The 108,596-nt window shown below is 43.0% G+C and overlaps 7 protein-coding genes and 3 pseudogenes across 8 annotated transcripts; 7 read left to right on the top strand and 3 right to left on the bottom strand.

Annotated features, from left to right (window-relative positions):
* Positions 1 to 3,151: 3,151 nt before the first annotated feature.
* Positions 3,152 to 5,343, bottom strand: LOC133887678 (uncharacterized). Its single transcript, XM_062327645.1, has 3 exons — positions 5,032 to 5,343; positions 4,825 to 4,868; positions 3,152 to 3,575 (listed from the first exon to the last, which is right to left on the bottom strand). The coding sequence occupies exons 1-3, from the start codon at positions 5,099 to 5,101 to the stop codon at positions 3,423 to 3,425; spliced, it is 267 nt and encodes an 88-aa protein (XP_062183629.1). The 5' UTR covers positions 5,102 to 5,343; the 3' UTR covers positions 3,152 to 3,422.
* Positions 5,344 to 19,590: 14,247 nt separating this feature from the next.
* On the bottom strand, positions 19,591 to 23,363 carry LOC133909306 (transcription factor Pur-alpha 1-like). Its single transcript, XM_062351679.1, has 5 exons — positions 22,990 to 23,363; positions 22,840 to 22,887; positions 20,422 to 20,574; positions 20,079 to 20,321; positions 19,591 to 19,996 (listed from the first exon to the last, which is right to left on the bottom strand). The coding sequence occupies exons 1-5, from the start codon at positions 23,314 to 23,316 to the stop codon at positions 19,844 to 19,846; spliced, it is 924 nt and encodes a 307-aa protein (XP_062207663.1). The 5' UTR covers positions 23,317 to 23,363; the 3' UTR covers positions 19,591 to 19,843.
* Positions 23,364 to 23,866: 503 nt separating this feature from the next.
* On the top strand, positions 23,867 to 39,628 carry LOC133931053 (uncharacterized; annotated as a pseudogene).
* A 7,044-nt stretch (positions 39,629 to 46,672) lies between these two features.
* On the top strand, positions 46,673 to 52,547 carry LOC133909293 (kinesin-like protein KIN-14B). Of its 2 annotated transcripts, none has more exons than XM_062351661.1 (12): positions 46,673 to 46,792; positions 47,061 to 47,376; positions 47,457 to 47,540; positions 47,661 to 47,825; positions 47,894 to 48,000; positions 48,096 to 48,274; positions 48,752 to 48,913; positions 49,285 to 49,500; positions 49,610 to 49,647; positions 49,755 to 49,882; positions 50,196 to 51,294; positions 52,265 to 52,547. In XM_062351661.1, the coding sequence occupies exons 2-12, from the start codon at positions 47,130 to 47,132 to the stop codon at positions 52,378 to 52,380; spliced, it is 2,541 nt and encodes an 846-aa protein (XP_062207645.1). In that variant the 5' UTR covers positions 46,673 to 46,792; positions 47,061 to 47,129; the 3' UTR covers positions 52,381 to 52,547. The 2 variants fall into 2 exon arrangements, with proteins under 2 accessions (XP_062207645.1, XP_062207652.1); XM_062351668.1 differs by lacking the exon at positions 46,673 to 46,792 and adding an exon at positions 46,846 to 46,951.
* An 8,105-nt stretch (positions 52,548 to 60,652) lies between these two features.
* LOC133887671 (pentatricopeptide repeat-containing protein At5g56310-like) lies at positions 60,653 to 62,244 on the bottom strand. The gene has a single exon (XM_062327634.1). It carries the CDS (start codon positions 62,174 to 62,176, stop codon positions 60,671 to 60,673), a length of 1,506 nt encoding a protein of 501 aa, XP_062183618.1. The 5' UTR covers positions 62,177 to 62,244; the 3' UTR covers positions 60,653 to 60,670.
* Positions 62,245 to 64,496: 2,252 nt separating this feature from the next.
* On the top strand, positions 64,497 to 65,152 carry LOC133931045 (adenylate isopentenyltransferase 8, chloroplastic-like; annotated as a pseudogene).
* An 11,050-nt stretch (positions 65,153 to 76,202) lies between these two features.
* LOC133909284 (5'-3' exoribonuclease 3-like) lies at positions 76,203 to 84,234 on the top strand. The gene is made up of 23 exons (XM_062351650.1): positions 76,203 to 76,566; positions 77,279 to 77,381; positions 77,738 to 77,814; positions 77,942 to 78,133; positions 78,286 to 78,405; positions 78,491 to 78,553; positions 78,768 to 78,914; positions 79,019 to 79,183; positions 79,357 to 79,434; positions 79,552 to 79,638; positions 80,205 to 80,477; positions 80,571 to 80,666; positions 80,975 to 81,070; positions 81,322 to 81,392; positions 81,532 to 81,660; positions 81,750 to 81,826; positions 81,918 to 81,958; positions 82,035 to 82,109; positions 82,209 to 82,366; positions 82,625 to 82,729; positions 82,811 to 82,886; positions 82,973 to 83,055; positions 83,138 to 84,234. The coding sequence occupies exons 1-23, from the start codon at positions 76,363 to 76,365 to the stop codon at positions 83,847 to 83,849; spliced, it is 3,228 nt and encodes a 1,075-aa protein (XP_062207634.1). The 5' UTR covers positions 76,203 to 76,362; the 3' UTR covers positions 83,850 to 84,234.
* A 213-nt stretch (positions 84,235 to 84,447) lies between these two features.
* Positions 84,448 to 86,212, top strand: LOC133931037 (uncharacterized; annotated as a pseudogene).
* A 9,889-nt stretch (positions 86,213 to 96,101) lies between these two features.
* LOC133931029 (uncharacterized mitochondrial protein AtMg00810-like) lies at positions 96,102 to 97,079 on the top strand. The gene has a single exon (XM_062377858.1). The coding sequence runs from the start codon at positions 96,102 to 96,104 to the stop codon at positions 97,077 to 97,079; it is 978 nt and encodes a 325-aa protein (XP_062233842.1).
* A 1,889-nt stretch (positions 97,080 to 98,968) lies between these two features.
* Positions 98,969 to 103,514, top strand: LOC133909274 (putative disease resistance protein RGA1). The gene is made up of 2 exons (XM_062351641.1): positions 98,969 to 102,988; positions 103,197 to 103,514. Exon 1 carries the CDS (start codon positions 99,123 to 99,125, stop codon positions 102,984 to 102,986), a length of 3,864 nt encoding a protein of 1,287 aa, XP_062207625.1. The 5' UTR covers positions 98,969 to 99,122; the 3' UTR covers positions 102,987 to 102,988; positions 103,197 to 103,514.
* Positions 103,515 to 108,596: the final 5,082 nt, after the last annotated feature.

Genomic DNA, 108,596 nt, shown 5'->3' with positions numbered 1-108,596 from the left:
TTAAACTTGTTAACCTTAATATTGTTACCCTAAGCTATGGGTTAACATGATAATGTCATTTGGGTAGAACCAAACTAAAGTTCAATAGAAATGCTTAGCCCCGCTATCTACCATAATTTATTTGATTTTCATACTATCACGTGGGACATGAAATTTTTTGTTAAAACGGTTAAGTCATTGTTATTGAGAAACTTGAGTTGTTATTCAGATTAAGGAAGGTTTATGTTAATGTGTCACAGAAGGTGAGCGCCGTCTCATAAAAGAATATATAGGTGGAGATCTGCTCATATTGTATAAGGATCGGTACCTCATAGGGGATCAGTACAACCACAGGTGCCAATATAGATGACGACCCTTACTTATTAACTTGGTTAGTTCTACCATTTCTTCATGGAGTTAGGTCTGCATGTGTGGGTAATCCACGAGGTGGGTGTATCCGAAGGGACTCCCATGGCTATATGTGTGGGACTAAAATCTGCCGACATAATGAGTAATACCCTATAGACTAGTTGAACCCAACATACAATAGGGCTAGCCTATGGGAACTTAGTCTAAAAAGTAAAAGAGGGAATAATATTATTCGAGAGGAGCAAGGGTTATGATTAAATGGTGTAACAGCTTTTTCATGACACCCTATGTACACTCAATGTATAGAGTGTACGGTATCGACAGGTATCACCAAAGGGAAGTTCATATCTTATAGGTAAAGTATACAAACTCTGCAGAATAATAAATCTATTCGAATAGCCATGCTCGCGGTCATGAGCCTCTTAGGAATGGCTGCATGGTTTATATTATTTGTTTTGGGATGTCAGGATTTCACTTGTAGGCACTAGTATAAGTTTTGTGTATGTTTAGATAGAGAAATGATCTTTATGGTCTATGGTGGATATGAAGCTATTGTTGATTTGCTTTTGTCATTTACTTTATACTCTTTAAATTACATTGTGAATCTATTATTATGTGTACCTTTCAAATTGTCACTGCATTTATGCAAAACTATATATGTTGGTCATCCTTTATTTATTATATCCTTGAAATACATATAACTTGTCTCTAAAATTGATTATTAAAAAATAATGTCAGGAAATTATGAAAATGATGACACCGGATCTTTTTAAGATTTAACTCCCAATCGGTTGCCTGTGAGCGGGATTGAGGCACGCCCGTTGATTATTTGAATCTATTTTGTTGTATTTTCTGCTGCATATTCTTTTATATTGTAGGGCGGTTGGTCCCAATATTGTAAATTTAATCTATTTAAACATATTCACCTTTGTAAAAATGTATGTATATGATATCACTGTTGTAACTGTATGTACGTGCTACCGATTATGAGACAAGTACAATAAAAACACAGAATTTTAGGTAATTTAATTATCCATGGTGTTACAAATATTATGACGTAGCAAGAGCATACATACATACATACATACATACATACATACATACATATATACATACATATATATATATATATATATATATATATAATAGGACTATGCATGTAACTCTCTAATATACTCGATAACATGAACAAACATAGAACTACTCAGTACGGGTGAAAACAAGCCGGATTTTTCCCGCCCGCCCGATCGTCCGAATTATTTTAGATGCTAATCGAATCTCGGATAGTTATATTAGATATCAGATTCGGATATAGGAAGCCAGGTATCCGTCGGGTATCGGATATCAAAAATAAAATCAGAAATATCCTAAGACTATCCGAGCTTATCTTCTAGAGATCATAATTTTTTCATACGAAGTTGGATGGAGAAAATCTTTATATAAAAATTATAGCTCTTGATGAGATCTACAAGTTTGTAGTTAACACTTTTTCATTGAAGTTATTAATATGTTTAAATAATTAATAGAAGCTTCAACCAGCATATTGGACACTTGTAACTTCTTCGATTTCACTCTAACATAACTCTTTCGAGCGACAATCTAATATAGTTGAGTTTTAGATATGTAGAATGGTCAAATAATTATAATATATGTGATATATATGGTTGTTGCTTTGACTCAATATCCAAATAAATTTTCATGACCGAAAATGTATACATCTGACTTGTCACATATTCGATCTGTATCGATCCGTATTCGCGACCGAGACTATCTGCATCCGTATCTGTATCCGACACCATCCGTGTACAGCTCTGATTCCGATGCAAAATGTGAGATAGGATATAGAATCAGCGATATCTGTACATATCCAATTCGATTATACACCTACTATTTAGCATACCAGACATGATTAAATAAGAGATTGATCACAGTGAACATATTGATCGGTAGCGAGAGATGCAAAGGCCTCCATGATGACGATGCAAAAGATGATGAGAAGGAGGAAGCAGATCATGACCCGTCGATGATGAAGAAGAAGCAGATCATGAGCAGTCGCATCGAGCGCTTCCCAAAATCTTATTCGCCCTCTATCGATACAAGATCCCAAGGGCGATGGGTTCTAGAGACCTACTCTCCCGATCGCCGCCGGGGCATGCTGGCACAAACAGGATGAAGTAGTATACTTGTGGCGGTGCAATAGAGAGGAAGAGGCAAAACCCTAGCTCACGATGGAGTAGTCTAACTATGACGGTACAACGAAGAGGAAGAGACAAAATCCTAACTTGTGTTTGTCTTTTGTGGCGGCAGATAATATGTATATATAAAGAAAATCGTATGGTTAAAATGTGTCACGATTGAACTCTTAACCAACGCAATCTCTCATCCACATGTGCTAAGGGGACAGAAGATATAACTTTTTTAAGTTGGTCTTCCTTTGTTTCTACTAGCAATGCGGGACTGGGGGTTTGTTTGGTTCGCACGTAAGTTTGCTATGTCTAAGATTAGTCACATCATAGATTTTTAATCAACTGTTTGGTTGACTGTCATAACTGTGGCAAATCATACTTTGTTAACTCCCTGGCTCACATGTCATACACTATTTTTTTTAACTAACGTTTGCCACACTTTTGGCTAATAATTTAATTGTTAGCCATATTTTTTTTAACAAACCACACTTGACTAACCTTAGACGTGGCAAACTTAGACATAAACCAAACAAGCAAACTCCACACCACCATTTGCTTATTGGGCATTTACGATTTATTGAAAATTATTCACAAAATATAATGGGTCAGGGTCACATATTCTTACACTGCCATCAGTCAAAACAACAAATATATACTCTTTTTCTGAACTGCCAACAACAACATACTATTCCCTTAAGTAGTGAACAGTTCCAGACATGCACATATTTCCAAATTAAGGTAGTGTGTACATATATATAATCCAGCTGGGCATGGTGATGTAATGCACATGAAATTTATTCGACAAATATATATGTGGCACAGATATAAGGAGTACAAACGTAGCAAACTAGCAAGCAATATATATTCAAGGATCTTATAATTGGCTTGTTAGTTAGGTATATCCTTGAAGTGAGGCTTCGCCATGGTCGGAGAAGGGTCGTAGGCCCCGTAGTCGTTCATCTTCACCTGCCTCAGAATTCTCTCGTGGATCACCACCGCCACTTCGTCTTCCTGCAGCTGCTGCATGGATCCCAACGTCCCCTGCCATGCATGCATGCATTATTTACAAGTTTGGAACACTAGCAACTTAGGACAAGGGCGATCGATGCATTAATGTAACACATTAGTTATATGTAAATACTAATCGATAGTTAACCATGCATGTTCTAAGTACATCTGTATAATTTGTAGATGGCGTCTTATTTGAAGGACTGACATTTAGAGAGAGAGAGAGAGATTTGAAGGACTGACATTTAGAGAGAGAGAGAGAGAGAGAGATTTGAAGGACTGACATTTAGAGAGAGAGAGAGAGAGAGAGAGAGAGAGAGAGAGAGAGAGAGAGAGAGAGAGAGAGGTGGGGTTGCTGCTGCGGTGCTGCCCACCTTGGCCGACATGAAGCTCCGCCATTGCCTGCAACCATTTGCTCTAGCTAACATCATTTCTTTTGCCATTTTCATATTATTTTTATCCGAACTCCATGCTCTCCATTGGCTTCCTGATCGATGAGCTGCCAGGAAGAGGCAAGTAGGCCTCCAATGCATAGGATAAGAAGTTAAAGTTGTCTTCTTGGTGCTTGCGAGAGGAGACACTGTCCGTTGCATTAGAGACGGTCTCACTCTTTCCTCCACCTCACTCTATATTTTGCTCACTTGTCAAGGCCGAGGATCGAAGAGACGACCAATATGCTAAATAATCTGTGAGCTGAATTCGATGGACATATCGGGCGCCCACATGTTTCAAACTTAACATATAAGATCTTAGCATTAGTTATAGTTTACAATATATCAGCTTTAGTGACAAATATATCGGTCAAATTAAGTTAATTTTTGCAGACGACGGTGCTAAGTCGAACCACGGTACACATACATGCATGCATGTACACTTGATGTGCTAATATTTCCCAAGATAGATATACAGATATATAGCTGTGCTCTAGCATCCACGTGCTAGCAGCTTGTCAAATAAAACTGATTTCAACAGATTGTCCTTATAGGAACGAAGAGAATGTATAGAAAAAACCGTCTTGGAGTTGGAAAAAAAATCGCATCTTATACTATATGCCTAGCCCAATCAACGCGTTGCATGCTCTATTGCCGTGCTGATCTTGAGATGAAGAGGGGGTGAAGCATGGAACTAAAGGGAGAAGAAAATAAATAAATAAATAATTCCATACTCAGAGGCTTTTAAACAATTTATCCCGAGTTTTTGTGCAATGCCATAAGAACAAAAGGATCGTTGAATAAAGCTACACACACACACACATCTGTAGCTAGTTGAGTCATATATATACCATTGATTCTGCCTCATCTTCATTCAATAGCTTCCTACGGCCTCCTGCGTCAAATTATAAACTCCAAAGATCACAACAGAAACTCCAAGATCTTGTGCATCAGAAAAATATTTCTAGAACTCAGTCCCTTATCACAGTTTAAACGAAGAACAACTGAAAAAGAAAAGGCACAGGTACATGCATGCATGCATGATCTAATCAACAAACCTGCCATTGAGGACAGCAAGAGCGAAGTGAAGACGAAGACGAAGAAATAGTTGCGCTTCTTCCGCTCCATGGCGCAGCTGGGGGAGCATCCAGCTAGCTACGTACCCAACCTGTGCCTTTCCTCAGCTTCAAGATTAGAGGGAAGAAAAGCGAGGATGGAGGAGAAGCGGCAACAGCAGATATGGCAGGAGGGGTGGGGGGGGGGGCGTGCCTTTCCTTGGTTTCGACACAAAGGAACCTACCGATGTGAGTAGTCTACAAGAACAAATGAAAAGGGAGGGCATGGCATAGCTTGGACAAAAGGCATTGCATATTGTTATTCCTCTGGGATATGATGGGGATGTGAATCTCAGTGGAGTCCCTGTTTCAAGAATGCTGCTTATTAAAGAACAAAAGGCAGATTAAAGGGTCAGGTCAGAGCTTTCCCTGTGGAAATTTGAGGGTCTTGTCATCATTAGACTTGCTGGTGCAATTTATTCCCCCCCCCCCTCCCCCTTAATCTATTTGCTGATTTAAGCCTGGAGTGTGATAAGGATGGTATGCTATATATTTTTTTTAAGAGAAGAGAAATTCTCAGGAAGCAATAATCAAGTTGTGGATGCTGGTTTGCTCATCACTAGTGATGGTTATTGGTGCCACAATAGATGAGAATAAATTTAGTGACTGAAAGAATTCTAATTTTTGTATATGTACTGTGCAGGTGGGCAGGAGTGGTCGTTAGTCAGGGATCTATCTGCAGCTGCAAGGGTGTTTGTGGCCATACATGGGACAACCATGAAGGCAGCATGCTGGGCACCAGTAGTCTACTTCAGATAGAAACCATGATGCCTCTGACCAATTACTTTTCTGGCATGCAGGCATCAGGCATGCATAGAATTATAGTAGCTCCGATTTATATTTTTTTACTGCATCATTGCTACTTTATTTACGTACATGCATGCTCACTCGGTTAATTGATTAATAAACATGTGGTGTTTCAAAATATAGACAATAATGATTTCATCAGGATTTTTATTAAGAACTATAATGAATTCATCAGATTTTTCATTAAGAAATCAAACATTCTCGCAAACAGCATACAGAAGTAACAGAACTATAATGATTTCATCAAAAAAAAATTAAGAATACTTTTGCAATGTAGTATTTATTTTTTTCCTTGCATATTACTGCATAATTGATTATCAAATTTACACTATATATAGACACCTTTTTTTAACATAGGAGTAATATATATTATTTTGCAAGTGCATGCAATTTTATGTGAAGGACACTGTCAGCAAACAATTGAGCTGCTCAACAGTAAACATTATGGGCTATCACATAAATTATTCAAAACAGAAATACTTTACATAGACAAACTGATAAAAGGATATGCTCGCCTTGTCAGTGGGGAACTACTTTATCGTTTCCGAACATTGTGTTATCCAATCAGATTAGGGGTTGTAAAAAAGGACAACTGGAGCTAACTAGTGGAGAATAAAGAGATCATGCATGCAAGGACCTTTCCTTTTTGAACGTGACTAAGATAGTCTTTGGTTCGATCGATTCAATCTACGCTACAAGAAATAGGAGCATTAGTGACAAAAAAATTGTGTCAATTTTTTATATTGTCACTGATTCTCATGTTAGTTATGACTAAACTAGTTTTCATCATAATTATGTAGTTTATTAGTGATAAAATTTTATATCGCCACAAGATATGTCATTAGTGATGAAATATAGTGACGAAACATTGTTTTTCCACTATTTACCAAGTTAATTATTACTAAATAATTTTTTCCTCACTATTATGTAGTTTATTAGTGATAAAATTTCATAGCGCCATAGAATATATCATTAGTGATGAGATACAGTGGTGAAACATTGTTTTGCTACTGTTTTATCAGGTTAATTGTGACTAAAATAATTTTTCTCGCTATTCTGTATCTGTAGTTTATTAGTGACAAAAATTTATATTGCCACTGGATATACCATTAGCGACAAAATATAGTGGCAGAACATTGTTTTGCCATTGTTTACTAGGTTATCTGTGTCTAAATAATATTTTCCTCACTATTATGTAGTTTATTAGTGACAAAATTTTACACAAGTTATACCATTAGTGATGAGACGTAGTGGAAACATTTTGTGTTGTAATTGATTTCTATGTTAATTATGACCAAAATATTTTTCTCATATTAGTGATAGAAATCTATATAGTCACAGGATATGTAATTAGTGACAAAAAGTAGTGAGAAATTTTGATTTCTCTGATTCCTACGTTAGTTATGACCAAATTATTTTTCCTCCCTATTATGTAGTTTGTTAGTGACAACAATATATATCGTTGCATAATATATCATTAGTGACGAAATGTTGATTTGCTACTGTTTACCAAGATAATTGTGACTAAATAATTTTTCTCACTATTATGCGATTTACTAGTGACAAATTATTATTTTACCACATGATATTATATTAGTGACAAAAAAGTACAACTTATTTGATTTATAATATAAAAATATTTTTTTCTCACATGCGTCCTCTCTAGTAACAACTGATTGATAAATAGTATTAAAATATGTATTAGTCACAAGTGATGTCTTTAATCAAATAGTCAAATATACAAAATCTCTCCCAATCTAAATTAGCTGCAACCACAATGGAATAGACCGAGGTTAAAAGAAAAGAAAAGGAAAAAAACTCCTGGTCCACCATTTCTCTCTATCTTATCCCCACATCCTCTCCTGCTCCCTTCCTCATATGGCTCACAGTTACAGCACTACATATCTACTAACACTGCATCTAGCTCCACTGTATAAGCCTGCACTCTTGTACATTTGTGGAGTCAGCAGCTAGCACGCTGTCCAATCGGTCACCGCCCGTACGTCGCGCAGGATGGACGCCGTTGTCGCCACCACGTACTGCAGCATCAAGTTAATTGTCACAAATAGTTGATTATGTGTGACAATATTTTGTCACCATAATTGTATCAGTGACAACGTTTGTTGTAGCAATTAAATATGGATTTGCGATGATAAATATACCACTTTTACCAAATATAATTGTGGCAATTCACTTCTCACAATTATAATTATAACAGTAAGAGCAAACATTGTCACAATAAACTTATACAATGAAGAAACTTTGGTCAATAATATTTACTCTGAAGTGAACATATATGTCGTCACTATTATGATAATAATTATGATAATTAAATTATCATAAATACTTTGCATCCATATGAATGTTATTGTCACTAATATAAATATAAGTGATGACAAGTTTCGCCACTAAAATCATTATAAGTGATGGCGACTTCCGTCACTAATTTATATGATTTTGTTACCATAAATATCGTCACAAATGGATAGACGAGTAGTGACACTTCCATTCATCACTAATGAACATAGTCATTTGTGGGAAAAAAACATCACTATATTATTTGTGACCGGAAAAAACACCACAAACACTGCTTTGTGACAAAAAAATGTCTTTTGTGATGAAAAATTTCTTCACAAATATACTTATCCCTTGTAGTGCTAGTAAAACTAATATGTGTTATTTTTTAATATTAGGCTAATCTCTATATTGTTCGTATTGAATTTTACAGTGCGTGAGTAGAAGTCATGTGCATACGACATGAATTCTGGTTTTGTAGTATATATACTTTGTTGTTTGGATCGTTATTAATTTGAAGGAGTACTTACGCTTAGGGGATCGGGAAATCGGGCTAGCCACTAGCCACATAATCATATGATATTAGAAAGTGTCTTCACTACCCTTTTTAAAGTGACCTTTACACTTTATTTTGTATCTGGCAAAGTCATGCCCTAATCACTGTTGGGTGTACAACCGACAATGAAATTAGTTCTGGGAGCCAAAAAAGGAAACAATCTAGCTCAAAATCAAGTCGGCTCGATTGTTGCCATCGCTGACGCGCTCCATCGCAACTACCGCGCCACCTCGGTCTTGCTCCACCATGCATAAGAAAACACAACGGTACGAAGGCCACCACCACATCACACACGATCAGGCCTTGTTTGCCGTTGTCGCCCACACCCCGCATGGCGAAGACCATCACGAACGAGAGGTAGCAGATGACGTTGAGCGCCGACCGGAGCTCCTCGCTACAGAAGGAGCAGTACTTGAGCGTGTCATCATCATCCTTCTTGACATCGACCACGAGCACGGATGACGCCACGCTGACGATCTCAACAGCCACAACGAGCTGGCCCTGTGCTCGCCGTGCTCCGCGCCCTTGAGGCGCACGCCACGGGCGCCGCTCTTGGTCAACCGCATCCGCTTGCTGCTGCGGGTTGCCAGCTCTATCGTTCTTGGTCACCCGCATCCGCCCGTTGCTACTGCTGCACCCTGGTCAGCCGCCCCCATCCTTGGACCCATGACAGCGGTAATGCTGACGACGGTAAGGGTCCAGCAGTGCCCTTGGACGCCCTTGGGTAGCTGCACAGCACGCCGGCCTCCAGATCCCTCTTGCCGTCCTTATCGTCGCCATCGCCCCGCTATCTTTGCCCCTAGCGAGATCCATGACTGGATCCCCACTAGATCCCGTCGTGGATCTCGCGAGGGGGGGGGGGGGGGGAGGCCGGTGGGAGAAGAGGCTGGGGAGGAGGTCAGTGGGGAGGCCGATGGGGGAGGAGATCATGAGGAGGAGGAGTGGCGCGGGCTGTGGGGTGAGAGAGGGAGAGGGAGCCAAGACAGACAGAGAAAGAGAGTGAGGGAGGCAGAGAGAGAGAGAGATAGTTGGAGTCAGACGTGAGTATTACGGGCCAAAACTGGATTGAAGTAAGATTTTAGGTCCGAATGACTTTTCACTACCTGTTTGAATTAACAACCGGCAGTGATATCACTACCAATTTTTAATACGAGCCGGCTATCACTGTCGGTTTTTAATACGAGCTGACAGTGAAAAATCATTATCACTGCCGGTTGTTTTTTAAACTAGCAGTGATACCTATCTTTTTAAGAACCGACAGTAATAGCATTATCACTATCGGTTTCTGGCGATTCGGCAATGATGAGCCGGAATATAAGATATATTCTGTAGTAGTGTGTGTATTTAATTGGTAAAAGTCAGATGAAAGGAAATCCTGTCTGATAGATTATGCATGGCTTGTACATCCAGAGATCATCATCCTCATAAAAAAAATTGTTCGTTAATTATGAACAATTTAACAGAATTGGTTAATGATTTCATTCTTTGAATGGCAAAGCAACGGACAATTTCACAAAATCAACAGAGATCGTATTCCAGCTGAAATCATATCGATCTAGATCAGATGTCAACCTGAGAGGTCAAGACCATCCATTCCTGCCTATCAGTGAGATTCAGTACTTCAGCTTCTGATGCAGCCAAATGTCTTGTTGACACACTCTGGTGTAGGAGAAAGACTAATTCGTGTTGCCATGTTCTCCCTTCAGTGATTCCTGCTAGAGAAAAGAATGCAGCCTCAAGTTCATTTCTTGAGATCTGCTGCTCTAGCCTCAAGTCCACGCCAGCAACCACGATGCATGAGTCTAATTTATTTGTTTGCTCCTATGTTCATGTTAGGTGCTCAATGCCTTCGACACCATGTAAGAATATTTTATTCAATTAGTGTGGCCCATGTAATTTATCGAAATAATTCTAATATTAATTGTTCTAGTGTGATGATTTCTAGACTAAATGATTTGGAATTATTAGGTTGAAATGTCCTCTTCTCTCCCTTTACAACTTTATAACATGTGTGTATGTGAGTAGAGAAAAAAATAGTGATATGATTGGGGTAAACTGGATGGTCATCGTAGCCATGCACTTCACACACTTAATTAGGTTCATGTGTTTGCTGCATGCAATCGTTGGATCGGTGAAAGTCCATCACTGGACGTGCATGTCCATTAGAAATTAAGGTAGTTAACGGCACAGTTAACCATAACCGCATATGCCTTTTCATGACAGGACGTGACCATGCAATAGCATCCCTTGAGGATGTATAAATAGTGCACGATGCATCATCCGAAAATCACTTCTTGACTGCACACGCAAATATGCATTTGATGGCATTGCGGTCCACTACATGATCATATTATTGATACATATATACAATTGAGAGTTTAGTGAACGGTGTGTATGAACACATACGTTTTAGAGTACTTGTTCTCTTCTTCATCGAAGGAACACTAAATGATAAAGGAGAAGAGAAGAGAAACTACTCTGCGATAGGTACTCTACAACGATGATTTCTGTGGATCAAGACATGATCCATGTATGTATGTCAAAATATTAAAGGGTTTAATCAAGTTTGTGCTTAAATAATCATGTATAAATGTTTCCACATTAAATAATTTTCTTACACACAGTGCATGAGACTAATTAATTTCTTTGCTCCTATGTTCATGTTAGGTTCTCAATGCCTTCAACCAGAGTGACTTTTGCTGCACAATCAAATGCCTTGCAGTAGGCTCGCACCAACATCCTTCTAGCACGGTTATGGAGTCACAAAATTAGGTATGGCATCATTCTAGAATAGGCCGCGACAGTGCTTGACGAGGACAACACCAACGGGAGGGATTAAGCAATGTCACAGAATAAACGTGCTATGATATTATATAAAAAACCATTCAAATAATATTTTAATTAATTATAGAAGAATCATTATTCATAATCACAATCTCGATGATTAACCAGAATATCATCCCGGTAGTCCCGATATGTATTTTATGCTCAAGATCGAAATACATGCCTTCCAACATTTAGCATCACAACATAGCTTAACATAGAGCAAGTAATTAATATTTATATTACAAGTCTTTAACATGCAACCATTTCTAACAATTTATATCAAAAGGTAACAACATCTACGCAGTGGAAACATAAACCTATACGACAAAAGAGAGTGGAGCCACATGCCCTTAGGCTCTACCCCAAAAGCACGACCTCCGAGAGTAAGCTGAACTACTCTTACTCGCCACCCTGATCGGCAGGCACGAAGTAGCCAAACACCCGCTCTTTCTCACCAGCAGCACCTGAAAACGCAGGCATGAGTACGAAGATACTCGTAAGACTTAAATTATATAGAGCACATATACATAGCTCGACTCTAAAAATTATGTATTGAGCCATTAGCAAGGAAAAACCACATGGTTAAGTTAAACATAAACGGTAAGCAACCTAGACACATGTGTGTGAGCAACTAACTTAACCAATAACAACATAACTCTACCCTACCATAACCAATTGAACATAAATAATTGGAACTATTATGAACATACATGTAACAAAGACCAACTCAACCATCTCTCACATATCCAACCATCAACCACAAGCGAAAACTCTACGACCGATGCAGATGGATAGAAACATGCTCATGACCGAGAGCGCGGTATTTTGAAATGTTTTTACACCCTGCAGGGGATACTCCTGAACCCATACGACACGAGGACCATACGACTTGTGACACCCTCTAAAGTGCACACAAGGGGTACTCGTGTCAACCTTTCCCAATAAACCCCGATCATTTGAAACATGCATCGCTCAGCGCGGCGGTCCTAGAACTACTCCCGGAGTAAACTAGTACCACCACAAGCCCGCGCACTCACACTGTCGATGTTCAGGCCCCAAATGACCACAACTACAAATGTATTCGGCTCGCCTTACCATTAGATCGGCATGTGGTGAGTACGGTAAGTGCTAAAGCCGACTACACCGACGATCGGTGCTTAAACGACGCAAGCGGTCTATGGTGTCCGGTTTCCTCTTCCGACCTACCCAGGGGAACTCCACATCCAGGCAAGATAAACACCTCTTAGCACCGCCCACGTCTCGTCTCATACTCACCACTCATGCAACTATCATCAACCCATATCCAATATTGTGATCATTATGAAAGTAAATAACCCTATGCTCGCGAACGATGAAACAATTCACCGCTCGACTTATACCGAATGACCTATGCATTGCTAAGTATTTCGATTTAACTTGTAATCTAGACACCAATCATATACTCAAGTCGACAAGGAAAGAATGAACAACAATTCAAGGTAGAAGTAATACATTCAACATAGGATCTACCCACTTGTACCCAATCTCAACTCGACACATGCAAACATATATAAGCATAGTTTATCAATTTTAGACTTCATTCAATTGAACAAAAGTGCAATATGCTTAGTTGCTTGCCTTGCTGCTCCGGTGACTGCCTATAATTACCCAAACAACACTCGCAGAAATCCAGTAGGTTGGCGTCATTTTCAACCACAAGCGTCTCCCGCTCCGACTCCTTGTTCACTAAAAAAGAGCGCATGCAATGATGAGCATGAGTGAAATGCAACAATGCATGCCGCAATATGCAAATGAAGAAATGCCATCAAATATGCCACATAAAGCATGAAAACATTTTTCCTAATTAGAGCAAGTCATAAGGAGACTAGCAAAATTAGTTTCACTCATTTCGGGCTCGCGATGAATTAACAGTGAATTAATGAAGCTTCAATCTAATTAATTAATCTAAGAAAATTAATTAACTATTTCATGGTTGGCGATATTTTTAATAGGTAGAGTATATTTTTATGAAACCAAAAAAAATGATTTATAATTTTTGGAGCTACAGAGAATTTACTATGAATTTTACAAGTTTCAGCAAACAGTAAACTGTGCTGAAAACGGTTCTGCTGAGTTGACCGCGGTCAGACCGCCAACAGGGGCAGTCAGACCGCCGGGGGTCGTGTCAGACCGCCAGCGAATAGAGATGTTTGGGTTCTGGCGGTCAAACCTGCCCAAGGGGCGGTCGGACTCCTGGAACGGCGGTCAGGCCGCCAAGAAACGCGGTCAAACCGCTGTATGCGGCTGGGGGAACTTGGTGAGCTCGCCGGCTACGATTCTGGAGATTTCGGTGGCTTTTGGGGTGGGGATTTGGACCTAGAGCATCATCATGACCTCCTCTACTGCATAGGACCACACACATAAGCCGAAATCGACCAAAACTTGACTATTGCTACCAAAACATAAAGAACTCATGAACTTCAACCCTAGCTCCAAATTCTTAGATTTTGACCAACCAATTCGTGCATCCATACCATGGGAGCCTAGGAGACTCACCCATGGTGCTTATGGAGTTGGGTGACCGTCGGATGACGAAGGAAACGGAGTAAATCGCTCGGGAGACGAAGAAATCTGGTGTTCTTTACGTTTCAACCCTAAACATCAAAAAACATCAAATCCGGCCCAAATCCTCCGGGAAAGAGCAAACAAATTGGAGGGATAGGAAGCTTATGAGCTAAGGATCGCGTGAGTACCACATTCATACCTCAAATCCTTCTCTTGAGGTCGGATTTTGGGAGAAAGGGAGATAGAGCTTGAGAGGGGAGTGAGAGGGAGCTGCTGCCCTTGCTAGCTCGGTTGAGTATGGGAGAGAGGGAGTGGGAGCAGGTGGGCACGGTGGGGCTGCTGGTGGGGGCAGCCAAGTGAGAGGGAGAGAGAGGTAAGGTGTGGGACTGACCGGTGGGTCCCATTAGGGATGTCAACGGGGCCCCGATCCCCGTTCCCCGACGGGGAATTCCCCTATTAGGGGATGGGGATGGGGCCAATTTTCCCCCCGCGGGGGGTTTAATAGGGAAAAATTCTCCCCCGTCGGGTATGGCGGGGGCGGGGACGGTTTTCTGTCCCCCGTCCCCGTTTCCCCGCGGGGATAATTCCCCGAAATATTTAAACTCTCCATGGCCCATATATGCAAGAAACGGTCCAACTAAAGCCCAACCCACCAAAGCCCGTCAGCCAGCAGGCCCTTCATCGTGCTAGCGTAGCGGGGACGGGGAACCCGTCGGGTATATTTCCCCGCGCGGGGACGGGGATGGGAGAACTTTCTCCCCCGCGAGCGGGGACGGGGACGGGGACGGGGACGGGGAAAATTTCCCCCAATCGGGGCGGGGATGGTTACCCATTCCCCGCGGGGAATTTCCCCGTTGACATCCCTAGGTCCCATATATAAGAGAAAAATGTTCGTTTTAACTGTGAATTCTATTCTTTCTCTCTCCAAATTCTTTCTCTCATCTGATTGACTCAAAACGAATTGCTCTAATGTGCCAAAATGATTTGCTTTGAATTTAATTATGACGCTAATGACGTATGATTAAGCTTAATCACGCGATTACGGAATTTGGGACGTGACATATTAGTCTCCTGAACCGTTTGATCTAGAACAGACGTACCGGATTGTCTGCTACAATAGCACCATGAACAGTCCGGTGACTTTGTTTCACAATGTCAGAGGATTCGAATCCCAACAGGAGACAGTGAGGGAAAGAAGATGGGGTGCTTGGAGAGAGTTGAGGCCAATTATCGTACCATTTTAATGCCAAATTCTCTCAATGTATGATAAAATTGTCACCACAGATAGAAAAGCAGGATTATTCCTCCCTGCTTTGGAGCGATTTTTTAGATTCATAATTTCAAATTATGTATAACTCCATTGCTGCAAAACATCGTTCACAGCATCTCATGGGTACCGGTTGCAACAAATCTGTGTCAAAGTGGTGACACGCAACTGAGAAGAAAGCAGTTACTATAAATTGACAGTAAAGACAACAATGTCAAGAGGCAAAATATGATGCATTCTTGAAGAAACAGGTCAAATATTACAAGATGGACTGTGGCTGCCCTAGTAGAAATTAGGTTTTGATATGTCTGTAAAGTGTAAACAAGAACCGAATACCATTCTTACACACTTTTCATACCATTCCCAGAATAGTTGACCAAATCATGCATACGCTTGTGAAATCATGGATGCTAAAAAAATGGTTTTATTGTGAATTAGTAAAAAAACAAAGTGATTTAGCATTATGGCATGTGTTGCTAATATGTTTCTTGGATATGCTCGTAGGAACATAATGATATTTGTGATTTTGGTATATGCAATACACTCGTTTGAGTGTTGTGTGGATTGACGTGAGTCAAGCTTGAAGAACTTATATTCGTAATTGGTTGTTGATTTTATTCATGTATAAGTGTGTCTTAAAGGTGGATGTGGTTAGTGACATGATTAGAACTAGGTTCAGGAAGAAACCAAGGACTTGGCAGTTACGAGGTCACGAGGGACGTCCGAGTTAGTGAATAATATACATGAAGATGATTATACCATGAGACGTATGATATGGTGGAGATGGATTATACAGAAAACATACATGATCGTTGTATGGTCTATATTTCAGTGGATTGAGTCATATGATGTATGGCACGAAAATTTTTCTTTTTTTCTTTTTTTTTTATGATGCATGCATGTGTGTATGCCATGGGAAAAACAAAAGAATAGAAGGAGGCACTATTGTGGCTCAGTCAGCTTTTCGGCCCATTAGGGTGTTCACGGCCTGACACTGGCACGGGGCAGTTGGCCCAGTTGGCTTCGGCGTGGGAAGCACGCGATCGCGTGGCTCGAGTGGAGAGTGGGCGCGGCATTGGCGTGGCCCAGGCTGCCGAGCGGCCATGTGGGCGCGGAGCCCAGGTGGCTCGCAACAGCACAGTCGCCCCGCGTGGTGCTGCGCGTGGGCAAGTGCGGCCCATGCGAGTTGGGCGCGGTCCAGCAGCCTGGGTTCGTGGTTGTGTCGGACAACTGTGTGATCACTGAAATAGCGACAGAGAGAACCGATCGGTTAACAGTAGAGCGCGACCAAAACAGAATTAAAAGATTAGCGTTTCATGAAGACTCTTTTGGAAATTCTTTGGAGATGTATCTTGTGAATTTGTCAGTGCAATGAAGATCAAATTATGTAAGTTAATGAGTTGGTAATTTCGTTCTTCCTCTGCGCTTTTCGTTTGTCGTTCCGTGTTGATTTTCGTTGGATTTTTAGTTAGCGTGGTTTGTTTTGATTTGATCTATCCAAAATTATGAGTATCAAGGTAAAGTTATAAAATTTTTAGTCAGCTAAATTTTTATAATTCTTGCATAATCATGAAATTAGGATTTAATCTATTTTCGTCACCATCTGTTATAATCTGCTTGCGAAAATCATAAATCTTGATCCAGAGATCCGATTAACTCGATTTTTATTGAAATAGTTTGGTAACTTTGTCTAGTTACTACTGTTAAAATTTGAGAGCAATTTCACCGTCGGATCTTTTTGTACATTATTTTTAGTGACGGTAGATTTTGTTAAGCTTGTCTCTGATTATTGGTCGACACCGACGTGTGGTTTTCATTGGCGTGGCTAATTAAATTGAATATTTGATAAGGGTGGACCAAATTTTAAATTTGGCTCCGCAATCATTCACCCATTTAATTACATATTTTACGTGTAGTCATCCTACAACGCTGCACAAAGCATTTAACAGTTTATACATTGCAGAAGTCACACAAGTTCGTCCTCATTGTTCAGAACCATAGCACGTTGTTATGCACTCGGACTTTTGGTGGAATCTTCAACAGGAGTGATTGTGCTAGTTTTCTTTTGACGTGTCTCTGAACTGGCCTATATTTTGAAGCTCTGTGCCACATATCTAAAACATACGCCACTGTTTTGTTTTATGTGGTCGGAAAAACACATGGTTCTTCCAAGACGGCAACTTACCACCTGACAAAAAGATATTTATTAAGTAAAATAAAAAAATATTACGATGCGGAGAACTGCTACGTGTGTGCTGAGAACAAAAAGCACCCTCCAGGAGCGAGCTACAGAGCTGGGCATGCCATCTTCGGCTATGGTGTTTAGTTAATGGAAGCTCAACTGAACGAACCGCAACAGGTGCCCTTTTACCACGCCCAAGGAATTTCTTCGCGGATGAAATTTTCGTTGTGAAGGAATTTTCGTTTCCTTCAGCGCTCTAACGGTTTCCTTTCACAGTTCACTTCACGACGATATTCTCAGATCATTCTCTTCGCGATTTCCTTCGAAATAAAGTTGTTAGAGATGAGAGAAAATAAAAGCAACAAGAATGAGAAAGAGAATCGAAAAGAGAATAAAATGAAGAAAATATAGTTAGGATAGTCCTACCTTGCAGTCCTATCGGTCGACACACAACAACTCTCTGCTCGAGTAGACGGATGGGTTTACTGTACATTTGGAAATGCTGCTGGAGAAACCACTCCAATCGATGCCTGCATGAGCACCCTGAACACGGGAGACTTCTCTGAAGACCAAAGGGGATCCACTACTGGATCAGTAGTGGAAGAGGTAGGTTTTGTTAAACTTGTCTCTGATTATTGGTCGACACCGACGTGTGGTTTTCACTGGCGTGGATAATTAAGCACAGCTTTTTAGGCTGATTGTTCTGTGTCCTGCTCCTGAGCTTAACTGTTAACGCCTTGCACCTGTTGTTGGTATCTTGTTCATCTGAGCAAAGAATGACATGGGCATTGGAGAGATACCATTGGTTCCTGAAACAAAGCAGGTCTGCAGGTGAGTGCTGTGGCCGTGGAGGCAGGTCGTGGGGCAGCTCGCTTTCCCTCCACTCCGTGAGTGCCAGCGGCCCGCTTTGATAGGCTCCATGACCGTGGGTGGTGGCGGGGCCGCATGTTGCTCATGCCTCACAGTTATCCAAGAGCCCATTTGAATATGATAAGATTTCGGAGTTTTTACTAGCTGAAAAAATAGCTGTAATTATTAAATTTTGATTGTTTATTTTTATAATAAATTTTTAATTTCTCAGCATACTTCAAAGTTAGAAAAAACCCGTCAGAATCTACTTCTCAGCTTTTAATTTATTTCAGCCACGACACCTTCATTATTCAACTAAAAACCACAGAAACCAGTGTTCCAAATAGCTTCTGAACTTTTTTTTAGAGAAAAGTTAAAAAAAATCTATCTAAACGGGGGAGGGGTGGTGGTTAAGAACCGTGCCACGCAGCCCGGAGCTCGTCGCGGTTGTGCGCCCGTTCGTGTCTTCCCTGAGGTAAGCATCAGCCCGCGTGGAGCAGTTAGTCAGTGACCATTGTCCTGACTCTGCCAGCAATTCACTCGAACCAGAAAAGCCGAACTGCTCAGACCTTTTTCATAGAAAAACTGCACAGATATCATAGGCATAAATTTGACTCTGACCAAAATAAGTTGAGGTACAGCCATGTCGCATCAGCTAAACATTGCAGTGCACCGAGTAAGGCTCTGTTTGTTTCAGCTTCGGATTCTGGCTTTTAGCTTTTATAATCCGAAGCTGAAACAAACAGGCAACTTTTGGTTATAGCTTTTTAAAATCTGCTGGTTGAATTGTAAGAATCTGAAAAGCTGATTTTCATCAGTTTTTGATAGATTATGAAAGTCTATTTTACTAAACTGTCCATTAATTTTTTTTTAAATCTACAGTCTAAAAGCTTTTCACAATCCAGCTTTTAACAATCCAGTTTTTATAAGCTGCTTTTCAGAATCTCTAGCTGAAACAAACTGCTACACAGTTTGATATTCACTTAATTTTGCCTAAATAACAAACTGCTATGCAGCAAGCGTGGCATGTAGGCCATGCACACCAACACTATGCAGGTGGAAATGTGGAAGGATTCACGATGCAGCTGCCAGGAATTACACCGCACAACACAATCACAAACAGCATCGCTGACTTTCTTCCCTAAACAAGAACAGTATGGTGCATGAAAACCTGGCTAAAAATGCAGCAATAACAAACTTATACCACCCCACGAATAATATACTGCTTATTATTCCTCCAACTGAAAGAAAACTTCCCAAACAAATCAATCCTCACCACGGAATTCAAAAAGGAAAAAGAACATTTATTATCCCCACCAGATGAATTAATACTGCGTGATCTACATTACCACACACTACATGACAAACCTACAAGAGGCATAATAGCAGTCTTGCCAAGGCCATGCTCCATGGTCCATGGTCGAGGTAATCATCTATGGCTGGGCTCGACATTGCGCACATTGGCACCTGACATTCCTTCAAGCCTGTCCTTCATTATATCTACAAAGTGACCAACCATTTCATGGAACTGCTTCAAACCAGAGAGCGGTAAGATTATTGATGAACGATCAACTCCAGCCACCTGTAAATAAAAGCAGTAAGAATAAGACCTCACTCTAATAAGGGGGCAGACCAATCACAAGTTATGGACAACAAAAGGATACCTCAGAAATCCTCAAATAATGGCCCCTGTTGTTGCTGCCCAGGTCGAAGAAGAACCTCTTCTGATCTGCCCTAATCACTTTAGACATGCCCATGCCGCTAATTTCTTCCTGAGGAGGAAGATCAACTAAGCGTTCAACATCTACCTCTGGTCCAGTAGCGGTTTGGCTACCATGTCCAGCTATAAATCCAGCACCAACATCATCAGAAAGGCCAGGAAGGCGCTCTGGTGGTTCCATGTGTTGCTGGCCAATCCAATGTCAAAAGAACATAATAATTAATAATGTTGTAACTTGATGCTCGACTTCATAGAAATGTCAAAAATCGTTAAGTCATTTGCTGTACCTGGTTTGGATGATTTGGTAGGACATATAGTCGGGAAGCCTCACTATTTATTTCCAATAGTACATTTCTGAATGCTTCCCAACCTTCTTCACCAGAGCTACCAGCTGGAACAATTATGGTGCTACGGTTTCTGTTGACCGAGGCCTCGGAAACCTGAAGACAATTTTGTGCCAGCAGGTAAATATTGTAGTTATCTCACTCATATTTACATTATATAGTTGCTTTAGAAGCACATGACAGCAAAGAGCATAATGTAGCTCAAAAGTATAATTAATTGCAAACATAGCAACAAAGATAAACAATACTTGTGTGGATTATATCCACATGATCCACTTCACAACTAGACAAATGCCAGAAAATTGTATATGGTTTCAGAAGTGCACCAATTATGTAATAGCACTGAGGGTCAAGGTGGACATTGGCTCACTAAATGCACTGACAACAACATTAAGCAAAAGAAATCATTTTTCCAGAATACAGCAGATGAGAAGCCAGCTCAAAATAATTTATGTCCTTCACAAAAAAGATTACATTTAAGATGATAAGAGAAGCTTAGGTATTAGAACAAGAAAGGTGATATATTCAACTTACATGATAACCCACCAGCAATAGAAGTAACATATAATATTTTTTTAGGTAATACCATCTGTCACAATATGATAAACCAAAGGCCTTTTATGTTAAGAACATGCATTGAGCAATGTCTTGAGATTTTTAAGCCAGACAATTTTTCAGATGGAGATTTCAGATTTGCAGTTCATGTTGTTTATGTGAAACATGTCTTCAGTTTTTGCTGCCAATATACCCTTTTCTGTTGGTTACAAGTTGTCTAGTTTCAGGTTTTGGTGTCCTCAACATTCAATTTTCAACATGAAACTATGAATGGATAGCTTCAATTCTGAAATATGTTGTTCCAATTGAACATCATTATTAAGACACAAGCATTCAGTGTTCTAACTCAAAGTTTTAGATAAACATACAAGAAAATAATCTGGAAGGTTCTATAAAAGGACAAGTAACCTGAGAAATACATTGATTTCCTGATCTATTAATATGTACACATTAAGATTGGATATTGCCACACAAGTACAAATGTTGACCAATCAAGCTTTAACTTTTACCCTTTTTCTCTGGAACCAAAAGTGCTACACCAGAATAAATCTACCACAAATCTGAAAGGAAATTCATAACTCTAGAGAGTGGATTTTTATCAAAAGTATAAGATAACTGATAACAAAAACATAGTTGTAAATAAAAAATAGCTAAATCAATGTTAAAGCGACACATAAACAAGCAGAATCCTCCACATAATACAAAGGCAACAGTCAGGAACTCAGGTGTATATCTCCGATCAACAGTTCAATAACATAACTGCAAAACCCAATCAAGCTTGATTCCTTTTGCATTCCATAAAAAATTCAATCATTCAAGACCTATTTGATGCAGTACTCATAGCGCCACATTTGCAATTTTTAGTTAAAAAGGTAACATCTGGTAATTCTGGACGAACAGAATGCTCAGCACAACGGAATATTCCATTAAAGGCCAGCATGAGATGCTACTTTGCTCAGCTGGAACTAGGTTCATAAATAACTGGCAGTAACAAGCAGTAAAAGTGAAGTTGCCAGAATAGGAGAAACCGAAACCTGAGAAGGGCACAACTACTAAAGGGGAAAGTCCCATTTCGATCATCCATCTTTGAGCTCTGGCCCTTGTAGGACCTAAGGGCCTGTTTGGTTGATGCCTAACTTTGCCACACCACACCTTAGGCGTGTCACATATTCTTAGGCATGTGTTTAATTCAACACTATAACTGTGGTTTACCAAACTTTCTTAGACCTCTGCCCCACAAGTCAAAGACCCATTTTTGTGCCAAACTTTGCCACAAGTGTGGCGCCCATTTTCTTAGCCACACTTTGCCTAACCTTAGTCATGGCATAGTTAGGCACCAACCAAACAGGCCCTAAGCCTTTTGAAACTCAAAGTAAACCAAAAACACATCTTTTTAGGACTTGTAACACTGACTTTTGAACCTTGGTCAAAAAGACTCGGTGTCACTGACAAGTGGATCCATGCGCCACATATCAATGACAAACTTAGTAGACTTATATCAATATTCAATTCTTAATCAGCATGCCTATATAGGACCACGAAGTTGGGTACCTTTTTTCAATCATACGAAAAGTTGAAGATCAAAATGACTAGGAAGACCAAAATAGGACCTTCTCACTAAGTAATTCACACATTTAATTTCCTGTTTTAGTGTGCTAAAAGATACTCCAGTTCTACTTAACAGTTCAACTCATAAAAAAATAAGTTCCCCAATTTGGCAATTCCACCCAATTAAACACTCAAAAAGTTAACAAAATTAGAAATTTCAATTATACTCATAGTCTCATACAGAGAACGTCACGCCACCTTGAGGAATCGGCCTCTCTTGTTCTCCCCGATATCAAAATAGAACACCTGCACCGCGCAACGAACATAATTAAACCACGCCAAAATTTGCGACAGCAGCAGCAAAATCAGCGGCAAAACCGGGCCAATCATGAGAAGCAGGGGGGATACCTTGGTTTGCAGGCGCAGCTCCTTGCTGAAGGCGTCGCGCTCGTCGGTGCGGATGTAGTAGTCGAATAGGTCGAGGAACCAGGCGACGCCGTCGACGGGCACGATGATGGTGGAGCGCGTGGCCGAGGTCTTCTCCGAGATCTTCAGATACCTCCCCCGCGGGTTCTCCTTCAGATCGAAGTAGAACAGCTTGTGCTCGAACTGCAGCGTCTTGCTGACGAGCTCCACGTCTCCTCCGACACCGCCTCCCCCGCCCCCAAGGCCGCCGCCGCCGCCCACCATCACTCCGCCTCCCCCTCCTCCTCCGCCGCCGCCGCTGCCGTCCATGGCTGGGCTAGGGTTTTGGGGAACGGAGGTCAAGATTAGGGTTTGGGATGGATGTGAGGTTGGGGATGGGGATAGATCTCGAGGGGGTTTATCCCGAGAAGGCAGGGGATACCTGCTCTGGGCCTCGGAAAGTGCCTGACTGATGGGCCATGGTTTGTGTGGGGCCCGATGGTCAGTGATTGGAGTGGGGTGTTGGCGGGCGGGGCGGAGGTTTCCGGGTTTGGGGGCGCCCGTGTGCGCGTGCTGTACCTGCGGATGCTGACCGCGCGTTCGTGGCGTGCCGACCTGGGATTGGTCACCCCGCTCTCACTGACAAGATTGGACTGGGCAAGGTTTGTTCGCTTTTTATTTCCCTTTTGGGTTGTACAGTACTCTATTTTCGGGTTCAAAGGCATGATGTAAAAGATGAGCTTGTGTAAAGCCAACATGACTCTGGATGGAAACTAGCCTTAAAAATGGAAGTCTAGTGCTATGTTGATAGAAGGGAAACTTTGGCTGTCCCTTGATGTGGAAAAAATTGATGAGGAAAATAGCTGGTGCTTAAGAGAAATTATCTAATCATTATCTAGTCAGTCCTGTGCTTAAGAGAAAATAGCTGGTGCTTAAGGGAAACTTTGGTAGGACATATACTTCTCGCCGACCAGACCGCCATGGCATCACATCGATCAGACAGCACCGGCAGGTGATCAGCTCGCTCTTCCTGCGCTGAAGAACTCTGTCGCCTCGGGGAGATGATGCGTCGCCGCGGCCTCCGCAGCTTCTGCCACGGCGTCGCCTCCACGTCCACGCTGCAGCAGCTCCACGGCAAGGAGCTGGAGCTGGGCAGCGGCGCGGGCGCGGACGCCGCGTCCTCGTCCTTCTCACCGTGCCGCCGTCGGTGGTCGGCTCGTGCGTGGCCGAGAGCGAGGCGCCTGCGCGGGTGGTCCGGCGGTCACGCTGGAGCAGATGATCCTGCAGCTGGACCTGGAGGAGGAGGCGGCGCGGAAGGCGCGGCGCGCGGCGGCGGGGCAGGGGGAGGAAGGATGGTGCCCGCGGCGGATGTCGTGCGTGGACGACGGCTCGGCGGACCACGTGCTCCGGTCGGCCCGGGACGCGCTAAGCCAGTACCCGCGCTTCTCCTTGTACGGCCGGGACTCCTTGTACCGCACGCCGTTCAACGGCTACTACGAAGGCGTGGGCCTCGGCGCCGCGCCCCTGGACGATGCCAATGGCGGCCTTGTCGCCGGCGGCCGCCACGGCCACCGGCCGAGGGCGTCGGTGTTTTGCGCCGCCGGCTCGGGGTGCTCGCGTGTGGTGCGGGGGGATACGAGATGGACCTGGAGCGGACCCTACGGATGCCGGCCACGGTCGCCGGGGAGAGCGTGGTGCAAGCCCGGCGTGGTGGCAAAGCTCATGGGGCTGGAGGCCGTACCTGTGCCTGTCAGGGGAGGCCCTCGGCGGAGGAAGGCGAGCGGGATGCCGCCGGCAGCTTGCGGCGGTGGTGTCAGAAAGCAGAGGCTGAGGAGGACGGGGCAAGAGGAGCTGGCGTTCCAGAAGGAGAAGCTCTTCATGGTACTGCATGGCTACGAGTCCTCGGGGCGGGCGGGCTCGCTACGCTGGCGCCCTCCGGTCCGGCGTGGGGCCTGACGTCAGTGGGATAGGCAGGGACGGCGATGGTGGGAATTCCGGCTTCGTCGTTGACCGGAGACCGATCTATGTACGTCGTCAATGTGCATGGCCTGCCTAACACTTTACGGCGTGTCCATCTGTGGTTATAGATGTGTGTGTATATCTCAACTATTCAGTTTCTCACGTTTCTTGTAATATCCTCTGCGTTAATAGAGGGAGGTTTTGTAAAAGCAGACCCCATATGAAACACTCAAAAACTTGCATTTCACATATTTTTTGCAAGAATAGTGTAATTCATGCATGGGTCTCACTATCGGTGTGATAACGGTGATATCACTGTCAATTTGTGGCTCTAATATCATTATCAGTTTGAGCCACGAATCGGTAGTAATATCAACACTGTCGGTTTGATTCATGAACTGGCAGTGATATCTCCACTATCATTGCCTGTTCATGACTCAAACCAGCTACGATAATGACGATATCATTGTCGTTTCGTGGCATAAACTGGTTGTGATCCTCCCACACACAAAAACAACATATATCATTCATATATAGTTCATCTTCATTCACATACACAATTAATCATCACAAATCACATAGGGTTGGTATGCAGTTCATTATTCACATATGATTTTATTATTTATTTATATAGAAATTAAAAACTAGACATTAATATGTAAAATTGCATACCTTAGCATCATTTAAGAAGACTATGTCTTCATCATCGCAGAATGTGTGCGAGTAGAGTAGGTGAAATGAGCCATATCTAAAAATATTTTAGTGGCTAATCCTATATTTGGCAGAGCAAAATTTCACAAAGGCAGAGGGGGAGGAGGGTGGCTCCAACGGTCATAGGATGACCACCTAAAAAACCTAATGCACTTTTCACCCCTTGTCCTAATGAAATCTGCCCTATTATGATCTCTTAAAAATTGGTAGCTCATCCTAGCAGAAAATTTTTCATCAAGACTAAGGGAGAAAGAAGGTGGCACCAAACTTAATACACCTTCCTGTCCCCATGCCCATGTGCAATAAGTCCTGATATGATTTCTCAATGGTGATTGTCAAATCAACTTCAAAATATCATTAGTGAAACTGTATCAGATAAAATCAATGTAAGGTACGACACCTCATTGGTAATTGTTGCCCTCATTGGCTCGCGTAAAAAAAGCCTCGGCTCAAGGGCACAAATCATAAAACTGAACAACACATGTATTGTTGCTATTACACAATTTTTTTTCACACCTCATAGAATATTAGATAAATTGAATAAAATGATATGAAATAGTGTCAATAAAGCTATTGACACTCAACCATATAAGTGCATAATCATAGTCCTATACGAGCTATTGTGCACTTTAGTCATACAAAACAATGAGAGCAAGCTATTAAGCTGAGGAATGACAATAAAAACTATTCATTTATGCCTCAGTAGTGTGTTCTAAAATTTGGATGTGATATTATGTGTAGCAAGATTTAGGTAATTTGTCTGACCTAAACCCTAATACCACACAACATCACGAGTTCAAACTTAATTCGACACGGTATCATCATTGGGGAAATCTAGCTATTCAACATAGTCATTTTCTAATATATGACCTCATATCATTGGCAAGATAAACATAGCTAAAATTCAACTAAATTTTTATTAAACTAAAATTTAAAGTGCATCTAGCACTTATGTGTGATTTTGCTAATTAATGATAATACCTATGGACTAACTATATTGTTGAAAATTGTTAGTAGGATATTCTATAGGTGATGCATAGAGGAGAGATATGCATCAAGATCAATGACCTCTATGTGATGCTCGGGTAAGTGATGATAATCTCTATAGATTAACATTGATGTTGAGAATTGTTATTATGTTATTCCATAGAAGATGCATAAGAAATAAAGTATGAATTCATTGAGAAATGCTATGAGTTCAAAGAATTGCATCAAAGTCATTGAGATCTTAATGATGTTCATAAGAAGAAGAAGAAGTTTGAAGAATGAATGCTAATTTACTTGTGAAGATTAAGTAAATAAAAATATGCCATTGTCAATAGAGTTTTATGGACTAACTCATGTGTTTTGTGCTTGAGAGTGAGTTGAGGTTAGGATCCATAAGAAGCCATAAGTTGAATTGAAATCATATATGCTAATAGTGAAAAACAAGATTGGACTCCATATATGATAATGTGAATTTATTGAAGATGTCGGATACAAAATAGTTTTCTATGGAAAGGCGGTGAAGGGCAAGCAAGACTCAATTACAATAGACCATTTGGTGGTGAAGGGCAAACAAATGGCTTGACGCCAAAGGACTAAGACGATGGTGAAGAGCGAGTGAAGGCTTTGCGCCAATAGACCGCGTGAGGCCATGGAAAGCTATGGGTAAGTCACATCAATCATATGAAGAATCAAGAAGAGATTGAGTGAAGATTACATAGATGTTGGCAACCCTCCAGATTAAGGCCCCGTTTGGTTGCAAGAAACGTTTCAGATTCTCTGGTGATTCTCTAGAATCCCTGCCAAACGCACCAAAACGTGAAACGTTTCACCTTGAATCACTTGAAACGTTTCTCATTTTTAACACTACGAGGAGAATCACCCAAAATGATGTTTCACCCATTTCGAGAATCACTCAGGTCATTTTTCTTCAAGAATCCGAATCCAGAATCCCTGCCAAACGTTTTCAGAAAATTGAGGGTGATTCACCAGAGAAACGTTTCCAGGGAGAATATGAAACCGAAACGTTTCTGGGAGAATCTGGAGCCCTGCCAAATGAGCCCTTAGCTCCGAGTCGGATGGTATGTTAGGGCCTAAGTGTTTCACCTGGATACTCCGGGTTGATCCAGAGGCTCCGGGTTCTGGTAGTTATCCGGACCCTCTGAGTTGTACTCCGGCTAGAGCTCTTGGTTATGCTTTATAGTGCCAACTCGGAGACTCCAGGTTGACCCGGATACTCTGTGTCAGTATAAAAAGCTATGTAACGGTTAGTTTTTGGAAAAAGGGTATAAATAACCCCTCATCCTCACCCTTGTTTGCTGCTGCTAGGGCATGAAAGAAAAAACTTCTAGAGCCAAAAGAACTCTCTCCCACTCCAATCTAGTGTGTGATTTGAGTAGAAAAGTAAGTTGAGTTGAGAGATTGAAAGATTGAGTACAAGTGAGCTAAATCCAATCTTGAGCACCCGAGTTCATCTGCAAGAAGTTCATCGTCGCTTTTGTTACTCTTGGAGCTTTAAACTCCTAGGCGGCGCCGGCGAGCACCCAAGGTTGTAGTGTGCTACGGGAAGTTTGTGAAGACTTCGATTTTGCCTTCGGAAGGGAAGAAATTAAGAGTGGAAACTCAAGCTCAAGTGCAACCGAGCTTGGCGAGAAAAAAGGTTGAGAGAGACCTGCCTCAAGTGTGACCGAGCCCCTTAATAGAGACGTAGGAATTCCTAGTGGAGGTGTCTGAACTTCAGGAAACAAATCGTGTGTATCCTCTCTTATTTTCATGTTCTTGTGTTCTTGCTTAATATTTGTGCATTTTGCTCGATCTATTTATTCAGGTGTATTTGATTTTAGGTTTTCCGTGGATCTACTTGGAATTATCAATTGAAACACATGACTTCACTTGGTTTGAGCTAGAACCCTATAGACGCTGTTTAATTTCAATTTCGAGTCCGTTCTCTGCTGAACCCGGAGGTTCTGGATTGAACTCGGAAGGTTCGGATTCTGTATAATCAACTCTGAACTCGGATACTCTGAATGAATAGTGTTTTTAGGATTTATTTTTGAGATTTATTGCATATCTTTTGCTAAATTTAAGTAATCTTTGTCACTTTAGGATTGTAACCTTTACACTTATTTAAGGTAATTGTGCGCTAGTTGAGCCTAGCATATTTAGGATTTTCATTTGTGAAAAATCCGTTATTTTATTTTTCAATGTAAGTTTAGGCCAACGGTAAAAGGGGGCAATTTTTTTTGTAAAAACGTCTATTCACCCTCCCTCTAGACGACATCATTGTCCTTTCAAAAATACAGTGATATATTTAGTAATTGGTTTTTTCTACAACTACTCAACCATTCCCAACTAGCGAAAAGACACAGATCGGTGCACAAGCCAAAATCATCCAACTAAAATTTTCTACTAATCATCCATTTTTGCTCAATAATCTTCTATCCAGTGGCCATTTGTAGCAACACACATCCATGCTCTTAGATTTGCATGGAGGACTAGGAAACAACTGGGGATTACCTTGGGATGATGGCGACAGAGAGGGAGATGAGACATCCGTGCAGAGGAGGTCGGTATCAGTGTGGATGAGGAGGCGGAGTCGACTCTGAGATGCAAAGGAGATCACGCGGTGGAGTTATCCAAGGCATAAGTGTGAAGGAGGTCGGCATCGAGGTGGATGAGGAGGTAGTATCGACTTCAATATGTGAAGGAGGTCACACAGTAGAGGAGGCCAGGGAAGTCACAGCGCAGGGAGGGAGCCGAGACGTCGGTGTGGTGGCTCACGAGTGGCTAAGTGTTGAATAAGTGCGGAGAACGATAGTTATACAGGTAAACAACCGGCAACGATATACTATCAACATAAATACAACTAAAAATTCCAAATTCGAAAAAGGGTTCTTGAGTGCATGGCCAAAAAAGCAACTCGTACATTCTAAACTACTTCAAGCCCAACACAACCCTTCGGTTATACAAGTCGAAGTTGAGGTTTATGTAATAACCCAAATTCTTAAAACCATAGAAATCAAAAACTTTTCAAAGAAAAATAAAAAAAAAAATATATATATATATATATGCATATATTTTTGATTGCTTGATTATGTGAGCTAATGAATTTGTATAGGTAGTATATATGTTGTGTGTATATATATGAGAGAAATTAGAGAATAAATAAAAAAGCTTTTTGAGCTAAGCCCATCTCCCTTCTCTCCCTCTCTCGGTTTCAGCCCGGTCCAGCCCGCCACCATTTCCCTCTCCTCTCTTCTCTTTCTGGGCCGAAGCCTAGCTTGTCAGCCGGCCCGCCCAACACGTCTCCTACCTCCAGCCTCTACTCCTTCTCCTCCTCTCTCATGCGCCGCCGTGTTGCGCCATCAAAGGAATCTGAGTCAGCCACGGGCCAAGAAGAAAATCCAGTGCGCATACGATGGAGAATGTCTTCTAGAAGGTCACCAGCTGCGGATAAGCAAGAATCGTGGCCGAGGACGCCATATCTCCAATCGGAACCGAGCTCAAATTGGAGTCTGAGTTGTTGCTGCCGCCATTTAAATGGAAGCTGAGCCGCCCTCAAACTCTATCTCCTCCGGGTATAAATAGCACCCTAGACCCCTCCCTAGACCATCCTAGAGCAAGTTGTCGGTTTAGAGCTGAGAATCGCCGAGAGAAGCTTGTTCGCCATTGTGTCGGTGAGGAGAGCCGTCGTCGTCGATCTCGCACACCGAAGCTCAATCGCTACCTTCGAAGAGTTCTCTAGTACTGCATGAGCGTAATCTCGACCGCCGTTCGCCACCGGAGCACCGTCTACAACACCAACCAAGGAGAATCGCCGCCGTGCGCTGTCGCCCGCCTCTCTGGAGCCTCTCTGACGTCGATGTGTCCCCTAGGTATGATCCTCGTGCCGCCTCGATCCTTTACAGCCGCTCTCCATCGAGTTTATATCGCTGGAGTGCCGTTCAGACGAGGTTTCGACGTTGCGCCATAGCGGAAGCCATCACCACCGCCTCTGCTCAGCCGGAGATGATAGCCAGCACACGTGAGCCATCCGATCCGAGACGAAGAGCCGAGATTAGAAGCCATCATACCCCTTCGCTGGCCAATCGGAGCGTGACACGTGTCAACTCATAAATCTAGTCAGCCAGTCTGCCACCTCACCTTCCCACGTCGGCGGATTCCCTGGCATGTCATGCCTTCTCAACAAAGGATGCCCAGTCAGCATTCTTGTTTTTTAATTATTTATTGCTAAGATGACGTCATAAAGCCTAAATATTACGCAATAAGTAGTTTTTTAGTGTAATAATAATAAATAGGAAATTAATTTCTAAGAATGTTTTATTGGTTTATTTAATTCTGTTTAATAGTCTTAAATGGTTTTATAATTCAAATAAATGCTAGAAAATTCCAAAAAATCCTAGAAAATTAGAGATGGCTTTGGAAAATCCTAGAAAATTCCAAGTAACATAATTTCGTCTGTAGATAATCTTTTTAGTCATGTTCTAATCTTTAGAAAATCACAACATGTAAATCGTAGCTCTGTTCTGATTCGTTGTTTCGCCAAATTATCTGGAATAGTATAATCTTGTGACGATAGTGTTTGTTGTGTGATGTTTGGTTCTTTTTGATCTTGGTGTTTTTGTTTTGTTGTTTTTCCATGTATGCTGCGAGTAGACACCAACGTTCAGGAGGAGCTAGAAGGTCTGCATGATCAAGATTTTGAAGACCCAGCTGAGTTCAGTAAAGGCAAGTTGTGCTCTTGATTATTTTTATCTCAGTTTTATAAATATTTTGTTTTATATGCATGCATGCTAATAAATTATTGGGAATCCCAAGTGATAGGTTTTACCCTAGTTTTTCTCTTATCATCCTTATCGCCATAGTATAGTTCAAGTGTTAGGCTTTACCCTAGTTTTTCTCTTATCATCCTTATCGCCACAGTATAGTTTTGGATTATGGATGGGTAGATGATGCTTAACTTTGCTTTGGGATGGTAATCATGATAATTGTTCCACGAACTTGATAACAGTGCTATGCAACAATAATAAAATATGATGGAATAAATGTTTTTTAGCAACATGGTATAGGGATTTGAGTAGGTGGTATGATGAGATGTATGGTTAGGAAAGTGGTAGTCTTGCTCAAATCTAAGGACCGGTTCATAGGGTGACATTTCTGTGTTTATAGTACAACCACAAGTCTGAAATGGGATGAGTCTAACCAAGTAATTTGCTTACTCTCAGCATAGTATAGACCAGTCAGAAGAGCGGTGAATGGATGATGTCTTGGGATCCAAAAGGCGTAAGAGGGGGCTTTCATTGTTGAGATGGAATCATGTGACAGTGAAAGCTTAGCAAGTAGACATGTGCTAAGAGGGAGCATTGTAAAGGCTTTGCATGGATTCCTAGCGCACACCTCGGTAGTGTGTAAGAGTTATCTGTTGGCCAACGGATGCTCGGTAAAATGGGATGATACATCTTGTGGATAAAGTATAACCTCTGTAGAGTTAAAACTGAATATTTATCCATGCTCGTGGTTATGAGCGACACTGAAAACCTACCATGATTATAACTTGGTGTTTTTGTTAGTCAGGTCAGTTGTGATGGTGGATATCATGGTTGAGGATGGTCAATCATAGTGTGGGAACTATGATTGAGGGTTCAACCTTAATGGATGGTACTTTGGTTGAGGTGTTGGTTGATTGGTTAAGTCAAAATGGATGAAATCTTGAGGTGGTTTGTTACTCACTTAATTACTATTACTTTTCAAATGTTTTTATTAAAACGCTAATTTATGCAAGTGAGCCATATTAGCATTATTCTTGTCAAGCCTTCATATGCATACTATTTCCTTCACAACTTGCTGAGTATGACAAGTGCTCACGCTTGCTATCACCAAACACTCAGTTGGAGAGGGTATCGAGGAGCACACTAAAGGTGGATCGTTCTAAGATGCTTTCTACGTCGATGATGCATGTAGAAGAGTCATAAAGAATTAGAGTCTTCATAGTTTGTTTAGTTCCGCTGTAGTTTATTTGGTTCTTCGACCCTTGAAGATCACTTTTTGTAAGATGATTAATTCAATTAAGTATGGATATTGTAATGATTATCATCAATGAAGTCACTATTTATTGGGATTAATTCCTGACCTCAGCACATAGATGAGATTGGTTTGTTTCTTGAATCGGTCTCTACAGTTTACAAAGCATGCAAGATATTCTTCGATAGCCAGTATGGTACTAAAGGATAGCAAAGGTAGCAAGCTGTGATAGTATCACTGCCAGTAGTTAACTAGAACCGGTAATGATACCATCAACAAAAAATACAACTAAAAAAATGTGAATTGGTAACCATAACTTAATATTAGTATCAAACTATAATACTAGATAAATTCATTAATACAACTATTACATAACTTAAAATTGATTCCAAAACTACATATGAAACAATTCTGATCTACACAACCCTCTTGTTGTTTAAACAATGAGCATGATCCTCTGCCTCATCGTGCATGCACATGTGGATCACAATGTTGAAGAAGACATTGGCTTCATTAACGTTGTACATATAACAACGCAAATACTCTGCATCTTGGCATCTCGGGCAGAGAATGTAGCTTGTTGTTGAGAGGATCAAAGGCAATCCAAAAGGTGTTGTTGGGTCTCAAGGCGTACCAGAGAGCAGCAACAATGGCCATCCACCGGTTTTGGGTTGGATGAACCTAGTGTCCCGAGACGATGGGCAATCGTTCCTAAAGGCCTGAAATGAGATCTAGGTAACAAGTCACCATCTGGTTGACCCTAACCCTCCTTCCAAAGCAAACCATCAAAATAATACAGAAGAGTAGATCTACAAAAAATAGCATAAACATAAAACATAGAACTACTAAATAAATAAAAATGAAGCACTAGATGATGAAAAGAACATTTCTTCAAACACCTCTCATGAAAGAACAAAAGTAAGAAGAACAAAGATCTCTACTCTCACTTATGTCAAAGAGAAAATAACAGAGGTAGGAAGATTAAATAGATGTCGTAGTTACCAACCAATACCAACTGATAGTGATAGACCGACACATCAATTTGTGTGGCTCGCTTAATGATATCACTGCTGGTTGTAGTTACAAACCGACAATGATAGGCCAACATGTTGATTTGCGCCCCCTATCACTGTTGGTTGTGTTACGAATTGACAGTGATAGCTTAGTTGTCCTCTTCATAACTCTTGTATGTCCCTTTGTTCTTTTGCGCCATTAAAATTGCACGCGTGACGCCCCTTTGTTCTCCGCCACTTTGTCTTCCTCCAACGACCATTATAATTGCTCACATTCCCCAGCCTCCCCATTCGATCCATGACGTTGCTCCTCCTCCTCCGATCCATCGTGCAAAGTTAGGTGAGCAGAACCGTCAATGTTGTCATGGCCTCTCCTCCTCCTCCACCACCACTTTCCATCTTCACCGCCACCACCTCCAGCCTCTCCTCTATCCCCACCACCATACTCATCGGAGGAGGAGGAGGCAATGTCGACCTCCTCCGATACTTCTCCTTCTCCTCCCCATTGATGATTGATCCTCCTCCCTGTACGAGTATGACTGTCCTGACCTCTTCTCGTGCACCAGTCTCGGTCGGAGTCTTTGAAAAAAGATTCATACAAAGGCTGGCCACCAATTACACAAGCTTGCGGAGCACAAGTTCCATGTGTAAGGCTACTCGAAGATGAGCCTATTTTTTCTATTTTGCAGAATCTTCTGGACAAGCGTGGAACATGGCCTTGTAAGTTTTTTTCAAATTCAAAAAATAGACTATGTTTTGTAGGTACGAACGGTTTCACCAAATTGTAAGTTTTTCTGATTTATAAGCTTGACCGCCTAGTCGGTAGTTTCTCGGCCGACTAGACGGTCGAGGGCTAGGGCTTTTAGGATCTATAGTTTATTTTTGTGCAACGTACATATTTTTTTCTACCCGATCGATCATATTATTGGGGTGGGAGTCAAAATTGATGCTTATGCAGTGTCAAAGGTATGTGCGTCCAAGGGATGACAACCACGAGGCCGTAAGCCCTGGATCGGGTCAAGCCTTGGTCGCCCCCAAAGGGCTTGTCATGCTAAGGGCCATCCTAAGCGGTAGGAACCTCGCCAATGAGCACTTAGAACCCACTCGCCAATTTAACACAAGGAAGGTTTACGTAAAAGCAACTCCTCGTGTTACAAGTAACTGCTCAGGTATTGCCCGAGGGCTGTTTCTAACAACTTATTTAGTATCTCTAGGCGCTAAAGATGCCCCTTAGTGGGTCAAACCGAACGGTCCAAAGGAGAGAGTGAGCCGTGTACAAAAACGAGTCTGCCAGAGCGTCGAGCTCCTCTGTGGTCCTTTGAGCCCCGCCAAAGCTGGCTGCGACTGCAGAGGCAAGGTCTAGGTCAGGGATACGGTCACGGATGTAGACAAGGGCAAGGTAGACGTCAGTGACTCTAACCTCGAAAAGGTGGTCGCCGACGGTCTCGCAAAGCCTCTGCTCAAGATTTCTGGCCTCCTAGGAGGCTGCATAAAACCAGTCGATGTGACTGGTCATGGTGTCTTCGGGAGTGGGGTGAACCTGAACACTGGCGGACCGTAGCAGCGAATCAAAGGGTGTGAAGGCCCGACTGAGGTGGTTATAGAAGTATTCACATTGCTTGTCACTCTCTCTGGTCATCCGCTCCAGGTCTCTCCGCGCCGCAAGCAGCTCCTCCCGACAAGCTGACCAAGAAAACAGGTCATGAACCTCACAGGGGTCAGCTGGTTGAGTCTCACTTGGCTAGCCTAGGACTACACGTGCGAGTGATGGTAGGACCGACGCACCTTGGAGGTCACACTGTAGGTTCTCTCGCTCGACCGCAAATCCTAGCTCACACTTGGCCACCGCTTCTCGAATACGCCGATCAATGGAATCTTCGATGAGCGTTGTCAAGGGTTCGATGCGAGCAGGGGGCCAGCTAGTTCTGATCGCTCCACTTCCAACCTGCACTGGACGTGGGCAATGCTAATAGGTTCGGTCGAGGGCTCGGAGTAGGGGGTGGAGGTTCGGTCACTTTGGGACTTCTACGACCATGGCGACAACAAAAAAAACTCATCAGAGAAATAAAGAAAATTCATCCAAACATAATGTAGAACCTAAATTACAATTTGATATTTAATCCTCGGTGGCCTCCACAGAAGATGGATCCCACATAGTCCACCGCCCTTTGGCACTCCTCCAGTAGTTTCTCCTCGGCTACGGGCCCGGCTACCATAACCCCCTCCCGAATGAGGTTGAGGTTGAAGTTGGGATCACAACTGTGATAGCACCGGAAGACATACCCCACCGCATCCCTCATCGCCTGCGCCACATCCTTGGCACCCCTCGCCGCCAGGGTACCCAGGAGATCAGAAAACATTTCTGAGAGAACCTTGGTAGCATAGGCCCAGGCCTAAGCTATGCGTGGGTCCTTCGACTCGGTGATCTCTAGCTCGAGGATCCTCAGGGGCTCCGTCAGTGCCTTAAAAGCTTCTCAAAAAATGCTACATGTGATGCTCTCGTCCTCCTTAAGCTAAGCAAGGTTGGCGGGGAGCGCAATTTTTTCTCGTTGGAGCTCACCACATTCTTGCTATAGCGCGAGCACCTCTCTTTCTTTGGCTAGTTGCCTCTCTAGTGCAGCGCACCTGCTGGCATTCGCTTCCTTTTGTCAATTAGCTTGCGTATGGAGGCTGGGAGGCGCATGGCCAGGGAGAGCATATCGGAGGCTAGGACGGGCTCCGCAACCAGCTCAGCAAGTGCTGGTGCCACAATCATTGCCCCTGGGGCCAAAGCTGCTACAGGCTAGGGGACTGAAACTTGTGGCTGAGGTACTGGTAGAGGAGTTACAACTAAGGCCGCAGGCGGTGTTGAGGACCTACGGGATAACAAGTTTACAAAATCCAAAAAAGAAGGAAATCTCGAAGTATCTACGCCTAACCGGGGAACTCACCACGGCGGTGGAGTGCTAAGGACAAGCCTAGACCTCGTTAAGATGCTGGGTCGGCTGGTCGAGGAGGATAGTCCGGCGGTCGAGCCACCGATACTTTGCGTCCCGCGAGCACATTTGGACGTCTCCGCGATAGACGGATCCTCGCCAATCTCTCCCCCAGAGCGTGGGCGTTTGGCCAGCGGCAGCCTGACCGCTCCTAGACTAGTCGGGGCGGCCTGGTCGAAGGTAGGCTGGTCAAAGCGCGCCTAGTTGAAGTGGGTCTGGGTGGGGTGGGTTTGGTCAGAGCTGCTACTCAACCCTCGGCTGATCGGCACCGCTCGTAGGACCATCGCCCATGATCTCTACCCGACTCTGGGCGGTCTAGTCACCTCCTCAACCAGTTGGGCCAACATTGCAACTGGGTGGCCGACCGGTCGGGGTGGTGCTAGGCGACAAAGAGGGCGTACTGGCAGCAAGATCAATTTCCCGGGCGGTCTCTTTGATCTCATTGATTATTGGACGCAAAACATCGACCTCGGGGAGATCCTGCGGTGACGCAAACCATGAAACCTAGACCCAGGAGAAGGCTTGAATATGGAAGTTCCAAGAAAAGGCCAAACATACCAATTTGATCCGAGCCCTCTCCGACGGGGGGAGGTCGCACAATGCAGGAGTGTCTTTCGGTGGGCCGTCCTTCCTCGGGGATGCCACCTTGAGGAATTTGACCCACGACTCGATGCACTCATTAGAGAGATCTACATAAGAGGGATACTTAAGACACTACATGAATAAACAAAGAGCGCCATGAAAGCGGTTACGATGTTACCTAGAGAGCTCTCCTTGGTGACATCGTCACTCCCAGTATACATATATGCCGGATGTGCTCTTTTCCGAAAGGGGCACACCTGGCGCTTGATGAAGTCACGAACAACATCTGATCCTGTTAGCCCAGCGTTTGTAAAGGTCTTGACTCGAGCTGTGAGGTTCAACAGCTCTGGAGTGGTCATGGGCGAGCTCCCCTAGCTGTCGAGGACCTGCGCAGGTCTGTTTAGCACACATATGTTTTCCATCGAATCCTCTGTTTGAGGTAGAATCATTCTTCCCTCCAGCCCAACCACGATGACTTCATGCCCATCTCAAGGTAGGAGCTTACGGTACCGTCGTGGAGGCGAAACCTGCAGCTCCTGGTGGTCAGCCCGATCTGCAATAGGGCCATATAAAAAATACCTAAAGAGATCGAGGCATGGCTTGACCCCAATGATGTTCTCGCACAAGTGTGTGAAAACGCTCAGCACGATAATGGAATTGGGATTGAGGTGGAGGTGGTAAATGTCGTAGAAGGTGATGACGATAGTGAAGAATTCGGAAAAGGATAGCACGAGGCCGGCCAAAAAGAAAGAGGAGAACATCACGATCTCCCCCTTGCGAGGAGTAGACACTTCCTCCCCCGGGCGGTACCCCGAATAAAGGTGGCAAGGGAGCAGATGGTTGTCGTACATCTGCTTCAACTTTACCACAGTGCACCTAGACTTGGGGAAATATGGCTCTTTGCCGGTGCGTGGCACCATCTGAGGCGGCAAGGATAGCTGCTAAGACATGGGTGGAGATGGAGACGAAGGCCTCTGAGTGCAAGGGCTTGGCGGCTGTGGGAGATGGCAAAAGGATTTGTGGGCAAGCTTTGGTTTTCCAATTTATAAGACCGGCGCGATATCACCAACCGACGTGTGGAGCCTGGTCATCTCAAAATTTGAAAGGCTACGCGTGGGGGCTGAAAATTCCCATGGGTCTGTGGAAATTAATGTCTCTCTCTCCCACAATTCTCTCTCTCTCTCTCTCTCTCTCTCTCCCCCTCTCCTTCTTTCTCTGGAAGCTTAAAACCTCCCCTCGAGATGCATTTTGTGGGCTCACCACGCAAGTGGACAACGTTGATGGTCATTCCCGGGGTAAACTCGTGTTGACCTGGGGCACAGGTGGTATGACCAGATCCACTCGCAACCATGTGGCAAACCAGACCACCGCATCCGTGAGGGAGCTTGGGGGCTATTAACAGTGTATAGAATAGGAGAGTCCCTTGTTCTGTGGGCCCACACCGATCAATTCCAGTTGGCAGAAGATTTTTCCCAGATCGGGGTCCCACCGCGCGACTAGTCTATGCTCACGCAACCAGTATGTACCTTCGCGACCAGGATCCTTACCACATACAAAATCCCGTGACTAGCCTTCGCTGGTCGCGAGGCAGATACTCACCAAACCAATCTATTATTATTAAATACTTTCCACTCAAGTATCTTTCCTTCCCTAGGCACTCCACCCCGACGGACATGTCATGATTAATATAAAGGTGCCATGCCCTGTCCCGTAGTGTTAAATGCTATGAGACGGGCTCGCAGGCGTGGTAGGACGCTTCGTAGGCGCGTGTGTGAGACAAATGAGAAGATAGAGCAGACCGGCTGATCGGGGTGAGGTAAGCATGGAGATGTCTAACGGATGGGACGAACTCGTTAGTATCATCAGAGCAAAAGGGGTCAACTTGTAAGTTCACCCTCTCTCTCCCTCTCTTATATATAAAGATAGGGAGGAGTCGAGAAAACTCATCTGTAACCAGTTCTGAAACACTGATAACCAAATACACAGGACGTAGGGCTATTATCCTTCTGGAGGCCTGAACCTGGATAACCCCTATGTTCTTGAGTTCATAGAATATGCACCCCACAAGTGTTGTTCACGCACCCCTCGACCGATACACCTTGGAATCATTGTCAGAGATTAACCCTCGACAACGATGAATAGGAGGCCAGTGACGAGGCCTGCACTAAGGTGGAGGAGGAGGAGGACGTAGTCGCTAGCGATGATGATGATGATGACACAAGCATTGACTAGGATGAACTCAAGAAGACAAGCTCCAAGGATGAGGAGGAGGAGGCCGTCGTCGCCTCATCTGGAGGTCCTAATGACCCAGTCATCATCGAAAATGATGATGACGATGAGAGGTCATCGTCGGACGATGATGGCTCGTTGTTGAAGAAGCGGAGGCTAGTAGCATAGGCGTAGGTCTACCTAGCATAGACTTAGTATTTGTTTTGCAATCCAAATGTTGGCTTTTATGTGCAATTCAGAACCTCTATGGTAATCAACCTTATGTATATATATTACACTTCCAAGCTTAATTAGTCTAAGTTTTGCACTTCCAAGCTTGGCCAACATATTGTCCTATTTGGAAGCATGTCTCGTGTCATTGCCGGTTCGTGGAATCAACTAACAGTGATAAAGGGTATATCACTGCCGATCAATTCCACGAGCTGGCATTGATACATCACTGTTAGTTAGTGTAAGGAACCAACAATGATACACTCTTTATCATTGCTAGTTGATGCTACTAGCCGGTAATGATGTATCAATACCAGTTCATGGAATCAACCGACAGTGATAATGGGTATCACTTCCGGTTCCCATAGCCTCATTATTTTGATTGGTCGTTTGTGGTTATGAATTGACAATGATAACTTATCACTACTAGTGCTAACGAAACTGACATTGATAACTGATCATCGATTGGGGTTTCCGTAGTAGTAAATTGAAACTGAAACCTTCACCTAAAATAAACTAGCATTAGAGACAAGAACCACAAAAAGAGAGACGAAAGGGGGAGGGTTGTAGCCTTGTGCTTCCATGAATGGGGGTGTCGTGGCGCGAGCATTTTTAGTAGACAGAGGCAAAATAAACTTTGATCCAACACTTCACTATATACATGCTAGGGATCCAACAGAGAGAAGGTGGTGTCCGTAGGAAAGCTTTAGTGCAAGTGTCTACGAATTAGTGTTTTTTTATTGCTATCATTTATGTTAGAATTATAACTTACCTTATGTATCTAAACTTGCTTAAATGTTGTATCACCTATGTCCATTAGAACATCTCTAACAATATAATTAGCTACTGGCTACTAGATTTGTCTATTGTCATCTCTAGTTATCATAACAGACAACCCATTTAATTGTCACACTTGATTTTAAGACCAAACCGAATGTAAACTACATGTATACCAGGATCAAGTTATATACACATAGTGACATCATAAGTGAGTAGTAGACACAATATCCATTATTACAATGTTACTTTATTACATCGATGACACAAGGGTCTAAAAGAATATTTCAAAGCAGCGGAAATAAACTTAGCACGACGCCCAACTCCACAGGCAATCGACCGAAAATTTGCTTATCTAGAACTCAGCCCCATCTTCTAGAAAGTCCTCCTAGTCTTCGCCTTTTGAGAAGCAACAAGATTATAGGAGAGAGAGCAAGCGTGAGTATGTGAAATACTCAGCAAGTGTGGAGAAAATATGACATGTGGGCCAAAAGTCAAGATAGGCTTAACTCAAGGGTTTATTTGCATAAATGCTATTTTAGTAGTAAAACAGTTATAAAAGCAATTTATTTTCTATGTGAATGATTCTTTAAGACATGAGCCAAGGTTTTGACCACCTTGCTCCACAACCGAGGTTTCAACCACCTCTAAACAAAGCTAACTTGAAAAACAGTTCCCACCACTGTGATCCACCAGATCCAACCCAAAACCAACCCGGAACCACCCAACTAATCATGTGAGGAGTCCATGACACTCATGACCATGAGCACTGCTGATATATCAGTTTTCACTCTGCAAAGGTCGTACACTTTACCTACAAGACATGTCCTCCTTCTTGCCCATGTTGATCAAACACTTACACACTTCTAAGGTATGCAGCTAGGATTCCACTGCAAAGCCTTTCCAATGCCTCTTTCAGCACGTGACGATCCGCTGAGGTTTCACCGTTGTACATAAGTGGAGTACACCCTCCACCCCATAAGCCCTCTCTTGCGCCTTACGATTCTAGGAAGTACACCCTTTCATTCCTATACCATCAAATAACCTTCACAATGCTGAGAGGATAGCGAATTACTCGGGTAGACCCGTCCCATACCAAGCTTGTGATTGTACTATTTTCATGAGTGGTCGCTCCATGAACCAGTCCTTAATATGGTCTGGGCAAGACTGCCATCAATCCAACAATTGGGTAATAACGAATTATCCGAAAACCAACAATTCTGCCTGGAACACATCCACAGGTCAACCAACATGCCAACTTGCCCAGACCCTACTTTCCAAGTTAAAACACTTTTATCAAAGTTCATCATTATTAACCAAAACATATTTTTCCTATACTACCCATGAGTAAGCACAACTAAGCATTTTCTACCCAGAACATGACAACCAGACTATGACTACAAGGAAGGTTATGGAAAACTAGTAAACCCTAACAATAGGATATCATGTTTGACGAGCACGCAATTTGTAAAACACGACTTTATAAAAATAGGTGCAAAATATTCAAGGATACTTGCCTTCTCCGTTGAGTTGCTCGAAATCCCCGAAGTCTTGATCCTAGATGTTCTCGAACGTCTCTGGGACAAACTCCTTTACAAGCAAGCAAACAAGCACCACTAAGAACAAACACTAAACAAAGCAAACACATAAAACAAACACTAGAACAAGCTAGAGCACAATTTTGGAAAGATTTGGACGCAAAAACCACCCAAATCGGAGCAACGATGCGAAAACTAAAACTACGGCTAAACAAATTTCTAAGCGACTAAAAACTATTTTTCTAGAATTAAACCTAATTTTTAAAAGGCCTAAAACATTTATTTAAATTTTTGTAGAATTATTTTATAGCATAAACTGATTAAAATTTTTTATGAAATTTATTTGCATTTTTGGAAATAAAACTAATTTTTATATGCATCAAAACAAATTAAAAGTATTTATTTTATCAAAGAATACATTTTTAAACATTATCATAATTAATATATATTTTCTAAACTATTTTCCAAAACAAATACTTTTATTCTAACGTTAAAACTATTTTTTAGAAATAAAATGGAATTAAGAACCTATTAAAAACATATTAAAACATTTATATAAACCATTTTCTATTTTTTGGAATTTTTCTTATAAATAAATACCTAATTTCGGAATATTTGAATTATCATGAATTATTTTCTAAAGGAAAATTGAGTTTACTGCGCAATTGTTGACGTCATCGCTGAGCGAGTTGCTAACTTGGCTCGGAAGTGCTGACTGGATTCGACATGTAGGACAAAGACACCTACGTGGCCGCCCACGTGGCACACTGACTAGGCCGAAGGCTAATTAAACCACGCGCGTCGATATGAGAACAAACGGCTGAGATCCAACTACCGCGAAGGGGTAACCACCATCTAATCTATGCCGCAAATCTAATATTGAACGGTTGGAGGGTGGGGCTACCTTGGCTCCGGCTCAGGATGGCGTCGGTGGCGGCTCGGGACGGCGGAGAATGGTCGAAGAAGGGCCGCGACGGCGCTGCAGTGCTCGAGAGTCGATGGAGAATGGCGGAGCACGACTGGAAGGCGACGACGAACTCGTTTTACGGGTCGCGGCACGTCGGGGAAGACCGGAGAGGCTCAGCAACGGCGGGCTTCAACGGCGGACGTTCGACGACGATGGAAGCTCGGTGTGGTGGCTGGAACTCGACGACGAATGGTTGTGGAGGACGAGATGCGGATGGAGAATACCAGCGTGCACTCGGATAGCATCGGGGAGTCTTGGAGAGGCCCGACGACGACGGCGGGATGCGATGAAGCTTCGGTGACGGCGTAGGAGCTCATGGGTGGAGAAAACTTGATGAGGTTTGAGGGATTGGGTGCGGTGGAGTGCAAAGAAGCTCGACTAAGGGGTGAATTGAGGTTTTAAAGAGGGAGGAGGGTGAATCGGGCTGGACAACGAGGATTGATGGCAGCGGCGGAAATTTGGGTTTGGTTTCCATACTCCTCGTCCACTTTCCTTTGAGATTGATCTCGTCTTGATGGCGGTCTTCAACGCAGGCTTCAATTACCAAACAAACGTGGCCTCCTTCCTTTACTCGAGTGCAAAATCAACCAATTTCAAATAGGCAGGGCTATGAAGATGAAGAGAGAGGATTCAGGAGGAGAGGGAAGGAGAGAGAGATCAGAGGGAAGGGAGAAAACAAGCGTGACATTAATAGATTGGCTATAGCATATTTCCCTAATTTAATGTGGGTTCATATATAATTCAAGTCTGTATGTAAAAGGATAATAAGTTTGCATACGTCTATAAACTAATTATAATTAGTATTCATTCGTTCTCTCCTCCACGTACAAAAAATATGATTTGGACTCTGTTATAGGTAGCTGTGAATTGTTAGAGACACCCTTATAGTGTTATACATGAAAACCACAAAGGGCTATAAACCATTACAAAGCCAATCATGTCCGTTCTCAAAAAAAGTAGCTCATCATGGCGTTCCAATCTTCTTTACTTCTACCCAAAGTGTCACTAAAGTATCCAAATAGATACTGCTGGTACACACACAAGAAACCTCAATAGCATGACATAAACTTTATTAATCAATGATCAACAGCATATATTTGAGGTGGTTGTCAGAAAAAAATATACTAGTCAGTGGAGATGAGCTTTCTATGATCAGCTTGTCGGTGAGAAAGCGTTTTCAGGCTACCTCACCTGTTTTTTACGGCTGGATATATGTGAAAAAGGACATCATCAAACAAATATTCAAAAGTACCCTGATATAAACTTATAAAGGGATAACACTATATGGGATAACCAAGATATATAGTAATAAGATGGACAAAGACGGCAAGGCTTGTACAAGATCAAGCGAATGTCACCGCTGTTGTTTGAGCATGGTTGCTTTCATCTTGTTGGCTGATCTTCAAGATGCCCGGAGCTCGGTCGCTGGCTTGTATTCATTCAAGGCCAATCAGTGTGTTGTTGGCATTTTTGTGTCGAAGCAAATGCTTTGATCCAATGATATTCATTTCATATAGCTAAATAGAGTTCATCTCTCCGTATTTATTTTATCCAGGCATGTCAAACCTTTCGGTGCAATCTAAAATACAATGCATTGGAATAATTGTTTTGATGCATTTATTGGAGAGTAAAGGCCTGTTTGTTTGAGTTTCTGTTTCTGTCTTCTTTGAAAAGCGGTGCTTTTGGTTTTTTTGAAAATCTATTTTTAGATTTTAGCTGTTAGATTTTACAATAATTTTTTAGCTTATCAGCACACTACTTTAAACTCTCAGCTAGCTTCTTGACTTCTAATTCGTTTCCTCATAAATCACTTTTCAGTAAACCTGTTTGTTTAGATTTCTGATAGAAGCAAAAGCCAAAAACAGGCTGAAACAATCATGCCCTAAATAGAGCATTCTTTCTCCTCCTACATACAAGCTAAGCTTCGATGCATCGGATGGCATCTACAATACATGGTAATTGTGTTTATACTCACCTGAGGGCTCAAACGTGCTTACCAGCGAGACAGGGAAAGCAGCAAGATTCGAAGCCACGCATAAATAGGGGAAGTAGTGTGCTCATGATCGTACGATTCCTGTGGCCCATACATAGCTTGCATCTTATCTCCCAAGATCTATAAAGGGATCGCTATCATCTTTCTGTGCCTAGGGAAAATAGAGTAAATGGAAAATACAATCTCTTCCATGATTAAGTGAAATTTTCAAAGAGTGGAGGTGAACCCAAAAACCATAGGTGATTCTGAACATTCATTTCTCTGTTCTGTTGGGCAGCAAAGTACACATGAAGATGCCTTTCCTTGGTGAAGCATAAGGATAGAGACAAGCCAAATCACTCCAAAGGACCAATGGGCCCTCGATTTATTAGTCCCATAGTCGGTCACTGCCTCACCGGTGAAACTTCACTGTTGAGATCCACAATCAAGACAATCATTTGTGTCCTTGCTTAATTGCCTCACTGGAAGAAATTATATTATTGGACTATACTGTACACCACCTACTTGTGCACAAAAGTTCTTGCAAGACAACCTTAGAGTTCAATTCTACCCTAGAAGTTACAATCCATGAAAGGCACCCTCAATGTACAAGTATTGTAAAAGCTGCAGTGTAATTAGTATTACTAGGGAATCTCCAACTCCAAATATGCAGTCGAACTATGACATTTGGAAAAGAATAAGCAAAATACATAGAATTTTTACATGCATGTATCATGGGCGTACCTGGTCACCTGCAATAGCCAGGGGCATCTTTTGAATGCATTACGGTTGTGGTTCCTGCTGACTTCGTCTGCTGGTCAGTACAAACTCAAAAAATGACGGGTACGGTGCTGCTACTAGTACGACACCATTGATAAATAGCATGGCCTTTTGTTCTGAGCGATGATCGCAAGCTGAATCAGAATCCAACATTTTCACGCACAGGCACAGCCCCACCTGTTGCTTCTCTGAAAAGTTCAGCATGGCACATGGTTGGTGAGCTTTTCGATGACAGCAGAACGGGTATGAATTCATTTGCGAAACATACATCCACCCATTGAATATTGTCGCCATATGCCACATAATACAATCTATCATGGGCTCAGTTATACTTAATAATAACCATCACCATCCTCTCTCTCTCTCTGATACACAAAGACACAGAGAGAAGGGACTACTTACCTATCGTGAGCCTGACTGAATTTGGGCCCCCTTGACCAAAAAATCCCAAGTGCGGTGCATGTGCTTTCTGTTGTCATCTCCCTTCATAATGTATCCATATCATAACTGAAACAGCTAGCTCCATGGCTAGTTCCTCCAGTTCCTCTAATTGACCTGCAGTTGCACGAACAGTCATGGAGGTAGCAGTCATGGTGGATTCTACTGTCAAGGCTCCAAGTGCTGAAACCAACAGGAGGTACGCAAGTACTTACATATTCTGATGTCGATTTGCTCTCAGCCTCTCACTGGTTGTGTCGGTTGGGCACTGTCTTCTTTGATGGGGGCATGGTGATGGATATGAGGCACAGAATACTGTCTTGAAGGTGAAAAGAGCTAGTTGAGGTATTGCAAGCTTCCTTCTTTTCCAATGCTTCAAAGCCTTATTTGACACTAGAATTGCTTTGCAAGGAGAAGCGAGGCGTTCTTCCTTTACCTTGCTTCATGATCGTTTCCATTTTATCTAACCTTGGAAATGCAGGTAGTTGAAGGCCTTGGAGTGGAACTTACCTTTTCTTGATAGGTGATAGGGACCTGGGAACTCCAAGATGGACTTAAGCAATGTATGGGCTCTCCAGAGGCATCTCCCACACCCAACATTTTAATTCATCTTGTGCTCTTCAGACATTTGACCGAGCATGGAAGTGCAGGTAAGAAGTAAAAATATCTCCTTGTCTTCTATACATATGTTCTTTTAATTTCCTTTGAATCGCTCTTTCTACAGTCTTCAAGTCTAGCTGCAACAAACCACGTGGTCAGAAAATTGATTAGAAAATCATAGCAGAAGTCTTGGATGTCAGCTAGACGTAGTAAGCTTAGACCAGCTGAAACAGTCCAGTTTGATTTATGTCTGACTTCAACACAACATTTCACTATTTCTTTTCTCCCTAATATTATAACCTCATTCCAAAATGATAGGCGGAATCACCAGCAAATAAGGAAATAGGACCAGAAGGATAGAGATTACTAGATTAGCAACATTGATTCATGGTGGCAGCTTGCATAATACCAAACATGGATGGGCAATCAGGGAAAACGATGCAGAGCCTGCCTGATACACTGTCATCCCTCATGGGGTTCAACAAGTACCTCACACCCAGTTGGATTGAATCAATGTCGCATATAATCAAGGAGCTGTCACCAACCAAACCAAAGATGAAAGTAATGGTCCAGAAGGCCCAAAATATTGACACTGATGATACAGGATCAGACGCTAAAGTTGCAAAGATTCAAGGTATGCAGTTCTGATTCTTTCCGTCAAAAGCTCTAAACATTTCTGAAGAATTTTCTCTCTCTTTTTTTGACATATAACAGATGAACTGGTTTCGCTGAATGCTCAACTAAAGCAGATAACATTGCAGAGGAGACAGTCATTAAATAATTATTTGGATTTGAAAGGTAGAACTTTGTTCTGACTTACTACTCGCATGAACAAGTCCGTGTTTGGCTTGATAAACTTCAAGAAAAACAATGGCAGCTGTAGACTTAACTGTTAATTTTCATGCCTTTATTCCCCAGGAAGTATTAGGGTGTTCTGTCGTGTAAGACCTTTTCACCATGAAGAGAGTGACCGATCCAAAACTTTGTTGACCCTGGATGAGAGTAATGTTTTCCTAAAAGTTGCTGAAACCAAGATAAAGCAATATAAGTTTGATAAGGTTTTTAACCAATGCTCAACACAAGGTAATTGGATCAGATTTATTGGAGTTGTACCTTTTTAACGGATCAAGTTACAATAGTATGCTTTCCAGGTGATGTATTTTCTGAAGTCGAACCAGTGATAAAATCTGCTTTAGATGGATATAACGTTTGCATATTCGCCTATGGTCAGACAGGTAGTGGAAAAACTTATACCATGGTAAGATTTACTTCATCGAACACTAGCTTACCTCCCTCACATCCAAATTCCAAACTCAATTTTTTTGCTTACAAATCCATTACTGCATGAATTAGGAAGGAAAGCCTACAGATCTAGGTGTCATACCACGTGGGATTCAAGCACTGTTCGATCGAGCTTCAGAGAGCAACAGTAGGTTTCTGTTCACTTTCAGTATGCTTGAGATATATATGGGAAACCTGCAAGACCTGCTAGTTCCAGGAAGCAAGACACATGGTTTTAAGAAAGTGCCAAGGTAAATTTTAAATATGTTGGAATGAATACCAGGTTGCAAGACAAGTAATCAGATCTCTTTTACAGTCTATGGACAGGGACTCTATGTAAATATCAGTAGGTCCATGTTGAAAGTCCTGCAAAATGTCACAATACTACTGTAGTGCACTTGTGTCTCTAGGCTGCATAGCGGTGCAGCACAGCCAACAAATGAACATGGTCACAAAAAATGGCATTAGTGCATATGCAACCAATCAGTGTATAGAGAACCAAAGTTTGAATATTGACACCATAAAAGGATCTAAATCAGAAGAGAATCCTTTCTTCTGAAAGGAAGGGGAAGAGAATCCTACAATCATCTACTCAAGATATGAATTGCTCTAGGTGGTTCTTGTACAATTTTGTTAGTGCTTGTTAAATGACTTACGTCTGTGCACACTTATCACCTCTTCATCTTTTTTTGGAAGTAAGTGATTCTTTACTGCATATCTGCATACAGCCTTTCCATCAAAACGGATCCTGATGGTGGCATCGAGATTGAAAACCTAGTGGCAGTTACTGTCAATAGTTTTCAAGAAGTGAAAAGACTATATGAAGTGGGGACCCGCCTTAGATCAACAGCTTCCACTATGGCTAATTCTACGTCAAGCAGATCTCACTGGTAACCTTTTTTAATTTTGCTGCAGAAAAAAATACACTAATTATATTTTTAGATAATGAAAGTACAACTTCTGGCCTTTGCACCAACAAAGGATGCACACAACCATTTTAAAAAAAATAGATACTCAAATTCGCGTCCAAGAGGAGTCGAACTTGAGTGGTCTAAACATATATCCACACCCTATTTTATAATAATTGAAAAGACATCAATCATGGACCTGACTTCAAGAGGCCTTGAATGAACCAAAAGTGCATGATAAATGCTTACTAAAACCTATTATGCTTGGATAAGAAGTTGGCTGCTTTTATAAAAGAAAGTACCATGGACGCATTGCTATATTGTACCTTAGACTCGTCCTTATTATGCAACAGTTTGATTCGTATTTCATTGACCTCCTTCAACGCACCTGAGAGAAAAAAAGCAAGAAACAAATTATGGATGATTGATCTAGGTGGAAGTGAAAGACTTGTAAAGACAAAAGCAACTGGGAAAAGGCTCAAGGAAGGCAAAGCCATAAATTTGTCACTGTCAGCCCTAGGGGATGTGATTGATGCACTACAAACCAAAAAAGCCCACGTCCCTTACAGGTAAAAAAATCCATGATGAACTAGTGTTTGGCAGATGGCAAAATAGATTACCATTTTCGTCCTTTTTTTGTTGAGAACATGATAACCATTCGCCTTCTCCATTTCTCAGGAATAGCAAGCTTACACAAGTTCTTAGAGATTCTCTAGGTAAATAGCATCACATTAACCATTCCAAATATGCAGAACAATTGTTGCTTTCTTGTTTTACAAACTCAGGTTTCTTGTAGCTCACCTTGGTCTATTCATATTGACAGGATGTGAGTCCAAAACATTGATGCTTGTCCATATCAGACCAAATGAGGATGATTTATGTGAGACAATTTGTACCTTGGGTTTTGCAACAAGAGTTAGAAGTATTCGCTTGGAAAGTGAAGAACCATCTGTAAGCTTTTGCAATTACCAACAGCATGAATATATACACATGAAACCAAAAAAAAATAATTAGACTAATTTTGTCCATTGCTACGAACTAAGCATTAAAGTAGTTTAGTTAAGGCAAAGCCAATGGCCACATGCTTTGATTTCCAAAGAACAAGTTGGAATAACAAGATGAGAGTTTGTTTGATTTGCCAAAAAATTGCAATGTCCCAGAAATTATCATAATAGTCTGCATCCATGCATGCAGATAAGTAATCCAATTTTTTGGATGTGAACACAATCTTTGGTACAAAAACTAATGTCTTGATCTTGAACAGGAAGAAAAAACAAGAAAGGAACATTTACTGATGGAGTTAGAATGGGAGATCAGTGATTTAGAACAAGAATGTGAAGATATTACTAGAAAGATTAAGAGGCTCGAGGAGACAATGGAGCATTTGAAAGGACCTCAGCCATCTGTTAGCACAAATTTTGCCATTTCACACCCACCCAGTGAAGAACTGAAAGCTGACGTGTCAAAGAATACAAGGAATTCGAAGAATAACAGAGATGTTTCTTCTAGGTTACCTAGGTTTATGAAGCCAACAGCTTCTAGCCAGCACAGGATAGGCTTAAATAAACACATTCCTTTTAGTAACAGGACAAAACCACCAGTGCCACCAAAGAGAAGGCCTTCCTCAGTTTACGCTGAGTCTGTAAGGCTGCCAGTAAATGCTACCACTTGGCAGTCAGAATGCAGCTCTGAATGCAGTATCTCCATGACAAGTGACATGAATTGGATACCAAGCACACAAGATGGAACAGAATGCAGCCAGGATACATCAGAGAACGAGAGCAAACAGGTGATTTTCTCAGAACATGAGAAACCGTCGCAGGGTCAAGTGATTTCGTTCACAGAATGTCAACTGGCAGAATCAGGGAAGATACAGAATAAAACTGAGGAAATGGGCATTATAGACATTGACAATTGGATCCATCAACAAATCATTGAGAACACCGGCATATGTCAAAGTAAAAGGGTGCTAGATATTCCTGAAGCAACTGAATATGAAACTTACAATTCTAGTACTGCTTCACCGGTTCAGATGGAATGGACTAAAGGTTCTAAACAGGCACAGGATAAAGGCAGCGACTTGAACCTTCGTCCGCCCACACAAAATGTAGAAGATACCAAACAAGCCAAGGATGTTAATCAATTCACAACAACAGAATTATGCACTCCTCCGTCAAAAGAGCTTTGCAGCTACAACGAAACGAAGGAACATAAAAATGAAAGGCTTGCATATCATGGAAATTCCAGAAGATCGCTACGGGAAAAGCTGGACGATTGCATACCAGAGCAGCCAGACAAGGAATCAAAAGCTGATCCAAGCATACAACCTGAAATCAGGTTCCAGGATGAAGAATACTGTATAGGTAAAGTTCTGTCAAACATTAGGGAATGCACTTCCAGGAAAATATATTTTCAAATAAAAGGGCATTATATACCTAGTGTCATCTGGATTTCATTGAAGTTATTCCTGATAAATCGAAATCAATGTAGGGAAAAGGATTATGGTCAGGGATGCCTGTCCCGGACCTAAGGGAAACATTTTAGAATACACAAATACTGAAGTAAATTAAATTTACAGAAAAGGTGAAAATGCTCAACATACCAACCAAGCTATGCTTCATTTCATATGCACTAGTATCTCAAAGAACCAAATAATGTATGTGATATAGAGCTGCTGTCTCAATGTAACCCGACCTCATTCTTTTACTATCGGAAGGCAGACCAACACAGAGAAAATACTATAGTATATTGGTGTCATATTTTATCATTGTCCTGAAAAAGTGCAGTTAGTTATATCTGAGAAAGCATTAGACTTCATTCTTAGTTCTAACAAACAATTGAAGAGACACTGAGTTATAGGATTACTTCCTAGGGTGAAAATGGAATAAGCACTGAATGCAAAACTTCATGATACCCTAACTGAAGCATCTAAGCTATGGTTGATAATCGTGAGACTTTCACAATAACATGAATCTGTCTGATTGTTAGCTAAGAATATTGTTTAAAATTGTTTTTTCTCCCTGTAAAAAAGTAGTTTCCGTTATGCAAAAATATTGAAATTCAGCGAAATCATGTCTTAACAGGATTATAGTCCATGTGGTAATTAATGAGAAAAAAGATGGAATATACATGGCATTACACTAAAATCATATATGTAAATCTTTGCTCTGTTATGGTATTTTCATATAACTAACTATATAAAGTCCACAACTATAATAAAATACTACAATCTGCTCAGTTTATGTCTTTGCTTCCACTTCCACACTTCTACCAATGGGCATATTGTGCCTATTCAATAAGCTTTATATTTACAGATTTTATTCTTCTCTACAGGTAAGTTGACAAAGTTCTTTCGAGCTCTTCGAACAGCATGGGTCGGTGCTCTTCTTGGATTGGGCACTATGAGCCTTGGATTAGAGCAAGACTTCTTCCAAAGCTTGATGCTCTAACTCAGAATCTCATAATTTTAAGAGGATTCTTGAGGTAGTACACAATTTTAAGAGTAACTACTTCAGGAAAGCAATGTGCTTGGTGTATATGCTACAATAAAATTTACAATGCCAATTTGCCACAATGGTAGTATAAAACTTTTATTATCATTATTGTTTTCTCATCATCTTTTTAGTTGGATCTTATGGGTTTCATCTCTAGCCTACCCTTACTTTCTTGGAACAAAGGTTTTGTTGTTGTTGTTGTTGTTGTTGTTTACCATAATAGCAGGTGAATTGTTGATCTGATCCTGAAATAGTTGCTTTGATTACAGATGGATATTGTCGACGATTTGTAAACTGCCGATCTTACGAATACGTGAAGTATGTAGGGGATACTTCCTTTAGCAGAATCACACGTCACATATAGAGATTTAGGGGGTGGGGAGAGAGTCTTGGCTCGCCTAGATAGATCTAAATTTAATCGAGAGCTCTTTGCGTGTAGTCTTGATGAGTTGTTGATGTAGATTGGGCGTACAGAAGGCTCGAGAGCTTAAAGCTTCTATAGGCCTGAATGGCTTGTGTCTCTCCTAATGGACTTGAATGACTTGAATCGATGTGTCCTCCGTAAGGTCCCTTGGCTTCGTATATATACGAGGGTCGTGTGTGATCTTAAGACTCTTTTTCTGTCATCCTTAGAGATAAACTTTTATGTTTATGAGATACCTTGATACCTGGGGACAATTTTCATACGTCTAGGGATTCCTTTCTTAGGCACGAACGTATACCCTGATAATACAAGAAACCCTAACAGATCTGGATACGTATAAGATAGTAATATACTGTAGTTTTATACTACCCATCGTCCGCCCCCATCCGCACGTGAAACGAGGCTTTGGCGGATCAAAAACTTAGCCCAGTAGAGAAAGACATTTTGATGGACTACATCTTCGAGTAGTAACTCAGGTCCCCAGATAGGATGGTACATCTAACCGAGATCTAGGACTCCTTGAGTCATCTAGTCGTGATTTCGAATACCTTCGAGCACTCAAGCAAGCCTCCGAGTAAGTATTCCATCCGAGTAGGAATTCCAAGTAGTACACAAAATATCATTCCAAACATTTTGAAAGGACGGGGAGAAAAGACTATTCCCTGATCGGATTTGAAATTTGAACTGTCACAGTGGAGATTTTGCATAGTGGTGAAAAGAATATTTCCCTGGCAAAGGACCATGATGACGTTTGGAAATTGTGCACGTCTGGCGGAGTAGTCCGTCGGCTTCCCTGGGATACTGTTTCAACTGCTCCCTCATGCGTCAAAAGAGATTTTGAGCATTAAGTGCAACGAGATGTTGGCACAGACGATTGTGGCCCCAAGTTGTAGTCGGAACCATTATCGCACTAGTCAAAAATTCATCAAGCACCTTTTTTTCTACGCGAGCTCTCTGAGTAGATGTGATTTGACCTCTAGTAGACTCTTGGCTTACCGTGAACCATTATGTGGCCAAACCCATCGTACGACACTTAACAAAGGGCCGCCTCATGGCCTAGAGACCTTTATAAACCCAGGGTGGCGAGCACTTGTCAAACCAAGTCGCTTGCTTTAGCTCTCAATCTTAGCCATGGCATCCTCATCATCCTCTAGCTCCTGACATATTAGAGTTAGGCGTCCGGGATCTCCATTAGGGCCTCTGCCTTCATCGCCAAGGTCTCCCTCTCCCGTGCCACCTCCCTCTCCAGCCATGTCTAACTCCTGCATCGAAGGCATTCCCATCTCCTCCGACGACGAGAAGATGGAAGAGGTAGAGCAACAGTTGGTCCTGCCACCGCTGAGGTCGAGCAGCCTGGAAAAGCTTCGGTCGCTAAGTTCGCGCGCCAAGAGGAGGTGAACTGGAATCTCCTGGAGGAAGAGATATGGCAAGAGGAGGCCCAGGAAGAGGAGAAGGAGGTGGCCGAGGACTTGTCTTCACCTTCTTCCTCCGGTGACAACAACAACGATGGCAATGATGGAGCAGCCAACTACTAAATCAACTGCTTCGGCGGGAGGAACCTTAGGTGCATACTCTTCTATTAGAGTCTTCTCTTTCTTCCTCTTCCTGCACGGCGTCGGGCTGGAACTTAAGGTTTCTCTTTTGGACCTCTTTTGGGTGTACAGTCTCCTTAGCATGTCAATCATTTCTAAAAAGAACTCGAACTTTCGTTAATGCATTTTCTACTTTCATCTGAAATGCCTGTGTATTTATCTAGGACTCCATGAGTGTTGGATACAGAAAACATGGGACAACTTATCGTGTTTTGCTTTAGTCGCTTCTTCCTTCGATTAGATCAGGAGACATCAGCCACTATTCTAGGAGTATGGTCAGCCTTAGGCCCAACATGAACGGAAGGCGCCATAGCCTTCAGGCGTTCGAGGACATGATAAGGAATCTTTTCACAATCCCATAGTTATAGCTTAGAACACATTTCCTTCTTGTTAGAATTCCCCTTGAAACATGCATGATATGCTATTTTTAGCTTTCAGTACCAAGTACCTATTAAACCCCTGACTGGCTATCTGGGAAGTGTTCCCGGATAGACAGTCTAAGAGAAAGCAATGTAGAAATCACACTACCCTTTTAGTCATAGAAAAAAATTTCGAAACCTCGAGCGCGCGCGTAGGTATAAATACACGAATAGCTGCTTACCTTGTTGCCATGCATTGAGTTGCAAGGTCGAATAACCAAGGTGAAAAAAGTTTCATTCAACCTCTCGAACAATATGGCAACTATTATTGCAAAATATACACTAAGTACTTACACATAGAACTTACAAAGTTGGTTGATATTCCACGAGTTATTAAAGACTCGACCATCTTCCATTGTTAACTTATATGACACAAGACGATTGGATTCAACAACCGTATAAAGACCTTCCCACTTCGAGGATAGCTTATTGCTATTTTTCTGGATTGGATTCAACAACCGTATAAAGACCTTCCCACTTCGAGGATAGCTTATTGCTATTTTTCTGGCTCTGAACGAATCATAGAACCAGATCCTAGGGTCACAAGGTTCTCTTTCGGACATTCTGGTCATAATAGCGCCAGAGAGCTTGCAGGTGTCTTACCGATCGTATCAGCACTTGAGTCCTTTTTTCCTCGATGTTATTGAGATCGTCCTCTCTTCTCGATATTTCATCCTTGTTAGCATATAACTCGACGCGGGGAGATTTCATCTTAGTTCACAGGATAGCATTGCTTCAACCTCGTAAACTAAGAAGAAAGTTGTTTCACCCGTCGCTCTACTGGATATTGTTCGGAGTGCCCAGAGTACGTTGGGCAGTTCAAACGCCTAGGCTTTAGAATAGGCAGATAAGCGGTTGAAAACACGGGTCTTCATTCCTCTATTGCTTTGTGAGTTTGTGGATGAGTTACTGATGCGAAGCAGGTCGTAGTACCTAATTCCTTGCAATACTCAATGAAGGTCACGCTTGAGAACTGGATACTATTGTCGGTGATGATCCTACTCAGGACGTCGAATCTTGTCATGACGTTTTTCATGATAAACTTTTTGGCTGCTTCTGAGATGATCATGCCGATTGGCTCAGCTTTAATTCACTTGGTGAAGGTATCGATTCCGACGAAAAGCAACTTGAAGCCCCCAGGCGCTACCGGGAAGTACCCTAAAATATCCAACCCCCAAGTCGCGAATGGACACGTTAAGGGGATCGTCTGTAAAGCTTGAGCGGGTTGGTGCGCACGCCTGGTATGGAATTGACAACTGGAGCATGTTTTAACCATCTCGCTCGCATCATGGAAAGTCGTAAGCCAATAAAAACCTTGTATGAATGCATTTTGACCAGGGTTCTAAAGGAAACATGAGCTTCGCACACCCCTCCATAGATTTCCTCAAGTAATTCTCTACCCTGCTTATGAGAGATACACTTCATGAGTACTATGTGTGCACCTCTTCTATAAAGGACACTGTCCACCAAGATGTACATCTTGGATCGACATGGAAATTTGTTTGGATAGTGTATCGTCATCGAGCATAACTCGATCTTAAAGAAACTTACGGATTGGATCTATCCATGCATTTTCGTACTCGAGCGGAGTCATGAGTTCCCCTGTGACTCCTTTTAGGGCGTCATGACAAGCCCCCGAATTGGTTATAGGTCTCGTAGACTATCACTCCTTCGGTCGTGTTATCTGCAGATTTCACGGACGACTTCAATAGTCTTTCGGTTAAGACCCCGGTTTGTCCTAGAGATCGTGAGGCTAGTCTCGGGATGTATCTGACCTCGAGTCCAATGAATTTCTTTTCCAGCTTCCTCACCTCTGTGAGGTAATCTGCTATGATCTTATCCGAGGTTTGATACTCCTTGCCAATTGTGAATCCCCTTTCACAAGAAGGCAGCGGATACCAAGCGCAGAAACTACCCGAAGATCAGCAAGCAGATCCTCATACCCGGCTACGTTATTTGTGGCTGGAAAGTCGAGCGGCAAAGCATATTACGGAATTTCTCCTATAAGAGAAATGAGTATAATCCCAGCCCCCGAGTCTTGGAGCATAAGCGACCCGTCGAAGAAGAGAGTCCATACGTCGGACATATCGTTGTTGTTGTCCTGGGGTTGATAGAGTTATTTTCATTCGGCAATGAAGTCGACAAGTACTTGCGACTTAATCGCGGTGCGAGGTACGAAGCGAACATCGAATTCTGCAAGCTCACCGGCCCACTTAGTGATTCATCCAATGACGAATCTGTTGTGGAGGATCTCTCCAAGTGGGAATATTGATGGTATGGTGATCTTATGAGCTTGAAAATAGTGTTTTAGCTTGTGAGAGATCATCAGTATCATATACAACAGCTTCTGTACTTACGGGTAGCGTTCCTTAGGACCATGACTACCTCGCTGATGTAGTATACCAGTCGTTGGCTTTTCTTTCGCTTGTTGGGCACTTCTCGTTCCACCACCAGCACTCCACTTACAGCATGCGGTCCGGCCACTATGTATAGTAAGAGTTCTTCGTTTGGGTCGGGAGCGACTAGCATGTGGGGGAAGAAATATACCTTTTGAGATTTTTAAATGCCTCATCAGCCTCTTCAGACCATTCAAACTTGTCATGTTGGCATAACAGTTTGAAGAAATGAAGCCCCCGTTCTCCAACTCAATATATGAAACGACTAAGAGCTACCATGCACCCGCTTAGTTTTTGAACCTCATGTACTGACTTGGGGGGTTGCATTTCTTTGATGGTCTTGATCTTGTTGGGGTTAACCTTGATTCCCGGGCAAGATACCAGGTACCCGAGTAACTTCCCTGCATCGACCACAAACGTGCACTTCTTTGGGTTAAGCATAACTCTGTGCTTGCGTAGATGGTTAAAGGTCTCTTGCAAGTCAGAGATAAGATATTCCTTGTTTCTAGTCTTGTCGACAAGATCATCAACATAGGTTTCGACGTTTTAGCCAATTTGATCATGAAGGGTTATCTGCATACCGCGTTGATATATAGCGCCAGTGTTCTTCAATCCAAAGGGCATCTTTGAAAGAGGTTTTCTACCCATCCTCGGGATGCATACTGATCTGATGATAACCGGAGCAGACATTAAGAAGGCTTAGATAGTCGCACCCCAAAGTAGAGAAGTCTATCCGATCTATTCGAGATAAAGGAAAGGCATCTTTCGGGCAGGCTTTGTTGAAGTCAGTGAAATCCAAGCATATACGCCACTTACCGTTTGACTTCTTAACCATGATGGGGTTAGTGAGCCACTCGAGGAGATCCACCTCTGATGAATCCTAGCTTTGAGAGCTTTTCAATTTCCTATTTAATTGCTTCCTTCCGACCAGGTGCGAACCGTCGAAGCTCTGTTTAACCAGCTTAGCGTCAGGCCGCATAGCTAACTTGTGCTCGATCACCTCCCTAGGGATACCGGGCATATCGAACGATTGCCATGCAAACACGTCGACGTTCACCCGGAGGAAGGCGATGGGCTCAAGTTCCTATTTGGGGTCCAGATTGGAGCCGATCCGTACAGTCTTGGATGGCTCTGCTAGGTCCAGAGGAATGGTTTTGACTTCACCGTGATACTTCACGGCCACCTTATGTCTCGAGTTTTTGGTCTCCTTGTCAGGTTGGTGCTAAGCTGCCATGTCGAGACTCCGCTTGTCGCAGCAGAGGCCTATCTTAGGGTAGCCCCGGACGGTGATGACTCCCTCGAGTCCTAGAATCTTCACGCACTGGTAAGCGTAGTGTGCGACGGCCATAAATTTGGCCAGGATTGGTCGTCCTAAGATGGCATTATATGCCGTCTCAAAATCGATCACATCGAACAGAATCTTCTTTGTCCGGAAGTAATCAGACTTCCCAAAGATAATAGAAAGTGATATCTGACCGATAGGCGTGGCCAAAGATCCGGGTGCTATACTGTGAAAGGTTTAAGTAACTGACTTGATAGTAGATCGACAAATCTACATGGCATCAAGTGCGCCTGCAAAGAGGATTTTCAGAGAACTGCTTCCATCGATTAGCACTCAGGTAACCTTACAATTATCCATCGTAGGCCCAACCACTATTAGGAAGCGATCTAGCCGTACGAGGTTCTCTAGATAGTCGTCTTGGCTGAAAGAGAGTTCGATATGGACCACTTGACAGTCGGGCGACTCTTGGGGACAGCTGCCAGCACTTCTCGAGCGACCGTCTCGTACTGCCTCTTGGACTTGTAAGACGCGAAGCCACCGAGCATGTGGTCAACGGTCTTGTCCCCTCTTGGTAGGACATCGAGTCCAAGTTGTCGTCGTCATTGGAGCTGGAGTCCCTGCTCTAGGTCGCGACCTGGGTCTTCTTCCCCTTAGCCTTATCGACCTCAGCCTTGACCAGCTTCAGGTAGATGCGGCATTACAGGAGGTCATGGTCGTCGGTTAGGTGAAAGTCGCACCAAGGCTTGTCGGCGCGTTCGCCAGTGCCCGGCTGATAGCTCTTACCCTGGGATGATTCGAAACGCTTGTCGGGAAGATCTGCCAAGACTTTATCAGTTTTAGTTTTCTTACCCACCTCCTTTGAAGTTCTTCTTATGCTTGCTCTTAGCTGAGTCTTCATCTAGTCCAGATTAGGCATACATAAGGCTCGAGAGCCTGAGGCTTCTATAGGCTTGAATGGCTTGTGTCTCTCCTAATGGACTTGAATGGCTTGAATCGATCTGTCCCTCTCAGGGTCCCCGGACTTCGTATATATATGAGGGTCATCGTGTGGTCTCTAGACTCCTTTTCTGTCATCCTTAGAAATAAACTTAAATCACTAAACTAGAGCCCCTACAGATTGTTCCCATACCAAATCAATGAATAGTTTATATACAAGTCAAAATATTGTTCTATATATGTCCAAAAGAAGAAGCCTGGGGAGACAATAGTCAGTTTATATCAAGTCACAAGCCCCTATAGATGGTTTCCATATCTATAACCAAGGGGCTGTTTAGTTTTTGGCCCCAGCAAGCCAAGCTAAAATTTGGCCAGAGACCAAATTAGGACAGTACCAAATTTTAGTTGCCAAAATGGCATTTGGTTTGAGGTCAAGCCAAAATTTGACCCACCAAAAATTTTGACGAACGATTTGGTCACCCGAGATTTGCCCAAAAACGCTATAGAAAAATTTTAGTTGGCCAACTTTTTTTGACATGATCAAATTTTAATCTCAAACCAAACAGAGGCCAAATTTTCAGAGCACGACTAAAATTTGGTTTGGCTCCCTTTGGCCCATAACCAAACAGCCCCCAAAGGTCCATATGGATCAAGAAAATCAAATGTCTCATGCAAAAACCAGTTCATCAGGTTTTGAGTTTTGACCTTGTGTATGCAGCCACCACTTACTCTAACTCAAAACACTTTACTGAGCCTTAGCAAATCCAGTGACACAAATATATATCACTTGTTGATGTTTGATCCCTCTTCAACATAAACAAGTAATTCATAGAACAATGGACATAACTAGTGGAGTTCAAATTACCATTGATAACTCATGAACCATGCCATGAAGTGCATATTAGTCCTGAGATATGAATAATGCTTACGGAGTGATTTTAGGATTTGTTTATTTGAGCTTTTGTTTTTAGCTTTTCTGAAAAGCTGCTTTTAGATTTTAGCTGTTAGTTTTTATAACAAATTTTTAACTTCTTAGCATACCACTCCTCAGAAAAACTACTCTCAGCTTCTAATTCACTTCCTAAGAAACAAATTTCTAACTTCTCCAGAAACCACTTTTCAGCAATCATGTTTGTTTGGACTTCTAGCTTCTGGCAGTAGAAAAGCTAAAGGCAAAATACCAAACAAACAGACCCTTAACCTTCTTCAATATCACACAGTACTTCAGGGAGCACAGTGACAAAACCAACAGATTTCATGTTAGTGTTGATCTCACATAATACTTCACATATCTTATGCAAGGAAGGATGGGACCCATCTCTGGAAGTGAACTCATGAACCATGCCATTAACTTCGATAGAACTTGCCCCTGGCACATTCCTTAATCCCCGTTCTTTCATTGCCTTTCGAAGTTTGCTCACATCATCCCACCTCTCATGTTCTGCATAAATATTCGATAGGAGAATATAGTTCCCACTGTTGTGAGGCTCAAGCTGAATTAAGTGCAACAAGGCTTGTTCTCCAAGGCCAGCATCAGCATGGGTCCGAGCAGCAGAAAGAAGAGCTCCCCATATTGCTGCATTTGCCTTGAATGGCATGTGCTGAACTAAATCTTGAGCCTCCGTTAAAGAACCAGCACGACCAAGTAGATCAACCATGCATCCATAATGCTCAACTCGTGGCTTAATCCCATAGTGAGACACCATGATGTTGAAACACCAGCGACCCAAATCAGTCAGTCCGACATGGCTACACGCTGACAGGATTGCAAGAAAAGTGACGTCATTTGGTGCCACATTCTCCCTTTCCATCCGGCGAAACATCTCGACAGCTTCCAAGCCAAGACCATGCAACGCGAATCCAGCTATCACCGTCGTCCAGGTCACAACGCTCTTCTGCTTCATGCCATCAAACACCTCCAATGCCTTCTCAATGCACCCGCATTTAACATACAAGTCAATAATTGCATTCATCAGTGGTATCTCCTGGCATAAACGCCGCCTCACCACGAACCTGTGCACCCACTCCCCTAAATCGACGGCGCCCAGATCCCCGCATGCCGACAGAACAGACAGCAGCGCCACCCCATCAGGCTCGATCCCCTCCTCCATCTGCATCCTCCGGAACACCTCGATCGCCTCTTCCGGCCGCCTCATCTGCGCGTACGCCCCGATCACCGTCGTCCACGACACCACGTTCCTTTCCGGCATAGCATCGAACAGCTCACGCGCGCGGACCAGGTCCCCAGCCTTCACGTACCCGGCCATCATAACGTTCCATGCCACAACGTCCCTGTCGACCATCTCGTCGAACACGCTGCGCGCGGCGGCGACGCGGCCGCACGCGCAGTACACCTGGACGAGGCTGGCGGAGACGTGGGCGTCGGAGGCTGCGAGGCCAGCGCGGAGGAGCAGGGAGTGGAGCTGCGGGCCGAGGCTGCTGCGGAGGTGCGGGAGGCGCGCGACGGCCCTGAGGGTGACGGAGGGGTGGAGGCGGCGGAGGAGCGCGACGGCGTGGGCGTGTGGGCGGGGCGCGAGGCGGAGGGAGGCGAGGAGGAGCGCGGAGAGGAGGCGCGGGTGTCGATGGCCCCCGTGGGGGAGGAGGAAGGCGTGGGCCTGCAGGAGGTGGCGCGGGGAGTTGAGGCGCGGGAGGAGGGAGAGCGCGCGGTGGAGCGCCGGGGGCAAAGGCTGCAGCGGCGGCATGCGGGGGTGAGCTTGCGCCGCCTTGGCGGCCGGCGGCCGGCGGATTGCTGGAGTTTGTGCGTTCGTGGCGCGGGATTTCGGGAATTTTACGTGCGTTGTGGGGTTGAATTTGAGCCCAGGAAACCCAAATGGGCCTGAGATTAGTGTTGGGCTGGGCAGATGCAATGCTAGGCCGAACTTTCTTTTGGATCTCTCTGGCCTATATGATTGATGCAAATTCCTTTCCCCGTTTGACCACACGTGCCAGCAGCATGACCTCGCAAATTTGCTTTGCCAACTAGGCTAGCCCGAAGGCATGGGTACCCATATCATACTACTGCTGGTTAGGTTAGTATATTGTGAATTTTCCAAGGTATGATACTATGATTTACTGGTTGCAAAGTCTTAAAGATGACTACGAGTTTCTCTCCTACTCACATATGGGACCTTGCTCCGATCACACGTTCTCATCCACACACCACTGGTTGTGCACTCTCTCCTACTCGATATGGCCGTCATTACCTTGTAGTCAGTCATCTGTGGTGGTACTTGGTAGAAAGTGATGCATTATCATCTGCTACCTCACCTTGCTGCTCCTTCCTATTGTTATGGTTGCTGAACATTCCCTCTTGGTCACTTGTTTACAAAAAGGTAATGTCACAGTAGTGATTCGGGAGAAGTTGCAAATGAAATTCTCCTTTGTTGCAAGAAGGAATGTAATACTTGCAAATGAAATTCTCCTTTGTTTGTAAGAAGGGGTGTAATATTGGTGTAGTATTTAATATGTTGCATTAACAGGCCGCACCGGCGATTCACCGTCCGAGCACCCGTGCGGCTACCCCTATCACTATTAGAGTACTAGCCACCAATCTTAGTATATTGTGATTTTTTTTTTCAGATACAATGATTTATAAGTTGCCAAGTCTGAAAGATGACTACCAGGTTCTCTCCTACTCACATATGGGACCTTGCCCCGATCACACGTTTCTCATCCACACGCCACTGGTTGGGCCTTCTCTCCTACTCGATACGGCAGTCATTGCCTTGTAGTCCATTCATGGTGGTACTTAGTAGAAAATGGTGCATTGTCCTCCGATACCTCATCTTGCCACTCCTTCCTATTGTTATGGTGGCTGAACATTCACTCTTGGTCACTTGTTGGGCCTATCATTATTTGTACAAAAAGGCAATATCGCGGCAGTGATTCAGGAGAAGTTGCAAATGAAATTCTCCTTGTTGCAAGAAGGGATGTAATACTTGCAAATGAAATTCTCCTTTGTTTGCAAGAAGGGATGTAATATTGGTGTGGTGTTTGATATGTTGGATTAACACCGTCCGAGCACCCGTGCAGCTACCCCCCTATCACTACTAGCACCAATTGCCACGCTTCGCTGCAGGTGATGTAATTGATAAAGTACCAACCTTTAGATCAGATATATTCTTCAATCAAATCTAATCTATATTAGCGGCTAAACTATGATCAAACTATTCTAAACAAAGAGATCAAGTGCTATTGGTTGGATTGTTGTTGACCTTGTTTTCAATGTTCTAGAATAGAATTGAATGATTTAAAGTGCAATACTTAAAAATGTACATTTTTTAACACAAAATTTGAATATTGTTATTAAATTAGAGTATCAATCTCAATGCTAAAAGTATGATTCAATTTTCTATTAAATGTAAGGAACACATTCTTATTTTTCTCAAAATTCTAGATATGTTGGATCATGTTAAAGTCAATGTACTTCATAAAATATATTAGAGATTATTTACATTTGTTCCTTGTCTTTGTGTAACATTGTTTATATATGGATTCTAAATAAATTTGCCTTATTTAAATATGGGAACATAAAATTGTTGTGATTTGGTTCCTATGTTAATTACCAAATAATAATTTTATGGATGCTCTTATTTGCGTGTCAATCCTTTGTAGTTGCTATAAAGCAGGCATGATCAAGTTTGCTAAGGATAATGTGAACCCTATTCATGATATATGACTTAATCTCATTAGTAAGGCGTATAACATAATGCATGAAGGTAATAAATGCATTGAAAATTCTACCATATCATTAAAAAATTTACAAATATATTTACCTCTTTAGGAAACAAATGTCTAACCTAAAAGGCTCGAAATGGACCACATCTACAAATACCATGTTTGTTAGTGTATTATATAATCGTACATGGATAAGTGGGCCTGCAAGTGATAAGCCCAAATGTAGACCTAGTATACCAGAACTCTAGATGCACTTTTTCCTTCCTCATACTTATGGCATGTATTAAAGTATACTTTTGTCTCTAATTCATTCTCCACCGATTTCCCATTCATCACTTTCCCCAAATGTTGGTGAATAGGTTGGTAGTGATCATGGGTGCCACAGGCATGGGAAAGATGAAGCTACTACGGCTAAGGTTATTGGCAGCGAGGTGTTAAATGTTGATAAGATGCAAGCTTATGTTGGCCTTGATATCGCCACCAATAAGGCGAGTCTGTTTTCTCAATGTGGTATTCCTCATCACCTTCTTGGGGTTGTTCATTCCATTGTTGATGATTTTCCTATATCCCTTTTTCGATCTCTTGCAACCATGACCACAAATTGCATTGTAAGGTGTGGTCGCATGCCTATTGTGGTAGGTGGATCAAACTCACTGATACATGGACTCCTTGTTGACCATTTTGATTCCTCCCTTGTTAATCCCTTTGTGCTAGCCGATTATTGCCTGTACCTACATCTTTAATGTTGCCCCATTTGGATCCATGCTAATGAGGTGATTCTCAATGAATATCTCAATCATCGTGTGGATCATATGATTGAAATTGGCTTGGTCGAAGAGGTCAAGGAATACTTTGGTGCACATAATAATTATGTTGGGAACACTGGTCTAGCAAAGGCAATCGGCGTATCTGAGTTAGGCAAGTTTTTAATGGGACGTAAGAGTCGTTACGATGCTATAGCTGAGATTAAGACCAATACACAAGCCCTTGCAAAAATATAGAGTGCAAAGATTTGCCATATGGTTTATGTTTGGAAGTGGCCCTTTAGTTCTTTTGATGCCGCAGAGACCCTGCAGGCATGTCTTAGCGGAACATACCATACCGCCAAAGTTGTGGCATGGAAACGCGATCTGAGTGGCCTTGGATTAATCGCTATAAATAGTTTTTAATCGTAGCTAAACTGGTTTCTCATATGTAAAGTTTAAATTGTTCATGAAATATGAATTAGGCAATGTATTAATCCTAGTTGCTATATTTATTATGGTGAGTATGTTCCGAATTTTCTTTTGTGTTGATTTATGTATGTCGTACTTGAGCCATAATATCCTTACATGCATTAGATGGCATGAAGGTACATTTAGATAGTTAAAAGATGAGATTCCAATAACAGAGCGTGCCGGGTGCGCTGGTGTAGGTCATCGACAACTGGGGAAGCTCCCCTACAACAACCTCGGAGCTGCTAACCCTCGCCAAATGGATTGGCCAGCTCATAGAAGCCCGGTTGATGGGGTCGGACGTTGTTCGTGATTTCATCAAGTGCCTGTTGTGCCCCTTGCGAAGGAGAGCACATCCGGCATTCTAGTACGTCGGGCCTGACGATGTCACCCGGGAGAGTTCCCTAGGTAACACCACAGCCGTTCCCCTGGTGTTTTTTGTTAGGTGTGCAACCTTTAACTTCTCCCCCTTTTATTCAGAGCTTACTGACGAGGCTGTCGACTTGCGGATCCGGAACCTTATGTTGGCTACCCCGAGAAAAGACAGTCCTCCGGCCGGCGCTCCTCCACTGTGTGATCTTCCCCCAGTGGAGAGAGCACGGCTGAGGCCTTCCCAAAATTCATGCCTCCAAGCCTTCTCCTCGGTTAGGATTTTATGGTTTGCATCGTTACAGAGTTTTCCTGAGGTCGATATTCTATGCCCGATAGTCGATGAAGTCATGGAGGTCTTCGAGGTTGTCTCAGGGAGAGAGCTTGCCGAGACATCCATCCTAGTGCCCAACCAATCTCTACCTTGCCTAGTACTTGCCTAACCGACAACCAACCTGGTCGCGACGACGACCAGCCTGCTCGGAGTTGACTCTTGACCCTGGGGCAAGGGTTCTGCAAGAAGTGACGGCCAGTAGAGGAGCGACTATGGTTGAAAATGGACGGGAACGGTCGGGAAAACTCTCTAACCGTTTTCACTTTCACATTTTATCTCGAAAACAGAATCGAAAACGGGAAAGTCGGAAACGGGTACGAACTCGGGAATGTCGGGATGTCGAAAACGAATTAATCCGAACGGAAACACGTCGGTATCGGTCGGGAACCGATAATTCAAACCGGACATAACCGATCAATTTTTATACACTAGATGTTTGAATATTGTCACACTAGTACACCACATTCAACCGTGTTCGTTCACATAATGATATATGAGTCGCAAATAGATAAATTTACACACCGATACAACATAGTCACAATAATAGCCTAATAGAAATATAGGATAGCAAAAGTGCAAAACACATAGATAAATATTTTTCCACGTAGCCGACAGCTCATCACTCATCAGCATCATTCATCATATCCTTCTCTTGATATTTAGATTAATTCAACTGAACTAATTAAAAAGAAAAATCAACACCACCAACGCAAAGAGCAAGGTTTGCAGTCTTGCAGAAGCCAGTAAGCACACTGGATTCATAAGAGTTTCTGCCAATGGGATCATATACAGGTAGGCACAGATATGATATTAGCATAATGAATAAGATATCATTTTCTCTTAATAAAAGAAAAGAGGATTGTTAGGCCTGTGTGCTTCAGCTTGCAATGCCTGAATCTGAATAACATAGCTGAGTCCTTAAGACCTTAAGTCAGAAAACAATGTGATGATAACACTCCATCTGTTTTAGTACATGTACATTTTCTTGGGGATTATCCTTTTGCAATGCAAGTCCACTACGAAATAAAGTGTAGCCATTGCATTTTTTCCAACCACGGGCCATGCTTCCAAGGCTGTGTGAGAGAGAATGAGTGGTTAACCATTAAAGTATCTATTAATAAGGGTAAACATGACCTAATTATTAATCATTTCCTAGTTACTTTACCTAATTGATCTGTTAGCAAAAGGTTACCAGATATATACTGTGAAACAGAGAAGGTTAAATAAAACAATAGGTAAATAAGAATATCTTGCCTTGCTTCTTCCTAGCTAACAGGCCATCAGCACATGGGCCTTAGTGGGCTAGGATTGATGTATTCAGCCCTTATCCCGCGAAGGAAAAAGGGGAGGAAAACGGGAATATCCCGCATAAAAACGGGAAAATAACAAAACGGACGAAAATAGCTCAAACCATTTTCGGTACCGTTTTCGTCAGACCTATACCGTTTCCGTCCCGTTTTCGAATAAGATCCGAAAATACGAAAACGATCGGGAAAAAACGGGATACGGCACCGGAACGGGACGGGATTTTCCCGTTCCGTTTTCATCCCTAGGAGCGACCAGCCTCGCACCGAACTAGCCTGGGGCGCCCAGGCTGCCACTCTTCAAGCCTCCGAGCAAGGTGGGGGAGAAACTAGCTGCAGATCCAGCTTCCCCAGAAATGTCCAAATGCGCCCGTGAGGCATTGACCACTGGCAGTTCTCCGATAGCTATGACCTCCCCCTTGCCTATTCTTAGCGACGTCGTGAGTATGAGCGTTGTGCAAACTCCTCGATGTTGTAGTCTGGTATCCTGAATTCCTACTAAATAAAAATAGTAATGGAAAAAGTACAGAATTAGCTTGAGCCAAATCATTTTATTGTCAGATATTAAATGGATGAAAGCAGTTATGAAAATACTATACACAATTATCTTACATTTGGGGATTTCATATCCTTTGCTGTCATGGCTAGCAGCATGTGGCATGCAACGTTCAAGCCATAGGCATTGCCTGGTAGTTGTTGGTGGCACTGGACAGAAAAGAAACCATCAGTTCGAAAGAAAAAGATGTCATAGTAGAGTGTTTGCAAATATGTCTATTAGCACTTACCGTGAAGGCGGTCTTATGTGTCAGTGTGTGTGTGGCTCATTTGGATCATACTTTGGATTATAGCGCATATACGTGTCAAAAGCCCTACATGCAAAGAACCATTAGTCAACAATTGAAAAACGTTTGAAAAGTTCAATATGTAGCCTAAGTCATGAAGAACTTACTCGTCAAGGATATGTTTGACCAAAGTATAGTCACATACTCCCTGTTTGCCGTTACGTCCTACTACTGGTCTCGCTGAATCGAGGTACCATACCAAGTTCTACTTGTGGGCAATGACCAGTAAGATCCAATGGTCACCCGTTTTGTGGGTGTCCATCAGGTAGTCTTTCTTTGAAAAGTGGCTCATTGCCCTAGCCACATATCCCACAATGGATTCTCTATCTTGTTCCATCACAGAAATCATCATAATTTGAGGTCAAGGAATCCGAATGTCACCTTCTCCCTCGTTTCTTACACCAAATGTCTACAGATAAGAAGTGAGTTAGATTGGAGAATTAGAGTTAATAATTAATAAACTTCTAGTTTGAAAGGGCTTACAATGTAAAGCATTGTAGTAACCCCGCGTCCAGGCCATCGAGGTTGAAGAGTTCATATAAGTCATTGAAGCCCACGAGAAGTAGCTATCCCCATTCAAGAAGTGACGATTTTGGTACTGGACAACAATGGAACCCTTCTTCACTTTACAACCTTGCAGATAGTAACTATGCAACTCAACACAAAGTTGTCTTGCCCTCCGTAGTGGATCTGCCATCAGCAAGGACTTCCCAAGCTAGAATTTTGGGTTATCCTTAGTTCAAGATGCTCCTATCTCGCGCTTCCCGACGCTTGAGTCCTTACTAGAGGACCTTGACTTCTTTGACAGTTGATTTTGGACCTTGGCTTGGACTTCTTCCTCTCTGGGTTGCCCTCAAGTTTCCTAGCTAGAGATGGCAAAATGGGCAAAGGTGATGCAGCTGGCTCATCTCGAGTTTGAGGTTGGGGTAGGGAACTCAGTGCACTTGAACGTCCAGGCGAATCGCTCCTAGATGGTTTGTTGTGCACCAAGATGTCCCCCTATTCCATTGGATCCTCTGAAAATGAGCTTGATCTAGTTTTCAGATCTCATCATTGAAGGGTACGGGTAAATCTGTGTCCACAGCATTGGCATGTACAAAATCCACAAATACCACAGCATAACCAAGACGTATTAGGACCGTATGTAACACCTAGACTTCTGAATGCACCTGGCCCTTTGCAACCTCAATTTGGTAGCCACTAGGTCTTATGACCAACGAGCATAGCGTGGACTCATCGAGAAGGTCTATAGTAATCAGCTCCATGGATGGAGAGAAGACAGGTTGTTCGGCCTCACTAGAGGCATGACTACTCCTACGTCCAGCAATGGGGCTATCACCCACTTGTGCACTAGGAATTACGATTCCCTATGACGTAAATCTTTGCAGGAGGTCTTAATAAACGCTCTCCGTGATTGACTGGGTCAATGCTTGCATATCAATTGGACCCAACCTATTCCCCTTCTTGTACATCCCGACGTGTTCGGGGAAGCCTAACCTCCGGCCCTAGGAACTAGACACGCCTCGCACGCGATCTGGGTGCTCAGGGTTTCCCAGTTTAGTGGATAGCTCATCATGTTCCCCGGCCCCAGTGAATGATCCTTCGATGGATTGGGATGCGATTTCTTTCACCTTTACAACGACTACCTCGGTTTCGCTAGATTTAAAGGTGATTTCTCCACTATCTGACAGCTCACCCCTCGCTCGCAAATACGATTGTGATCATCTCGAGAATTACAACCAAGGATTCTTACGGCCTTCCTTTACTAACTTTTCATCCTCCGCCTGCCATTTCTCCCTTTTTCCCACTTACTCGCTTATGCTCACGTTGTGGTTCTACTTGTTCTTTGCCCAAAGCTACTTCTTTGCTAGACTCTTCATTTGGAACGCCTTTGAGCTCTTTAACCCCACAAAAGCTTCCAAATTCTCCCTTTTCATATATGGGTACTTGCTGAAGGGCTCTAACCCTTTTGTCATATACTCGTTCACAAGCTTGCTCTTGTTGCTTCTCCAAAGTTTGACGATCATTTTTATAGCAGCCATTCAACCCTTAGCCTTCATGTTCTTCGAGAACTCCAGAAATGTATTGATGCTATCATTGAACAAGGCGTTCTTTTGAGCCATAGTGAGGTCACCAAACTTCGAAAGGGTCAATGGCACCCTCTCCCGAGCATTAAGGTCTGCGAGCTTCCTCAACCTTTGCAGGGTCTTCTTCTCCATAGGCACACCGTCATCATCGATTTTTGTGACAATAATCTTATCCGTTGGCCACTTTGCTTGTGCCCTTGGTCTTTGTATTGTTGCTCCACTGAGACCTGATTGCGCAGATGTTTGACTACGAGCTTTTCCTTCGTCATAGGATCCCGATGAAGACTCGTTGGCAGACATCTAATAGATATGAATATGCAGATACAATTGTATTAGTAACTATATTCACTTTTATATAAATTTATGAAAATATGATGTATTTCTTATCTAAAGCGAAGGATCCTAGCTAATTTCTAATAGGCAAAGATAGATCATAATCCCATTCGAGAATATGTGGCCCAGTAGGTTTCCATGCTCTTATACGGTTCTAGAGAAAGTTTCAGCAACACCTCCCCGCTATTCTCCAAATGCATGTCTCGACAACGAGCCTAGAGGGTGTGTATCTTTTTTCTATAGTAATATACTTCAAACAAAATAGGAATTCGAGTGCAAAGGCAAAAGGGAGCTTGACTGCAAGACTCACCCGTCGAGCAGAGACGAAAGTCGGCCTTAGTGATCCGACGGTGCCGAGTGGAAGAAAATGGAGAGTGGTCTTATTCAAATTCAAAGCGCTTCATAATCTTCAACCAGTTCTGTGCTTCAATATAATTTCCTGGAGTAAGCGCTATAGCTTGTTTCCAATACTCAGCAGCTTGATCTAGAAGAACAACAGAGAGATGCCACCAAAATTCTCTCTACAACCATACAAGAGCACAAAAATTTACTACTCGAACCACATATCCTCGGACTATCCAAAGTACATGGACAATTCAGGAGCATCTTCTTATAAATAAGACGAGTTGTCAAGTCATATTTATAATCAAACACTCCCAAATGGGAGACGTAGGTGACGCAAACTAAATTCACTTTTAAGATTTTCTTACATAATTAGTTTTATTTTCCTAAATATAATCATTAAAGCAAAAATGGATAATGTAGTAGACAAGCAAGACCTTACAATGATTTAATAACATTTTGCACAGATAAGCATTGAATATCATGTGTAAAGAAAGAACTGAACAAATATGCTAATAAATAAAAATAATATTTGAACAATAACAATAGGACAAATACACAAGTAGTCTATAAACATGATCTTACAGGTATTGAACAGAAGTATATCATGAATAATTGAGCTACAAATGTATAACAACATTTGAACAGTGAGATTGAGCATAACTATTGCTCTCTGATTATCAATTCAGTTGGTCCTAGGGCTTATAATGTCCCTACTCCCTAACTGTCTAAAAATTATTCACCAATTGGGCAAGACAACAATACAACTTGTTACTAATTTTGGAAAATACATGCTGCTTTACAAAATGTAACCACCATTTTTCAGAGAACAAACTGCCAGTACAACATGAAACCAACTAGCATTCAGGAAAATGTAAAGCTCATGCCGAACTGCACTTAAATGGCTCTCTGAACAATTAACCAAACAAGAGTTTCTCAGGCTAATAGCATAATAGAGATATCACCAAACCAATTAACAGGTGCAAGCAACAACAATAATCCAACTAGAGCAACATGACACCATGCAAAGGATATAAACTAGAGTACTGTAAGAGATGCCTAATCTCAAAATTTAACAATCATCATCGAGCTAAGCACATCCTAGGCAATAACACTGTGCAGCATGACAACACGACATGGTTACCTAGATAGTAGAGCAGCCGAGCATTGGCAAGGAGGGGCAATTGATGTCGGTGAGGAGGGGATAGCGGGAGGCCTACCTTAATGGATGAGGACGATGGCGGTGTATAGCACGGTGGAGCGGGTTCCTCGGTGTCGGGGGTGCTCATCGTGGAGGAGGCAACGAGCTCCTCAGCGTCGGGGTAGTGGTCCTTGGCGACGGTGGCATGGGCTCCTCGGTGTCAGGGTAGTTAGGGATGAGGACGCAGGGGAAGACAACGTCGAGGAGGGGGATGGAGACAGGGAGATGAAGACGTCCTTGAGGACGGCTGGGAGAAGGAGGGGCAGCCTCGGTGACGAGGGTGCATGGGCCTCGGCGTGGAGGTGTCAAGGAGGAGGAGGCAGGGGCGGCGAGATGGAGGGGGCAGCGGGTGCGGCATCGAGGAGGAGGGCTAGGGGTGTCGAGGAAGAAGGCATCGGGACTTAGGCAAAATCGGGGGCTAGGGTTTCCGGGCCCGTTATATATACATAAATCATTAGTGATAGGTTGTAGCTTCAACCCGTCACTAATAACCTTTACATTAGTGACGGGGAAAACAATACACACGTCATAGATTAGTCTATCACCCGTCACTAATGAGATCACGACTCAGAATCCAGATATGATAGGTGGGCCTAACAAAATTTTCGAATGCCGGATAATCCGCTAATGACAAGAAAGAACGTCGGATAGAACGTCTGACTGAAGTCCAGGAGGATGTGAAAAAGAGCCGATTTGAAGATATGAGCACTGGATGATCCGGTGATGGCAAGAGATGAACGCTACACCATTTTGGGAAGAACATTGAGATATGAATGCCGGATAATCCGATGATTAAAAAAATGAACTCACTGGATGATGAAGTCATTAGTGACAGGTTATAGAGATGACCCGTCACTAGTGATTGGTATCAACCAGCACTAATGACTAGTCTGGATGCGTGGTCGGGACATGTGGTCTGGACGTGTGGTTTGGTCATGTAGTTGAGACATGTGGTCTGGACATGTGGTCTAAAAGTCAGTAGTGATAGGTTATATTTATGACCCGTCACTAACATGATGTCATTAGTGACGGATCATAGAGATGACTCATCACTAATGACTTTTAGTGGGATTTTGGTATATTTTTAAGAATGGAATTTATTTTTTTCCTGCTGGTTTAATTATTTCCTTTATGAATTTATTTACAATTGCAAAATTACGATTGTGCACTATTTAATTAATAAAAATTCATCAAAATTTTGCAAACTTCTTGAAAAATTCATAAAATCCTATTAAAATACTCTAAATTCATAAAAATTCATCTAAATTAATAAAAATTCATAGATTCAAACTTAGGGTGTCAATCCACATGAAATTCAGACTTAATTGGGTATTAAAAATATTACAAATTTGATGTTACATTGATGCACGTATTATTTAGCATGTACTCATTGTTTCCGTACTTTTTTGACATGGATCCATTTGTTATGGTCAGAATGTAGGTATGAAGTCTTCTCGTTCTGTGCAACATGTGGTATGATTGTAGTAGCAAAAGAAAGATTTCATCAAATTGATTGTACTCATCCTCATCAACCATGTTTTCAACTCCAATGATCCATCTTTTCCCGGTGACAAACACATGAAGTTTTTTATTTATCGTGTCAGTCACATAAAACACCTGGGCAACTTATTTAGTGAGTACGAAAGGTTCATACTTAAATCCAACAAGTTTGAGATTAACGCTAGTGAATCGTACTTGTATTTCATAATGCCCTTTGTCTCGTGTATCCAATGGCACCAAAGCAGGGGCACCTTGAATCCCAAGTAATTCAGTTCCCAAATCTCCTCTATCTGACCGTAGTATGTGCTCATATGCATGTTATTATCATAAGCATCTATACGGACACCGTTGTTCTGGTATGTGCTTTTCTGATCTTGGGCAACCGTGTAAAATGTGTAACCATTTATATCATACCCTTGATATGTTGTAATTTTGTATATAGGGCTCGCTGCTAGTTCCTGATCAAATCACTTGTAGGAGTACTCGATTGATTGATTTGATCTTGAAACCAAGTGTTGAACATTTGCATATGTTCCTTCGCAAGACAAGCTTTGTTTCGCCCTGCATTCTCTTGAAGAAGCAATTGCTTGTGCTCGTCGATATATGGGAACACTTTGCTCATTTGTTGTAACATGAGGAAATGAGTTTGGTCATATGTCTGGCTCTGGAGTAATTCCATGTTTCCCCAGAATGTCTTGACCTGTGAGCCTATCCTCATGGCGAGAATGAGACATACCAATTGGGTTATCTGGGTTCGTGTAATTAATACACTACTCTACTACCTCATCTATAGAGTAATCTTGCGCAATGCAACCCTCATGCAAAGCTCGATTCCTTATGTATGACTTGAGAATGCCAATGAATCTCTCATATAGATACATCTGATGTAGGAATACGGGGCCAAGAAAATAAATCTCCTTCACAAGATGAGTTGTGAGATGGACATGTTTCTAATTCTAACCACAATCATCTGTGTTAACATCACATGACAATCATGAATCTTCATGCTGTCACCATTTTCAGCTCTTCCACCGAAACAAGTATTCTAATGTTGGACGAGTAACTGAAGGAAACTTTCACACCGTGCAAGAACTCACAAAATTCTTTTTTCTCTTTCTTGGATAGGGTGATGCAAGATGAGGGTAGAAAATTTCCTTTATCCGTATCCTTGGCATGAAGCTCCAACCTTACGCCTATTTTTTCAAGATCAGTTTGTGCGTTTTCATGATACTTTGTTTTCCACTTCCTGTTGAGCATTGTACCGAGGTGACTGTCGCAGATATTCTTCTCTATGTGCATGAGGTCAATAGAGTGACGAATGTTTAAGTATTTTCAGTAGTCAAACTCCCAGAGAATTGATTTCTTGTTCCATATTTCATTTTCATCACTCGTGGAGGATCGTTTTCGCTTGTCAAGGACAATATTGATATTCTTAACCTTATCATAAACATCTTGCCCGCTGAAATACCTTGGAGGTGACGCTTTCTCCCTTGTGCCGTTAAACTGAGACTTTATTTTTCGATACGGGTGGTTCCTAGGAAGGAAACGTCGATGTCGAATGTACACTGTTTTTTTTGACTCATTCAATCACATACTCTCAATGTTATATGAGCATTGGGAACAAACTTCACCTTTCTTTTACTGTGCCTTGACAAATTACGAAGTGCTGACAGATCATTGATGGTGATGAATAACATGGCATGTAGGGTGAAGTGTTCTCACTTATACCGATCCCAAACCTTAACGCCTTCAGACCAAAGTGCTTTAAGATAATCCACCAAAAGTCTGAGGTACACATCGATATTTTTGCCAGGTTACCTCGAACCAGTAATTAAGGTCGACAACATAATATTTTTCACTTTTTACAAAGCCAAGGTGAAAAGTTGTAGATAGATAGTATAACAGGCTAGGTGCTATGTGAGGTAATCATGTTACCGAATGAATTTATGTCATATGTGCTCATAGTAAACCTAATATTTCTTAATTTTTCAGCGAACCAACCAAATATGGAATCAATGGTGCTCCACTGAGCTGAATTTGTGGGGTGTCATATAATTGTCTTCTTATGACCCTTTTTTTTGCCATCGCGGCAATTGAAACTCCTTTTCGTTCGTGGACAAATGTTTTAAATGAAAAATTATAGAGAAGTACCATATCACTTTCATAGGAAGCCTTTTTCTCTTGCTGCCTTACTCCATATCACCATCATTATTTGCGTATCAATGGTTTCAAAAATAGAACATTGACCTAAGTTTGCATCCTCTCCGAGAAACATGACACAATCCTCTTTACATACATATATTTTTTCTATTTCTAATCTAAAAGGAAAAATTAAACACTCCTGGTCCATACTAAAGATATATATTTATATCCATCAAACCAATTTAAAATAAGAGATATATACAACTAAATATGTTTCTTCTAAAACAGTAAATATATATACAACTAAACATGTTTCTTCTTGTATTAATCGATAATCCTATAACAAATTCGAACAACCACCTGGTCCTCGCTCACGTCAGCCAGGTTTTCTCAAGGACTTCGTCAGAAGTTGGTCGTTTGAGCCCAAACCGACGACACTGACCTCGCGCCTCATCCATCCGGCGCCTCCGCGCGCCCCGCGTGCGCTTCTAGGGTTAGGGTTCCGGCGAGGCCTCGGCCCCGCCGGTGGCAGCGGCAGCGGAGATGGGTGTCCCGGCGTTCTACCGGTGGCTGGCGGAGAAGTACCCGATGGTGGTGATGGACGTGGTGGAGGAGGAGCCCGTGGATATCGAGGGCGTCAAGGTGCCCGTGGACACCTCCAAGCCCAACCCCAACGGCCTCGAGTTCGACAATCTCTACCTCGACATGAACGGCATCATACACCCCTGCTTCCACCCGGAGGACAGGGTACGGCTCGCCTCCCTCCTTCCTTCCTTTCCCCCTCTCTCCACTCCCCTCTGTCTCGATTGGTGGGTTGCTTTGGGCGTGGGAGTGCGGAAGTCGGGGATTGTTTGGTGCTAGATGATGTTCGATGTGTTTGCGGTAATCAGGTGATGGGCTTGCGATTGGTGAGATCTTGGAGGAGAGAATTGGTGGGTGTTTAGCTTGTATTCGGCTGGTAAATTGATTTCAGCTAGGGAAAAAATGAGCTGCTAAGTTGTCGAGAGGATGTTGCAGTTCATTCAATTATTCGAAGTAATGTTTGTCTCAATTATACAGGTTCAGTCTGCTGTTGTCTTCCAAACTGCTGTGAAAACAAATTGCGAACAAATGTGGGCCGACGAACCTGCCAATGGATAGTTGAATTTAATTTGATTCCGGACCTATTTCAGTTAGCAACTGTATGCTGCTGCATCATCAATAGTTTTAGTGGAAGCCACCGCATCAACAACAACAACTAAGCTTTTAATCCTAAGCAAGTTGGGGTAGGCTAGAGATGAAACCCAATAAGAGCCACACGAACCGAAGAGAAATGAAGAAAGAAAAAAGATTATAATAAAATAAAAATAGTTTTAGCGCAAACGTTTTCTTTATTTTTTATTAGAAACATTTTAGTGTTAACTTCCTATTTGCTTTTGTTCTCTGATTTAAATGTTGACCATGGTTTTCTCTGCTGTAGCCCTCCCCAACAACATTTGGTGAGGTTTTTCAGTGCATGTTTGATTATATCGACAGACTATTCATCATGGTTCGCCCTCGGAAGCTTTTGTACATGGCCATTGGTACGTATTGCATGCCTGTTGTGGATGAAATTTTGTTGCTACTCCACCTATATATTTTAGTGCTGTGTGAACTAGCGGAATTTCTGGAGTTGTATATATTTGTAAAAGTCAGGATTCAGTGTAGTTTCTCTTTTACCTGTTGGGTATTGTCATGCAGACTACCTTGTCATAACTACGCAGGTGTTTGTGCTTTAATCAAAGTTTGTTCTCATATGTAATATACATAGTGGGTTTATGCAGCTCTTTTGGAATAAGCATCCCCCCTGAATTCAATGATCAATGTAGTTCTTGTACTTGTGATCATATTTGATTTTATTGCTGTTCATAATTTTTACTGTGGTACAATGGCTTTACAGATGGTGTGGCTCCTCGTGCTAAGATGAACCAGCAGCGCTCTAGACGATTCAGAGCTGCAAAAGATGCAGCTGATGCGGTCAGTATTCTACTGGAACTATCCTCCTTTGCTCTGTGTATGATTGTATGCTGTCCTTTTAGTTGTTATTTTTGGGCAGCTGCAACCATTTCATTGCACTCACAGCTCAATACTGTTCTGCCCCTAGGCTGCAGAAGAAGAACGGTTACGTGAAGAGTTTGAGAGGGAAGGCAGGAAACTTCCTCCAAAACAGCAATCACAAACCTGTGATTCCAATGTTATTACTCCAGGGACTGAGTTTATGGCTGTTTTATCAGTTGCTTTGCAGTATTACATCCATCTCAGATTGAATTATGATCCTGGATGGAAACAAATTAAAGTAAGTATGAGCTGATCCCGATTTGATTTCGTTTTTTTAGCAATGCTTTCTGTCAGTCTCCATATATTTTTTAGTTGGAAAAGGCTGCCACGGACCTCAGAAAGCCTGAATGTGAATTAAGTCATGTATGTTCTAATTAAGTCCTTTTGAAGGTTGTTTTGTCTGATGCCAATGTTCCTGGTGAAGGGGAACATAAAATCATGTCGTATATTCGTGGCCAACGGAATCTCTCTGGTTTCAACCCAAACACACGCCATTGCCTGTATGGCCTGGTATGTCCAACAAAATTATATTATTTCTAATGTAGTTTTTTTCTTTTAGCCCTGCTAATGCAGCTCTATATATTCATAAATGCAGGATGCAGATCTGATCATGTTAGCTTTAGCGACACATGAAGTACACTTCTCAATACTAAGAGAGGTTAGCTCTCCTCAATGTGGATTATATATGCTTTTAAATGTTAATACATACTATTGTCATAGTCCAAGAAAAATTGAGTTTGTTTCTATGTTCTCCTGTTGTCTATGTTATTTTGTGTTTTTTGTTTGCAAAATTTATATTACCTTCTGTCCCTGCACTGCTATTCCTTTTTCTTTAAAGTACCTTAAGGACTCACTTTTTTGTGTGTTTGCAGGTTGTTTTTACACCCGGACAGCAGGATAAATGCTTCTTGTGTGGTCAGGTGGGACATCTAGCAGCAAACTGTGAAGGAAAGGTGAAAAGAAAAGCTGGGGAGTTTGATGAGAAGGGTGATGCTATTGTTCCCAAGAAGCCTTATCAGGTCATAATGATATATTTTGTTTGTTGTAACATGTGGTTTAATAAGACTCCCTTTGGAAGGTCATAATGATATATTTAGTTTGGTTTACTTTTGTGCTTTTGCAGTTCTTGAATATATGGACCCTTCGGGAGTACTTAGAATACGAGTTCAGAATGCCAAACCCACCTTTCCAAATTGATTTTGAACGCATCGTCGATGATTTCATCTTCATGTGCTTCTTTGTTGGCAATGATTTTCTTCCGCATATGCCGACACTAGAGATTCGTGAGGTTTGTTTCCTGTTTGAGTATCCACCTTTGCAAAATTGCACCTAGCACCTTCAAATTTTTGCTGTTACTAGACTGGATCTCTGTTTATTCTTTAACCTTCTTCAAGTTCCTCTTGATTCTTGCATTTCACTCTTAAATATGTCACATGGCACTAATGTCCTGGTTTTCTGCAGGGAGCTATTAATTTGCTAATGGCAGTATACAAGAAGGAATTTCCTTCAATGGGTGGCTATTTAACTGATTCTTGCACGGTAATCAAAGTTCATTTCTGTCAGAGTTGGTTCAGCAGCAGATTCTGAAACTATTATCTGATTCAATTGATCATATTGGTATTTAATCAGTAATTTGTTTCTTCTTTCTTGTTTTAGCCTGATCTGAATAGAGTTGAACACTTCATTCAAGCAGTTGGTTCCTATGAGGATAAAATATTTCAGAAAAGAGCCCGTTTGCATCAGGTGCGTGATGATGATGATTGACTTACTTATTGAACTGTAACTAGCATATTGTGGATAAAACTATATGAGAATAAAATATTTCAGAAAAGGGCCCGTTTGCATCAGGTGCGTGATGATGATGATGATTGACTTACTTATTGAACTGTAACTAGCATATTGTGGATAAAACTAATTTTAGTTATCAGTTTCCATTATGAATGATCTTCTGTGCTCATGTGGGCAACTATGTTCCTTTTTACCTGTAATGTTTCCTATAGGTTCAAATTTCTATCTGTACTGGTTCATGTAGTAGAACAAAATAATCTGAAAAGGGTTTTTTTGCAGAATTCAAATATGTTAGCCATGATTTTTTTATCTCAGAGTAGCATGTAAGGGTTAACTGGGCATGTCCCTTTGCATTTGTGACCTGAACTTGTATAAAGCTTTTGGAACAAGGCATTTTGAATTCCTGTGCAAGAAACGTTTGCAACCTTTTTTCTGCATTTGTTCTGGTCAATTGTCGAAAAGTTCTGTATGAGAGTCAGGCATTTCCACTTACAATTTACAATCGTACTCCCCTGTTGTAGCGTCAAGCGGAAAGAATAAAGCGGGAAAAGGCCCAAGCAAAGCGAGGTGATGATCTGGATCCCCATGTTAGTGATGATCTTATTGTACCTGTTACACAGTTTCAAGGGTCTCGCCTAGCCTCCGGGGCTGTGCCTGCGCCATATGAGCAGAATGGATCTCATAAAGACAATAAAGAAAGGAACAATCGAGCTCGAAAAGCTGCACGAATATCATCATCAGGTTCCAGTATTGCCACCGTCATAGTTGAAGCTGAAAATGACCTTGAAGCCCAAGTAATTCATCCCATTGGTTTGAGAAGATCTCACATGTATTTTGGAAGAAATATTTCTTGCAATTTTACCTGACATTCTTGATGACTTTCTTAGGAACGTGAAAACAAAGAAGAATTAAAGTCGATGCTTAAAGATGCACTTCGCGAGAAATCAGATATTTTTAATTCTGAAAATCCAGAAGAAGATAAGGTATGTCTATCTCTTTGGTTATTTGTGTACAAATCATATGCTGTTGCTGCATTGACTCTATGTGGTTAATTTAAAACAATTTGCTTGCATATTATACTATATGACAAATTACAAAACATTGCTGAACACCATAGATGACTAAAAACACTAGAGATTATACATATTGAATTTTTTTTAAAAATATAGTCCTACATCTTGGACCGTAATAAGCAAAGTAGTGAAATTTTGTTCATTTATTCACTTTCTTTATTGATTTCACAACTTACACATTTAAAATTAGTATGAAATTTTTTTGTTGTTACACTCAGGTGAAGCTTGGAGAATCAGGATGGAGGGAAAGGTACTACGAAGAGAAATTTGGGGCAAGAACACCTGAACAGATCGAAGAAATACGCAGAGATGTTGTAAGTATCTCAGAAGTTTCTTCGATTTACTGCTTTTATTGCTCGTTAGTGACACAATGCAATATTTTTGTTACATTACTTGTGTTAACTTTTGGCTTACCCCAACTCACTTGGGACTAAGGGCTTTGCTGCTGCTGCTGCTGTTAGTTGTTACTTGTTCTAACTTTGATAGCATAGGTTATCTGATCTTTTTTAGAGAATGTTACTTTTGCTACAAGCTTATAATCTTATGCGATTTACCCTACGCTTAGGTTCTCAAATACACAGAAGGTTTGTGTTGGGTAATGCACTACTATTATGAAGGGGTCTGCTCATGGCAATGGTAATTTAGCTTGCTCAAGTTAGCCAAGTATATCCAATTATGTAAAGGTTCATTTGCAGCGTGTTTTCGGCAGGCTTAATTGTTCTTTCTGCCTGTGCTTCCAACATCTCGTTCTCAAATATCATTATTCTGTATGTAGGTTCTACCCTTATCACTATGCTCCGTTCGCTTCGGATCTAAGGGGTTTGGGTCAGCTTAATATAAAATTTGAACTTGGGACACCATTTAAACCTTTTGATCAGCTTATGGGCGTTTTCCCAGCTGCAAGGTGAACATGCTAGTATTGCATTTCTTTGATCCTAGTTCCTTCAATTGTGGTGGAAAGTATTTTGACAGACTGTCACATTAAATTTTCAGTGCCCATGCACTACCGCTACAGTATCGGCAGTTGATGACTGATCCAAATTCGCCAATAATTGATTTTTATCCTACTGGTATGCTGATTTTGCCAATATGTGAAGTACTCTATTATCAGATCCTTGATATAAGATTTTGTCTGATCTCTCTTCCCCATTTACCATGCAGATTTCGAAGTAGATATGAATGGGAAGAGATATTCTTGGCAGGTTAGTTCTTCAGAGGGAGCATTTACATCTTTGATATGCGCATGTCTAACTGGTAACTATAATATATGTTTTGCAGGGGATAGCAAAACTGCCCTTTATTGATGAAGCTCGCTTGTTGGCTGAGATTAAAAAAGTTGAGCTTACTTTGACGGTATGGAGATGAAACAGTTTGTCATGTATTCATGCTTTATAAGCCACAAGGACTAAAAATCTTCTAAGATTTGCTTTGTTTTCCTCATCTTCGATGTAGCCTGAAGAAGCAAGGAGAAACAGTATCATGTTCGATATGCTTTTCGTGAATGGCTCACATCCACTTTCGCCTTATATCTACTCTCTCAACAGCAAATTTGGACATCTGCCTGACAAAGAGAGAAATGAAATTAAAGAAAAGCTTGATCCTTCTGCTAGGTTAGCTAAGCTTAATCAGGATTGTTGATTCACATCTAATACTATTTTATTACTTTAAATCTGTATTGATATTTGCGTACCAATGGTGTCTTTTGTTGTGGTGACTGGTGGGGAAGGGGGATGAATGAGTAAAACAGCGTTGAACCAGTTCTGCCTGCTAGTTGTATTGAAAAAAAAAGATAGCCGATTTTAATATGCGCTAAGAAAACTTTGTTTGTTTTTTAAGATTTCTCTGACACCTGCTCTTATTTTGTACAGTGGAGGAATGAATGGCTACATATCACTTTGCAGTGGGGACTCATGCCCTCCTGTATTTAGGTCTCCTGTGGATGGGCTGGAGGATATTATGGACAATCAAGTGATGTAAGCTTAACCCCTTTACCTGATATGTTTTAATACTTTTTAGTGGCTCTAATTAACAATTATGGCATTTGCATCAACCAGATGCTCAATCTACAAGCTTCCGGATCATCATAAGCACATAGCCCAGCCGCCAGTTGGTGTTATCATACCCAAGAAGGTTTGGAACTTGTATTTTAGTGTATCTGTGTAGCATCAGCATCGTAATATTAATAGTGAATAAGCTGTGTTCAATCTACTCTGAAGATTGTTGAAGCTAGTGATCTGAAACCGCCTCCAGTGCTGTGGCATGAAGACAGCGGCAGGAGGCCTCATGATAATAGCAACAGGTATATTATCAACCTTTCTGTTCTTTTGTATTTTCCTGCAGACAAATTGAAAATTCTGATCTTCTTGTAAAATGGTTATTAGGCAAAACCCAGCAGGAGCCATATCAGGCCGCCAACTCGGAGAGGCAGCCCACCGACTAGTCATAAACAGCTTAAATGTTCAGGGTATGGGGCAACATAGTGCCCCATCAATGCCATATCAAACTATAATGAATGGTGTGCACCATTTGAATGTAGTGCACCCTATAGGCAAGCAAGGCATGCCTCCACAAGTGGAGCAGTCTGCTGGACGTCCTGGTTGGTATGTTCCTAGGGGTAATGTACCCAATGGTCAACTACCAGCATATGCATCATCAGGATCGGGTCATTATCAGTATGAAAGATCAGGGCCTTCACAATATGAACAAGGTAACCGAGGCAGGCAGCAATCTCATCCATATGCAAGAGATAGCTACTATGACACGAGAGGTAGGGTTCCACCTGCATATGGATACCAGGAAACTGGTGGCAACCTGTATTCATCACAGCCTGCTGCTCTGCCGTCGGGTCCTGGACAGTATGGGCAACCCCCATCAGCATATCCTGGGGTTTATGGTGGAGGCTACCAGCCCCCTCCATTTCGTGGAACCCAACAGTGGCAGCAACAACCATATAGCTCCTATGCTGGAAGAGGGCCTTATGGAGGTAGGGAACCTCCCACAAGGCCTGATTCACAGTCACAGCAACCACAGAACCGTTATGGCGCTTTGGACGGAAGTTCAAGCCGGAGGCCTCCATCAGGTTACGGTCGATAGAAGATCCCTATCCAGTTACTGTTGTAGTTTGTGTTGTTAGTAGAGCTTCCCTAGTAATATAGAGTAACTCAGCTAAGGTGTAGGAGCATACAACATCTGCAAAGTCTGGTGATCTTCAAGCAGCTAGGTCGTGGCATCAAAGATCTTGAGAGGCATGTTGCCAAGTTCTGTATACTAGCATTATTTACAGACCATCAGATACTGGTAGTTGGTCACCATTCTTTCATTTGAGCTTCTCATTTATTCAGAATATGGCATATAAGCACCCTGGGGTTTAACAAGTTTGAATGATGGATATATTCAGAAGATGCTCAACAAATTTTACCCTGGGGTTTAACTAGTTCTGGTGATGAGTATATTCAGAAGATGAACAGATTTTGGATCATTGAGATAGTGTATTTGAGAGTGTCTATTTCCAGTTTTGATGATGGGTATATTTTTCAAATCATGTATCAGCTCTCTTTGATGGCAGTAATGGAAGTGGGATTTCTCTCGCACTCAGAGCTCGTGATTGCCGGTTGAGCATACGATATTTCTGTTGTGGCGTTATCCTGGTATCTTGTGCTTGTGCCAGGAATGCTCCAGACTGTTGCATGTTTACTGGCTGCAGAATCAATGCCGGGGACAGGTACTGCCGGGTGCAGAATCGTTTATTTGTTGGTTGTCGCTGCATTGTTAGCCGTGTTGTCGTGCACCGCACTGTTGTTTTGGGGTTTCAGGGTTGCTGGTTGAGATTGTGCTGTGTGGTGTAGTTGTTTGTCTCTGCATTGTGAATTCATCTACAGTTCCACTTGCATATAGTATTGGTGTGTGCGTATGCCTGCATTGACACCTCTGTGCAGAGTAGTTTATAACTGATCTTGGATGGAGATATTCGATTGTTAAGGGTGTAGAAGCTGCTGCGAAGTGTTGGTGCTTTGGTGGACGTTTAACGATTGCATGGCTGTTTCTTTTTAGAACTACTAGTTGCATGGCATTTTCAGTGCACTGCATTGCTTAGCTGGCGCTGCAATATAAAAGCTTCGTCAAAGCGGGGAATGCTGCACCCCGCATTTCGACCGACCAAACTGCAGTTGCAGCGCATCAACCAAACCCAAGAGTCTGCGATGGAATCGCACCACCCGAACAAGCGTGGAGCCATGGTGGAGGCAGAGGACCGGCTGAGCGGCCTCCCAGACGACCTCGACAACCTACAGCTCAAGCACGCCGTCCGCACCAGCGCGCTCTCCCGGCGGTGAGCGCGCCTGTGGCTCGGCGCGCTTGTCATCGACCTCGCTAACCACGACTTCGCCCGCGGCCACGGTAAGCCGCTGCCTCCGGCTCCACACCGTGTACGCCGCGCCGCTCGACTTGTTCCGCGTTGCGTTCTCATCCCCGTCCGGCGCATTCGGGCGGGACGTCATCGGATGGGTCGCGGCCGACGTGGCGAGGGGCGACAGGGGGGGTGGAGGTCGACCTGACGCCGACGCGGGGGCACAGGGCCCTGGACGCCGACTAGAGCCCCCGGGCGACCTGTTCCTGGCCAATAACTCGCTGGCGCGGCTCGCACTCGGCGGGTGCAGCCTCCGCTCGCTCTCCCTCAGCCATGCCGACGTCACCGACGAGGCGGTCCGGGACGTTCTCTCCAACCGCCGCTCTCTCGAGGTCCTCAGCCTGAGGAGCTGCAACCTCCTCTCGTCGGTGAAGGTCGCCGGCGAGGAGCTGCGGGGCCTTGAGCTCGTGGGCTGCCTGGCCGTGCGCGAGCTCTGGGTCGACGCTCCCGCGCTCGAGTCGTTCGCCTCCCACGGCGACATCATCTGCTTGAGCGACGACGCTCTCGCCGTCCACTTTGGCGCCACGCCGGCCCTGCGGGACGCGTACATGTAGTAGATCGACCGAGCCGCCTACATGCATGCCACTACTCACCAGCTGAGTTTCTGCTGAAACTGCAGCTCCGCGGCGGCAAAGCTGCATACGCTAGCGGCAACATTGGCCGGTGAGGAAGACGAAGCGGACATCGTTTCTAACTTCGACCTCGTTCTTGACCACCTGACGTTCATCAAGGTGGTGGATTTTCGAGGGACGAGATGCGAGCTGCGGCTGCGGCTGCTCAGGTTCCTCATGAACAGGAAGGGCTCCTGCCCTTGAGCAATTGGTGTTAGACACCGTGGAAAAGGAGGGGGACTCCAGGAGGTGAGCAACTGGAGATCATACAAGCGCGGGTGTCGGCGATGCGGACGGCGTTGCCGGAGGCGCGCGTCTCCGTGTCCCGGCCGAGCGAAGACGGTAGCCGGAACCCTGCACGGAGAAAATGTACTTGCGCGAGTCATCTACCTTATAATTTTCACATATACTTCAGTACGAATTTCAACGTAAATAAATAGTTCTGATAAACTAAGCATCCGAATGCTCTTGTGGAATTTTCATATCACAAACAAGGTTCTATGATGAAGAGTAGATACTCGACAGACGTGGTTTGATTTCCGAACATCAATGATTGCTTTATGGTTCTATGTTCTTTGTGACCATTGAAATGTTTTACAAATATAACACTTACGAATAATGCTGTGATCGTAATCATAAAAAAATATGATGCATATGTGATCAAAATCAGCACCGATGTTTGCAGCATAAACAATGGTTTGCCACAATGCTTTCCATAAGATTCCTGGATTCATGCGTCATGTCGGTGTTGCCTCGTCTCTGTTGGAAATCTGAATATCAGAAGAAGAAATTACTGAACGAAGAACTAACAGTTAATTACGCGGTCGATTTCATGGAGACATGGTGAACACAATTTGGTAGCTGCAGAAGGATATACTACCCTTCATCTCTTGTCTGTCCAACTGACCATAGATCTCCATGTAGCAGTAGGTTACTTCTGCTGAGCTCAAATCTGAGTGCCTATGATATCTGTGCATATTTTCTGAATTTCTGTGGATCAAAATCTGCGCTGTTAGTCCTAGAAAAGAAGCCTGCGCTTTCCTTGTTCCTCTTGTTCCCAGAGTCGAAACAATATTATTCGCTGTTTTAGACTGACCCTGTACAATTGGAATTCTTTTCTGTGCAATTATTGGACACATTCAGACCTGACTCCGAAGTAAAATAATGCAAGTGAACAACAATGAACTGAAAAATTAGCGATCTAAAAAGACGGTTTTACTTTTACCATGGATGTGGCTGTTAAAAGCAAGCAAATGGACACTCATTCCAGTGGGATGTCTCCCCGAAAGGACTTGTTACTTCATTCTGTATAAATCAAACAACCGTGGTAGATTATAACTCCGTTGTTCATAAAATCTGCTCAAAATTACATTTATATGATCAATCCGTCTCTAACGCAAATGTGATTGAGAAGACTTTGTTCACTTTTCTTCCGGCTAACAGGGTATTGCAACAGCAATACTGCGCCCAGAAGTATACAAAGTATTCTGAATTGATCTATACTCTACTCTAGACAGAAAAATATGATGAGCCTTTAACGAAGAATCATCAACAACACCCAACTGGTGCAAAACCACTGTCTGAAGTGCATTCCAACATTCACAATACAAGCAAATTTGGTGGTCACAAAATACACCAAAAGAAATTCAACAAAAAGTGAAAACACAATAATAAGTAGGAATATCTTTGGCAGAATCTATCCATACAATTGATAGATGTAGTGACCGTACACTCATATGGGTCACTTAATTCAGATATCTATATGAAAGTCCTATGAAGGGCTTAAAATTTTGAATCTCAAAATAAATCGTAACATGTATTATGTAAAGCTAAAAAAGCTACTCCATGGCTTAAAATAGTCGGATAGATTGCGGTAAAACCGACTAAATGAGTTTCTTCTATAGAAGAGTTATTCAAATAATGATGATTGCTCATGTGTGTTTATAAAGAAATCATCAACTGGATTTTGTATCATCGAAAATACGAAAGACATAAATGAAACACGCGATCATCTTAATACGGATTTTAAGATGAAATATTTGGTTAAACCAAATTTTGCTTAGGCCTACAACTTGAGTATTTTTCCTTAGGAATACTTGTATACTAGTCTGCATATATCTAGAGAATAATAAAAAAATACATATGATCATTCGATCCCTTGATACGAATAAAGATCCATTCAAACTTAGGGATGATGAAGAAGAGATATTAGGACCTGAAGTTTCATATCTCAGTACCTTTGGAGCGCTAATGTAACTTGAAAATCGCACCCGACCTGATATTGCATTTGCAATAAACTTACTAGCTAGACATAGCACAGCTCCAACAAAATGCCATTTGGCAGGAGTAAAGAATATCCTCAGATATCTCCAAGGTAGAAAGGATATTGGTTTATTCTATCAGAAAACCCAAAACATCACTATAGTTGGATATACCGATACTGGTTATTTATCTTATCCCCATAATACCAAATTACAGACATGCTTTGTATTCATATATGGTGAAATAGGCTTATCATGGAAGTCATCAAAACAGGCTCTTGTGGCTACTTCCACTGACTATTCTGAAATAATTGCATTATATGAAGCATCATGTGAATGTGTATGACTTCACAGAATGATCAATCACATACAAGAATCATGTGGTAATTTAATATTGATTCATTAGAATCACCTACCATTATCTATAAAGATAATGATGTTTGTATTGTACAAATGCAATAAGGTTATATAAAGAGAAGTATCATATAGCATATTGCCCTAAAATTATTGTATCCTCATGAATTACAGAAAAATGAGGAGATAAATATTTTAAAAATAGAGTCATGTGATAATCTTGCAAATTTATTCATAAAGTCCTTACCAACATTCACGTTCCATAAATAAGTTCGTGGAATTGATATGAGACGACTTCAAGAGTTGCAAAGTTCATGGGAGTAAAATCCTAAGATATAACATGTTAATGATCATCAAATCATATATATTGTACTCTTTTTTTATGAGTTTTTCCTATCAAAGTTTTTTATATAAGGTTTTAATGAGACAATATTAATACAAGCATTCATGTATACCACATCATTGTCTCATAATATTTTTCTCGCTAGTTTTTAAGGAGTTTTTTATGGCATACTACGATTATATTTTTCTCATAGGGTTTTTTTTTCAGAAACGGGACCCACACTCATCCATTTACAGAGGAAATGAAGAGCGCCCCGGAGGGGGAGCGCCGGGGATCGAACCCGGGTCGCCCCCTGGGAGCTGCCTCCGGGGACCAGTCGGGTCCGGCAGCCCCCCTTTCTCATAGGGTTTTTGGAGGAGATTTCATTAGGTTATATATAAATGACCAAACTGATCAAGTATGAGTGTTATGAAGCAAATCCTAATGATCAATTAGATAAACTACCTATGACAGTTACATAACAAATAGACACCCATTCAGGTGGGATGTCTCCCCAAAGTAACATGAACTTATCACTTCATTCTATATAAATTAAACATGTATGCAATGAAAGTTACAACGATTCTCTACTCTCTAGTGTCATTTCAATTCATACTACAATAGTTCTTTCTAGTCAGCTTAGCACAGAATGGCCACTTTCATCCTGTCATGTTACCCGATGTATTACTGTTTTCTACACATGTTACTTATTTTTTGTTTATATGTCCCATCAGTACCTACATACGGTCCTAAACATGTATTAACAGTAAATGAATATTGAAATATCGTTGTCACATAGCAAATCTAAATACTTTAATGTATAATAGTGGTTTAAGTTTTAAAAGCTTGAATCAGGGGCGGAGACAAGAGGCGGGGCCGCCCCATGCTTGATGCAGCCCCCCTTTTTGTTTGAATCTGCTAAGAGCTCAGGCCAATTGTTTGCTATCCTTAACTATATATGATTGGTTGTGATAAAGAATACTTATCACTAACTATGGCCGATTGAATATATTAAGAGCTCGGGCCAACTATGCTTGCTTGCAATACACACTTGCATGCGACTGTGTAGCTGAATCATGTGCTGCAGAATCCAACAATTAATGAAGAATGGTATGAACTTTTTATCACTTATTGCAATAACAGCTAGATGAAAGCTAAAGAACTTCATAGCTAACTAATATGCATGAAATAAGCAGCATATAAAATCTAAAGAACTTAAGAGCTCACTGGCATATACACTCATTTTATCTATTATCTACGTTTTAAGTATTGTTTTTTTAAACACATTTCAACCATTAGATGTTGACAAGTATAATTACTACATATGGTTACTGTGACAGCATGTAATGAGGTTTTTTTTCTTAAAAACTTTATAAGTTTAAAGCGTTTGTCCTTAATGATCATGATTCATACTCCATTACTCTACTCTTTATTGATCTGAGCTCTAGTTATTTTTAGTTATAGATATTTTTTTTAGCAACTTCTATGGTAGACCTATATAGAACTAGAAAAGGCAACATCAAGACGTTAAATGGATAATATCATCATACATTATATAAAAGGTTATACATTTGCTATTATGTCCGAATTTGTGTATGAATAAGAAAAATGATATTTTAAGCTGATTATGGAAAATGGATTCATCGCAACACCTATATTTTATTCTGTTGACGAACAGACTCAGTCCTGCTCGTCCAACAATAGAGGCTCAACTACCTGGAGCTACTCTCACGGACTCAACATGCGCATGCCTATTCTCCTAAACCTCATCTGAATCTCCTCACTCAGTGCCAATAGAATATGATCCTAGATGCTGTAGACTAGGAGATTAGTTAGGCCAAACTCTGTATAAATGTACACCACATGATGAACAAAGTTCATATGTTGAGCACTATGTCTGCTTACATGGTATCCGAGTCCCTCTTTCTTCTTCTGAAAGCGATCTACTGCCTCATGCTTCCGCCCACCTTCCTCCTGTTCTGATGTCTTCCTCCTCGTCTTCCTCTCCTGCCACGGTCGGCGGCAATCCATTTGTCGCCGCTCCTCCTATTCCTACCTCTTTTGCCACCATCCAACTGGTTAACATACACACGCATGTTCCCGTTACCCTTGATCTTCAGGAGTCCAACTTCTCCCAATGGAACACCTTCTTCGCCGTCATCTTTCGCAAATTCGCCGTTGTCTTTCACATCGACAGCTCTGTCGATGCTCGCCTCATGATTGATGACGCCGAATGGACTCAAATTGATGCTTCCATCATGTACAGGCTCTACACCGCCATTTCCAAAGAAGTGCTTGACATCATCTTGTGCCCCGACGACACCGCCCATGGCGTCTGGTCCTCCGTCACCAGACTCTTCCTCAACAACTGCCTCCAACGCGCCGTCTATCTCCAACAAGAGTTCCACAGCCTGCACCAGGGTGATCTCACTGTCACCCAATATTGCAGCAAGTTGAAGACAATCGCGGACAACATCCGCGACGTCGGTGCACCGGTCACCAGCCAAGAGCTTGTCCTCAACACACTCCATGGCCTAAGCCTTGAATTCGGTAACGCCATCTACAACCTCACCTTGCTGACGTCAACGTTGTCCTTCCTCAAGGTGCGTTCGCACCTCCTGCTGGAGGAAACACGTCTTGCTCAAAAAGCGAAGATGGCTACTGCTACAACGCTACTGGCCGGCACCAACTCCAACAGCTCCTCTGCGACCACCTCCTTGATACGATCGTCCACCAACTCCACCAATTACTACGTGAAAAACAGACAAAAGAGACACGAAATGAGCGACAGGTCATAACATGACCGTCACTTATGATAAGAGTGACCCATCACTTATGATAAGAGTCATCCTAGGTCAGTTATAGGTGATGGGTCGTAGTTATAACCCATCACCTATTACGACGTATAAGTGATGAGTTATCCTAGCTAGTTATAGGTGACGAGTCGCAATTTGACCCGTCACCAATGACTAACTAATCAGTGACGGGTCATCCTAGCCAGTAAAGATGCTCAAATGGGCCGTGCCTACTGGGCCGACCCGAGGCACGACACTGTAGGCACGTCCCAGGCACGGCACGACCCTAGTCGAGACGGGCCTGGCCGACATGACACAAGGCCACGGGCCGTGCCCTGGGCCGAGCACGCGGCACGGCGTGCCAGCACAGCACGGCCCGGCTGAGTTAGGCCAGCATAGGCACAGCCCAGCCTAGGCCGGCACGGGCACGGCACGATCCAGCCCGACACGCATGAGCCCGATTATTTTCTATTTTCTATATATACTTTTAATTTTGTAGCTATTTTTTTTTATCTATTTTCTATATTTTTATCTATTTTCTATATATTTTTTAATTTTGTAGCTATTTTTTTATTTTTTCGGGCTGGCTGTGCTGACGGGCCGACCGTGCCCGCCAGGCCGAAATTGTACCCGGGCTGGCCCGGCACAACACTGTGACCGACGGGTCGTGCCGTGGGCTGAGGAGGAGGCATGCGGGCCGGCACGGCATGACCTGTTACAGTAGCTGGGCCGTTTGGGCCAGGCCGTAGCCGGGCCGTGCCGACCCAAATGGCCCATTTGGCCATCTCTGCTAGCCAGTTATTAGTGACGGGTCAAGTTGTGATCCGTCACCAATAACTTGATAAATATACAGAGCTATCATTTCATGTATTATGTGTATTATGTGTATATATACCCCTAGGTATTCATATACTTAGGTTTACGTAGATATATATACACAACATTTATGGTTATTTTTATAGATGTACATGATCGATATATATATATATATATATATATATATATATATGTGAGAGAGAGAGAGAGAGCTATCATTTCATGTGGTGCAAAAGTGCATGTACTCCTGGTTTATACCATGTGTGTATATATATATATGTATAGTAGTACAAACATATACTCATATATATATATGTGTATTCTATGTTATTTTTCTCTATTCATCAGGGGTGTATATATATATAATATACAACCTTGGGAGTATATATATGTATATGATGCTAATTTTTTTTATTTTTCTTTTATTGTTTTCTTATTTTTTTCTCACCTCAGCGACACTAGAATAGGAATTCTTCTACAATTTTCTCAAGTTTGATGTAAGGGGTGGTAGCTATGGACACAAACACGCGTTCCGAAAACGGTGCAGAAACTTCTGGGGGTGAGAACTCAATATTTCAACCATTTTTGGCCTTAAAATATTCTCCAAACCCGACAAAGTTGGGAAGGAACGGATGTAACTTTTTCTGTAGATGTCCATAGAGTAAAAAAAAGGTCAAAATCGGAGTCCGTATGCAAAAGTTATGCCCTTTTTACTAAAAGCACTCCGAGTCACCTATTTTATTTGTCAAAATGAAAATCAATCATTGGTGATGGGCCACTGTTACTACCTGTCACCGATGAAGTCATTGGTGACGGGTCGTAACAGTGATCCGTCACCAATGACCTTCGGCAAAAAAGTTAAAAGGATAGTATCTCCGGCTTCCTTCAGAACGCACGTGAGGGTGAGGTAGTAAGGGCGCTACACGTGCGAGGTTAGGTCGCCGGTTCGATTCCGTTGGAACGCAAAGTATTAAAATAGTGTGAAAAATCACATGTGACATGTGGCGAATGGTGATGACGCTGCTTTGGGATGGCTCGGGTGAAATTTTTTTTTTTGATTTTTTGTGTCAAAAAAGGGAAAAATGTTCGTCAATCATAAGTGACGGGTAAGTTTTGACCCGTCACCAATGACCTCAATGGTGACAGGTCTTTACCCGTCACTTATGACTAGTTATCAGTGACGCGTTCAGGGTGACGGGTGCGGTACCTGTCACATATTACGATTATAATCCGTCACTTTTGAGCTTTTTTCACATAGTGAATGATCACAACAAAGAAGAAGTGCTCCAATAACTCTTCCAAGACTTCCGGTAGCAACTCGTCTTCACCAGCACCGCAATGGCCTGTTGGCGTCAACCCTTGGACCTGTGTCGTTCATGCATGGACCATGCCACCTTGGCGCTCCCCGAGTCTCGAGCTTCTTGGCCCTCGGCCTGGCATGGCGCCGCCACACGCCATGCATGCCTCAGCTCCACCAACCAGTGACCTCTTCTCTGTGCCCGATCAAGCTATTGCTCCATCCACCACCTCCACCTAGGATCCATCGCTTCTTTCAACGCTCCACAACCTTCCTTCAGATACACCGTACACTGGCGGCGGTGACTGGTTCCTCGACACCAGTGCCAGCTCCCACATGACATCCACGCTCGATAATCTATCCTCTACAGCTCCTATTCACACCTCCTCTCGCATTACCGTCGGTAATGGCACCACCATACCCATCACTCATTCTGGCACCACCATGTTGCTTAATTCCTCCAATCCCCTCCACCTTCGCAATGTGCTTGTCTCTCCGGCCATCATAAAAAATTTGATCTCTGTCCACACTTCTACTCGTGATAATAATGTCTCCATTGAATTTGATGCCACCAATTTCTCTGTTAAGGATCCTCGCACCAGAGAACAATTCTTCGCAGTAACAGCACTGGCGATCTGCACTCGTTCCATGGTGGGCATCTTCATCACCTGGGCCTATCTGCCTCCATGGACATCTGGTACACTCGCCTCGGCCATTCGGGACGCACCCCTCTTTATGTTGTTCTTCGTTCATTCGGCTACTCTTGCAATAAATCAAGTCTACATTTGTGTCATGCTTGTCGCACTAGGAAGCATGTTCGTTTGCCTTTCAGTTCATCATCATCAGTGTCTTTTTATCCTTTCCAATTAATTCATTGTGATGTTTGGACCTCACCAATTCTTAGTTCCTCTGGTATGCAATACTATTTGGTTATTCTTGATGATTATTTCCATTTTGCGTGGACAATCCCCCTTTGCTGCAAATATGACATCCTCCCCACCCTATCTTCTTTCTTTATTTATGTTCGCACTCAGTTTCAACTGAATGTTCAATGCATTCGGACCGACAACAGATGCGAATTTCACAATCTCGCGTCTCGATCATTTCTCTCTAACCACGACACTCTCCTTTGCCTCACCTGTCCATACACATCTAAGCAAAATGGCCACGCCGAGCGGATCCTTCGCACTCTAAACGAAAGTGTACGTGCCCTACTCTTCCATGCCTCAGTTCCACCGCGATTCTGGCCGGATGTGCTTGCCACTGCCACTTACCTTCTTAATCGGCGCCCATGCCGCTCTCGCAACAACTCCACCCCATTCAAACTTCTGTATGGCCGATCACCTGAGTATACTCACTTTCGTGTCTTCGGATGCTTATGTTATCCAAACACAATAGCCACTGCTGCCCACAAACTCTCTCCACGCTCCACATGTTGTGTCTTCCTCGGCTATCCACAAGGCACAAAAGGCTATCGATTTATGATCTGTCCACTCGATGCATCATCACATCTCACCACATCCTCTTCGACAAGTTGATCTTTCGCTTCTCACAATGGCTCCATCTCCCTTCACTACCACCACATCCTCCTCACCTGCATCGGCTCCTGACATTGTTCCCATAATCATGCCCATAACTCCCAACCCTCCTGCATGCGTCCACACCCTATAGGCCATCCCTCCTGCTCCACTTTCTCCAGCTCACAGGACCATCACACCATCACCTGCATCGGCTACTACCTCCCCTCCCTCTCAGTCCACCACCGTGCCTCCCATGGCGCCCCATCTGGTCATTCAATCTGACATGACTGCGCCCCGCCATCCTATGATCACTCGCGCACATGCCGGCATACACGTTTCTAATCCGTTCTACGCATGTGCCACAATCACAAACAATACACTTACTACACAGGCTTCTCCGATTCCTAAATCCATTTGGTATGCGCTCTGCGATCCGCAGTGGCTCATAGCCATGCAAACCGAATATGGCGCCCTACTGTGAAACCACAACTGGACGCTTGTCCCTCGACCTCCCGACGCCAACATAATCTTCAACAAATGGATTTTCAAGCACAAACTCAACCCAGATGGATTGCTTGAACGTCACAAAGCACGGTGGGTGGTGCGCGGCTTCAATCAGCGACCCGGTGTTGATTTATGTGACACATTCACCCCAGTTGTCAAACCGGCAACGATCCACACTGTGCTTCACCTAGCTGCCTTGCGATGTTGGCCTGTCAACCAGCTCAACGTGTTCAACACCTTCTTGCACAGAACGCTAGTCGAACATATCTACTGTCAACAGTCAACAGGTTTCGTGGACGTCGACCACCCCGACTACGCCTGCCACCTCAAAAAGTCCTTGTACGGGCTCAAATAAGCACCTTGTGCCTGGTACCAGCGATTCGCTGCCTTCATCTGCACACTTGGCTTCACCTCCGCCAAATCAGACACTTCCTTGTTCGTGCTTTAGCGAGGCGACCACATGGCATACCTTCTTCTCTACGTCGATGACATCGTGCTCATAGCTTCATCAACCGCCTTCCTGCACCACATCGTCGATCGTCTACGATCTGAGTTCGCGCTCATAGATCTCAGGCTATTACACTTCTTCCTTGGGCTTCAAGTTCATCGGACTCCGACCAGCTTCTTTCTTCACCAACAGAAGTATGCACTAGACATCCTCGATCGCGCCGGCATGTCTGCTTCTGCGGCCACGCCAGTCAATGTCAAGCCCAAACTTTCAGCTTTAGCTGGTAATCCTGCCCTAGACGCTTCATTCTACAGAAGCATTGTGGGCACCCTTCAGTATCTGACGATGACCCGCCCGTACCTCGCCTATGCCATCAATCAAGCTTACCTTCATATGCACGCGCCTCATGACGTGCATTGGGCACTCGTGAAACGCATCCTTTGGTATGTGTGTGGGACGGTTCACCGTGGCCTTGTCATCATCGGCTCCAAGTCCTCTGACATCGTGGCCTATTTCGACGCCGACTGGGCGGGTTGCCTAGACACCCGTTGCTCTACTTCCAGGTATTGTGTATTCCTCGGTGACTCACTTGTATCCTGGTCAAGCAAACGCCAACCCACTGTCTCGCATTTAAGCGCAGAAGCAGAGTACCATGGTGTCGCGAACGCGGTTGCCGAAACTTGCTGGCTCCGTCAACTTCTCACCGAGCTCCACTCCGGTGTTGACAAAGCTACCATTGTCTACTGTGACAATATATCGGCCACCTACCTCGCTTCCAACCCTGTTCCTCATCGGTGTACCAAGCATATCGAACTAGATGTTCATTTTGTCCGTGAGAAGGTTGCACTAGGTGAACTGCGCGTCCTCCATGTTCCAAGTACGCACCAGTTCACCGACATCATGACAAAAGGACTACCTACTTTGATGTTCGACAATTTCTGCTCTAGCCTCTGCATCTCTGACGATGCAACGACTGCGGGGTGCTATTGACAAACAGACTCGGTCTTGCTCGTCCAACAACAGAGGCTCAACTGCCTGGAGCTACTCTCACGGACTCAGCATGCGCATGCCTATTCTCCTGGACCTCATCCAACTCTCCTCACTCGGTGCCAATAGAATAAGATCCTAGATGTTGTAAACTAGGAGATTAGTTAGGATAAACTCGGTATAAATATACACCACTTGATGAACAAAGTTCATACGTTGAGCACTATCTCTGCTTACATATTCTTTTAAAGAACAGAAAATAGATTAACTAGTATTAAGAGAAATTTATGCTTTTTACAATGATCTATTCAATGACTTCTAGAATTAATTCAAAATTTCCTATCCTCAGCCCCTATCGTCCAATCCTAACTCCGCCTCTGGTTTGAATCCATGCAATCTGATACGACAACTATATCTCTTCAATTTGTGGCACTTCGCTCGATAATGTCGTGGAAGCGTGGAAATTGGTATTGGATGTTATTTTCTATTTTCCACATTCTTCCGCATTTCCCGATGCTATTGTGCTAATTTTCTCTTCTATTTTAGATGGGTAATTAGATTCGTACCATTATAAATTCTCTGATTTTAAAATATACCACTGTAAAGATTAAAATTGGATCGGTGCCATTATAATTTACGATTTTGAGATATGCCATTTTAGACCAAAATGCCCCTGTCTTCTTCGTGGCCGCTGAACCCGTCTTTTCTCCGACGCCGGCAGCTGCCTCCGCCCACCACCGACGTGCGGCGGCGGTCCATGGACATGCTGCCGCGGATGACATGCCCCCTCTCGGTCTTATCTCCCCTCCTCCCCGGCCTCTCTATTCCCTCACCGCCCTCCTCTCCCTCGCACCTTTCCCTCTCTCCGACGCGCACCCGAGCTTCGCCCTTTCTCTGCGCAGTGCCGCCACCGCCGAATCCGTCGCGCCCGAGCTCAAATCAGTCAAGCCCAAGCCGCGAGAAGTGAAGAAGAAAGTCGCTGGGAGCTTCTCCGACCGGTTCCCGCATGAACCCCATCGAATCCCGACCGGGTTTAGCGCACCGGCCCTTTCTTCCCCAACTCTGGCAACCACCTCTGCCACCTCATCGTCATCGCGCTGATGCCGAACTCCTTCTGACCAATCCAGTGCACGGTGAGCTTTGCGGGGGCCCCCTCAATCTTTCGCGCGCGCCAGTTGGGCTTTGGCCCGACGCCGGCGCGGCCGTCCGCGGGAGCCGAGCACCGCCGCGCCGGGCCCTCGCTGCCGACCTCGTTCCGGCCGGGCCCGCCGGTCCGCACCTGCCCAGAAAGGTTCCCTCTCGCGCGCTGGAGGTGTCTGTGCCCTCGGTTCGCTAAATCCCGCCGTCGTTCGCTGTCGCTGCGGCTGCGCCACCGCGCTTGCGCACGCGCCGCTGCCGCGGATGACAGCCCACCAAGGGGAGCAGCAGGTGCGCCGCGCTGATGTCGTGCAACGTCATCTTGACATGGGAGGGATGTGCTAGGCGGTGAGCTGATCCGGAGAGAGAGCGCCGCGAGGGCAAGCCGTGGCCACCCGAGTCACCTCTTCCTTCTTCCTCCGCCTGTGTGCGAGCTGCCGACCACGCCGAGGTCATCAAGGCATTCCGGAAGTGCTCGGCGGACGAGGATGGTGGTGGCGGGCGGAGGGATGGTGGAGGGCGATGGCGAGAGGAGCAGAAGCACGGCGGCGAGGGTGAGGATGAACAGCACGTCGGAGCATTTCCTCATTGCAGCGGCGAGAAGAAGAAGACAGGGGCAGTTTGGTTAAAAAATTCTCAAAATGGTATATTTCAAAGGAATCGTAAATTATAATAGTACTGGTTCGATTTCGAGCTTTATAATGATATTTTTTGAAACCGGATAATTTATAATGGCACCGATCTAACGCTGCAACTCAACCTCCCCGATGTCACCATCCTTGTGGAAAAGTCTGCTGACATTTTGGCTCTGCTGCTTCATGGAACATGCTTTAGCAGAGCAGCTGAGCAACGACTTGATTCCACGGTTGAAGAGAGAGAGAGAGAGAGAGAGAGAGAGAGAGAGAGACCATGGCGGAGGTTGTTCTTGCCTCGAGCATCGTCAAAGAGGTGCTGGCCAAGATCGGCTCCTCGATTTGGGCCGAGCTCGCGCTCCTGAGGAGCTTCAGGGGCGACCTGAGGGTCATGGAGCGCGACCTCGCCGCCGTCCGGGACGTCCTCTTCGACGCCGAGGCGCGCGGCGGCGACGGCGCCGGCGCCGTCCGCGACTGGCTCCGCAAGCTCAGGGATGTCGCCCACGACATCGACGACCTCCTCGACGAGTGCCGCACCGACCTGTGCGCCGCCCGCCGGAGCGAGAACACGCTGTGCGGCTCCGCCACCAACCTCTGCTTCCTCCGCTCCTTCGCCATGGCGCGCAGGCTGAGGTCCCTGAGGCGCGAGCTGGACGCCGTCGCCGCCGGGAGGGACAGGCTGCGCCTAAACCCCAACGTCTACCCACCGGCCCACCCGCCTGCTCCTCCCAGGCGCGAGACGATCTCCATGGTGGACGAGTCCAAGACGGTCGGGAGGGCCGCGGACAAGGAGAAGCTCATGAGGCTGGTCCTCGACGCGGCGAGCGATGAGGACGTGTCCGTGATCCCCATCGTCGGCCTCGGCGGCCTCGGCAAGACGACGCTCGCGCAGCTGGTGTTCAACGACCGGCGGGCCAACGACGAGGTGTTCGACCTCCGGATCTGGGTCTCCATGTCCGTCGATTCCAGCATCCGGACGCTGGTCCAGCCAATCGTGAGTGCGACCAAGGAGAAGTTCGACATTGCCAACCTCGAGGCCGTCGCCAGCTTCCTGTCAAGAACCTTTACGGGGAAGAAATACCTGCTGGTTCTTGACGACGTGTGGAGCGAGAACCATGAGGAGTGGGAGAAGCTGCGTCTTCTCCTCAAGGACGGCAAGCGTGGCAGCAAAATCATCGTGACCACGCGGAGCAAGAGGGTGGGAATGACGGTGCGCACGGTGCCACCGTTCGTGCTTAACGGCCTCTCCGACGACGACTGCTGGGAGCTGTTCAGGTGCAAGGTTTTTGAGGAAGGGGAGGAGGATCTGCATCCCAAGTTGGTCAGGGTAGGCAAGGAAATTGTCCGGAAATGCGGTGGCGTGCCACTGGCAGCGAAGGCCCTTGGGAGCATGCTGAGGTTCAATAAGAGTGAGCAATCATGGGTGGCTGTCAATGATAGTGAGATATGGCAAATGGAGAGGGAAGATACGATCTTACCGTCTCTCAAACTTAGCTATGACCAAATGGCACCTGGTTTGAAGCAGTGCTTTGCTTATTGTTCGGTATTTCCAAGGAATTATGAGATTGACAAGGATAAGCTTATTCAGCAATGGGTTGCTCTTGGGTTTATTGAACCTGCAAAGTATGCCTGCCAATCAGTTTTTGATAGAGCGAATGACTGTTTTGAGCACTTGTTGTGGATGTCATTCCTCCAAGAAGTAGAGGAGCTTGATTTATCAAAGAAGGAACTAGAGGAAGATGGCAATGTTAAGTACAAGATTCATCATTTGGTGCATGACCTTGCACAGTCTGTTGCAGGGAATGAAGTTCAGACAATCAATTCTAAGCACGTTGATGGTCTTACTGAAGGATGCCGCTATGTGTCACTGTCTGATGACATAAGGGTGCCTGAAGCTCTCCAGAGCGTGTTCCGCAAAGTACGTGCCTTACATTCGTGGGGATGTAATCTTGACGTCAAGTTGGTTCTTCATGCCAGGTGCTTGCGAGTACTAAATTTGCGAGGCAGTCCAATTATTGAGTTGCCCCAGTCGGTTGGTAAACTGAAACACTTGAGGTACTTGGATATTTCTTCATCCCCTATCAAAACCCTGCCCAATTCTATCAGCAGCCTCCACAATTTGCATACTCTCCATTTATCCAATTGCAGCAACCTTCGTATTCTTCCTGTGTCAATATGTAGCCTTCAAAATCTAGAGACCTTGAATCTTTCAGCTTGTAGCCTACATAACTTACCAGATTCGATTGGGCATCTCCAAAACCTGCAAAATCTGAATGTGTCATTTAGCAATTTTCTCGAGACATTACCAAACTCCATTGGTAAACTCCAAAGCTTGCAGACCTTGAATTTTAAAGGTTGTGGTAAACTCGAAAGTCTTCCTGATGCTATATGCAGCCTCCAAAATTTGCAATTTTTGAACCTTTCGCAATGTGGTATTCTCAAAGCATTGCCCAAAAATATTGGTAACCTCTCAAATTTGTTGCACCTGAATTTATCACAATGCAATGATCTCAAGTCAATCCCAGACTCAGTATGCCGCATAACGAAACTACATACTCTGAATATGTCTCATTGTAGTAGTCTATCAGAAATACCAGTATCTATTGGTGGCCTTAAAGAACTTCAATTCCTCATTTTGTCACATCATTCAAGCAGTTTAGCACTGCCCATATCAACTGGCCATCTACCAAACTTGCAGACTTTGGATCTCTCATGGAATATTGGTCTGGAGGAATTGCCTGAATCAATTGGCAATCTTCATAATCTGAAGTTCCTGATCTTGTTCCAGTGCTGGAGTCTTCTCAGGCTGCCTGACTCTATATCCAACCTTGTGATGCTGGAGAGCTTGAACCTTATTGGATGTGAAGAGCTGACTAAGTTACCTGATGGTATAATAAGCATCAAGAATTTAAAGCACCTGAGAAATAACCAGTGCCAAACTTTGGAGAGATTGCCCCATGGATTTGGGCAATGGACAAAACTTGAAACATTGTCCTTACTTATTATAGGTGACAAACATAGCAGTATTGCAGAGCTAGAAGACCTCAATCTGTTAACTGGTGAGCTGAGGATTGAATGCTGGTCAAACAAGAAGGATCTTACGACCGATGCCAAGAGTGCAAACTTAAAGAACAAGAGAAAACTAAGCAGCTTGACCTTGTCATGGACCAGTTCATGTTCCTGTGATGATCCGACAGGTGTTGAAACATTTCTCGAAGTTCTCGTGCCGCCTGAAAACCTTGAAGTCCTTGAGATAGATGGTTACATGGGCACTAAATTTCCCACTTGGATGATGAAGGGCATGGAGTTGTTGCTTCCAAATCTAGTATCCCTCAGTTTAAGCAACATCCATAACTGTAGCTGCCTTCCACCCCTTGGCCATTTTCCTTATCTCCAGTCTCTTCAGCTCCGCCATATTACCGGTGTTTGTAATATGGACTCTGAAATACCTGTGAAAAGAAACAAAAGTACTATATATCAATCATTGAAGGAGCTCCACTTCGATGGCATGCCCAACCTGGAGATTTGGCCAACTTCATCAGCAATGGATCACAAGAATAATCAACCAGAACTATTCATGTTTCCAGTTCTGAAAACTGTCACTGTAACAGAATGTCCAAAGCTGAGGCCAACACCGTGCCTGCCAGATGCTATAGCAGATTTGTCAGTGTCCAGCAGTAGCGAGATGTTATCAGTCAGGGGGATCTTCGGACCATCATCTTCAATATCCACGTCACTTTTAAGGAGATTGTGGGTTAAAAATTGTCACGTTTTTTCAAATGAATGGAAATTGTTGCAGTACAGACCGAAACTCGAGGACCTGGTGATCGAGTACTGTGAGACGCTACATGTTCTGCCAGATGCCATCCGCTCTGTCGCTACCCTTCGGAGCTTGAGGATTCTGAATTGCACTGAACTGGAGGCCCTCCCAGAATGGCTAGGGGAGATGTTAACGCTTGAATCTCTGGAGATAAGCTGCTGTCCGAAGCTAGTCTCAGTGCCGAAAGGTTTGCAATGCTTGACTGCACTGGAGGAGCTGATCATCACTGGCTGCAGCTCTGTTCTGAATGAGAGGTGCAGAACAGATACAGGCCAGGATTGGTTCAAGATATGCCATATTCCAAGTGTCCTCGTCTCATAAAGGTAATGACACATTTGCTGTTCAGTTAACTATAGTTGCAAAGATTTGTCCTTGTTTGAAACTGAAAAAGTTACCTATTCCTTTTACTTGGGTTGCAACAACAGAGGTCATTCTTTGAGGTTTTGTGGGGTATCATTCTCTGTTCATAACTTATCAGAGCTGTGGTCTCTTGTCATATTGGGGGCTTGGTCTTATTGATTGCAATTGCAGGTGGCTGGAGCTGATTGTTCGTCCATAAACTTACGACGTCCGAAGCAACTCCACCATGAAGGACAGGCTTGAAGATTGATGGTACAGACTACAGTTTGCGCACTGTTGTGCCTATTCAGATATGAATATCTCGACGTAATGCAGAGGCTGAGGATCAACTCTGGTATATTTGTATCAGTTTGATATAACGCTACAGTTCATAATGCTACCTCTAGGTTTGTCATGCGCCCTGAAGTTGTGTAGATCTCTCTGAACTCATCCAGTGGCGACAGTGAACGTTTCTTTTCCGCTTTTTAGTAGTTACGTGCTGAGAATTGATTTGTTGTGTGCCTTTCTCTGTCGAGGAATGGTGATGGAATTGTGACGTTAACATTTTCTTTATTTCCTTTGAAATGAATGGATTGAAAATTTGAAATGAATAGTCTTCTGAAAATTAATTTTAGTTAGTAGGAATTTTACTTGGGCAAATAATCAAGAAAATCTTATCATTTTTCCACATGCATACTTGCAGTGGCTAGACCGTTACAACTTCACCTAGAACTGGTAGTGACCACACCCCAATTACGTGGGAATCTGGCGCTGGTCAAAACATGAAAAAATATACAAGTATCTGACAAAAGAGTTTGTCTAGTGTTAAAATCCTCTTTTTCCTTTCCGTATATCTTTTTCAACAGAGTGTCTTTTCCATTCTTCCATAAGTGAATCCATTTAGATTCTTTTTCGCATGACAGTTCAATTTTATATCAACATTACACTTTGGTATGAATTCTCTACTAATTTAAAGGAGTTTTGCCCTGTGTCACCCCCTCTCGTTTTGTAAAAAAACCAATAAAAACCACGGAGGACACCAAAAAAACACTTCAGTCGTCGGGTGTGCACAACTGTTTTTCCCACTATGTCCTCTTCCCTAACTGCAAATCTTCGATTATTTTCCTTCCTCACATTACCCCATGACACCCCGCTCATGTTAGGGGTTGAGCGACCCTTGATGCGGTCAATAAGTACCTAGAGTTATTGGCTCACCTCTAGAGGATCTTGCAAGTAAGAATTTGATTTCGTCCAGATGCCTCTATATTCGAGGGTGCCTAGAACAGGGCACTCGCAACCAGAGATGGCAAAATGGGTCTGTCGGGCTGGACCGACACGGGCCCTTGTAGGCACAACTCGGCTACGGCCCGGTCCGATTGGTCCGGCTACTGTAACAGGTCATGCCGTACTGTGCCGGCTCGCATGCCGTCCCCTCGGCCTACGGCATGGCCCGCTAGCCACCGTGTCATACCGGGCCGGCCAGGCACGATTGAGGCACGGCCAGTCCGGCGGCACAGCGGGGCCTGGCGGGCACGGTGGAGGCACGATCGATCCGTCGGCACAGCTGGGCAAGGCGGGCCCGACAGCACTCCGAAAATAAAAAAATCAAAAATAATAGCTACAAAATTCTAAAAAATCAAAAAAATATATAGAAAATAGATAAAAATGAGTTTTATTGATTGGTTGCTTTGTTAAAAATCTTCCTACTAGAAGAAAAAAAGAGTACAAGCTATGGCTATGCTTCAAAAATTACATGATTTCATTAGAAACCCCAGAATTTACTTGCAATATTTAATACGCTTCCTCAAGTGTCCCGCTCCATTTGTAGACTTGGCACCTAATTCATGGCTGCATATATTACACTTAGCAAATCTTACATGTTCCCCATTAATTTATCTAAAGATCTTTTCAAAACGTTGCCACACACATGACCATGCACGCGAGTTCTCAACGTCTTGATCCATGAATGGAAATATAGAATTGATTTGTTGAAGTGGGCAAGTGGCTTTGGCTAGCAAGTAGAGAAAAAGAGATGGGTGGCCGATGGGAATGGGATATTGGGATCATTGGGAGTTTGGCATGGACGAATGGTGGCTATTTATAGGCCAAGATGAGTGGTGAGTAGTGGGTCCCGGACCGATTTCCAAAAAAATAAAGAAATATCATAAAAAACAGAAATAATAGGGAGACATAATTAATTCAAAAAATGAGCTTTATTGATAGGTTGCCTCATTAAAAATATTTCTAGTAAAGAAAAAAGAGTACAACCTAGCTCAGAAAATTAAAAATTACACGTTCTCATCAACATCTAGATACAAATTTTTGAATGAAGCTTGAAACTTAATGTTCTCTGCAGTGTGTTGCATTCGTGCTTCAGCTTGTTCCCAGTCTTTTACTATAGTGAGTATTTTCATCATCTCACTTGTGAGATTTGTTCTTCTCTCTTCGATTATCCTTCCAGTAAGACTGAAGATAGCCTAAAAAAAACTGTAGATATGGGAACCGTTAACAAATCTCGTGCTAACAGCGAAAGTACTGGATAATTCGTCTTGTTCTCATGCTATCATTGCAGTATGTTGAAATTTTCTTATTCATAATTGATAACGTTGCTGTCGATGAAGGTAGTTAGCTCTCCTCCGGATGTTGGAATTCCAGCGCTCGTAGTCGTAGATGATCGTGACGAAGACTCTGAACTTCTTGATGAAGAACCTCTACCAATTTTTTTCCCATGTTGTCATCTTCTTACTTGTTGTGGGTGCTAGTGGAGGTCATTGCAGGCGAACTTCGGCATACTTTGTTTCATATTTACTATAAATATCGAATAACTTAGAACAAACATTAGTACAATAAGTAAAATAATCATGACCAAGAGTATCACCTAGAATTGTGAGAACTCTTAAAAAACCTGCGATTTTAGCTCTACGATATAAAATAAAGGCAAAGGCATACAACAAAGGAATTTCTTTCTAATATTTTAAAAAATTAGATTTCATAGGAACTACACAATCTCTTAGAAGATTGTCATTTCCATAATTGTTTAAATGAGTAGTAATTTTAACAATATTATGCACTACTAAACAAGATGTTGAATAATGAACTCCTAATAAACTCACAGTTGAATCATAAAAAAATCAAGAAACTCTAGTATCCTTTCGGCAACATAACAATACGCTTCCGTGAGTAAAGTTTGACCCCATGCTGATAATAGTGTGTATGAATAAACACACCAAATGTGCTCTTATATGGTATACGATTTTTGAGCATTAAGAAAGTAGAGTTCCATCTTACTAGTATGTCCACAGCAAATTTACGTGGATGCACACCTATTGCAACACAGTACTACTGCTTATATGCTGCAATTCGTTGGTTAGAGGAGTTTACAAAAGATATTGCAGTACAAAAATTGTCTAGGTATTGCGACAACCTCTTCAAACAGGATTTTACTATAAGATTGATAATATGATAAGCACAACATTGATGTAACAAGAAAGTTTTAGCATATGTACTAAACAACGGAGTAAGAATATCCATCGGTTTAGAGTTTGCACCGGCATTATCTAAAGTGACAGAAAATATTGTATTTATGAGAACTAAGTCTTCAACTACTTGAGATATGTTTTCAGCAGTATTTTCATCGTTATGCGCGATGTCAATCAACAGGAAACCTATTATTTTCTTTTCTAATTCCCAATCATTATTAACAAAATGAGCAACCACACTAATATAATCCTCTCTAGCCCTACCTGCCCATATATCCGAGGTCAAAACAACTGAAAATGTATATGTTTGTAATATTTCTTTAAGCTTGCTATGACATGCATTGTAGTATTTTACCATATTCCTACTAGTTGTCTGTCTAGAAACATGCGTGAATCTATGATTATGAGCTTGTTTAATGTAATCTTCAAATGCAACGGACTCATCGATGTTAAGTGGTAGATCCACTCTTGCAATGAAGCGGCATAGTTTTTTTCGAGAATTGGCAGAGTCATACTCTCAATGACGAACAGAACCGTCAGGGTTGTGCGCAGCACCATCTGCTTCATGACTGCTCCATTCTTTCGCTTGCAAGTTGTTGCATGCCTCTTCAAGTGCCCTATTCCACCTAAGGGCTTTGCAGATAATTCGTGTTTGCAAATATAATACCTAGCATACCTGACACTTAACCCATCTTCCTCTATGTAGAACCTTTCAAATTCTTGCCAAACTTCGGAAGTACCGGCTCTTGATCTTTTAGAGCCGGTGCTTACTAATGCGTGCGCACTTGTAGAGCCTAACGATGTAGTTGCTGCTGCATCACTTGCATGTGAACCAACTGGAGGTTCACCGTCAGGTCTATCATTACCTGTAGCACTGGTATCAAAGGGACCGTAGTCCCCTGTGAGTTCTTGGAGAAAAAAATCATGATCGGTGGATGTATTATGATCATGATCACGACATCCATGATCAATGTCGAATGGCACTAAAAAAAATCAAATATTCAGAGTTAGAAATAATCAAATAATAAAACAAGAATGAAAAACGAGGCAAAAAATCAACAAGATTTCTTCAAGATAGCAGGATTACGTTTTTGAAATTGCTCAGATTTTTTGTAACAATTCAAACTAATTTTGCCAAATTATTACAAATTCTCAAGAACTTTGAGACAAGAATGAGAGGAGAAAATAAGAGAGAAAATGGTGTTGCTGGTGTGGAATCGAATGACAGGGTGTTCCTCTATTTATAGGTTAAAAATGGTGATTTTTACAATTTTTTTGAATTTTTTGGAGCCCAAACGGTCACAAAACGTCCAGAAAATTCAAAAATAACGGGTTAATAGGTTAAACGGAGCCCGTTTAACTCATTAACCACGCGTGCCTTCCCATGCTGGCTATGCCACCCGTGCCCCCGCATGCCTTCCCGTGCTGGCTATGCCACCCGTGCCCCCGCATGCCTTCCCGTGCTGGCTATGCCACCCGTGCCCCCACATGCCTTCCCGTGCTGGCTATGCCACCCGTGCCCCCGCATGCCTTCCCGGGCTGGCCCCCCGCGCAATGGCTTCTGGCCGGCCTAGGCATGCCAACTGGGCCGTGCCACGCATTCCCAAGCGGATGAGACGGGCCACTTTTGTGACGTGCCTGCACGGGTTGGCCGTGCCTAGCTGGGCCGAGGTGTGCTGGTGTAGGAAACATGCCCTTATGGAGATTGTAGTATTTACTTTAGGGCATGTATGTTATTTTGATGATTAATGATAACATAGTCAATGAGACTAATATGTTTGTCAAGTATATGATTTAGTAGATCTTATGGATGCAATACATGAATAAACCACCACAGTCAGGACAAAGATCGCTTGAATTGGAGAAGTCTCAGGAATTTATTAATGCTGGAAGGTCCAGCGCAGAAGAGTTGTGAACACTGGAGTATTTCTGTCTATCTGCTTTGAATACGCCGGATGATCTTGTGAAGTTTTTGGAACTAATTAGTTTTTAGTGTCTTAATTCACTCCCCCTCTCTTAGGCCGTCACTGATCCCTACAGTTGGTATTAGAGCTAGGGCTCACATCTAGCTCTACAATTGGTGTTAGAGCCTCACACCTTTCACAATGTTTCG

Source organism: Phragmites australis, chromosome 1 (genome assembly GCF_958298935.1).
Source record: "Phragmites australis chromosome 1, lpPhrAust1.1, whole genome shotgun sequence".
In the NCBI taxonomy this organism is placed as follows: Eukaryota; Viridiplantae; Streptophyta; class Magnoliopsida; order Poales; family Poaceae; genus Phragmites; species Phragmites australis.
Note: the sequence above shows the minus strand (reverse complement) of the source record. Positions and strands in the feature narration are given on the sequence as shown.

What these genes read in the sequence shown, in the direction of transcription:
- LOC133909306 (XM_062351679.1), bottom strand. Translation starts at nt 23,316, where the DNA reads ATGGACGGCAGCGGCGGCGGCGGAGGAGGAGGGGGAGGCGGAGTGATG. An exon ending in AGCTGCGCCTGCAAACCAAG is followed by an intron (nt 22,888 to 22,989) that starts GTATCCCCCCTG and finishes TGCGCGGTGCAG; the next exon opens with GTGTTCTATTTTGATATCGG. An exon ending in ATTATTTGAGGATTTCTGAG is followed by an intron (nt 19,997 to 20,078) that starts GTATCCTTTTGT and finishes TTTTATTTACAG; the next exon opens with GTGGCTGGAGTTGATCGTTC.
- LOC133887671 (XM_062327634.1), bottom strand. Translation starts at nt 62,176, where the DNA reads ATGCCGCCGCTGCAGCCTTTGCCCCCGGCGCTCCACCGCGCGCTCTCC.
- LOC133909284 (XM_062351650.1), top strand. Translation starts at nt 76,363, where the DNA reads ATGGGTGTCCCGGCGTTCTACCGGTGGCTGGCGGAGAAGTACCCGATG. An exon ending in ACTTCTCAATACTAAGAGAG is followed by an intron (nt 78,554 to 78,767) that starts GTTAGCTCTCCT and finishes GTGTGTTTGCAG; the next exon opens with GTTGTTTTTACACCCGGACA. An exon ending in TTCCCAAGAAGCCTTATCAG is followed by an intron (nt 78,915 to 79,018) that starts GTCATAATGATA and finishes GTGCTTTTGCAG; the next exon opens with TTCTTGAATATATGGACCCT.
- LOC133887678 (XM_062327645.1), bottom strand. Translation starts at nt 5,101, where the DNA reads ATGGAGCGGAAGAAGCGCAACTATTTCTTCGTCTTCGTCTTCACTTCG. An exon ending in CTTGCTGTCCTCAATGGCAG is followed by an intron (nt 4,869 to 5,031) that starts GTTTGTTGATTA and finishes AATTTGACGCAG; the next exon opens with GAGGCCGTAGGAAGCTATTG. An exon ending in AAGATGAGGCAGAATCAATG is followed by an intron (nt 3,576 to 4,824) that starts GTATATATATGA and finishes CATGCATGGCAG; the next exon opens with GGGACGTTGGGATCCATGCA.
- LOC133931029 (XM_062377858.1), top strand. Translation starts at nt 96,102, where the DNA reads ATGGCATACCTTCTTCTCTACGTCGATGACATCGTGCTCATAGCTTCA.
- LOC133909274 (XM_062351641.1), top strand. Translation starts at nt 99,123, where the DNA reads ATGGCGGAGGTTGTTCTTGCCTCGAGCATCGTCAAAGAGGTGCTGGCC.
- LOC133909293 (XM_062351661.1), top strand. Translation starts at nt 47,130, where the DNA reads ATGGTGGCAGCTTGCATAATACCAAACATGGATGGGCAATCAGGGAAA. An exon ending in TAATTATTTGGATTTGAAAG is followed by an intron (nt 47,541 to 47,660) that starts GTAGAACTTTGT and finishes TTTATTCCCCAG; the next exon opens with GAAGTATTAGGGTGTTCTGT. An exon ending in ACGTCAAGCAGATCTCACTG is followed by an intron (nt 48,914 to 49,284) that starts GTAACCTTTTTT and finishes ATTATGCAACAG; the next exon opens with TTTGATTCGTATTTCATTGA.